We start from the raw sequence: 110,819 nt of genomic DNA, 5'->3' as shown, positions 1-110,819 counted from the left end.
AAGTAGGCTTTTTGTAGATTTACTTTTGCTTGAATAATCTGTTTGAGTTATTTTCTCCCCTCGCTCTTTAACTTTGTCAACAGTGAACATAATCACAATATCATATGGTGGCTTCTCTGGTTGGCCGGCTGCAAGCTTCTTGGAGCTACAGTCTGAAGATACTCCCCTTGAATCGGGACCCATATCGAATTCTGATATCGGCTGGGTGGGGTGTATGGTTTGCGTGGGTGGCGCTTTGGGTACGATGTTCTTTTCATGGTTTGCCGACCGTTATGGGCGAAAGAAGTGTTTGCTGTTGGTAGCGCTACCGTCTTTGGTGAGTAGATATGATTATTAGCACTTCTATGTATCCAGCAGGGATATCAAACTGGTCTATGAATACACTCGGTTCACTACCGGTGCAAAAAGGACTAGTTTGAAACTGGTTGAAAATGTTTTAGTGATAAGTATTTTCTGTATGGTAAATATAAATAAATGTTACCGGTGCAAATCGGACTAGTTCTGTTTGGCAAATATAAATAAATGCTTTTTATCATAGGCTGGATGGTTGATTATACCTTTTGCCACCACACCTACACACCTGTGCATTGCACGTGTTTTTGGCGGAATAGCTGGAGGTGGAATTTTCACAGTAATTCCCATCTATACCACCGAGCTGGCGCAGGATCAGTGAGTATGGCTCAATTTTATGTTTCCAAACTAAATCATCGGAATATAAGCAGTAAATTTTTATTTTATGAGCTCATCAAGGAAATATAAATAAGCCTTTTGTTGTAAATTAGAAGCTCTTCCGACATGATTTCACTTCCACTCCATAGTGGCATTCGTGGCACTCGTCCACAGCTCTTATACAATATTCTAATGTACAACCACATAAATGTAAATATTTATTATTATTTATTTTAAAATTAGTGTTCGTGGCATTTTGGGAACAGTGCTGATGCTAGCATTCAATTTCGGTATGCTGAGCGCCTTTGTGCTGGGCAACTTTTTCTCATACTCTATGGTAGCTTGGATCCTTTCATCGCTGACTTTTGTGTTCCTCATGTGCTTCTCTTTTCTGCCAGAAACACCACAACACCTTATTAATAACAATAAAATTAAGGTAAATTGCACACATACATACTTAAATTCATACATACATACATATAACAGTATACATCTACTATGAACCCTATGTGGCCTTTTCAGTGTCTGATAATATAATTAGCAGATTTCGTCAGAAAGTTCGCTCCCATTTTACCATTAAAACCTAAAAAGAAACTGAAATTAAAAAATTAATGAAAATAGTATCGGATAAAGTAGATACTCCTCAAGGTGTATTGAGTAGCAAAGGTGGCGCCTTACCAAAACAGGTACTTTATTTTTCTCGATTTTGAAGGCCTCACATAGTCTATCATCCTTGGCTACTCCTACATATAATTGACATCAAACCGCAGCGGTCAACTCCACAGCTAAAGCAAACGCGAATAATGAAAGGAAGGATGGTTTATTAAGTCAAGAGAGCTCGTATCTTCAATTTTAGTTACTGAGTAGGTATTTTGAAAAGCAATCGACAAATATTTTACAGCTTGCACTGTGTCCTCTACTTATATACGAAAAACAGGTTGAAAGAAATTTAAGACCAATGAAAAATGAAATGTCTAATACAGCAGCTTCAGGTGAATAGCTGATAAGTATATTTCTACTTGGACCCCTTCCCAATCTTAGTACTAGCGAACTAAGTAAGTCAGAAATTGTTTTTTATGATACATTTATTCATGGCAGACAAACACTTTTTCTATCGTTTGTTGCCTTGAGGCTACAGTGGCCATTGAATCCACGACCAACCCAATTAGACTTACTCGGCTGTCACAGATGTTTTAAACAAAATTGTGCTTCTTGGCCGGTGTATCCATACTGGATGTTTGTGGTTACATACAAATGTTTTTTTTTTGTTCTTAGTCATACAATTGTCGGGTCATATTATTAAAGATGTCATTAAATTTGTGTATGTTTCTCGCAATTGTTTTGGGGCAATCTAAGTAATTTGTTCCTGCCCATTCCTCTTCGTTCTTCGGTTTATCGTATTTAATCCCTCATGTTGTAAAGGGTCGTTCGAAAGTGACGCTTAGATGTCAGTAGTGAATAATTCCTAGATGGTACCATTTTTATGTCATCTTTGATATTTCTTAAGTAGACAGACAGTAGACGAATTATTCAACAATTGAAAGGTTGGGGCAAAAATTTCAAGAAACTGGTTCTGTCGAGAATAGAAAAAGGGCTGACAGACCAAAACTGGACGCTTGAGAATACTGCTGCTTTAGTGCAAAGTATTGTTGAACAACATTCAGGATCGACATCTCGATGCTCGCAACAATTATGTCTATAGACCTCACCTCCTCATGGTGGATATTTTAATTTATGTCATTTTCCCTTATACATAATTCGTAAGAGCCGTATTTTGAATAAAAATGGTGAAACCTGAAAGAATCTAAATTTATTTTGAAACAACATCTAGGCGCGTTTTTTCACAGATCCTTTATGTCCGAAATAACCGACTTTTCTTCTTTTTAAGTCCGTCAGCATGTTTCTTGAAGTTTTCATCCTATTTCGCACTATGATATGATACATTGTCAGTTCCGCTTATTCTCATCATGTTTTATATCGCCTCATTCAAAGGTTTTTAGTCGGTGAATGCTTACAGTTTTCAATGTCAAGGCTTTCCATCCAAATGAAAGTGTCGACCCTATGTGGTATTTTAAAAATCGTGTGTTTAAAACACACGTAAAGTTCAGAAAAATGCATGAAATTTTTATTTAAATCGATAATACAGTCCATATAATTTAATGTTTCAAGATTATTTCATGCAAATGTTGACCGCGACTGAGCTTCAAATGGTCCATCCGCTTAGTCCAATTTTGGCATACTCTTTCCAATGTTTCGGCCGGTATCTCACATATAAATGCTTATGTTATCTTCAAAAGCGTTAATTGAAGCAGGCTTGTCTGAATAGACATGAGCTTTAACATAGCCCCACAAAACATAATCTAAAGGCGTTATATCGCACGATCTGGGTGGCCAATTGACAGGTCCCGAACGTGAAATAAAATGTTCACCGCACTCGCCTCTCAACAAGTCTATTGTTACGCGTGCTGTGTGGCATGTGGCACCGTCTTGCTGAAACCACACGTCATGCAAGTCAAGCTCTTGCATTTTGGGCAAAAAAAGTTGGATATCATTTCACGGTAGCGCTCACCATTCACAGTTACGTTACGATTCGCAGCATCTTTGAAGAAGTACGGTCCAATGATACCTCCAGCCCATAAACCGCACCAAACTGTGCACCAAACCTTTTCTGGATACATTGGTAGCTCTTGCAATTCTTCTGGCTGATCTTCACTCCAAAATCGACAATTCTGCTTATTTACGTACCCATTGATCGAAAAATGAGCTTCGTCGCTGAACACGCATTTTTATAATAAAATTCAATGACTTGCAAGCGTTGTTCGTTTGTAAGACTTCTCATGGTTAAATTATAGACCAAACTGAAGATGTTTGACAGTGAAACAAAACACGAAACGTGAGTCAGCTCTTTAAACCCACTGTTTAAAAAGATAATAGCTAAAAAATCACCTGTTATATATTAAGTATAATATTTTTAGTCCCGTTATTTATTTGAAATTGCTCTTGTTTGTAAAAAATTGCCATGGAAAAGTGTACTTCAGTGTTTATACGTTGCCTTCCGAAGGGGCAACTTTAATTCGGAAGAGATTTCTATCCTCTTACAAATCTCTGTTCGTGAACGCTTTGGCCACCAAACTATCTTTAGCGCCACTAGAGAAAAATAAATGTTCTAACAGTTTTCATCACATTTATTATAATATTTTAATTTATTATCTTACAATAATATACAGGTACTATTTGTTCATGATTTCTCATCATATTGGTCTTTTTCAGAAAGCCGAAAAGTCTTTGAAATACTTCCGTAATATTCGCGCTCTTTCACACGAGTTGCCCGAACATTTCAAATTCGAATTGGACAAACTGAAAGGTGAAGGAAAGCAAGACGATGACGATAACGATAATAGTAATTCACTGACATGGAAGGATATAAGTAAGACCACTTGAATTTTCCATCTTTTATTGTATCACAAAGTTTTGACTTTCACTTTTATGTATTTGAAAAATAGATACTCCCAGTACACGCAAGGCTTTTATGATTGGGCTTGGGATTATTACTTTGATGCAGTTTTCCGGCTGTTTTGCAATGTTGAATTATTCAGGGAGTATATTTAAAGAGTCAGGCTCAAGTCTTTCGCCTACTATATCGACAATTATTGTTGGTTTTATTCAACTGGTTGGATCTTATATGTCAACGTTATTGGTGGAACGCGCGGGCCGAAAGGTGAGTTTTAAATAAATAAATAAATTCAACCAAAAATTGTTAGTTGCACGTCACATGTCTGTCAGCTGGGTTTTCACGTAGGACCGCCGACATAAATTCGTGACGCTGGTTCAACTTAATTCTATTATAAATCCATTAAATAAAGATTACTTGGCAATAGTAATGGCCATACTATTTATATAGACAATTTTTACAATAATGTCCGCTTAGCCAAATTTTTATATAAAGGTAAGTCACACATTGTCGGCAAATCGTAAAGGAAACCCATTGAGAGTTGCGTCAACTAAACTAAAAAAAAGAAAAACGGTTTTTAGGAGTAAAGGTTCTGTTCTTGTACAAAAATAGAAAGACGAAAAGACGTGTTGCCAATTGCTACAAACACAATGCCACTGTGGTGAAACAACAGATAAAAGGGGAGATAGACAGCCAAAATCAGTAACCACAATTGATTATAATTTGAATATGTCAGGTATTACAGAAAATATTTATTTAAAAAGTTGAAAGAAAAAACATTAATGCTCGGGCTTTTACCCCCTTCTTTTTAGATATGAATTGATTTTACCTGCATTCAGTTTGCTACTTTTGAAGTGAAAACTTCTTTAGAATCGTTGGGAGTGATTTGAGAAAAAGTGAAACGAAAAAAGCGACACTCTTGGCTACAAATATTACATATACACGTAGCGACGAACTAAATAACTTTTAGGCCAGCGCCGACAGCATGGCGCGATAGCCGAGCGGCTAGCAATGTGAGCTTCCGATCCAAAATCCTTGGTTCGAATCACAAGAAAAAATTTTTTTTATACAGTTATTTTATTTTATTTTATGATATGTTTATGAGGAGCTTTTTTTCATGGCAGAAATACACTCGGTGTTTTGCCATTGCCTGCTGAGGGGTGAGCGCTATTAGAAAAATAGTTTTCCTTAATTTTGGTGTTTTCACCGAGATTCGAACTGACGTTCTCTCTGTGAATTCTGAATAGTAGTCACGCACCAACCCATTCGGCTACGGCGTTTGTTTAATTTTACTGATGCAAAAATGAGGAAAAATATATGAATAAAGTGTGCTTACTGCTTACACATTTTCCAAAGGTGACGGAGAACCAAAAAAAAAAAGTCGATTTTCAAACAAATACGAATGCATGTGTGTAATTGTGTTAGAGTTTCGGTCACGCCCCAGCAAAACCTGCGTGCATATGTGTTTGTAACATTCAAAAAAATGTAATTGTGTTAGAGTTTCGGTCACGCAGGTTTTGCTGGGGACGCTCATAATAGCAACCGCGTGTGTATTTTTATATTCGTAAATATTTTCATTTTTAAATATTTACCGCAATTATGCCGAAAAATAATGCAGAAAAGTGTCGTGAATATCGACAGAAAAAAAATCAATAAATAGCATCACGGAATTCATTCACGAAAATTTAATAAAGTATACACCAGAAGTATCGCGGATACTTAGAAAAGATTACAATAAAGTTCCAATGATTTTAAGTGGCGATTTTAACGTAAATTTTGCATTGGACACAGCGGTTCCTTTAATTGACGTTCTCAATACAACATTCAATTTAAAAATGTGTAACAATCGCACTGAATCGACAACACGATCAAAAACAACCATTGACGGGGTATTTCAAAGATATGTTGACAACATCGAAACCAAAGCATTTGTATCATATTTTATCTATCATAAGCCACTCGTATCATTTGTTGAAATTGAAAACATTGAGGATGAATAATAATAAAATGAAGAAAATAATATAAGAACTTTATAGCAATATTATAATGAACCTATAATTATCTTGCTCCTAATGCTGCTTTCGTCTTATTCTCTCTCAGTTTGTTTTACGGAAGGTTTCACTTCTATCGCGTCTAACCGTTAGACTGGTGTTTTTTTAAATTTCTTTGCTTATTTTATTAAAATTTGTCACTCCTTTTATTTACGTTTTCAGGTGCTTCTACTTATCTCGACGTCTGGCATTGCTTTAAGCCACATCATATTCGCCACCTACACATACCTCAATGTGCTCGGCTATGATGTTAGTGCATTCTCTTGGGTACCAGTGGCTAGCTTTTCATTCACAATTTTCATTGCGAGCTGCGGCTTAATGGGGCTGCCTTACTTGGTTATAGCGGAAATTATGCCACCAAAGCTACGCAGCATGGGTTCTATGGCCTGTATGATGCACATGTGGTTCACCGGAATTTTCATGTTGAAAGTAAGTATCACAAGAAATCATATGCAAGAATATATTTGACCCTTGGAAATACACACACATACAACACATGTATATACAATATTTACTCTCGCATTTGCAGTATTTGCCGGTGATGGCTGAGCTTTTGGGAATGCATGGCATGGTCTTCGCATTCGCTGGCATTTGTATTGTTGGTCTTATATTCCTAATTATATTCGTACCCGAAACCAAAGGAAGAACTATTGACGACATCTTGGCGAGTTTATAGCTTTGATGCGATGAAGAAAAGTCATATTTACTGGATGAATATGCAAAGATTCTCATTGCTCTGTGAGCGATATTTACTTATGTACTTATGCTTAGATACTTAAGTGCTCGTATGGTACACATTTCGGCTGCAAAATATAATATTTAAGTGTGCCGCAGAAATATATTCATGTTTTCTGAATAAATTATGTTTTATCCTACTAATATTATAAAGGGAAAGTTTTTATGTTTGTGGGTGTGTTTGTGACTCAATCACGCAGAGAGCACCAAACGGATTTGCATGCAATTTTGAAAGCAAGTCCTGACCTGGATTGAACAATGGGTAAATTTTTAAAGAGAGTTGCCATCTGTCAAAAAAACTCAATTAAATATAATATTGCAATACAAGTGTCAAATGAAAAATGGTTTAAGGGAACTTAATTTTGAAAATATTTTTGAAGAGGAGTTTCCAATTATTTAAAAAATGTTTGTTCAGGCAAAAAGTAATAAAAAAATGAAACATAAAAATATGGGTGCCAAAAAAATGTTTTCAAAACCTTAAGTTCGAGTATGTTTTTGAGTAGGGTTGCCATCTATTTAAAAATGAATTTTAATACTAGATAAATAAAAATAACAAAATAAATGAAGGAATGCTTGAAAATCGTAATTTCGAGTAAGTTTTTTGAGTAAGGTTGCAACCTATTTAAAAATTAGTTTTAATAAGAGGTAATCAATAATAAAAATAATTGAGTATAGGTGTTATATGAAAAAAATCTAATTTAAGATAACATTTTGTGAAATAGTTGCCACCTTGTTGAAAGGGTTAATTCAATTTAATAAATAAGCTTACTGAAATGCCACTATTCGCATGTTAATCGAAGTAGACATGAAAAAAAGAGGTTGTCTGTAAAGTCGGTTTACTGTTTACTCACAATAGTTTAACGTGACAACGTCATAAGAAAATACTGATGTAATGGTTGCAATTTTCAAAATAAAATTTTAATTTTATTTGTTTGATAGATATTTTGTATGGATTTAGAGAAGGAGGTAAATGGAATCGGAATGGAATAGGTCAAGTTACATTTACACAAACGTGAAAAATGATGATACATTTATGAAATTCATGAGACAACATCATCGATTTGCCTTTTTCAAGACACTTTACACTCGAAACACTCCCTTTCATTTCCTACTTTTTCTATCATCGTCCTATTCTCAACAGAGAAATGGTTCATTACCATGCACACGGGAAGAAGGCATATGCAAATACAAATATGTGAATTTATGTAAATATGCGCATATACATACATATACATATATGCTCACTCAAGTAGGAGAGAGCCAGATGTCGAACCTCGATGCCGATTGTGCCTCTTTGTCGTTCGTTCCGCGCTCTCGTTTGCAGTTCAAGCAATGTAACGCCGCATTTTTTGGAGCGAGCAGCCGGCTACATCGAATTATAAGACGTTATCACGTCAAAATTTTGGACGCAGATAGTTCACGACCTGAATCGAACCTGTTAAAAAATTTAATTATATAGTTATATTATAATGTTACATCCTACTATACTTACTTATAATCATAACCATACTCTTATATTTAATTATACTTAGTCTTTCTTACCATTTAACACGTTACATGCACACATACTTAATTTACATACATACATAGTATTAAACATACTTACCTTTTATAAACTCTCAATAATGTTAATCTACTGTTATTGCATTTACACTCACATCTGTTATCTTACATCTACTGTAAACTTGACATAGACTCTTAGCTTTAGTAATGTTAATGTTAATACACATTCACATATATCCGTACTTCCATTGCTGAATTTCCCTAAACACATTAATACATAAATACATACATTTGAATATTTCTTTAAGACCTAATTTAAGTTTCTCATAGCTTATAAGTTTAGTCTGTATTTGGAAACTGATTGATCAAGTTAATAAATACGGAATACTCCCCACATCATTATTAAATTAATAAGTTGAATAAAATACAGGTGCCAAATGAAAGACGTTAAAGGGAGCTTGTTTTTAAAACATCTTTGAAAAGGGGTTGCCAACTGTTTGAAAATTAATTTAAATATTATAATAGTCAATAATTTAATAATAAAATAGTTAAGTATTATATGTATTAGATAATAAATGTGGGAATGGTTGACAACAACCCTGGTTGACAACAACGGCGAACGAGGCACTTGTGTTTCAACTGGCGTAGAAGGCGGTTCCTCAATAAAATTTATCAATTCCTCAATCAAATTTATAAAAAACTCACATTGTAAATTTAAATAAAACGTTCAAACCTATATTTTGGGGGCTTGTTCGGGAAAAAGAATGGCATGTCTCGGCGATTTAATTAAAAGTAGCCTGCGCAGTGGCAGTAAGGCCAAAATCTCGACGCTGCATAGGTATATTTTTGAAAGTGAAGGCGACAGAAGTAACCGCCAACGACTTAGAGAGTTCTGTGGCTTCGCCTATAACGAAGGCAGCGCGGAATTCGAAGTTAAATTTCGATACGTGGATGCGAATTTAAGCGAGCGTGACCTAGTCACCATTTGCAACTTTTTGGGGATCGACTACAATGTGGCTGATGTGAAATTACACATATTTCACAATTTGCAGAAGGGACGCTTACTCGTAGCAATCGATGCAGAAAATCACGACGATGACGACGACGGCGTTAGCAGCGAAGACGAGGCAGCCAACAGCTACGACGGCGCAGAACAACGTGCTTGTTCTACATTGCGGAATAGGAGAAACGACGATTGTTTTTTTTCTATCGACGGCAACGAAGGTAGGAAAGAAGCTCACAAAACTGCTGAACGACGGGAAAGAAGGCGTATTTGTGACGAACGAGAAGCAAGTATAAGCGCAAGTGAAGCTAACGAAAACGAAATGCCAATGCAAATGTCGCGGTTTGCAATAAATTTTCGTGATATTGAAGACTCAGTAAGGCCGTTTGATGGTACTGACAAATTGCCAATAGATGTGTGGGTAAATGAATTCGAAGAAACTGCTACCCTCATGCGTTGGGATGAATTTCAAAAATTTGTGTTCGCAAAGAAGTCGCTGAAAGGTTTAGCAAGAATGTTCATTTTAAGTGAAAGGGGAATCATATCGTGGTGTAAACTGAAAAAGGCATTAATATGTAGATGAATTTCAAGCTGTGGTAAATAGCGCTCATTTGCACAAGCAGTTGACAGAAAGAAAGATGAAAAGAGAGGAGAACGTGCAGGAATATTTTTTTTGTATGAAAGAGTTAGCAGCAAGAGGAAACATTGAAGAAAATGCTTTGATTCAATACGTAATTGATGGTATACGCGATATGAGTGTGAGTAAGACAGTTCTATATGGCGCAAAAAATATTCGTGAATTTAAGGAAAAGCTTCGATGTTATGAGGGAATACGCGAAAAAGTGAAAACAGACGATACTAAAGAAATTGGAAAAAAGGGGATGGTGAACACAACCGAAAGAAATGAACTTAAATGCTACAATTGCGGGGCGAAAGGCCACAAAAGCGTTAATTGTGAGAGTAGAGAAAAGGGGAAAAAGTGTTTTCGGTGCAATGAGTATGGCCATATTGCTAAAAATTGCACAAACAATAAGAGTTTAAACAAAGACGCTCAGCGAAACACACGACTTATTACAGGAAAACGAAGCATAATGAACAAAGATTTAATAATGAATGATAAACAATTAATAGCATTATTTGATACCGGGAGTAAGTTTAACCTCATTACTGAGAGTGTGTATAATGTGTTGAATAAACCTTATTTAAAGGAATGTAATATTTCACTATATGGCTTCGGTGAGTGTGACAATAAAAATGCAGTAAAGCCAATGGGTACGTTGAAATATAAAATTGAGATAGACGGCGAAATATATGAATTAGAATTTTTGGTTGTACCTTCGAAATTCCTGGATTGTGAAGTGAAGTGCTTACGCTGAAGTGAAGATAGATCGTGAAGGGTTGCATATCAAAAAAGTAGAAAATGGCAGTGATGATAATTCAAGGTTTTTTATGATGAAAATTGACATAGCTGCGGACGAAAAAGAAATTGATATCGGTGAAATGGCCCAAATAGGATCAAAACAAAAGGTGCGCGACATGGTAAAAACTTATCAACCAAATAAACAAAAATTTACAAATGTTCAAATGAAAATTATTTTAAAAGATGAGTCGCCAATATTTTCGAGGCCGCGACGCTTACCTATAGCTGAAAAACTCATTGTAGACAGTCAGGTGGAACAGTGGTTAAGTGATGGCAAAATAAAAGCCTCGGATTCTGAATTTTGTAGTCCGGCTGTGTTGGTAAAGAAGCTGATGGTACGCCAAGACTGTGTATCGATTTTCGAAGACTAAATAAAGTGATGATAAAAGATCATTTTCCTTTACCTTTAATTGAAGATCAACTTGACCAATTACAAAATGCTAAAATTTTTTCTACAATTGACTTACGAAACGGGTTTTTCCATGTGCCCATAGCCGAGTCTAGTCGTAAATACACAGCTTTCGTAACACACAACGGTCAGTATCAATTTTTGAAAGTGCCTTTCGGGTTGTCGAATTCTCCGAGTGTTTTCCAGAGGCATATAAATGCAATTTTTAGAGACTTGGTGCGTAGAGGCACCGCGTTACTTTATATGGACGATGTGATTATCCCTGCTCAAAACGAAGAAAGTGCTTTAAAAAATTTAGAAGAAGTAATGCAAGTTTGCAAGGACTATGGACTCGATATAAATTTTAAGAAGTGTCAATTTTTAAAAACAAAAGTAGAATTTTTAGGGCATGTTGTAGAAAATCAAAAGCTATCGCCATCGCCAGAGAAAATTGAAGCTGTAACAAAATACAAAATACCACAAAATTTGAATCAATTACAGGGGTTTTTGGGCCTTGCGGGATATTTTCGAAAATTTGTTAGAAATTTCTCGGTGATAGCAAAACCGCTCAGTGACTTAACGAAGCAAAATGTAAAATTCGAAATGAAAGACAGAGAAATCGAATCGTTTCAAACACTAAAAAAATGTCTAAGCGAAAAACCGGTTCTAAGCATTTTTAATCAAAAGTTTCAAACTGAAGTTCATACTGATGCCTCTATCGACGGTTATGGAGCTGTGTTACTACAAAAATTGCCTGAAGATGGCCATCTGCATCCTATTTACTATATGAGTAAGAAGACAACCGAGGCTGAAAGAAAGTACACGAGCTATGAGTTGGAAGTTTTGGCAGTTATAGAGGCTTTAAAAAAGTTTCGCGTTTATCTACTAGGTCTGCATTTCAAGTTAGTAACCGACTGCAATGCCTTCACTAAGACGTTAGACAAAAAAGACCTATGCACCAGAGTCGCTAGATGGATATTGTTCCTCCAAGAATACGACTATGAAGTAGAGCATCGAGCTAGCACCCAGATGAGACACGTTGATGCCCTTAGCCGTTACGCAGTTTTTTCTATAAACGATGATTCTTTGGTTAAATTGCGATGCGCGCAACTTCAAGATGATGAACTCAAAGTTATTTTAGATGTTCTTCGCGAAAAAACCATTTTCAACGACTATTTTACGAAAGGTGGCATTTTGTACAAGCTTGTAGGTGACGACGAATTAATTGTTGTGCCCACCAACATGCAAAGGGAAATTATAAGAAAAGCACATGATAATGGTCATTTTGCAGTGAAGAAAACTATGGAGTTGATAACCAAAGATTACTATATACCAAAAGTCGAAGAAAAGATACAACGTCACATTGCCAACTGCATACCTTGCATTATTTCAAACAGAAAACTAGGTAAACAGGAAGGTGAGCTACATATATTACAGAAAGGTGAAATACCACTCCAAACGTACCATGTCGACTTCCTTGGCCCATTGGAATCGACAAGCAAGCTTTACAAACATATATTTGCAGTGATTGATGGATTCACAAAATTTTGTTGGCTGTATCCAACTAAAACGACATCAGCGAAAGAGGTAATTAAAAGGTTACACATCCAGAACGCGATATTTGGTAACCCAGTCCATATAATCTCTGATCGGGCCGCAGCTTTTACATCTGATGACTTTCAAAACTACTGCGAAGCTGAAGGTATAAAACATCACACAATAACCACAGGGTTACCTCGTGCGAATGGACAGATCGAACGGTTAAATGCGGTAATTAGCTCCGTATTGGCAAAATTGAGTGCAGACGACCCATCCAAATGGTACAAGCACGTCGAAAAAGTACAACAAGCTATAAACTCAACATACACAAGGAGTACAAAAACAACGCCTTTTGAATTGATGATAGGGGTAAAAATGCGAAAGAAAGAAGACATACAATTAAAGCAACTCATCGAAGATGAAATGATTTTACATTTTCAAGACGAGAGAAACGAGCTAAGACAGAATGCGAAAAGGGAGATCCCGAAACTGCAAGCAGAAAACAGAAAATCGTATAACCGTAAACGAAAACCAGCATCGTTATATAACCGCGGGGACCTGGTGGCCATAAAAAGAACTCAGTTCGGGGTAGGTCTTAAGCTGAAACCAAAATATCTCGGACCATACGAAGTAAGAAGCATCAAATCAAATGGCACGTACGATGTATTAAAAATCGGCTTGGGTGACGGGCCAAAAACGACAACTACATGCGCTGAATATATGAAGCCATGGTCAATATCTTCAGATGATGATAGCATCGCATTCGGGCCGAACGCGCAGCAGGATGGCCGAGTTGTGGGAATGGTTGACAACAACCCTGGTTGACAACAACGGCGAACGAGGCACTTGTGTTTCAACTGGCGTAGAAGGCGGTTCCTTAATAAAATTTATCAATTCCTCAATCAAATTTATAAAAAACTCACATTGTAAATTTAAATAAAACGTTCAAACCTATATAAATATAATAAAATATAGCTTAAAAAAACTAAAAAACACGCTTTTATTGCTAATCGAACTAAAAAGTAGAAAATAAATTTTAATGACAAAGGGACCTATAATGAAGTAATAGCAAATCGAAGGATCAGTCATAGTCAACTACCTCAGAACAGAATTATAACAAAAATTAAGATACAAATAGAGTAATTCAAATTAGAGTTAAAAGCGTGGGATGCTTGATATAGTAAATATTACAATCATTCTATTGGCAACTACCTATGTACGGAGGGTTATGAAAGTGAAGCAAAATGCATCCCACGCTTTTAACTCTAATTTGAATTACTCTATTTGTATCTTAATTTTTGTTATAATTCTGTTCTGAGGTAGTTGACTATGACTGATCCTTCGATTTGCTATTACTTCATTATGGGTCCCTTTGTCATTAAAATTTACTTTCTACTTTTTAGTTCGATTAGCAATAAAAGCGTGTTTTTTAGTTTTTTTAAGCTATATTTTATTTTCTACTTTTTAGTTCGATTAGCAATAAAATCGTGTTTTTTAGTTTTTTTTTAACTATTTTTTATTTTTAGTATATGTAGGTGTTTACGAATAATATTCTATTACACAACCGCACACTAAATACTAACCTCAATAGTGGTGTGGAAACTAAAAATTCCCAATTTTTGTTTAAAAAAACACCCAATTCATGTTTCTACCGGTATGACAATATTGGCAAATGTTATAAAAAATGCACATTTTTAAGCGCTCTCACGAGAAAAAGAGTTTCCCATCTAGTCATCTATGTTGTGTGTTCCGAGTCGATCAGATTTCATACATACAACTCGAGCTAATAAAAGTGTGTTAAAAAAATAAAATATTAATCCTGGCAATCCTAATAAGGATAATGGAAAATTTATCTCACATGTCTCACACTGCTCTCGTTCTTCGTGACTATTTCGCCAAAAATTCCACGCATATCGTTCCGCAACCACCGTATTCGCCTGATTTGGCTCCGTGTGACTTCTGGCTATTCCCAAAACTCAAGAGACCACTACCGGAAATGGACTATTTGGCATGTTTCGGGGATTGGAAAACCCGTTGGCATAAGTGTATTTCATCGAGAGGGCATTATTTTGAAGGGGATGAAATTGATTTACAAGAATAAATGACGATTTTTCATTTTACAACCAAATTCACCTTACTTTTTGCCCACAGTAAAAAAAAGAAAATATTAATCCTGGCAATCCTAATAAGGATAATGGAAAACTTTTATCAGATTATTGTATTGTCATCGGTCCTTGATAGGTGTGCAAAATTTCAAGTCGATCAGATGTTTAGAAGCCAGTGAAAATTAAGCTCAAAGATTCCGTTACATACATACATACATACATACATACATACATACATACATACATACATACATGCATACATACATACAAACCCGTCCTAATAAAAGTGTGTTAAAAAATAATTGAGCTTATTTAAGAAAATATTTTTGGAGAAGGTTGCCACATTGTTGAAAGACTTAATTCAATTTAATAAATAAACTAACGGAAGTGACACCATATGGGTGTCAATCGAAAGTGGGGTGAAAAATCTTGTATTTTGAATACATGTTTGAACGAGGCTGCCACCTGATAAAAAACTAAATTCAGTAATATTAGCATACTAATGACTACTTTTCGGACATTCACAAAGTTACTCAAAGCTTTCCATGTTTCCATTACAAAATACAAATGTTTCATACTCCTAATCTGTTACTAGTGCCTCAGCTGATAATCTGCTACGACATTACGCAAATATTTTGTATGCTATTTGAAAGAGTTAGGCGAAATATGGAAACTTTTATCTAATATAATTAAATACTGATTAATTAATAGTAGTTGGAAGAATGTGAATTAATAAGGAATTTTAACTTAATTGCAAATATTTTGAGAGCTTTCGCTGAGAAATTTTAATCAGGCTTGTGAAGTGTGGTTTTTGTATAACACAGCGGGTTGTTGTCAATACGATAGTTATTCTTCACCTGTCTTTTGGGTGGTGTTTCTGCTGCCTCCCTGAAGTTCTGATTGGCGAAAGTGATGCTTTCTCTAATGTGCCACCAGAAAGTTCTTACGAGCAGCATTGCTTCGTTGTGTCTTTCGTTCTATGCTTTTGAGTACTTTTTCTTTAGAATTTGCTCTGAAAAAAGCAGTTTTTTTACGAGGCCCTCACGGATTTATCAAGTAGCTCAGGATGGCCGACACAGAGTGAAAATTAGACATCTTACGTCACCTTCAATCATTGCTTTATGCAATTCGCCTAGCCAAGAATACTCACCTGCATTCCAATGGTTACGGCACCCAATTTGTTGTATTTTTTTATTTCATTCGATTGCGTTGAAATTTGGGTGTGTGGCTTCTACGGAGTGAAATAAAATGCCGAGTTCTTGATAATACATTTTTAATAATAGAGTACAATACATACCTACATCTGCATTTGATTGATACAAATTCTCGTAACATAGCATTCATAATATTTTGTAGCATTAATTTTTATATAAATTATAGCGCATGAATGCCATCATATTGTTACACAAATATGTATAACGGGAATTGGTGTGATTACAATATTTATTTATTACTATTGCATTCGATATGCATAAATGTAGCCTTAATTATTTCTAACTTAGTGAGTAATTTATTTACTTGAAGTGGTTTCATTAATTTACCTATGAAACTAGAATACTACATCACAGTAATTTTCAAAAAACAAACAAAAACACGCTATTACTCGGGTAATGGTAACATTTTTAGGTTATGGTTATTCAGCAGTTAGTTCTGAGCTCTGTAGCAAATATTTAAATACAACAGATATTTCACAAATATCCCAATTATCTAATTGCAATTTATGGAAAACAATCGAACAAACCTACGCGCGTTTATTCACTGCTGGTGTTCTTCGCTACTTACATCTGTCTGGATTATTAAATTAGCTATTAATAGAGCGCGGAAATGAAGAGCAGTGGTTTAAAAGTGTTTGTTTATTTTAGCGTTAAGCGCCAGGAAACGGAAATTGTGCTGTTTTGTTTTTACTTTCTAATCGCTGAATTTGTGTTTTGTCGCCTTGCAAAGTGATGCTTTCAAAATTTTACCACATAAAATTATTATTAAAATAGTGTTGACATAAAATATGTATATTAAATTAAAAAAAAGTTTCTTTAAAATGGAAATACGAGTATGTATGTATATATTTAAAATACATTTTGTATTTTATGTGTGATTTCTAAGTATATTTACAAATGGGGTGTCTCTCGCATGGCCGGCCAACCTGACCAACGGCCTGACACCTTAACAACTCGTTTTGCATCACAAATATCAAAACAAAAACAACATTCTTTAAACAAAAAATATTCAACAGGAAACTAAATCGTATCACCAGCAGATATAGCCAACATTTCAATTACTACGAGTGCATAAAATGTATAAAAATGCCGCCTGGTATGTGCTTAATATTTTCAGTTGTTGTTGTTGGGTTTTTTAATATTATATTTTGTGTATGTTTCTTTATTGCTTTTTGCTAAGCTTACTGGACATTCGAATATCACGCCTTGGGGCAGCGGACGTAGCGCAGCACCGCATAGCCGAGTCCACGGAATACCATGAAGAACATTATCAAGACGAGCGTGTTCAGCCAGAGTGGTGCTGTTGAGTTTTGTGCCTTGAGAATTTCCTCGTATGGAATGAACATCGATGTGGTGTCGTTTGTTTTGCAAATTTCGAAGCTGCTAGGATTGCCACACCTACGGCGGAAAAGCAAACTCGATTATTAAATATCAAAATCAGGTTTTTTACTATTTTGAAATTATTGTATGCAGGTGTGTAAGCGTGCAGCATTTTACGCATTTGTAGCACTTTACGCACCTTATCGCTGGTCCCTCGCGAAATTCCAAAATCTGCATATTTTGATAGGCGTAGTGTATCATCGAGGTGTAGCGGATCCAGCTCAGTCCATCTGGAATGCGTGTCGATAAATAGCCGCCGAATAGTTGTGTCGCCAGCGTGTAGAGTGCGCTTAGCGTGATGCTGACATTCATATCCATGCAACACGCACCGATGAAGAAGCCCACGCTTTGCGCCACGATTGTGTTCAGCAGCAGAAAGACCAGCATCAAGAAGAAGAGCTTAAAGCTGCAAAATAATTAAACATCAGTTGTAGTTTTCGGAAGACATTTTTTGAAAGAAATAACATGGATGTGGAGTGTGGAGCGCTACGCATAAAACGTGATTAATTAATTAACTGGTTATTCAACATTTTAATTATTCAATCGTCAAATTGCTCGAATAATTCAACTTTATAGGGAGTACAAATGGGGGGATTTTACAGGCAACTTTTTTTTCTTTGAGAAACCCTGTGTTAGTTTAGGAAACCTTAGCGAGTGGCTTCGAACACGATTATTATTAATACAATGCGTGGATAATAAAATTAATATTACAAAGCTTTTGGAATGCTAGGAGCATTACATTGAGTATTGTGTCGCGTTTTGACTCCATTTCACTTTTTTTTGTTGGGACAATACAGCACTCAGACAACTTACTATATGGACTATTGTACTGCACTCGGGTTCCCTTTTTAATTTTCTTTAAATCTATCCGACCTCCGAAGAAATCTGAGTAGATCTTGTGGTGCTAAGTAGCCACGGTGGTCGCTTTTCTTTTACTTACTAAATAACAATAACGGCGGCCTCTGTAGCCGAATGGGTTGTTGCGTGACTACCATCGGAGGTGCACAGGTTAGAATCTCCTTGGAACACCATATAATAGAAAAGAGATTTTCTAGCAGCGGTCGCCACTCGACAAAAAACCACCAGTATTTCTGCTTTGAAAAAGCTCCTCGTAAAAACCATTTGCCCTTCGGAATCGGTTTAAACCTGTAGGTCCCCACATTTGTAGAACAACATCAAGACGCACACCACAAATAGGAGGAGGAGCTCGGCTTGGCACCCAATAAAGAGTGTAAGCGCCAACTGCTCTAATAATTACCCTTGGATTTAATCATAACTTTGGATAAAGTTATTAATCACATATTGAAAGCACTACCCATCGAATCCTTCACCTATTTTTTATTTTACATTTTTTTTTGGTTTTTGTTTTTGAGTAGTAAAATCATTTATTCATGACAGGATTGATTAACTGAGCAATTGATTGCTAAACATGTTCGAATAATCGCGTGTATATATTATTTTTATATATTTGACCGCATATTTTCTTCTTCTCCTTGATTGGCGCGGTAACCTCTTAAGCGATTTTAGCCGAGTTTAATAAAGCGCGCCAGTCGTTCCCTTCTCGTGCTAACCGGCGGCAGTTGGAGACACCAAGTAAAGCCAAGTTCTTCTCCACCACCTGATCTATCCAACGCAGAGGAGGCCACCAGCTGGTAGAGCATTGAATACTTTCAGAACCGAAGGGTTTGTGCCTAATCGGACGACATGACGCATCCAACGAAGCCAATGAATGCATAGATTTAGTTCTAGAAATTTCCTCACATTGTATAGAAATTTAAAAAATGCACTACTGAAAAGGTCGTAGTTTCGCGGAGACAATTCGAAATTCTCGTAATTTGCTAACGCGCTAATATGAATGGTACACCAAAGTCAGGTGATTTGCTGTCGTTTGATATGTTTTTTTTTTTTGGGATTTTCGAAAATGACAGTGAATGCCAATAATACAAGGACCAGAACATGATTCGAAAACTGAACTTTTCAAATAAATTTCTCTCACCTGGTGCAGCCCAGCATTGGATAGGATATCATGAGGTAGACAGTCGGCAGCGTCACAACCAAAGGCAACTCGCCAAACATTTTCGCCAAGTAATAAGCAGACAGCCTATACGCGCCAGACCGACGCTCCTTACTAATAACTTCACGTTCGGCAGGGACTAGAAAACAAAAGCAAAACATAATTTCCTTCTTCCAAACTCAGAAAATTAGTATCAGTAAGAAAGTGATTTGTGGATTTGTGACTCACATGAATTTAAAGCACCAAAAAGCGCAAACAGCATCCAGTATGTCTGCGAAAAGAACATCCAGCCTTGCAGGTCGTGTAGGAACTCTTCTGTACGGGGTATTTGAAACCATATGGAGCCAGCCATCAGTGCTAGGCCAATCGTTTGAAACCAATTCAATTTGGACAGCATGCGTGGCCTGGCCTCTTTGAAGTTGCGACTGGACAGCACACAGAACTGCGTGTGAAAGCTCGTTGGATAGTCGAGCCAATCGCTGTCACCACAACTCTCATAGCGGTGGCAGTCACTGGAAGTAGCACTGGAATTGGATTGGGAATCGTGGCCGTACCACAGCTGTTGCGACGCTTCTTCATTTGAGTGCTGATGGTCGCTTATGATTAGCATGGCATCGTGGTTGATATGGTTGTTGTGGTTGTTGTGTATTTCCTTGTAATAATTGTTGATAATATCGTTGATGAGCGCGTCGTGTTTGTGTGACTTCTCGTTGATGATCTCGGTGGTTGTGGTGGCGGGGGTGGAGTTGTTGGCTGCGATATGTGTAATTGTGTTGGCAGCATCGCCATTGTGACGTAAGTGTAGTTGGTGGTTATTGGAGTGGTGCTGTTGGTTATGCTGATTGTTCGTATTCACCGTAATACAGTTTCTGTTCAAGTAGTTCCCGTGCGATTCCTTGGCGGCTATGAAAAGTTTTTCGCGGATTTTAGGGTATGACTTGAGTTGTTCCACTGTGAAGTAGAAATTATTAGTATTCAATTTGTAAGCACTTTCAAATAAATTCCCATCACTTATTACTTACAGACGAAATCAGCGGGATTGTAGTGTGGTTTGATGGCAACTCCGATACTCTCGAAATACGTATAAATATTATTCACCTCGCCAAAGTATGCAGTGCGGCCGTTGTAGAGCAGCAGCAGCTTGTCAAACATGTGGAACATTTGGGAGGAAGGCTGATGAACAGTGATCACCACAGTCTTTTGCTCTTGCACAGCATAACGCTTGAGAAATTTCATGAGCGATATGGCAGAATGACTGTCAAGGCCGGATGTTGGCTCCTGCAATAAGCGCCAAATTTTAAATTAAGAGCGGAAGCGACAAATGTATATAAGAGCAAGCCAAAACCAAATACCGAATACATTGCTCTTAGGCGTCCGCTGCATATGCAGAGTACAAAAGTCTATAAATAAAAGCAACTCTGCTTCTCTCAGCGTAATTGAATGTGTGTGTAGGCATTTGCTTCCCATTTGTTATTTGAGTTTGTTTTGATTTCTCTTCCCATAATAATTATATGCGTATGAATGTAGGTACATATAATATATCCAAGTAACATACACATGCTTGCATGTACATATGTATGTGTATGCATATTTATACTCACATCTAATAGCATCAACAACGGGTTTGTTAACAACTCGCATGCGATATTGGCACGTTTCTTCTCACCACCCGACAATCCCCGATTCAGGTAGTCGCCAAATTTCGTGTGTTGACAAAATGTTAGCTCCAGAGCTTCCAGTATACGATCAACTAATTTGATTTTCTCCGTTTTCGACATTTTCTCTGGCAGACGCAACAGGGCCGTGTACATAACAGTCTCTCTGAGGGTTAGACCAGAGAAGAATATCTCCTCTTGCAGCACATAGCAGATCTTACGGCGCCACTTTTTCGAGAGCGGCTCGCGATTTAGGTAAACGCCGCCGCTGTCAAAGCGTCGCTGCCCGCTGAGGCAGTCGAGCAATGTGGTCTTCCCACTACCAGATGGGCCCATTACGGCTAAAACTTCGCCGGGGCTGCACAGCGTAAAAGAGGCCAGGCCAAATGCATAACATCACCAAGAAAACAAAAACACAAGCGCAATGCAAAATGCAGTCAAATCGTGGAATGGTGTATGGGGGTATTGGTGTGGATATGGAGAACGTAGAACGAAGTACGAAGGACGGAGCAATAGAGGAATGTGGAAATAAAAATATAAAAGCGTAGAAAGAAGAAAGAAAAATAGAAAAAAAAGCATGAAAATTATTGTGTGCGTGAAGGTAAAATGTGGCAGTATGTTTGTAGTTCAGTTGTTACCTTACTAAGCCACTCACATCGGAGAGAATCTGACGTTCGTTGTGGAGCACGTTTAGATTCTGGAATGACAACTGCAACGTACGATGGTGCGGTTCCGTGTCGGATATGAAAGGAAATGCGGACATTGCGGGATCGCTGCTGAAATGATAGAAAGCATAACAAGAAAATGAAATTAAAAATAATTAGGAAATATGTGGAAAATTCAAATTTATGTATTTGCGTTAAAAAATATGTACATATATGTATGTATGTATGGGTACATGTTCATTTGTTTCTTTAATTAAGGAAGTTGGGACCAGAGAAATACTCTGAACCCATGAAGGGAGCACAATAAATATTTCAAGTCGCAGGGCTAAGTGCCATAAATAATAATAATAATAGAAAAATTGTTGGAATTAATTTTTTTAATTATAATCTGGTAGATAATTTCATATTATTTTTTTTTTGTATATTATATCCGGAATATGTCAGCCGCGGCTACGAGTTGCATGCATCTATCAGTTCAATTTTCGCCTACTTTTTCCAATAAATCTGCCCGGTTGGCGTCTATGGTAGCTTGAATATTGCAATGAATCGACGGCTAAGCGCGCTGTATGGAAAGTTGCGCCGCCCTTTTGTCGATGTTTTGCTGATTCTTTTTTGGAAACAAGAATTCAGTCAGCATATCTCGATAGCGCACGCGATTCACCATAACGACAGCTCCATCCTCATTTCCAAAGAAATAAGGGCAGATGATGTCGCCAGCATGTAAACCGTGACTAAAATGGACGAAGTGCTCTAAGAACTTTTCGAACAGGTTTTTATTTTTTTTCCCCAAAGTAAATTTTCACAATTTGGAAATGTTGCTCTGGCGGTAAACAATTCATGATGACTTGCCAAACCTCACTGAACAGAAATGTCAACATATACTATAAAATGTATTCATAGCACGAATGCACACACATATAAATATGCAGTTGAATTTGAATTTGAAAAGGTCGAGCCAAGGAGCACCAGGAGATTTGGTGGCTCCTAAAACACTCAGGCTAAAGAGCCCATCGTATTTAAAGCTCTGGAAAGGGGCTCAGATTCTTTGGCAAATCTGTAAATATCCTCCAGTTTTAGAGAACGAATATTACTCATTCTCATGACATCGGAACCGAATACTCGTAGCCTTGCTCTAGCAAAGGCAGGATACTCACAGAGAAAGTGTTCAGTGCTATCCGACTCCTCCAAACATGACAGGCATACCGGGTTCTCGATGATTCCAATGGTGGTCATATGCTGACCCCATGGGCTGTGTCCTGTAATGATGCCGACCATCCACCGAATATCTTTCCTTCCAAGTTTTAGTAGAAAGTTTGACAGTTTTCTGTTCGGACTTGTCACAAAACTTTGCAGTTCTGCAGCGTTCCAGACCGGACCATCGCTCTTTATGTAGATTGCCTACATAATCGCTGATCCAATTCTTGATTCCTGCGGGACTGATTCCGATTATTGGCTGTGGCCCCTGTGGGGGCACTGCTGATCCACGCTTGGCCAATTCGTCGGCAATTTCGTTTCCTTGAACACCGGAGTGTCCCGGAACCCATATAAGTACAAGCCTGTTTTGTCTTGCGACAGAATTAAGCTTCTTCTTACATTCTTGAACAATCTTTGAGGTTTGCTTCGTGTTCTCCAGGGCCTTCAATGCAGCCTGACTGTCACTGAAGACTCCAATCTGTTTCCCGCTCCATCTCCTCTCGATTATCCATTCGGCTACTTTTAGGATGGCAAAAACTTCTGTTTGGAAAACAGTTGCCATTCCCCCCATAGCATAGTGATACTTATTACTATCGTTTAAGTACCATCCGGCTCCAGACCCTATTTCATTCTTGGACCCATCGGTAAAGAAAATATCCGTCAAACCTCCCTGCATGCATTCTGGATTGCTCCATTGCTCATTTCCATTGAAATCTGACATCAAATTTCCTTCTAAATGAAACTGTGGGTATCCGGTCATCTTTAGGTGCTAAAAACAGTGGATACTGCTCCGACAGCAACTTAAAGATTTCTCTGTGTCCCGAAGTTTCATCTTCGTGCCAGAAACCATATTTATGGAGTCTACACATTGCTTTTATTGCTTCCTGTTGTATCTTAAGATCCAGGGGGAGCAAATTAAGTATATCATTTAGGGCATCACCAGAGGCTGTACTCATGGCACCCGTGATGCATAAACATACACTTCTTTGCAGCCTGTATAGTTCCCGGATTGTGGACTTAACCATGCTCCCTCGCCACCAGAGCACAGAAGCGTAAGTGATGATTGGTCTGATAAGTGTTGTGTATATCCATAGGACCACAGCAGGTTTCAGACCCCAGGTTTTGCCAAAGGCTCTACGGTATTGCTGAAAAATCTTCACCTTCAGTGAAACGTGTGTCTCCCAAGTCAGCTTCTTATCCAAGATTACTCCTAGATATTTAACTTCGTTGGAATGACCAAGTGTCACACCTTTCACACCAATTTCCGTTTTCTTGTAAACAAGTCTATGGTTGTTTTGTTCGGATTAACGGAAAGACCTTGTCTCATGCACCAGTCATCGATTATGTCAAGAATCCTCTGCAAAGCCTCCTTAAGGATTTATCCGATGTTAGCGCACAGACGTCGTCCGCATATGCTTGGACGTGAAAGCCGAGTTCCTGCATCTCCACTAATAGAGAGTCTACGACGAAGCACTACAGCAGCGGAGAAAGAACACCCCCTTGGGGACATCCTTCCTTGGCCCTGACTGTGATTTGTTCGTCACTGCTCCCACCAGCGGTTAACAGCCTCTCAGAGAGCATGGAATATATCCATTTTATAATGGCTTGATTAACTCCATGCCTGATTGGTCCAAAACTTTTTGAAGAATAGTCATCTTTTCCTGGTTTCGGAATAAATACTACTCTTACGCGTCGCCATTGCGATGGTATATAACCAAATGCAAGACAGGCTGTGAAGATCCTTTTCAGGGCCTCAATCAGCCTGTCTCCTCCTTTTTTAAGCATTGCTGGATATATTCCGTCAGGTCCAGGGGACTTAAAGTTCTCAAAGGAAGATAAGGAAAACCTTATCGATTCCCTTGTCACTATCCGACTAGCAATATACCAGCTGTACCTAGAGGTTCCACCGTTGCTACCGTTATTGTTCATGCCACTCTCTACTTCAGAGAGAGTTCTGCTACCCGGAAAATGGGTTTCGAGTAGAGCATTAAACGTTTCCGATTTGGAAATGGTGTATGAACCATCAGGTTTTCGAATGGAATCCAGCCTTACTGAGCGGTTTAAATGAAGGACCTTACAAAGTCTCGCTGTTTCCCTCATTTCTTCGACGTTACTGCAGAAATTTCTATAGGATTCAAGTTTGGCTTTCCGTACTTTTTTCTTATATTCTCTCTGTGTAAGTCGATGATTAGCCCAGTCGTCTTCTGTTTTGATCTTCAAGGCCTTATTAAGAAGTTTCCTGGACCGTACACGAAGCTTCGACAGTTCAGGGTTCCACCAAGGGACCGCTTCCCCCTGTCTGCTTTGCCTGAGTGGGCACAGTCCCTCAAAGCAATTGATTAAAGTACCTTCTAATTTCTTAGTAGCATCTTCAATCATTTCTGCTGATTTGAGTTTTTTCAGGTTTGGTAATCGCTCTGTTACAAGCTCACCATACCTGTCCCAGTCCACATTTCGAGGATTCCTACCATAAGGTATTGATATTGTGTCAATTCCCAGTCGGAATTCGATAAGACGATGATCAGAAAGAGAGCCCTCTTCCAAAACTCACCATCGGTTGATTTGATTTCCAACTGACCTATTGGTAAGTGTTAAATCAATCACCTCTTGTCTCCTTCTGGTCACAAAAGTTGGTTTGTTACCAGTGTTTTAAATGACCAAATCGGATGACAGGATAAAATCCAGTAACTTGAGACCTCTGGGGTTGCATTTGCTGCTTCCCCACACAATGTTCTGTGAATTTGCATCAAATCCCACTATTAGCCCCAGATTATTGGATTCTGCATACTTGACTACTTCTCTTAGCTCCCTCGAAGGAGGTGGCTGTAAAGAGTCGTAGGGTAGGTAGGCCGAAACTATGATAGCTTCGACACTGTTCCCACTTTTCAAGTACTTTATTTTTGCAGCAACGATATCTCCGGAGCATAGCTCTTTTAACATCGTGTGTTCGATCAACCTCGGCATGATAATACATGCTCGCGGTCTCACATTCCCTTCACAATGAAGTATTTGTCCCCACGACATAGCACCTAGACCACAGATACGCTTGTGACATACCCATGGTTCTTGTATAAGTATTATGTGTGGGTTTGTTTGCAGTTTTGTATGCCTACGGCACAAGGGAGCCGTAGACGCTTTGCTATGCTGCAGATTTAATCATATGCAGTATGCAAATATGCAAATATGCAGTTACTTAGCAGAGATTTTACATACACAAATGTATGTATGCATGTGGAGCTGCGCGCAAACCGAGCTACAGGCTACCGGATCTGTGACCCATTCGGGCAGCGTTCGAGCATCTTGCTGGTTATGTTGCTCGACGCGCGATGGTCAATCTGCTTCCACAGGGCATCTCTTTCCGCGAGCCATCCGTCACAACTAAAAAACGTGTGTTCGGTGTCATCGCTCGGTGCGTCGGAGTATATGCACTTGGGATTGCATGCCTTGCCCATGTGGTATAAGCATCACCGGAAGTATCCTGAGTTCCCAAATTTCCTTTGGACCCATTTGCCTATTGATCTCAGTCCATCATCCATTATCGTCGTCCATCTGCCATACGGTTCAGTGTCCCGTCGGCTTTGCCACCGCAACATGGTTTGGCTTCTCCATTCAGCTATGCTAGTAATGACGTGTTTGTTCTTGGAATCCCACGCATCCATTCGTTCCCGGGCCATGAGGTCGACGGGAAACTTCCCGCTCTTCGTTGTACAGCCTCTAGCTTGCTTTGCAGTTTGCGGCCGCCATGATTAGCCTTCCTGTTCACTGTGTTGGCCCACCGATGTTTGCCATTATGGAAAGGAAAGGTGAAGGACAGATAACAATGCGAATTCCACTATAGAACCAATAAAGAACGCAGGATCGCAGCTATCAACCTTAAAGTCATTATCTGATATTTCATTAAGAAATTTTGACATGGAATGCAAGGACTCTTCTGACCGATCGATAAAAGCTATGTATGTAGCAGCCATGGCTATGCGCTGACCCCACGCTCGCGTCTTAATCGAAATTCCATGTCAGTCTTTCTCCGCGACACACACACGGTTCATTACACTTCTTAATTACTTTTGTTTCGAGATAATTTCCAATTTCATATTTTTGGTTTTTCTAGTATTCATGTTTTTATTTATTTTCAATTCGAAGTCTCTTGGCTGGCTTTCATGTGCTTGCACGCACGCTGCTTTGGCATTTTTCATCGATATGTGGGGCAGTAATATGCATACATATGCCCAAGTATGTGTGTGTGTTCGCGTATGAGTGCATGATTTTTCTTCAAATAGCATCGGTGGAAGCTAATAACAACTGATCATTGAAGAAAAGCAGTGTCAACCAAAAAGAATAATTACGAGCAGATTCTTTTTATCTTTGTCCACTTTCTATGGACTTGCACACATACTCGTGCGCATACACATTTGTATATGCACCTATGAGTGTGTGATGGCGCGAGTGCATTTGTCCGATTGTTTGAACAAATTCTGACAGACTGACTTCTCAGTCACTAACTCACGCAGCCGCTGCGCTGGTTAGCTGCAGCAACGAACCGGTGCCACTGTCATTTTATTTTAGTTTTTCTGATCTTGCTCTGATTTCAGCGCCGTGGCGTACACTCACAAATGCACACCACCGCAAACGCATTACATGCAATGGTATCTGTAAATATTTTCATTTTGTTGCGTAGCTTTTATTCCTTTTCACGTTGTTGCTGCTGCTGCTGCTATTATTATTATACATATTATTATTGTTATTATCTTCATCACTTAGTGCGTATATATACACACGAGTGTGTGCGTGTGCACATGCGAGTTTTTCGGTTTTCCATGGCTTTTGTGTCGCCATTCTTGGCACTGCGCATATTGTTTGCTGTAGTTGTTGTAGTTATTGCGGCTGTCGCTCCTTCGATTTAATCGCATTAATACATTCACGCGATATCTGTTGAAATTAACATTTCTTCTTAATATGTATTAATTTTTTTATCACAGAACTTGGGTCATACTGCCCGCGGGGTCGTTGACTTCTTGTAAGGCAAGCTCCTACTCGGTTATTTACATATTTATTTACATTTACTTATATGTAATTATGTAAGTATATATACACACACCTACAATACATTATTCGTACAAATATTCGCGTTTCTCGAGTTGCTGATGTGCAGCTGACTTAAATATTCTGGGCCAACTGCCATAAATACAATATTCAAAAAATAATCAGCGAGTGGTTCGTTTTAGACGCAACGATTTTTTTCCACAAAAGACCAATGAAATTACCAACATTCGTCTCTTCTTTGGCCTTCTTTGTGGCATTTAGCGTTTAATTTCAATTCAATTCAATTTATTTATACAAATAGTACATAGTAAGACTAAGGTCTTTTAATTGTACTTCAACAATATTATAAAAAAAAAAACTGGAATGTTTTTAACTTACAAGTTTCTTAATCTAAATTTTACGCCAGTTCATTTACAATTCAATTCAATATATTTAGCTATAATAATAATAAAAAAAAAGAAGCAGTAGGAGAAGAAAAGAAGGATTTAGAAAAGAAAAAGAAAAAACAAAAGTAGTACGAGTAATTAAGGAATGTAAAGAGAAATGTAATGCGCTACTTTAATGCAATCAAACACTTTTAAAATAATTATAGACTTGTGCCCTGAAGTTAGATCTGTTAAGTCCAGCCTTCACAGTGTCGGGTAATGAGTTCCATACTTTAACAGCGTTAATGAAAAATAGTCTAGATGATGGTAGGTAATTAAATTTTGGAACGATGAATTTGTTGTGTCTGCGAGACCTTACTGGTATCAACTTCTCTGTCAGGTAGGGAGGAGACCTGAATAATATAAGTTTGCACAAAAATATGCAATTCCTAGCAGCTAAATAACTATTAAGGCAACAGCCTAATAGCTTTGATCTGAAGGCTGAGATATGGTCATATCTGCCAATCCCATATACATACCGCGTGGCGTTATTAAATGCCACATTAAGTTTATGGCAAGATGTGGAGTCGAGTTTGCTGTATACCACCTCAGAGTAGGTGATGAGAGGCATAATTAGCTGGAGAACTAATTTGCGCCTCGTTTTCTCTGGCGTGAATGTTGCGGAGACACTCAGCTTTCGCAATGTAGCGTAAATATTCCCCACTACCCTATTTATATGGTCAGCACAGGTAATTTTTGTGTTAAGAATAAACCCCAAATTTTTTACCTTATCCATAAAGGTAAGGGAACTTGTACCTATCCACAATTTAGGGATATTGTCAACATGCACAACACTATTACATATAGGTAAGACATATGACTTTGACGCGTTCAGACATAAAGAGTTATCATTAGCCCATGCAGAAATAGCAGACAAATCACTGTTTATTTTGAAACATAAATCTTCAACGAGACCAATACGACTGGACAAGTACAATTGTATATCATCAGCATACGCATGGACATTCACGTGCTGACAAACGGTAAAAACATCATTGACAAAAAGACTGAATAAAAGTGGACCAAGAATAGACCCTTGCGGAACACCAGTTTGTACGTATCTAGACTGAGATGTTAGTTTACCGGTCTTGACCTTCTGCGTTCTGTCACTAAGGTAGCTGGCCATGAGCTTCACCGCACTGTCTTTGAAGCCGAAATAGTGTTTAAGCTTCAAACATAATAATTTGTGATTCACTGAGTCAAATGCTTTAGAAAAGTCAAGTAAACAAAGTAGAGTCAAGTCTCCGTTGTCAAAACTAATTCTAATGTCGTCCATTATTTTAACCATTGCAGTCGAGCAACTGTGACTTTGTTTAAAGCCAGATTGTAGTGGAGAGAGTAGACGATTGTTCTGTACAAATGATGAAATTTGCATGACCATCAAGTTTTCGCAAACTTTGGAAAATGCGGGCAGTATGCTTATAGGTCTATAGTCACCAGCATAAATAGCATTTGTCTTTTTTGCGACTTGGAAAACTATGGCCTTTTTCCATGCTGCTGGGAAACATGAACTAGTCAAGCAATGGTTTATTATATGGGTAAGGGGTCCTATTATATGTTGTATGACTATACGGACGAATTTTAGCGAGATGCCATCATCGCCTACAGCATTAGACTTTATTTTGGATAAAGCTTTCAGGACATCAACCTCACTAACTGTCAAAAATTGAAACTGTTCTTTAAGAGTAACACAGAGTGAGGACTCTTTTAAAATAGGAGCACAATTTGTTTTCTTACCAACACTAATGAAGTAGTCATTAAGTTCATCAAGGTCAATCTCACATTCGGAACTCTCCTTGCCATGGATTTTAAATTTTTTTAGGTTGCGCCACAGTTCTCTTGTTGGAAGTGACGGATCAAGTTTATAGAGGCCTAAAACTTAAGGCTCCTTCGACTGACTTAATTCGCTGTAACGCGCCAAGTGGTGGCTTCCATGTTGTCAATTATAGCTGGTTTATCCACTTAGTCCCGTGGTTTGTTGTTCCCTCACAAAATAGTGTTAAAAGTGGTCAAATTATATGGCCATTATGACCCATTTTCAGATGCTACGGTCACCAAAGATCGTCCCAATAGAGTGACGACTATAGAATATAGGCCATATTCTGCGCAGGAAAAATGGAACATAACAAAGGGCATGCTTCATTGGAACACTCAAGAAGGTCGCAGACGGAGAAGACCAGCGAACACCTGGAGACGACTGCTGGAATCAGAAGCTCGCGCCATGCGCCTTCGCAAAATATACCCGAATGGAAGAAACTCGTTGTGGTTTTGTGGTTCCACACTGGAACGCTAGGATTTTGCGATTGAATGTAGCTATGCCTTGCTGAAATCATTAGATAGTTAGACAATTGGTGTCTGCCGTGGGCGAAACCAAAACAACGCAAATCGCTATTGAGGATATCGTTGATTATAACTTCAATTCAAGCTACTCTTTCGATGTGTAACTTACAGCTTTCGAGATAAAATGGCGTTTCTTTTCTAAACGCGAGCTCTCCAAATAGGTACTCCAAATGAACCGTATCATCAAAAACTCGCTTCCTTTTAAGTCGCTTTTCAGCACATTTACCCACGGTACGAAGCAAGCAATGACCCAATGACGTAAATTCTAGCATTAATTGGATCCCATCTGGGTAAGAGCCAAAGCTTTCTTCAGAACTTTCCGGTAGTATTTGGGCAGTAGTAGACGAGCTTTTGAGAGCGGTCTGGAATCTACACTTCTATAGCGGCGGTAGCTTCTTTCGTGCCGACAGTATTCATATAAGCTCATTTTGGATAAATTGATAGAAAGGCTATCTGGGCACTGTGCTCGTTGTTTGTGCGTTCGAAATTATTCGATCTACATCCAAATATTTCGATATTATGCTCATTTGGATCCCCGGACACAGTGGCATAGCGAGAAACGGTTTCACCACAGCGTATGGTATCCAAATGGACGAATTTTATTCTTTTTCCAAGTGGCACCTGGCTTGGGCAGCCATTTATCCTAACCTCCAACTTCTTTGACCAACAATCCTATAGACACTTTCTGACTGCTGGCGAAATATGCACAGACACCAAAAGATCAGAGGTTTTCTAACTAAAGAACTGAGTTTATTAACTATTTACATATGTATAGAGACATTGCATGTAAATTCACTCATATTACGCATGTATGTATATATGCGAGCAATGCTAGAGTTATGAGATTACTCTGATTATCGAAATGAGATAATAAATTTTCTTAAATCGTAATTTTGTTAAGATTTGAAAGCACAAATACATTTTGTACTGGCTGTAGCACCGCTCCGGACCACATCACCCAACGCAGCTTTGATACATCCAAATAGAGTAAGCCCAATTACATACATACATGCATACGTGCATACCAATGTGAATGGAAATGTGGTGTACGTGCTAGTTTGCACATTCAGCCAACACTTTCGTTTGGAAATTTTAAGTTAGCTTTTTACGAGTATATGTATTTTATGTTTTTGCCGATGCTGCTGTGACGCCAAGTCAGTATGCTGAATAGCTTTTTCCACAAACAAAAATCTTCTTAGAGTACACCTACTCCTCCGGTAGAAGTATAAGGAGTTGCACCACAATTTTTACTTTTTCATGACATGAAAGCCAAACTATTTTTTTAAGAGCTTGTCGTCTGAAAACAAAACATTTATTATTTGACTTTTCCACGCGATCGTTCGATGGGTGATCAAGCGGTCTGCAGGTAGTCCATCAATGACCATAACGCGTTATAACAACTGGAGCCAAAAAATAAGACGAAAATACATACATACATTCGGCAGCGGAAAGCAAAGTGGACAGTGGAGGATCCTTATTATAAGACGGCTTCGCAGCGAAGGGCGAAACCCAATAGTCAGCTCAAAAATTTATTCTCGAGTCCGAAGAGGTTGAGAGATGTGTATGTCCGCTGCAGAAGAAGTCGCAGTAGAAGTTGAAACAAAATTGATTGGTAAAAGGTCATGTGAAGTTAACGTTCTTTTTATTCAATTAACCCTAAATGAAAGATTATCCTCAATAGATTATTATTTTCTACACAATGATCGGCAGTATAACATCATAAAATAAAAACAATTTTGAAGAAATAAGAATACATACAAACTAATAGGGTGGTGTACAAAAATACACTACGGGAGAATGAAAATCAAAGAGCGCGTGGAATTGATGACCCGAAGGCAATTGACAAATTTGCCTCTCTGAAGTTGAGAGAAAATATTTTTTAGTTATAGTTTTTGGTATGATTGATTGAGTCATTGAAAGCGTTTGTGTGTTATTGTTGGTATAAAATAAATGTGTTTTTCTATGGCTTCTTGAAAAGTATTTTACTTTACATTCCTTCAGAAATTCCTCGAATCGAATGCATACGAAATACTTCCAAAAATATATGCCCCAATTATGGTTTAGCCACGCGCCCTCGCTAACTTAAGATACGCCCCTAGATGTATTCGATGTTTAGACTACGACATAGAAAGATACGGAAAAACTTATGAGTGGTGAATTCAGAGTTAGTTGAGTACTAAGGTGCAGTTAACAGGCGCCAGTTAGCAAAGATATGCGGATTAAGACAGCGCTGAAAAGAGATTACCACCTGCGTACAAACAACTTCAATAAATATTTACAAAGAGTGGAGCAAAATGTTTGCATTAAAGTTTATGGAATGCCTGATTATTCACGTATGTTTGTACGTAGATATGTAAGTACAAGCTTAAGGAGCTTAATGCAGGTCCAAGATCTTGCTGCTTGTACTAAAGCGGTTGAATATCTTTTGGAGAGTGTTTTTTTGACGTGATGACGTCTTATAATTCGATTTAGCCGGCTGCACGCACGAAAAAATGTGTCGTTATCTTGCTCAATGGTCGTTATCTTGCTCATTCGTCGTTATATTGCTCAATGGTCGTTACCTTGCATGAACTGCAAGCGAAAGCGCGGAACGAACGACAAAGACCCCAACGTTCGGCAACGTTCGACATCTTGCTCTCTCCACCTAAGTGAGAGTATATATGTATGTATATGCGCATGTGTACATACATATATAAATTCACATATTTGTATTTGCATATGCCTTCTTATTGATTATTATTAATTTGATTTAATTGAAGAGTTTAAAATAAAACCAAGTGTATCATCATCATCCTTACCGAATTTATAATTAGTGACGACTAGTTGCTAATAATACCTATATCAAAAAGAACAAATCTATATGTAAAGATGCATACAAATCATATGGACATATCAAATGTACGAATCTATTCTGTACGCAAGCAAATATAAGCTAATGTGCTTGAACTGCAAGCGAGAGCGCGGAACGAACGACAAAGAGGCACAATCGGCATCGAGGTTCGACATCTGGCTCTCTCCTACTTGAGTGAGCATATATGTATATGTATGTATATGCGCATATTTACATAAATTCACATATTTGTATTTGCATATGCCTTCTTCCCGTGTGCATGGTAATGAACCATTTCTCTGTTGAGAATAGGACGATGATAGAAAAAGTAGGAAATGAAAGGGAGTCTTTCGAGTGTAAAGTGTCTTGAAAAAGGCAAATCGATGATGTTGCCTCTTAGTGTTGTTGACTTATTAACGTCTGATGCACAATCGAAATTGAACATATCTTTCATGAATTTTACAAAATATCTATCAAGCAAATAAAATTAAAATTTTGTTTTGAAAATTGTAACCATTACATCAGTATTTTCTTATGACGTTGACACGTTAAACTATCGTCAGTAAACGGACTTATTTCTTTTTTTAACACACTTTTACTAGCTCGGGTTGTATGTATGTATGTATGTAACGGAATCTTTGAACTTAATTTTCACTGGCTTCTAAAAATCTGATCGACTTGGAATTTTGCACACCTATCAAGGACCGATGACAATGCAATAATTTGATAAAAGTTTTCCATTATCCTTATTAGGATTGCCAGGATTAATATTTTCTTTTTTTACTATAGATCTTCTGTAGAAGAGTAAGAAAGACACAGCTAACGCGCGGTCTGCGCATTGCCTGCACTCTCCGAGTTACTCTTACTGATTTCGGGAGTCTACGACTTACTCTTTCGAATTCGAACTTGCTCGGGCACGCGGCACTGCAGTACGAATAGAAGGCTAACACGTTTTCAGGGTAGTTGCATTCTCACTTTATAGTATAGTCTTTACACATGCGTACATACTACAAGTCTCATACACGCAAATTTACTCTGTTCAATGTTCATATAAGATGAAATAATTTTCATATAAGATATAATTTTGTTAATTACAATAAAATAATCAAAACATGCATTTTGCTTCACTTTCATAACCTTCTGTACATAGGTACATAGTTGCCAATAGAATGATTGTAATATTTACTATATCAAGCATCCCACGCTTTTAACTCTAATTTGAATTATTCTATTTGTATCTTAATTTTTGTTATAATTCTGTTCTGAGGTAGTTGACTATGACTGATCGTTCGATTTGCTATTACTTCATTATAGGTCTCTTTGTCATTAAAATTTATTTTCTACTTTTTAGTTCGATTAGCAATAAACGCGTGTTTTTTAGTTTTTTTAAACTATTTTTTATTCTTATAATGAAAAAAAAAACGTAAAGTTTTATCTGCTCATTTTACTATCCCTCCCTGGCATATGAGCAAAAAAAAAATAAAAGCATACAAGTATGTGTGTGCTTAGAATCTGTGACGCTCTGGCAAATCTTGAGTACAATAAAATATTTTCCCAAAACCCAGTCTACTTCGTTTTTTTAATTCATTGAAAGTCGAAATTATTTCTGCCTCAGCGCTTCCGTTGAAGCCACACATACAAAGTTGTCAACTGATGATCTCATAGAAATTTTGTTTGACCCAATTCTCGCCAAGATTTGTGAAAAAAATACATCCATTGCGGCGATTCACAGCAAAAAATATTAATAATAATAATTTATGTTTACAAATGCAGCGGATAAGATATTAATTAATTATTTGTATACATTTCCCATTCTCTCATTAATGTTATGTATTGTTAGTATGGTTGTTGTTGTTGTTAATGTAAAAGTGAGGAAGCTTGCTGAGTGCACTACTTGTGAATCAACAAAAATTGCAACAAAGCGAAAGTGTAGCCGAAAAGACTTTGGTTTTTGTTAATACCTGTAAATTGGGTTTGGTTTAAGCAGGCACTCAGAGCTAATCCAGTGTTTATATCCACACATACATACATGCATACATATGTAGTGTGCTTGCATTTTTAGACGCCGTCATTGTCATCGGAGGTGCAGAGCGACAGCTATTATGTAAATGGTATACTTACATATAATATGTATTATCACTCCTGGTTTACGACCAATTAGGGGAAGTGTTGAATGCTGACACAAATACTTGCAAATGTATGCATACATTTATATAATGCATGAATGCCCTACACATGAATTTAAGGAAATATATACATATATATGCACACAAATGTTTATTTGCATGTATGTAAAAAAAACGGAATTTGCCTCTTCATACCGTTCACGTTTGTGGGATTAAATTTTTGACTGTCTTCTGCGCAGCACCGGTTTTTGGTGCGAATTTGTTTTTGCTTTGCTTTTGTGACGTTTTTTCTTGCTTTTGTTTGTGGTTTTTTGCGTTTGCATGTTTGGAAGAGGTTATTAACATTAGTAAAAACGCAAAAATTACGTGAAAGTTGGGCAATATGCCGATGGCCATTGGCCGTTGGCCGTTGATCGTTGGTGTGCAGTGTCGTGAATTCGGACGGTTGGTCGAACAGAAAAATTGAAGAAGGGCAGAATAAACAAAATGTTTGAAATTCTTATCTCGTTTTTTGAATACATTGACCGATATTAAATGGGTGAATCGAAGCGCACACAAAAAAGTGTCAAAGAACTGCGAGGGATCAGCTACTATCTACTAGAACAGCAAGTAGAAGCGCAAAAAAGCCATACACACATGCATGCGTACTCAAATACCTGCATACATACATGAGCAGGTAGAGCTAAATGCAAAAATCAACAAATCAACAAAAGAGAAAGAACTACGAACAGTCGCAAGGGAGTGAAATTTCATTAGACAAAAAGCATAAAGTCTCATTCGCATACACACACACACATGTACATACAACTAAACAAATAATTAATGGGAATTAAAATAACAAACGCAAAGGTCATTGACAATATAATTGTAACGAAAATTCAATTTTTATTTTGCGCACACACTCAGGCATACAAACACAGGCGCACACATATGAACAAATACAACGAGGCAGTACATGTAGACTGATCGCAAGTGGATGAAGCGCACACGAATTTTGATACTGATTTGATTCGATTGGCGCTGGTTTTAACTGATAGAGTTTGTGCGAGCTTTGTGCTTTGCATACATTTTGCAATATAATTGATGGCGTTTGGGCATTTGAGTGCCCGTTTATAAACGCAATTGATATTTGGCTTTGCAAAACGATTAAGTCAATAGAAATCACGCAATTTTCGCAAATGAAAATAGGTCACTGGAGAATTCTAAAAAAAAAAAACAAAATCAAGTATTCAAATGTATTTACATATAAACACATGTATGCACATATGTACATAGATACATTTGTATATGTAGTATTATGGAGTGTGCAATTATGTTGTGAATCAGTTGTCAAAGCACTTTCGCCCCTGTCTTTTATTGCTTTGTACGCAGATTAAGATGAAAAAAACAGAACCATTTTTTTCGTGATTATACCCCCTAAATTTGTTTTATAGTCAAAAAAAATTAGACACCTTTTTGGTTCATTTATTATTTACCCATGCCGCTAACGCTTTAAAAAAATTCTACTGAATTTGCATAGGAAGAATTGCACTTTCCCATAAATTTGGTATAAAATGTGTGCTATTTAAGCGCCTTCAGAAATGTATAAAAATTAAACTCTATGATTTATATAAAAAATAGTTATAATAATGCAATTTGACAGTTTTTCGGCCATCCTAATATAGATATACTCGTATAAGTACATTCAGTACAGTATTGGCCAAAATTATAGCACCCCTAGTGCACTTTTGCGATTGCTGATTTTCTCAAAACAATGACATTAGAAATAAACATTTTTTGCACTTTATTTTTGTTTATATATTCACTTTTAATAAAACAGCACGCTTGTGGCCAATTTTTTTTTTTTTAAGTTTAACATAAAGTAGTCAAAAATTCAGTGGACCAAACTAAAACACCTCCTACATTGGTGTAAACAAATTCGTTTCTATTTTAGTATTTTGTAAATAATACTTTATTTTGGATAACTAGGGCGCATCTTTTCGGCATTGGAGATATTAAGTTGTCAATAACGACTTGCGGTATGCCTTTCCATCCTTTTTCTACAGCTTCAAATAGTTCGTCCTTGATCCTACAATTTTCCATATCAATTGTTATATTAACAAGTCCCATAAGTTCTCAATGGAGAAGAGGTCAGAGGATTAAGCTGGCCAATTTAAAACGTCTATGCCGTTACGTTCCAACCAAGCTTAACAATAGTAAGACTTGTGTTTAAGATCATTGTCCTGCTGGCACCTCCATCTTAATAGCATCTCCTAATTAGTAAAATGTCGGTCCATTATTCCTATTATTCGATAAATTGGTTCGATCCCTCGACGAAAAAAACAATCCCATACTGTATTTGGTAGTTGCAATGCAGTACTTAGAGTTGAGTCCTTTCGGTCTTCTCACAAGCCTTATACCATCCGAATTTTGTATATTGTACTTCGCTTTATCCGAGAATAAAACAGTCCTTAATTTTTGGACGATCCAATCAAGGTTAGCTTTTGCGAATTCTAGTCGGGCGTTTCTATTTTTTGTTGAAATAAATGGCCGACTGAACAACCCTATTCAAACTGCTCGCTTTCTAATTGTTCGTTCACTAACTGACATACATAAACTTTTTTAATTTGGCTGGGAGAAAATGATTTTACTAAGTGATTTAAAGTAATTGACGTAAAAACATTTGTTAGAATTTAAAGAGATGCATGAATATTAACATCAAGAAGCGAGTTCGTTAAGGTCCGCCTGGAGTCTGAGTGCACCTTCTGAGGGCAAGTCTTCTGGTTACGTCGTCTGCATGTAGTAGGTGCCCGGCAAATGAAAAGCATCTGCTAAAATCATTAATAAATAAGACGACTTTGTCGAGGGCTTTCGAAATGTATGCTGTTTTCCCCTTTGAAGCAATGGGAATAGTATGGTGAGTTAGCCATTGCATTGCTGCAATGCTGAACTTAGCATTTTTCAGGCGAAACAAAAGCAAAAAACCTAATGTGATTTACTTCCTGAAGCGAGACGTACTCCATAAGAAAGCAAAGGCTTCACGCAATGCAGCTGGTGCTTGCCTGCGAATGGCACTTGCGTGGGTACTTCTTCTAAAGCGGCGCCTGCCTAGTACGTCAATAGTGGGGTTTTAAACCAGCACTCTTAACCGTTATGACACTCACAAACGAGAATGTCCATGAAAAAAAAAATTGTTTGGTACTTTCATTTTTTGCTGCCTGAAACATTTTCGAAGTATTTATTCAAATCCGTTAAAAACCAGAATTAGATGCACACAAGAACAGGTAAAAGAGCAGCCACCGATATGTAGCTATACATACATACATATAATTGTGCATATGTATGCGTGCGAGTTCATTTGAGTAGAAGCAGCTTTATTTTTGTTATTTTATGTTTGTGAGTCTTGGCCACAAACAATTATCTTTTAATTGTGAGTTTAGAACTTTTCACTTTGTTCTTCATTTTTTGGTAAATTTGACCTAATTTTTCCATTATTTTTATTTCGTTTCTTGCGCTTTCTTCGATTCTTTGCTTTAATACGTTCTTCTACGAATGTTTAAGTATGTGCCTATGTATGTTTAAATTCTATAATGTATGCGCATACGTGTGCATGTATGTGTGATTGTATGTACGGCTGCGTATGCGAGTGCTTGGGAGTGTCGACAGCCGCATTTTGGCAATGAAGTGTGTCTTTCTTTTTGAATTATGTTCGTATGTAAGTATAAGTCATCTATGTATGCATGCCAGTGCAAGAATTTGTTGACAATTTGCCATTTTTGAGTTTCTTCTGTTGTTTTTTTGTTGTTTTTTTTTTTTTAAGAAAAGCAACAAAAGTGCCACTGCCTTTATTTTGTTTTCATATTTTCTCCATCTGTAATTGTGATTCCAATGTCACATTGTCAACGGTTATGTTATACTTACATACATACATACATACATACATACATACATACGTATTGTACATTGCTGACTAATTAAGTTTGTGTGTCAAGGTCTCAGAAAGTGCTGACGGTCACCAAATCACTTCGCAAAGGGAGCAAAACGGGGTTTAGACATACATACACATGCACGATTTACTCATGGGGTAGCAGCGCGTACAGAGAGGCCTAATTTAGAAGATTCAATTAAAGCAAACATTGGTTTTATTTGATTAATATGTGAGCCTTCAAGGCACTCATTTCAATTGTTTTCATAAAATGGCATGCGACTTCAAGCTGGTAGCCCCTCAATAAATGATCAAAAATTGTAAGACTCAGTTTGCAGCAATTGAATTAAATTCCGAAAGTAAGTACCCTCCTTTCACTTCACCCATTATACAGCCGTTGGAAAATACATAAGAACGTTGCGTTGTCAACCAACTATATGGGCATCGTTTATCGAGTACTGTGCCGTAACGGTACTTTTTACGCTTGAATATATTTGCTTCGGTCACTTTTATGGAAATGCATTCATTTATGTATTTCTCTTGAAGGGTTTCCATGGATTTTTCGCGTTTTAGTAGGATAAATATACTTAAGAACTATTCGGTTCTCGTCCAAAATTTTGTGAATTGTTTTTTGCTTTATATTGTAACTGGTAAGTTAGTAAAAAATAAAGTATCTTAAGGTGGATGGCTACCATACCTTAAATAGCAGGTAAGATTGGCTGATGGAGTAGACGGACTTAAGAATTACAGTCTAAATATTTAGTAATATGTTTATAAAAGTAAATAATAGCACACATCTTGTTTTTCATTTGTAGGTACATCACCTACTTGTATATCTCATCGTAAACGCATAAATATGTCTATACACATACATCCACATTCATATGTAGGATTGTATGTATCTGCCCAAACATATCTATGCGCTTAACCTCCATTTGCACAATGCAAAGAAGACTCAGACAGACTCGCCGTCGCACTGCATTCGCATTCAACTATTCAATCCGCCAATTGCACTTCGTTCAATGGCGCAATAATCGCAATAATGACCAACAATGGAACTAGGAAGCATATTTCCCACAACTAATTATCACTCTACATAGTTATTGGCGAGAAAGTGCGCCACTTCAGCTGCTTGAATAATAAATAGCCTCGTCTATGCGTCCGTCCTCCGGTGGTCGGCTTGATTGGCCAAGCGCAGTTGCCTATTCGTCGTTCGAAAGAAAGAAAGCGCTTTCTTGTTAAATTGTATATTGACTACGAAAACACTTCTTCTCAAAGATTACACGCTATGTGTGGCACAAAAATGGCAGCTGCTACTGCGGCAAGCGCGCTTTTTGTTGCTCTAGCCTTGTCTTGATGGTTACTTCGCGAGCGTGTTGCACTTCCTCTTAAATTTTTTTTCAATCATTTTTTGAAAAGCAATTTTCAACAACAATTGCAACTTAACCGCAAGCCAAAGTGTGTGCACGAGTTGTTGGTTGCTGGTGCTTGTTGTTGCTGTCGCTGTTGCCACTGCTGTGGCTGCGTTGTGTTGCAGCATTGCATGAATGTTTTCCTTCCTCCATTCCTTTCCGCTATGTTTTATGAAATCGCAATCATACCTCTGTAGGCATTCATATTTACTGGCACATACATACATACATATGCATGTGTGTGTGTGCACACAGATATGTGGTAGATATCTCCGTATGAATGATCGCCGATAGTGCTTGTGGCAAATATGGCTGTCGACGCAAGTGCGGAACTAGCCCCTTTTAGACCACCTCAACTCCCAATGAATATCCACGATTGAATAATGACATTGGCTCTTGCATTTCAACTAATTGAGTGAAAAATATTGAATAAAATATAAGTGGCGAATTAGGTAATGCATTTAATAATTAATATTATAATTCATGTGAATTTCTTTCAAAGATGGGTAATGCGCAGCATTGCAGAGCTAAGGAGCGGAGGCTTGTTGTTAATCTTTGGAAACTAAAAAATCGTACAAATTTATCGCTGAGTCACTTGGATGGTCCAAAAACTTTGTTGCAAATGCTTTTAAGCCCAAAAAAAACACAGGACGACGTGGTAGAAAACGACTCTCACTGCAGATAATTTAATTATGGCTCTTGCCAAAGGATCCTTAAGTCATGAAAGGCCATTGCAGCAGAAATTAACACCGTAGTATCAGCGAGAACTGTACGGCGTAACACGAACCTACCAATGAGAATATCTCATAAATTTCCATTGTTGAAACCAGTAAACTTAAGGAAGAGGGAAAGTTTTGCTCAAAAGAACACAAGTCGTGGTGTGGTCCACAGGGTTTAAAAAATGGTATAACTTAGGTGCGATGAAAAAAAATTAGTTTATTTCGAGATGATGCTGAGCGCAATGTCAGACGTCCCAAAGAACAAGAGTTCTCACCGCGGTTCACAAAAAAATAGAATTAAAAAGCGGTCAAGCACGGCAGCGGCAACATAATAATTTGGGAATGCTTCTCTTGGTATGGAGTAGGACCAATTCATCTCATAACACATAAAATGGACGAATTTATTTATAAGGACGTTTTTCGAAAAGATGCTACCGTTTGATGAGGAGAATTTGCCACTGCGGTGGCTTCTTATGGAAGATAATGACCCACTGACCCACTCCTCAATGTTAGTACGTGAATGGTTTTTACAAAATAATGTTAAAGTTATGGATTGGCCAAGTCAGTCAACCAACCTGAACCGCATTGAAAACCTTTGCGTAGATTTAAAGAAGGAAATCCGGAAGGAAACATTCAAAAATAAGAAGGATTTATGGCAAAAAATTAGAGAATTCTGGTATTCCACCCCCACAGAAACCTGCCGTAGGATTTTTAATTCTGAGCAATACAAAAAGTCGTTGAAAATCATAGTGGACGCAGTGGTTATTGTTTAGAATTCAAAAACTTAAACAGTGTTTTTAATTAAATCACTAAGTTGTTTTTGTATCGTAGCTATTTCTACTTTCTATGTCGTACTTATTTTAATGACCACATAAATATTTCCTTTTTGTTCCTATTGTCACTAGCTTAAGTTTTAAAAGAGTCTTGAATTATTATTTATATTTGTTATTGTATATTAATCTATGAAATATAATAATTTGAGCAAATCCGTAATTATTTTGAAAAGCTTTTGCCGAGCTAAACTAGTTGGGAAATAGTTACATGGCCACTAGTTCCGGGTGTTCCTATGGTTGAATAAGGCTCTACAGCTTTCGTGTGTAAGTATGTCAACCAGTGACGACGAACATAAAAAAGAACCCCCAGCATTAATATCAAGAACGCCAGCAACAAAAACAATGAAATGCGAAAATTTCTCACCATTTAATTTGTACGCAACAAGTTTCCTGTGCACAGTGGGTATTTTTAAATTCCGTACAGGAATGCAAAATCTATTATTTGAAAATCATAAAAAATTAAAATAAAACTAAAATAAAAATAAAATAAAAGTAAATAAAAATTTTCATATGAAAAATAAAGTGACGTAAAGACCCCTAATAGATTTGAACTGAGTTTCTTCGTCAAATACGTTGTGGCGTATTATTTTCTCTTTTGTATCTTATAAAGGGCATTTCAAAAGTGACGCCGAGATGCCAGTAGTGAATTTTCCTAGGCGGTACCCCTTTTAATATCATCCTCAACGTTTGTCGGGTAGGCTGATGTAGGATTTTATACGATAGAACAACGCATTAAAATGACTGAGCCTTATTATGAAAACACAATGCGCTATTAGCCTTTTATGAAAATGGTCGATCTTTAAGAACAACGTACCGCAAAATGCGTGAATTTTGTGGTGGAAATAATCATCCGAATAAATCGACAATTCAAAGGTTGGTGAAAAAATGTCAAGAGACTGGCAACTCGACTATAAGGCATTCCTGGATCGACTGTTTGGTGGATTTTACCTGTAGACATGTGGTGGAATTGGTAGACACTTAAACGATATCATTTTTCACTTATAATTGTTTGAATAAAAATATAACGAAACCTGAATTAATCTAAATTTTTGAAAGACCCGTCTTTTGAAAGACCCTATACTTAAATCTACACCTTATGGAAGCCAAAAATAATATATTAACACTCGTATTACAGTGAGAAAGTCCAAGAACTGAAGTCGTCGAAATAAAGCAAAAAACCCTTGGAACTTTATACTATACCTCATTCAAAACTTCAGGGGAAGTAGGATAACTAAATACGAGGAGCTATGCTTTTAAGCCGTCGCTGCATTCTTGTAAAGAAGAGAAAATAGGCCACTTTGATTTGCCAAGCGTTAGCAAGTGGCGGATAGACGAAGCAACTGTATTTGTTTGGAGGCAATTAATGAGTGTTTGTTTGTAAGATCGCGTCCATATGGGTAAAGATTTGTTACTTCAACTCGTTACTTGAGATGCTCTTGCTCTGTCAACACACTTTATGGTTTCGTTCTTCTCATTGCTGTTGTTGACTTAAGGCTAGGTAGGTAGGTAGGGTAAATGGCTGCCCTTAGGAGGGACCCACTTGAACGCATAGTAAAAAATCGTACATGGTGATACCATAAAAGGGAAGGGAGGGGAGGTGGGAGAAAGTAGAAGAAAAATAACCAAAAGATACCAACCAAATTCGGTTGCTGCTGGTTTGTTAGATTTAGAAGTTCCCTCGAGTGGCCCCGATCTACCCGTGCCCAGAAGGATCTCACGACTTTACAGGATTGCGCACTAGCCCAGCGCTTGCTAAGTTCACGCGAGGCCCATCTTTCCAGGAGTATACTCAGGGGAACCCCAATCCTCTTGTTTTGCGATGAAACCGTCTCCAGAGTGCCCTGTCTAGCCAGCTCATCAGCCAAGCAGTTTCCCTCTAAGCCGCTGAACCGCGAACCTAAATGAGCCTAATATCGAAGTATTCGGATGTAATCGAGAGCGCAGTCAGGCATTTCGAAGGCACAACCAACGAGCCCAGTCATAGTAGATATTAGCATCCTTTACAGTAATTGAAGCAGTAAGCAACCAATATACTATTTTCTTAATTGAGACTACCTCCGCTTGGAAAAGACTACATTGGAAGCCTACCCAACTCTTTCGTCCAGCTTCGAGCCATCTGTAAACATGTTTGTCATGTCCTGTCTCCAAATGTTGCACACTACCCACTGCTCCCTTGAGGGAATATGAATAGAAAAAGTACCGCTCGGACCCAGTGAGCAGAGCAGAGCCCGGAGATAGCGACCAAAAAATCGGCGAAACGAAGGCGCCTAATATTATGGTATATTCGCTTCCCAAATAGAACACTGTGCAGCAGAGGTGAATACTTTTACATCTTATCGCAGCAGCTCAACCCATCTTTAGTTGAGCGTGGCTGGATTCACGAATGATTATATTTCGTGATGAGTGTCCCTGAATGGAAACACTCTTCAATCACAATTGCAACAGTTGCTGTCATGTGTGTGTATGTATGTGAATGCAAGCACTTTAATACGAGTAGGCACATAAGTACATACATATATCCAAATGCATAAATGTCTCGTGCAATTGCACAGGGTGATGTTATCACGAGCCCTACTTACTTCTTTATCGAGTGTTCAGTCAGTTGATTTGAACTTAGATTATATTTTCGTCACTACTGTCGTTATCTACAGACTGGGAATGTACGAATAAACTGTTAAACCCAATGCATAAGCACTAAAAAGTATTATTTACGATAAAATATTATATTATGTAGAATGAAGCGCCATTCGCGCTACGGTTTCACTTATCACTTGCAGGACCGCAGCATTTGACAGTTTGAAGCAGCTGAAGAGTTACACTTTACTCGGCTCCGATTAACTGCCGCATTTACTCATAAATATGTACGTTTATGTGCGTAGATAAATATCTCTGCAATTTCGGATCAAGTTTCGAGGCACACTTTGTTGTTGCAATTTGATTGAATGCACGCCGTTTGCGGTTTTAGTGAAGTCAACTGATGTCGGACAGCCAACAGACGGGCTGTACACATACACAGATGCTGGATGCCTACAAACCACTGCTGCAGCGGAAGATGCAAAACGAAAGCTAAGCAAACGCCTAGAAAAATCGGGTAACCAATTATTTGGATGATGTATGGTTACATCTCTATGTGCCATGCTATGCTATGCGGAAAGGCATATGTAGCCGGGAAGGAAGGAGTGGTGTGGTGTCGATTGTGGTGGTGTGTCGCTGATTTTTATTTGCTGACAATACACATCAATGTGACAAAGCAGCGCCAATGGCATAAGCTGCATACAGTTGCTGCAGAAAGTATGTTGCTTAGCTGGAGCTGCAACCACCGAGCTCACACAATATGCTAACGATATGTCAAGGAAGTATTGCAACCAGTATGCACATATATATTTACATATGTATTCTAGTATGAATTATGCATACGAGTATGTGTGTGTGTATCCATACAGATATGATAGGCATTTACATATGTATGGAAAAACTGAAGTATTCGACCAAAAACTAGGTCAACAACTACATTTAATTATAAACGTTATAGAATTCATTCGATTGATTCGGTGGGTTATTAATTTTCTCAGAGGTTTGCTTTAATTCTTCGAACCAGTTAAAGTTGCCGTAAATATTTTTGTTTCACCAAATCTAGAAATACTTTTTTGTTTACGTTTACAATTGGGAGTCAGCGGAAAAGGATTGTGTTGGTGTTGTCGAATGGACAACTCTTTCATCTGAGCGAAGTGCAATTCATTGTTCCTTCTTCTCTTGAAACCATGTCCACACACATAGACATATGGCGAAAAATTAATTACCCCATCGGAAGATTTATAATTTTTACAAATGGCGTCAGATGTGAATCTTTCCTTGACACTTGTGGAGTAGACAGCTGCATTATATGAACAGACCACCAGTGCAGCGCGTAAAGGTCGAAATAAAGATTTCCATCACTCAAAATAGTTTTTGCTGTCTGCTTATATGCTCCGGCTGGCTGTCTAGTCAAATATGATTGGCGTAGAATAGAATAAATTTGAGGTTTGTACTTCGACCTCATGGTTTTTAGTGCCCTCTACTCTTCTCAGTATTTCATCCAAACCCAATTTCACTTATCAAACAGAAGATAGAGCTGGGTTGGACTGAGCGTATATGCCTTTCCTCTGGCTGCAATTCGCCGAGATGTGTTCACCTTCTCCGCGATATAGCGCCACATTCAAGGAGAAGGTGCATTGAAGCCTTCGGGGATTGGTCTCGGAAGTGGCAGAAGTCTGTGGACAGGACCCCAATCATGTGCAGATGGCATCACAATTTCCAGCGGCCTGTGATAATGCCCGTGAGTTATACCCCTCCAGGAAGGACTTCAAAATAAACAAAACACTGATTCGACCAGTGGCAACATATGGATGTGAAACGTAGACAGTGAATGCAGATACAATACAAAACTATGCATATTGGAAAGAAGAATACTGGGTCCAGTACGAGTAGAAAATGGTCTCTATCGCATCACATATAATAACAAGCCAGAGCAATTCACACAAGGCGAAATGTCGTGCGGTTTGTTAAATCCCAGATGAAAGAATGCACGCATATTTGGTGAAAAGCGAAGAGGACGACCGCGCAAAAGATAGTTAGACGACGCTGAGAACGAGGATGAATAATTTTGCGCCTTGTATAACAGAACCCATTAGAGATGACAGATATCAATATTTACACATTCCCAACAAAAAACTGATTGCCCTCAGGTAAGGAAATTCCGCCAAAACCACTTTGCGTTAAAACCATCTTCACTTGTTTTGAGCCATATTTGACTTTCAAAGCACAAAAATTTGGATGAAGTATGCCAGTAACCCTTTATTAAGATTGCACCATGTAGCTTGAATGCATAGCTTCAGGAAACCTAAATTAGAATACGTAGCCCAGCTGGGCTTTCTTTAAAGTAAATTCGTCGAATGCCTGCAATTGGTTTGCCTGCTCTGCGTTTAGTCGAATTCGAACTGAAGAAATCGATTTCCATCGTTTTAATTGTCCTGCAAAACTTTGAAGAAGTTTAAGTGCAATCATATCACGAACATCAAGCACGCACACTTTACAAATACATGCACCGACTTACATATTTGCAATCATAAGTACATACATACGCACGCACGCCAAGTGCAAATTAACAATTAAAAGCAAATTCATTAGTATTTTCACCTAAAGCCAGTGTCGTTTCCAACTTCATCTTCATCTTCGCTTTTGCGTCTGACGCAGTCATTACTGCTTATCGTCACATTGCGTTGATTGTCACCGATCGAAACCAGCCAGCTCAGTGACAAGCCCGGTTGATCAGTGGTCAAAGTGGTCAGTGACTGTCATGCGTTCTGTTCACTTTAATACTCGCACAGTCGTTGATAACGCGTAGTGCGTGGAGCAGTGAGTGATAAAAACAAAAGCAGTCGGACAGCAACAATAACAAAAGAAACAAACAAATCGAAGAAAAGCAAAACGACAAAAGAAAAAGAGCCGGTGGAAGCAGCAAATGACTATGGCAAAAGTGAAAAGCAGGAAAATCTCTAGATTTCACCCACTGTCAGGAAAAGAAAATAGCATATCTGCACAAAAACCAGAAAAAAACGTTCAAAGTAAAATTGAAAAGAGAAAATTATGCTTTTTGCAAATAATGTTGGCGTAGAAAAAGTGTTATATGGATTCGAAAATGAGCTGTCAACATTTGTTGTGAAATACTTTAAATGGCATTGATATTTGTTTTTTTTTAATAAGCAGCTTTGGCACATGACCTGAGAGACACTTCTGTGCATAGTGACATTAAGCTTTCTATTCACGTCTTGCCTTTAAACCACTGTTAACCCCTTTATGATATTCTTATTGAGGTAAGGGAAATACAAATTTCGCGTAATGTATGCACTCGATGTAAGGATGGCCGATATGCATTGATGCGGCGATCACCGATGTATTTTTAAGGAAATATCGATGCATCGAATCAATAAATTATACAATAGTTTCACAAAAATTTAAGTGTAAATTCACAATTCAAAAATTTTGTTAACCCCACATCTACGTCTTCTATTAAATGTGTCTTAACATCCGTTAAATTTCTGTTTTTACTTTGTCCCGTTGGCGGCCGCCGTAGCCGAATGGGTTGGTGCGTGACTACCATTCGGAATTCACAGAGAGAACGTCAGTTCGAATCTCTGTGAAAACACCAAAATTAAGAAAAACATTTTTCTAATAGCGGTCGCCCCTCAGCAGGCAATGGCAAACCTCCGAGGGTATTTCTGCCATGCAAAAGCTCCTCATAAAAATATCTGCCGTTCGGAGTCGGCTTGAAACTGTAGGTCCCTCCATTTGTGGAACAACATCAAGACGCACACCACAAATAGGAGGAGGAGCTCGGCCAAACACCCAAAAAGGGTGTACGCGCCAATTATATACATATACTTTGTCCCGTTTTCTCATGTGATGGTAAGAATAGAATACAGTGATAGCAAGAAATGTGGTACGACAGATATATTTCAACAGTCTCTACGTGACATTTCTGTTTTAACAAAACTTTTTTAACATAGTCTGTAGGTGTAGCAGTGGGGTAATTTTTCAGATTTGTGAATGAAAATGTAAACACATTTTATGAAAAGTTTAGTGTTTTGTATGAAAATGGGAACAAAAGGGAATCGCGCTGCATGGACTGCATTTTCCAAAGTACATTTTCGATGCATCGATGTTTGACTCGATGAACCTCGTAATATCGATACCAAGTTTCGATGCATTCTATCGAATAAAACATCGATGGTTTCTTTAGTGTCAATGCGTAAGTCAATGCGGGCATAAAAACTGAGTCTGCCCATAACATTGTTTAACGTTTTCATGAAGAGCAGAATAGGTGAAAGTGAAAGTTTTTCTTACAGCATTCAACTCTGTACAAGCTGCAAATAAATCTCCCTTCATACAAAACTGATGAAGATGGTATTCAGATCTCCCAGGTGTGGTAGTCGTAGGGACACGCTAAAAGAAACCTCCCCGGAGGTAGAGGACACCGTCAATAAAATTAAGCAATGACTACAATCGTCTGGGCTAAGACTAGCAGACCATAAAACCGAACTGGTTCTCATAAGCTCTCGTCGAAGAGTTGAAAATCTTCAAATAAAAGTTGGAGGTGATGATCGACAGGAGACTCAGTTTTAAAAAAATATCTGTAGTACGCAAGCTCGAAAGCTGCGAAATCCCGCGACGCCTTATCGCGATTGATGCCCAGCTAGCCTGGTAACATGGAACTATGGTTGTAACGTAGCTTCAACAATTATGCGAAGGCTGAGTTACGATGATAATGAAAGCACACAAATTGAGTGACCCCTCGAAGGGTAGCACCGAGGGAAAAGAGTAGAACAGAGAGGTGATGGAGTGGTTTAGTCTGTAGGCACTAACGCATATTGGGCCGAATAGAGCTGGGGTATATTGCATGTGAATCGGGCATGCGTACGAGCCGGCTCATATGTATTTTTAGAAGATTGCACTTCTCGCCCATATACAAAAAAAAAAAAAATAAATATATCGTAATAAACTTAGAACTCCCAAAATTTACGCAAGAGTATCGCAGGCAAAATGGAAAAAATCAAAAAGCAAATAAATGTTACTAATTGTCCACATCATTGGGCATTTTCTTATTGCATTTCCATCCCATTTGCCAATTTAGCGTCACTTAGAACAACAATATCTTAATATAATAACCATTAAAACACACAGTGAAATATTTAAATGTAAGCAAAAACAATGAGCGCTTAAAATTTTTGCATTGTCAGCGTGCAAATGTTGCCACAACAACAACGACACATTCGCTAAATATAAGTAAACAGTAAAATAACAACAAAACTTATTGTTAAACAAGTAAAACTGAAAATTGCGAAATTTGCGCGCGAAAAAAGGCAGAAATAAGAATATAAACATACCGTAAAATAAACTGCATAGGTAAACAAATAAAAATTTTCATATTCGCAGGACAGCAAAACGTAATTATGAAACATTAAAAATTCTGAAATTCTGACACAAATGGGTGAATCGCAGGTGTTGTAGCAGAAAAACTGGCAAAATATATTAAGTAAAAAATGATATGACATAGGTAGATATGTACGAGTATGCACGCTTGTACGTCATATGTGTGAAATAAAAAAAAATATGCCTGCATACATACAAATGTAAAACAACGAGCGACGACGGATGGGAAGTCAGCCAAGTAGTGCAATAATTACATAGGCAAAAACAACAAATTCATATGCACATTTATGTATGTGTGTAGGTGCAGCACTTAGGTATTGTATTAGCAACAATAATTGCAAGGCTGTGAAAACAACTCCAATTGCGGTGCCCTTACAACGACAATGCAGCAGTGGCCTCAAGGCACAAGCTTTGATAAATAGACGTGAACAGTAACAGCAAATAAGTGACAGGCGCATCGAAAGGCAATCAGCAATGGGCGATCGACGGCGGCAATGGGCGACCACTAGCACCACCACCAGCAACAGCCCCAGCGACGTCTCTTGCGATGGCCAGGCACCACAGCAGCTTGGCAAAGTCTCTTTGCGTATCGTTGTGTACACGCATCGTACAACAATGCGATATCGACAGCGCTGTGTTGTTGTCAATGTTATTACGTTTACATATGCCGCAGCGACACCAACAACAGCAAAAACAATTAAAACCACGATAACGACAGCGTCAACGCATTAACAGCTGCAGCAGCAACAGCAACAGCCACAGCAACAACAGAAGTGAAGCGAAAGCAGCGGTCAATGAACTATAGCGACAAACAACAACAACAAACAAAACAATCGATAGCACCGTGACACTCGATTCTTCAATACTATAATACAGTCAGTGCAGAAGGTATGACGACGGCAGTACGGGTGGAGTTGTGGCTGATGGGAGGAAAGGCCATCAATAGTGTAGAATCTGATGAGGAATTAGTTAACTAACGAAAGTGAATACGATAGACGGGCTAAGGCTAAATGCGCGTATAAATATAGGTGCAAGTACATACATACGTACTCACATACACATACATATGCCCTTATGTTTGCCTTGCAAATAAATAATTCCAGTGAACAGAACTTGCCGAAGAAAGTGTTACTAAGAGGCTCGAATTGCACCTCTTCCACCCACGTGTGCCTGGCCATTGAATGCTTGAATTTAACGAAGGGCTTGTTGCCACGTTGCTTGCCAAACAGTTTATCGTAAGAGTTTTGTAAGTGCAAGGCTTTTCGATAGCAGCTTTTGAAATTCGACAGCAAGAATTTGTTATACGTTCAGGGTTTTTTTAGCTGCATGAGAACTATCCATATCTATAACCATAGTTTAACAGCTGGGAATGCCAAACTGTGTTGGAATTTCTGTTTAGTAAGATTGCGCAAGTCATCATGAATCGTTTAACGGAAGCGCAAGACATCGCAGTTGTAGAAATTTACTTTTAAAACAGGAGTTGAAGAAGATGCCGAAATGTCGTTTCGTCGTCGTTTTCAACTAGTTGGCCTTTGTCCATCGATTACGTGTAAAATTTTATATGAGGATCTTGGCTTACGTGAGAGAATTAAAGCCAAATTACCATCATTTATGGCGAATTTTTGCTGATTGGGCTCATTTAGTTTTCTTATTCAGATTTATTGGAAAAAGTATTCAAAAATTGCCATGAAATTATCAACCAGATTATAATAAACAAAATTCATTCCAACAAAATTTCTGTTTCGTATTATCATTTTAAATTCTCAAGCTCTTAAAAACCAGCCTTAGTAGCTGTCTTGATGAGGAATCTACAGCTATATACCAAATTCAGAAGTTTGGTAACTAATTTTGGATACTTCAAAATGCTTAAATGTCACAGATGCCATTTACAGTAAGTGAAAATTGCAAAACCATGCATCAAAACTCAATTTCGTTTCACATAAAAAGTTATTCGACCGAACAGAGCTTGGGACTACTGCTCACAGCGAAAATAAAACTTGGAAATGTTAACAAACTTTTTTTAAAGCGTCCAACGCTCGGCAGAGAATTCCAAGTCTCCGAATGAAACCATCAAGCACTGTGCTTGCAAGTTTATGGAGGAGGTCGTATCGTTCCCCTGCCAGGAATATATGTGCCATACTCTAATCAATATTATTAACTGAAATAAAAAATGTTTCTTTTTTTGAGTCGAGTGTGTAGATACACAATTCTATAAATGATAGTCACACAATGCTTTTCAAAAACTAGTATGTAGTAGGATTTTTGTGGCACGACTTTTAAGAATTACTATTTACTTTCGCTTCATGGATTGCCGTTACCCACTTTGCCTGGCTGGCTGCCACTGACGACTTCTCGTACGAGTAGCGCCCGGTGTTCTACGCATGCACGTCAGGCACTGGAAAGCTGTTGATATTTTCATTCTAGTCGTTCGATGTGGCAAACGTCACGCAAATCTAAACGGCAACAACTGCAACAACAAAGAGTGAGTACAGCTATAAAAAAGGCCCGAGCGCAGTTTATTTAAAATGCATGTAGGCAAAGGTATGTAGGTTTCTGCAACTCATACATAAATATTCGTACAGACCAATAGCTTCCACAAAGAAGACAGCTGAAAGCAAGTCGAAAATTAAATAGTGGGGAAAATATTTATTTAAAATTACCACTTTCTTTTGGGGATTCACTAACAATGTCTTTGATGTCTTTGAGTAAGAATTTGAGTGTTTGGGCGAATATCTGAGATTTTTAAATGCCATTAATCTGCTTTTACTTATTCCTAAATGGGGTAGCTGTAGAAAAAACGGCAATACAATAAACGCACAATGGAATACTACAGGGTGAAACATCTAGCGTTTGAAATTTGATTCACCTAGCGCTCGATTCTTTTAATTTTGACGGCAAAAATAGCTTCCGTCAACTGTCAACAATTTAGTTTATGGTTTTTTCCCCTTGTTCTTTCCGCTCTGCCTAGAGCCTAGACATGACTTTTCCATCGTACAGGGTTCTTGGCTGTTGTTTTTGCGCCGTCTCATGTACCGCAGCCTCGGCTCCCTTGCGGATTCCAGTCCACTGCTTTTCTCGTGATTCTATTTGGTGGTTTTCTAGGCATGTGACCTATTCTTCGCCACTTTCTGCATCTGATTTGCCATAGGATGGGTTACTCATTCGTTGATCTACACTGCGCGTCGTTGCTGATGGTGTTGGGCCAGAATATTCTACAGATGATGTGAAGTTGAAATACGATTGTTGATGAGAGATTGTAGCCTCTATGTGAGCGTGCTGGAAACCAGCCATGTTTCACTTCCGTACTGAATATTCGCAGTTTGAAGTGCCTGGAGACTTGCGAACTCGTCCATACAGCATGTATTCGCCCGAACGCCGCACTTGCTTTGTTTAGCCTGCAGTTGACATCTTCATCTGCTGTGCCGTCTGCCATGACAGTGCAGCCGAGGTAGTAGAAGCCTTCGACAAATTCCACCGGCTACCCGTCAACCATTATATGTCTTGCTTTATTGTGGTTGACTCCCATAGCCTCCGTCTTGCCGATGTTGACCTATAGTCCGAAATTGCGTGTCAGCGTGACTAGTCTGTCCGCCTTCGTGTGCATTTCAGTGGGTTTGTAAGAGACGGAGTCCCGGTCCTCAAGATGTCCGATGAAACTCCATGTCTCGATGTCTGTTTTGTGCAGTGTCAATTGGCTCATGACGTCGTCTAAGACGTTGGCGAAGAGCGAGAGGGGCCAATCTTTTCGATAATAAAAAATAAACCCTCGTACAGTCAACGGCGAGACTAATTTAAAACAAATTTTGGTTTCCCAAATTGAGGATAGCACAGCTGGCATTTGGTTTCAACTGGATAGCGCTCAATCATACGTTCGAGCGCACGTTGCGCACTGCCTTCGAAAATCGGATAATCAGCTGAAACAGTGAAGTGAATTAGATGCTTAGAAACTTTAAATGTATTTTTTGTACAACACTCTTAATGATGATAGGAACTTGAAATCAAAAGTTGTTATTGGTGAGCTCAGTGCCGAAGCTTGTAAAAATGTACTGAAAAATTGGGTTGCGAGAATGGGCTACTGCAAAACTAGTAATGAAAATCATTTGAAGTGAATTTTGCCCCTTGTTTGATATTTAGGTTTATTCCTTGAAATAAAAACAAAAATGTAATGAAAAATAAACAGATAATGAAAATTATAACCAAATGAAATTAAATTCCAAATGCTGATCTGAATGTTGTTTTCTGCCAGATTTGGTTTTGTTGTCCCGTTAAATATCAACAAAATTGCTAAGCCTAGCTAATCAGGAAATTTATGATATACAAAAAAATCGAAAAATAAAAATTTCAAATTCCTAAAGTCATCTCATTATGATGCATTTGCTTTAAACCACAGGAGATTGAGGCTCGCATCGGAGTTATAGCCACTTGTGTTCCTCTTCTTCTTCTTCATCATATTATTCTGCTTACATGACACTTATGTATTTATTTTCTTTCCACTTCTATTGGCTGATGATGCCATAAAGCTTTTATGCTTCCTCCTTGCCTGCACCCGAGCCTGCGCCTCTAAGGCCGAGTCCACACAGCGCGCGTCAGATTGCAACATTCGGTGGTTATTAATCGTTTTTTCATGTCCATAAGTATTGTTGCTGTCGCTTTGTTCATGTTGCTCCAGCACTTAATGCTTCCACACTGCCCTTATTGTTGTTTTGCCAGCCCTGACGCTTTGGCCTGTTCGTGATTTCCAACAACTCAACTCTTGTTGTCTGATGACGGGTTGATCGCTCGGCTGGAGGTTACAGTTTGCCTCTGCGGCGCAGTAGAAAACTTTTGCTTCAACTCATAAAGTTTCAAATTTACGACTCTGTGCTTTAGTCTCTACGTACATACATACATACTTCTTTATCTACATATGTATATCTATGTGTGTATGTGCATATATCATTGACGCTGACTGCAAACGCATTTGTTGTTAACGGCGTCGCGGGACGCGCTCCATCAGCGCACCATAATGGACTGCAACGCCTCAAATGCTCGACTGCCCGAATGCTCAAATGCTCGAATACTTGTAGCGTTGTGCCAGTTTCGTTTTTCTGGGATATTTACATTTCATTTTTCAACCGAATATCGTTTTCTTGGTATTCCAAAATGTTCAGTTGCGCGCACTAGTGTCGCCCGCCGTTGCATCTTTCTTCCAAATCGACTGCTGCATTGGCTGTGCTGCTGGAACTCGTTTATGACGTCAAACAGCTTTTGAGACATGGCTCGCGCTTTTATTACTTGTATTACTGTACGAGTGTTTCTCTAAATGCTTTACGCCTCTTTTCTAAAATCATAATTTGCCTCAGTGCACCCCCACCTCTTGACACCACCTCATCATAAATGCCAATCGCAACCGATCTAAACATTTGGTAATTTTTTGACTTTGACTCTCGACGACGACAACGACAACGGCAACGATGACGATGACAGCAAAGACGCCGACGACGGAGCAGGGGGTGGAGCAGTAGTTGATGCTTTTCGTTTAAAAGTTTCGACAATGTTAGATTTGTATCAGACAGCAATGAATTCGTTTGTTATTGTTCGCTGAATTTTCTGGTATATTTTACTCGTTTGCCAGTAAGTTGCAGCTTTTCAGACGCCCCTCTCCCCTAAATTTTCTCCGCCCACTTTATGATTTAATGAGTTTTACGGCAGATAATAGTCTGTTAGGCAACGATGTGCTGAACTTTGTTGGTTGTTGCTCACGGGTCGGTCGGCCCGATCGGTAGTCTGGCTTTTACGATTACATATTTAGTCGTCTGGTTGGTTGTTAGTTGTTGATTGTTGGCTCGGATGGTCTGGCTGGCTGGCTGGCTGTTTGGTTTAGTCGTTGCATTACTTGATTGTTATGGTAGTTAGTTTTTTTGTGGCATTTTTATAGGTCAAAGAGAAACTCTCATCATGCACGCGCTCTTGCCTCTCTTTCTTAGTATGGGCACTCCACGATAATCAGGCTAACTCGATGAGTTTTTGTCAGTTTGATTATTTCGGGTGTTTTATGTTTTTTTTTCTTTGAAAGGTCAGAATGTTGTTGGCCGGCATTTTTGTTCGCTTGCGTGTGTAGATGTTTTTATTTGCTTTATACTGGTATTGAGTAAGCTCGATTAAAAGTACAACGCATTTTTGTATGTTAAATATTTATTTTTTTATGTTTCTCGCTGGATGTGTATGTGCTTGTGCATACTACAGCTATGCACACACACATACGGTGACAGCGGAATATGCAACGTTATATAAGAAAAGATTGTAAAACTGATATCAACAATTATATGGATGCAAGTAGGTACTTACTTGTGCTCGTAGAAAGTTACGAAAGCTTTGAATGCTTTTACATAAATGCTGAATACTTGTAATGCCCATTGTATGTGTGGGGAGTGGTAACTATTTGAGTATCTATCTATGTGTGCAACAAGCAAGGCGTAATGCTAACCGTAAATTGAGTTTGAATACCCCAAGCAAAGGTGAATGGTGATGCGATGGAGTTAGCATTAAATGAAATCAAATGACAGGCCTTAATATATAAACTATGCATTACTTCAGACAAAATAGGGAAGTCAGAAATAGTTGTGGTTTTCAATCATCTTCATCTATTAGCGTTACAACCTGGGGTGGGCTTTAGCTACCCCAGCAATCTTCCTCCATTCAACACTATCCAGCGCTAGAGATTACCAGTTTTTGACGCCCAATTTTTTTGGATCTTCGGTTATATTTTTTGTTGTTGTCTACAACGGGGTCTTGAGCAAAAAGGATTGTAGTCCAGCAGAAGTTTTTGTGGCCTGCCGCATTCCATGCGGATGTTTTGAGCTGTGCATCTGATGCGCTGCGACTTGATAAATCTTACAATATCTTCGCCATTGCAGAGACTTAGCAGCTCCTACACTGTATAAAAATCCGCGACCCATGAAGCGTAAGAAATACCGTGGAATATACTAGTTTGTTTAGTTTCATTATTTTTGCGTAAAATTCGAAACTTTATTTAAGATGTTGCGGATTGTCCGGATTGGGTCAAATATGCACCGTTTTGTTGTATGATTTGTTGTCATAAAATTATAATTTGTTCGTAAACAGTGCATTATTGTATGTATATCCAATAAAGGTAGCTTCATAATGCCTCTCGCATAGAAGTCTTTGTCCTTATTGTCGAAAAGCTCTATTAATCGATCTTCACAATCTTCTCTTGGTACCAATTTCTTATCACCCAGGAAGTTTTGCAATGAGAGAAAAAGGTGGTGATTGCTCGGTGTCAGGTTCGGTCTATATGGTGGTGGATGCATTAAAACTTCCCAACCAAGCTTTCGGAGTTTTTGGCGAGTCACTACAGTCGTGTGTGGCCTCGCGTTGACCTGATGGAACACAACACCTCTTCTGTTGGTCAACTCGGCTGCCTCTGGTCAATCGCTAGCTTCAAACGGTCCAGTTGTTGACAGTAGAAATCTGAATTTAGTGTTGGGCTATACGGAAGCATCTCGAAATAAACTACTATTTTCAAGTCCTGCCTAATACACAGTAGAACCTTCTTGGCTGTTAGCCCTGGTTTGGCCACCGTTTGAGCTGCTTCATCGCGCTTTGACCACAATCATTTTCACATTATATTGTCGTAAGTGACCCACTTCTTATGCCCAGTCACCATCCGTTCAAGGAATGGGTCGATTTCATTCCGTTTGACCAAGGCTTCACATATGGAAATTCGATCTATCAGGTTTGTTGGTGTTAATTGGCGTGGCACCCAATCGTCGCGCTTCGTTTTGAATCCAGCTTTGCTCAAATCGTTTAAAACTGTTTTATGGTCGAACTTTAACTTCTGGACGATACTGCGACTACTAATATGCCGTTAAACTTCGATTATTTCAGTGGTTTCATTGACATTTTCTTTAACATCAAAAATGCGTGAACGGAATTTACAACCTGCTGCCTATGCCTTTCGTTCTTATTCCTGACATTTTGCTACTACCGGCAATCCCAGTAGACAAGAGCTGCTTTATATATTTGCTTCGTTTACAAATGGAGATATGAATAATTCGGGAGCTCGCTGTGGTCACAAACAATTTTCAATATTTCTTCAAATTTCAAAGCCGTGAAAAAAATGTGGAATTTACCTAAATATTTTATTTGTATATTTGTGTTTGTACTTGTACATATTCAGCAATGTTTACACATATTGGATAGACATCCTGGTAAACGTTTCCAGAATTTATCTCCAGGTTCATCGCAGATTTTGGAAAAATCAAATATTATTTTTGTTTTGCAAGTTAGCATCAGCAAATGTTTCAAGTCAGTATATCCCAAATAGATTATTTTTCGTTTTGTTATTCTAGCACACACACACCCATACACAATGCACTCTATTGCTCTGCACGCTGTCAACTTAATAAAATAGAACAACAATGAATGATATTAAAATAATTTATTATTATTGCTGCGGTCACGGCAATTGTGGTTAGCGACTTCATCTGGGGCTATTGTTATTCTCATTGTTGCACATTCTTATTATTGCTGCTGTTGTTGTTGTTGCTGTTATCACTTTTTGCTGCAGTCGCCATTGTGGCGATAGCTGCGTTAGAGTGTATTTACATTTGCATTTACTTCTCTATTAACCTTTACAAGTTCATTTCGCTTGATTAACGTACTTGAACTCTATTGTGGATATTTTGATTTTTTTCAACAATCGTTGCTTCTTTTTTGCAATAACTGTTCGTTTGGCTTGGCTTGATTTGAAAATTGTAACTTTTTGTTGTGCTCATTAGCGTTGTGGGTTTGACTTGAGTGCGGTCCGCTGAGTTAACGGCTTCACGCCGCAGCGTAAGCCAATCACATTGGACGGCTGGATCCATGTAGCCGTAGAATATTGCGCTAAGTGGATTAATCCACGGTGTATGCATGAAAATTAATACAGAGATTCATGCAGCGACATTGGAACTCCAATTTGCAAATTTAACTGGTTGGACGGATAGTATAATTTCGTTCTAATACTGCCTCGTTTTCTCAATTAAAGAATTACTGCCGCATGCGCTTGAATCAATGTGAGGCATAAAATAACTAAATGATATAAAATATTCTTTCTTGTTGTGGTTTTTATTGTAGCAACATGTAAATATCATATATACAAATTGTTATATTTTGTTGTTGTTTTTATTTTGGTAGCATAAATGTTTCCCATACATGTTAAGGGAATGTTGCTAGAGCGACAGTTCTTGGCCATATATACTTGTAGATTCGAATCGTTTCGGATTCCGACCGTTTTCTTTCAAATAACTTTCGCCTCAAGACAAGTCCTTGGCTGCGTTTTTGTCCCAAAAATGCTTCTCCTAGAAACTATCTGCCATTTGGAGTACTCAAAAAACTGTTGGGTAACTCTTTAAAATAGAAGTTCGCCCTAAATGTCCCAAAAATGCTTCTCCTAGAAACTATCTGCCATTTGGAGTACTCAAAAAACTGTTGGGTAACTCTTTAAAATAGAAGTTCGCCCTAAGTATCCGATTCATGGATGTCTGTATGTGTATATGCGCCATAGTTTCGTTTTACTAGTACACAAGACTGATAGATTACCAGATTTGGCCAATCTGCTATGGTGAAAAACAAAATTGTGCAAGAAACTTCGGCTGCCAACAACAAGAATGATAGAATACAATATTGCGATTTCCGAATTCGCTGCGGTGTCACGCCCCAATAATATGCAAACAAAAGGAAAGGAATTTACTTGTTTGTAAAGAGGAAGAGTAGGCGAAAACAATAGAAACTACCAAACCCAAGAAATAATGCACATACACACATACGCTTGTCACGGCGTCATCCGCACAAAACAGCAAAAAACTGCACGCTTTATATTCATTTGAGCTTTCACAATTTAACACGGGGCACTTCATTTTTCTTAGTTTGTTTAGTTTACATGTGACAAATCGCAATATTGTCAAGCCATTCACTGAATATTTACAAACAAATAATTTCTCTTCCTTTCGGTTTTTCGTTTACTTGTTTTGCATTGGAAAGGAGACTGACGTCAGTTTTAACAGAATCGCGAAAGATAAATTAACTGTTTTCGGAAGGCGCCTCCTTTTGTATTCTATTCGCCTTGCTCGGCAGTAGAATTCTGCCCGCTCATTTCACACTCGTCCAAATAGTCATCGTTCAGACGGGAACAAAGAAATGTGAATGGAGACTGTATGGATTTTTTCGTATATCCTCAACACAATTTCAGTTTTTTCGTAAACAAACCGCTGACATGACCCCGGTGACGTCAGCCAATTAGCTGATCCTTTCGCTTGGAGCCGGTTAACGGTCTGATCTTGGCAACACACTCTGATTTCTTTTCACCACATAAATTAATAAAAAAAATTTTAATTAAAATCATTTAATTAAGAAATATATTAATAAATTGAATAAAATGCCAATTAAAAAAGCTTTTATAAAAAAATTTAATAAAAAAAATTGTATTAAAAAAATAAAAAAAAATATATAACATTTATTTAAAAAAAATAATAATAAAAAAAAAAATAAAAACACATGAAAATTTTTTTATTAAAAACAAATATTTATTAAAGAAAAAACAAGTAAATTAAAATAAAATTTAAATTTAAAAAATTTAATTAAAAAATGTTAAATAAAAAAAAAAATAATAATGAGAAAGAAAATTTTACTTAAGAAAAAAAATTACAAAAAATATTTGCAATATATCTACAAAAAAAAAAGAACTTAAACTAAAAATTCTAATTAAAAAAAATTTCAGTTTGAAAAAAGTTTAATTAGTTATTCAAAAACTTTGTATTATAGGGTATACCCTCCCTTTCTTTTGATACTTAAAAAACATTTTTCTTAATCAAATTCAGTACTTAACCTTGAAACGCACACTTTTTTATTTTTTGCCAAAAAGATTTTATTTTTTATTTATTGCACCAATAATTATAATATAGGCGGCCGCCGTAGCCAAACGGATTAGTGTGTGACTACCATTTGGAATACGTAGGTTCGAATCTCCGTGCATGAAACACCAAAATGAAATAAGTTTGATATACAAAAGATTTGAGTTTAAATAATGACACGGCGTATACGTGACTTTGTTAGACTCCATTACATGTCCGTGCATACTTAGATACATACCTATAACATATTACACAGAGTTTACTTGGTCCGCGGACGTACGTAAATACGTATTTGAAACTTTTAATCTGAACGAAAATGAACTGGTGTACACTCACCCATCTGAGCCAATCTGCAAATCATTCTAAGTCATTATGATTGACTGATGTCGGAGTATGGCTGGTGGCTGCATTCAAATATGTACAAGTGTACTCGGTCTTTGCTTTGAAAAAAACAGAAAACAAGAAAAATAATAATTTACATAGCACGGATTGCAGAGTCAACAACGATATGGAACAAAAGCTCTGTGAAGGTACCTGAATGAATCAGTAGGCCCCAATTTTAGGCTTGCGGTCAAGCACAGTATGACATATCAGTGGTCGCAGTGCATTATGACCCAAAAATGATCAACAATGACACGTTGCAGAAGGGATGCGAAGGCTGCCTAAACAATCGTTCATACAAATTTTGAGCGCATTTCAGCGTGCCCAAGCACACCAAAGGGTATTAGTTAACAAACACACCTGCGATTAAATAAATTTGTATGGTTTAGTTATAGTTGCGGCTCTGTTTGAACTATTTTTTCCGCTCGCAAATGCAAAGCTACACTAATTGTTCTTTTCAAATAAAACAAAGATATCGCACTCTAGCCAGTAACCACCACCGCCTCGCAGTCGTCAAATGCATTTATGCAGATGTATGTATGTATGTGTGCACTGTTTGCACATATGTTTGTTTTAATAAATATTTACAGAAAATTGAAATGCACTACTCGTACAAAAACAAAGTTTCATTTCTATCTGCGGTTGTTACCGTCCGCTTTCATGGGGAGTTGGACGAGAAATATGCAAAAGTTGTTTTATCTTCTATTTTTATTTTTGCACTCAGGCTGCTGGTGCAGTAGGTTGCAACGTGACACATGCAAATATCTAAATATATACATGAAAACATTTGTACGTGTGCACGAGTTTCGACGAACTTGTAGAATCTGTATTCGAGTTCATTGCCATTGGCGAATATTTGCATAATTGCGCAGCTATAGACGCGCATACATACATACGTAACTACTTAGTTGCAGTGCTCGTGGATTCTGTGCAAATATTGTAACTTTTAGATTTGTTTTAGTTAAGTTGCTGAAAAACTTTTTCACTTTCAGTTGTTATGAACATAACGCAGTAATACTTAAACATAGTTGCGTAAAGTTTGACAACCGATTTTGAATGCTACTTAATCCACTGATGCAATTTGGAAGTAAGGGAAAAATCGCTTTCTGAAGGGTTAGTAAAAAGTAAAGAAAAAAGCCCTTAGCATAATAAACAAATGATGAACCGGCAAAGGGCTCCCTGTAAATCTCTTAGAAGGCGGTAGAACAGAGCTGGAAATCAATGGGCCTAAATTTAAAAAAATGATTCTAATGGGTTTTACTCAACAATCTTCTCGGCAGAAATATATACCATTGAGATATGTATGCGTCAGCGAATGTCTCCGTAGGAAAATTAGAGGAGTCCCTATTTACATACATTCCGATTTTTTTTGTCGGGACAACTAGCAAGTGCAGCACTCAGACACAATTAAGTCCATTGTACTACACTCGGATTCCCTTTTAATTTTCTTTAAATCTATCCGATCTTCGAGCAAGCGAGCCAAGTTGATCGATTCTTAACACATCAGTGCCAAAGAAATCAAACCTGATTCGATCGAAGGCAGAGCAGATGCACAGGAAGTGGTCCGCCGTCTCATCCTCCTCTTCACAAACTGGGCTGAGTACACTGCACACCTTCAGGTAGTCAGGCGGCTTTGAAACCCCTTCTATCAGCTATAATCACCTCAAAAATGCAATATATGACTGAACGAACTTTCTTAATATAGTTAGGGTACTTCAGCCCAGTGTGATTCGGTAGGGTTCCTGAACATGGACAACATCTCGCTAAAAAAGGTCAAACATGCCTCTAATTGGTTCTGCGCCTTTCTGTGGACTTACAAAAGACCACATTAAAGAATTTCTCAGAAAGTGACAGGAGAAAAAATTTGTTGAACACTGGCGGAGTTCTATCGGCCAGCGACAAACGAAACAATTCCTAACGCCGAACAAAGGATAAGTTTCTGACAAGCTACTTTCTTTTGGTCACAGTGCGCAGCAGCCTAATAATTATAAAAATACCAATCTCGTGCCGCCATCAGTTTGTTTGTGTTGTGTGTTTGAGCAAAGTCTAGCTGAAAGATGTATGGGCTAACACCGCGTACACTGCCAATTCAGGGTTTCTGTACTGGCTCCAGCACCTCGATATGTGCAGCAGAATTCACTCGAAATACTTAAGTAAAAAAGTGTGGTGGCATGATAAGTCTTGAGTGCCTCGCAACACCTGAAACCTTAACAATGGCTGGACACTTCATGGGTATGACAACAGAAACTTCATTTCGGTCATTTCTGCGGTTGGTCTTTTGATCTTGGTAAAAAAAAATTCCTCAAAAAAAAAAACCATGACGTGTCGGGCGCTTCGGTTTGTTTAATTTTGTTTAGAAGGCGTTTTGATCGGATAACTCGATGTTCTTTTGTTTGCTCCAACATAAACTGTCTTTGGCGCATGCAGAAACATTAAACTCTCTCGCAGAGGTCCTCGTTGGTTTTGAAATGCCCTCCTCAATGATCGCTTGCACTTATTGATTGAATTCTACAGATCGGACAGTGTCAGATCGTTCCTCGTGTCTTTTTGCGTTCTGCAACAGATTCCGCATATCCGCCTGAAGCTTGAAATTCATGGAAAATCTTGTGAATGAATGAATGGGCGCACTTAAAAAATTAGAGATTTCTAAATCGGTGTGATTTTCGCATATGGTGACGATACTGGACGTATCTTCATTTTTGACTTAAGTTGTAGTTTTTCATGGCTTTAACGTTTAATTGAAAAAAAAAATTAAAAAGAGAAATAATGGTTCCCAGAAGTTATAGCCACACATATTATTACTATTTCCTATGGTTCCAGGGAGGAGCAAGGGGTCACGTATATGAATTTTCTCAACTATCGCATGCACCCTGTATACACTTAACTTATTTGTTCTCTTAGTCCACTTATCATGATGCAATTGCACGCGAATACTCTGTATTATCTTATTAACGATGCGTTGCATCGAAAGGGGCAAATTTTATATAAATTCTACAAAATTACAGCGAATCATAAATCATTACTTAAGACCTGCTCAATACTCTCATCCAAATATTTTACCTGCCACTTGGGTGAAAATATTCTTAGTGAATAAGTTGAAATATAAGGCATGCGTGATTCATCTTGCCACCCATCTACTCTTGACGAAGCAGCATTGTAATTTTTTTTTCAATTTCTAAATTTCTTTTTCTTTTTTACCTAATGCACACAAACTTTATGTTCTGTTTTCAACTAGATTTGTTCCACAACTTAAAATCAGCCTTCATTTGTTCTTCCATTCCAAACAAAAAAAAAATTGCTCAGCATTCATGCTGCTCTTGCTATTGTCAACGGCATTAAAAATAATAAAAGAAAGCTCGCAACAACACTAAAAAAAAAGAAAATCATCAAGCATGCGCCGCTGAGGCCATTCAACCTACATAGTTCCCGACAGCTCGCTGCGGTGTTCCAGTGTTTCCGTTGCCTCGCAACCGATCATTTACATACACACATACTCACACGAACACCAACGCGTCACCTCACCAAACAGCTGATTGTGTGGCGCAGTCGGTCTCCGCCCTCTCCCTTTATACTCCAATTGCGCGTTGGCTGTCGCTCGAGCTACGCTCTAATAGACTTAAATCCGCTACAACAGCGATCGATCGATGGCCGATATTCAGCTCTTGAGCTTTTAGCAATCAAACATATGCGGGTATGCACCCACACACACACACTTTTGTGTGGACGCGCCCCACACCCGCGCTAGTTGCCCGTTCTGACGGTTAGATTGACTGTTTGTGGATTACCCATGTATGCGTGTATGTATGGCCAAGTGTAGAATAGCTTCACCTAAACAACAACCAGATGTACGTAATTAACTGGGAATGCGTCGGCGGCTTATACCGCTTTATCTTGTCCACTTCCTTGCTGTGTGATTTTCGCCTTATCAGCCTGTTTTCAAGCTTCGACCTTTTCTTTTGTTCGCTATTTCTTATTTTCTTTATTGTCTTTATTTACATAGTTGAATGTTACTTCGTAATAATTTGTAGAAAAAAAAGCAAGAACAAAAAAAAAATAATAATAATAATAAAGAAACAAAAGAATTTTCATGAGTGATGTTCACAAAATTTATGTATAGTTTTTATATTTAATACATGCATCCGTATGCACATACATACACGCGTACGTATACAAGAAAGTTTTTCGGGCGATAGTAATATTTATGGAGAAATGTTCATCTCCGCTTCTGAAGAAAGTTGAAGCTGCCTGACGCAAGCTTTGACTCTTTAAAATTTGAGTTTTTAAGAAAGTCAATAATTCAAATATGTAAATTTCAGTATACTCGAGGTCAGGGGCGTTATTCCTACTTCCTTAATCTTAACCTTTGAAAAAAAAAAATACAGTTGCGGACAAGCAAAAGGATGGGTGTGAACCAGTAGTAATTATTTGGCTTTTGTAGGGAAGGCAAATAAAAAATTCATATGCACACACACATAAAGATAGCTGTATATATAAATACCAGCTAGCTATATAATATAAATCGATATGCGTAAATTTCTACATACATGCATACCACCTTGATTAAAAAGTTCCCGCAAAACCCGCCAAAAGGCGCTCGAGGTCAACGGATTTGAGTTCTGTTTTTTGCTAGGTTGCCGCATCTGCGATTAACTTTCTCACCCGACACTGCTTGACACGTGTAAAAGTTACGGCGTCTTGAGTAGATCTACCTCTGCACGTGTTTTCGTTTTTTTTTTTTTACAATTTTACAAGTGGATTTGAGTTAGAAACAGCGAGTTTGTATTAAATATTGTGTTAAAAATGGATTCAATGGTGCGATAAACTTAGAAATGTTGGGAAACTGTTTCTACTCTACTTTACACTCTAAATAAAACAGCCGACAGCCGTTTACGAGTGGTATGAACGCTTCAGAAGAAATCTTAAGTCCATCGAGGATGACGAACGTAGTGCAGAGACTGATGAAAACATCAATAAAATGAAAGAAAAGTTGATCAAAAACCGCAAATTAACCACCTGACCCTCAGAGAGACGGTAAAGGACTTAAACATTCCTTATGGATCCGTTCAGGATAATGTATGTAGTAAATGATTTGGGTTTGCAAAAAACCTGAATTTCATGAAAAAGGCGCCGCGAAACTATCGTCAAAGACATGATTTCCAAGGCTGCATACGACCAACATTCATCAAAGGCATCATTACTGGCGACAAGACGTGCAACTCTGTAGCATAAATGTTTTAAGGGATCCATCAAACGCTGGCATTAGTACGTTGCAGTTTATGGGGAGTACTTTGAAGGCGATCACTCACTTTTGAGGAATAAACATACATTTTGAACTTTCTGAATACATTCCGCGAACTTTTTAACCAAGGTGTGTATGTTAACACGAAACAAATTCAAAATGCACAAAAACTTCGGCAAGAACAAATTCCTTAGAATCAAATTGCATTCGCATCCGTAGGTAATGCACTCGCGCTTGCCCTTGAAACGGTAGCAGAGGTAACGACTTCGCGCTAATAAAGCTTTAGCTTTAGTTTTAGTTTTAAGAAAATAAAATTGTCACTTCCTTTTAGACAGTCAAATAATAAAGAGGCATAGCCTCCTAAAAAGAATTTTTATTTTTATTTTTTTTTTAATTTTAAATAACCGGAAAACAAAAAGTACGGTTACGCGTGTGTTTTATAAAATAAAAACCACATAGTGCGTATAATAAGATATAAACACCAAAGCGGCTACACGCAAGGCACTAAGGAAGCAAGCACCCACAACCACCAACCGTGCCAACGCTGGACATGAAGCTTAACATCTTAATGTAAGAATTTAATTCAAGTTGTGAATTCAGAAAAAAAAAATTTAAACAAATTTCAGAAAAATTAAGTAAAAATTGTATTTAGTGAAAAAATTTAAGCAAACAAATTTCAAAAAAAATTAAATAAAACATTTTATTTAGTGAAAAGAAAAGTAAAAAATATTTAAGAAAAATTAAATGAAAAATTTTTTGATTAATTTAAACTCTTATATTTGAAAAAATACTGTGAATTTAGCAGAAAGAAAATTAAGTAAACGAAATTTAAGAAAAATTAAAAAAAATTTTTTGAAGGAAGTCAAATGCAAAATAATTGAAAAAATGCTGCAAATTTAGTGAAAAGAAAATTACGTAAACAAAATTTAGGGAGAATTAAACAAATTCTTTTTCTCAAAGAAAAACAAATATATGAAGTAAAAATATTAAATTGACGAAGTAAAAGGAAATTAGAAAAAAGAAAAACAAGTAAATGTGATTAAAGCAAATCAGATATCAATAATTTAAGCTCTTATATAATATTTAAAAAATCCAACTACGAAAAATCTTTAAATTTTTTTTAAGAATCGGAAACAAATCACAATGACAGAAAAAGCGGACAAAATTATCGAACAAATTCAAAGACTTAGGATCGGTAATCAAGCGACTAATCACGGACATGACCAACAGGCATTGAATACTTCAAATTCCACATATACCTTTATACCCACAAATCAACAGATGAATCCAGAATTTATTAAAGAGGTAGCACAATTGGTCTTAAACCAATTGACAAGGCCTAATACACCAGACGTCATAGAAAGAACTAGACAAGACAACATACAAAGACTTGCACAAAAACAACAACAAGACCTCCAATGTCACAATAAAAAGAAACAAGAGTTTAAAGTTTACCTTCCAGGACAGCGCATCTACGTGAAAAGAAACAAAAGATTAGGCACCAAGCTTTCGACACCCTATACCGAAAAAATAGTGAAAGAAGATAGACATAGTACTGTACTGACGCATAAAAAAGTTCACAAAAGCCTTATTAGAAATTACAAAAATTATAATAATAAATTCGATCAAACGTTAATACCTACTTATTCTTTACAGTTTCCTCATACCAGTCGTACTAGCTGATGTACAAATACTAGACTACACCAACTCACAGTTAATAGTTGTAAATACCGGAGAAGAAAGAAAACAAAATGGCACATTCAAAATAATTCACACAATCGATATAGAAACATACATTAATCTAACCAATGACATCGAACGGACCGTCAAAACCCATATTAACCCAGGACACCCATCCTATCCTATCCTTATTCTATTAATTAGTCAAATAAAAGATCATTTAAAAAGATTAGAAATTAGAAACAAAGTTAAGAAAAGATCATTAGATTTTATTGGAAGTGCATGGAAATGGATTGCAGGAAATCCTGACCATCACGACCACGAAATAGTGGAAAATAAAATAAATAACTTACTTGAAAATAATAATAACCAGATAGTTATAAATAAGAAAATAATCGAAAAAATAAATGTAACGAATGAAATTTGAAAGTAATGAAAACTGATAAAGAAATTGAAAATGATGTTATTTTTAAAGTAAAAAATCAATTGAAAATATTAAAAGAAGAAGTAATAAATATCGTATACGCCATACGTTGGGCAAAAGTAAATGTAATAGACTCTTATATTTTATCAAATGACGAAGTGAACATTATTTTAAAAAATGAAAATATTCCATACATAAATATAGACGAGGCATTAGAGTTTGCCAAAATTAAAATCGCTACAGATAGTAAATTGTTAATCTATATTATTCCAACTGTGGAAATACAAGCATGTAATAAGTTATAAATAAGAGCCGTTAAGAAAGGCAATCAAATTAAGAAAATAGAATATAAAACCATAATAAAATGTAATAAAAAATTTTCGGAATTCAGAATAGTTGTAAGAATTATAATAGCTTATCAATATGTTCATTAGATGATATGATAGATATAAGCAACTCAACGTGTATTGTCACTTCGCTAGATAGAAGAAATGTCGGCAGGACTATTATTCTTTTTATTTTTTTAAATTTATATAACAAAACTAGTTTTATTACATAAATATCAAAACGCAGCACTGCCTACGAAGCCTTCAGCCGCCACTTTAATTAAAGTAACATATGAGTAAAAACTATTTGCTAAGTGTTAGTTCAGGTGTTAGTATCTTAAATATATTTTAACAAGTCATTGTTTTTCAAGAAGTTATATATGGTCATACTATTTTCATCCGAGGGTGTTTTAAGCAGTTTTATGATATCAACGTTGTCATAGCTTACTGATGAATTGTGCAGGATCGGGCAGAGAGTAAGTAAATGTTTGATAGTGACGGTGTGGTTACAGAGAGGACATTTGGAAGGACTATCACCTGACAGTAAGTGGGCATGTGTTATGATAGTGTGTCCAATTCTTAATCTGGTAAATGCCCTCATGGCACTTGTGGGTAAAGATGATGTATAAGTAATTCGCTTTTTGTCTTCATTAATTTCTGTGTAATGGTGTTTGTATGTCTTCCAATCGCTTGCATCTTCTTGGTACCTTATATGTTTGACTAGGTTGAGAACGTCGGATTTGGTTAGAATGTCGTAGACTAAAGTAGGTGTCCTTATAACATTTTTTGCAGCAGCGTCTGCATAGTAGTTTCCTTTTATTCCAGCGTGACCCGGAATCCAAGTAAGCTTAATTTTTCGAGGAGCACCGATGACCATGTCTCTAATTGATTCAATTATTGGATTGTAGTTGGACGGAGACGTTATTGCTGACATACATGATTTACTATCCGTGCATATTAGAAATTTTCCTTTAGTTACAGGTTAATTCGCCAGTGTCAGTAACAACTGCAAACGAGGTAGATTCTGCAGACTTGGAGCCATCCGTGAATAGTAACTTCCAGCCATTACTTAGGTATTCGGATTTTAGTTCAGTAAAGGCTTGTTGAAAAACTTCGTTTGGTGTGTTTTGTTTAGATAACATCAACAGTTTGTTGGGAGGAAGTATGTCATTGATCTTCCAAGGTGGATGGCTTTTTATAGTCTTCAGCTTTATGTTGGATAAAATATTGTTTTTTGTAGCAAAATCTAAGCACCTCATAATAGCTGAATGCATTCTAGGTATTTTCGTTTTGCGTATGGCACGTGTGAAAGTTCTGTAAAGTAGTGGATTAGTGTTGTCGACCGCTTTCGCAAAAAGTTGGCGCGTGAGATCAATAATTCTATTTGGAATGCTGGGTAGTCCTGATTCAGCAAGAATGGTGTTGGTAGGTGAGGTTGGAAATGCTCTGAGACTCCGTCGTATTGCGCAATGGTAAGGTGCATTCAACATTTTGATATTCGATTTTGAGCAGTTTCCATATATAGGGAGCCCGTAATCAATTTTCGAAAGAAGCAGAGCTCTGACAACATTGATGAGTGTATTCGGATGAATTGTGATTGCTTAGATGAAATATATTTTACAATGTTTAGCCTAGTCATTAAAGAACTTCTAATGTATTTACAATGTGAGTTGAAGTTGTACTTAGAGTCAAAGATTAAACCTAGTATTTTTAACTGTGTTTCACATTTGATGTTAGTGTTGTTATGTGTTAGAGTTATCCCAGTGCATTTGTGTTTCCTACAAATATGAAGCACATGGGTTTTTTCTAAAGAAAGTGAGGCACCAGACTCCAGCGACCATGTATCAATATCGGCAAGAATATTTGAAAATAGAGATTGAGCTAAGGGAACGTCGGAAACTTTCGAGTACATTAAAACATCATCTGCATAGATCTGGTGCTCAATTCCTTTATATTTTTCTATTATTCGACTGATATCATCAAAGGCGATAATAAACAAAAGGGCGAAGAGAGGTGAGCCTTGCGGCGTACCATTATATAGTGGAAGTGTAGGTGAAAGAAAGCCGTTTACGTTAACTTTGAGTTTGCGATTTGTGAGAAAGTTTGTGACGAAACGTAACACTTTTGGACCTATTTTCCATTTCATAAGCTGCCGTACTATAATATGAGTTCATATTCTGTCGAAAGCTCTGTGAAAATCAAGGGATAGTACGGATATGTGATTTTTGCTCGGTGGAGCGTTGCATATAAAATCATCGAGATTAATTAAAGCGTCTGATGTACTTTGTCCTTTTTTATAGGCAACTTGGTTCGATGATATGTATTTGTTTCTCTGAACGTACCACATTAGACGATTGGCAATAATCGTTTCCAATATTTTGCCCATACATGGAAGAAGAGAAATCGGTCTATAGTTAGCAACTTCATCGTTTGGTTTAAGAAGAGGTATGACACAAGAAGTTTTCCAAAATTGGGGGTAGACACCTGTATCGAATATTTTGTTATACAGATTAACCAATCGTAGCTTGAGACTTTTGGGCATATGTCTGATCATTGGGTAAGAAATTTTGTCTAGACCCGGTGATTTTCCTTTAACAGTGGACGCAACAAACTCGAGTTCAGTGTAGGATATACATGATTCTATTTATATATTTTTGTTTTTTTTTTTGTAAAAACTTTCGGAGTTTTGTTTTTTATATCACAAACCTAAGTAGCCGCACAAATTTATAAGCAAGGTGCAAGCTAATCAAAACCCAATAGATGGAGATGTCTTAAACTGCTGCTGCTGCTGTATTGTTGTATTATTGTTGTTGTTGGTTATCATTTTGAATTTGGTAATCTCCTCTCGGTTTGTTGGTTGATTGCGTTGTCTATTTTTTGTGCCACCTTTTTGCTGCCAGCTTTTGGTTTCTGTTATTGGTATTGTTGTGTTTCGCATAATATTGCTTTTGTTTTAATTTCTTTTTGCATTTGCTTCGATAGCTTGTGCCATTCTACAAGTATTTACCATGTGATGTGTGTGTGTGTGTCTTTTTTGCTTTGCTTTTCGCTGCACATTCGCATTGAACCGGTTAATAAACTTAAATGTAGGTCAAGATTTGTGGTGATAATAAAAAAGCAAAAGCAACAACAAAAAATTAAAAAACCCATAAACAAAAATCGGCAATAAAAAGGGGAATAAAGGGGAATCAAACGTATACAAATATTAACAGGCACCAACAATGGAAAAATTGAAAATCTCTTAGCGCGCATCTGAACAGAGGACAGAAGAACCCTGCAAAGAAAACCTGCACTACTGCACAAGCATCACAGCGCTTGAACTAGAAAATGTTGGCTAGGTTTGTGTACTTGCGACTGCAACTAGAAGTGGACTAGTTAAAGGTTAAAGTGGGCCTATGGCGTCTAAATTCAGAGTCAATTCATGGTCCGAAAAGCACTCATTGCTCCTTCTAAACGACTTACGTAGCGATTTTAAGTTTGCTAACTCTTCTAATAGGTATGTGTATAACTTCACAGATAATCAGAACTTGCAGTCGGACGTCGATACCTTTCAAAGTTGGTGCTCCGCAAATCATTTATTTTGGAATGCCAACAAATGTTTTGTTTTAACATTTCCCAGGAAACCAAAGTTCTTGGTGTTTTTTTCGAAACTAAACTTTCATTCGCCAAACATATTCATAACGTGGGATCCAAAATATTTCATTGCATTTCGTTGATTCATCAGAAGAAATTCCACTGGTTTTAAAGGCCCTCAAACTTTGAAATCCCTTAGTTTTTGCCTTAGTACGATCGATCTCGCATCGAGTACTGTTCCTTAATATGGAGCCCGTAATGTAAGATTCATTTATAGAAAAACGCAAAAAAACGGTACAAAAATTGCGTTATTTAAAGCGGGCTGGCAAGATTATTCTGCATCTTACATAAGTGGACGTAAATTACTTAGTTTACAGTCATTACACGATAGGCTAATCATTTTTTCAATAATCTTTGTCCATGATATCATTAATGCTAATATCGATTGCAAGGAGTTATTGAGCCAATGTCGAAGCCATAATTCACTTTATAGTCTAAGGGATAATCCTTTTTTAACCTTTATAATAATACGACTAATTATGCATTTAATGAACCTCTTCTAAGGCCATTTTCTGTAGACTGAAGTAAATAAATAAATAAGTAAATTACACACCAACTAATTTCACGGATTTAACAATATTTGCTTTCTCAGTTTATCGTTTTTTCATTTACTTTGATTTATGATCTTTCCTCAAATTTTCGCAGCTGCAAAGCCAGGTAACTACAAACTTCTTAGGTGCGTTCAGATAGTTACATAGATATGCACACACACACATGCACCCATGTTTTTAGGCACAAAATCTGCTTTGGCTACATGAAAAGCAAAAACAAAATCATTTATATTTCCTCAGTGTGAGATCCCAAGAAATAACTAAATATAGCCTTGCATTTAGGTCATTCTACTAATTCTAAACTTTTATCCTACGCTTTAGGTATCCAAATACAGGTAAAGTTCGCAAATTTCATCCCCTTAAGTTCAAACATTAAAAATATGTAACAGACTAATATTTTTCGTGCTCTTATGCGCTTCAAAGCACAATTGGTTTTTTATGCAAAACAAATGACAAAAAGAAAACTACGAAACAATTCGAAAACCTCAAAGTAACGGACCGAATGATGAAAGTAGATATTTCGCAAAGCGATTTGCCGATACCTAATTATTTTTAACTTCGTATAGTTACTGTGTGTCTGTGCATGGGCGAGTGTGTGTGCCTATGTATGTAAATACCTAACAAGTCAGTAAGTCACTCAGTCAGTCAGTCAGTAAGTCAACAACAGTTTAGACATGGCTATTTTCTTAATGGCGGTACTCTAAGCCATTACTGGCCATTGACTTTAGTTTGATGGGATTTGTTTTTGTTTTTGCTCGTCTTTGCCTTTTGAAGCATCTTCGCTTTACTTCCTCCGTTACTTACATACACCTATGTCTTCGAGTATTCTGCGCATACAGTTAGTTAGCTTAAGTTGGGTAGGTTGAGTTGATAGTGAAATGAAATGCATACACACATACACATGCACACGTGTAGAAATTCACATATAAGGAGCTTAAATGCGATTTTGCTTGTTATTATTTTGTGGAAAGTGTGTATCTGAGGTAATCAGGTCTTGGGAAGGGCAAACATTTGATATTAGTGAGGACATACAAACAACCAGACAGTTTTTTTAGAAATGCGTAAGCCCTCAAGCTTATTAATGTCAAAGGCCAATAGGACACTCAAAAATTACTTAGCTTACAATTCCCAGTGTCTACTATTCAGTGACTTTTTGCGGAATTCTGTATATTTATATCAGTGTGTATATGTATGTGTGTGTTATACACCACCACCTCTTCATACTCAACCTAACGTATGGCGCAGAAGCTTGGACGATGACCACACCCGATGAGGCGTTCGCTTGGAGTGTTTGAGAGAAAGGTTCTGCGGAAGATTGCTGGACTTTTGGACGTTGGCAACGGCGAGTGTCGTATGCGATGGAACAATGAGCTGTGCAACATAGACAAAGCGCAGCGGCTTCGTTGGGTGAGCCATGTCGTCCGAATCGATGCAAACGCTCCGGCTCTGAAAGTATTCGATGCGGTATCAGCTGGTGGTAGCAGAGGAGGGGAAGGCCTCCTCTGTTTTGGAAGGATCAGGTGGAGAAGGGCTTGACTTAACTTGGTGTGTCCAAATGGCGCCGGTTAGCACGAGAAAGAAAAGACTGGCGCGCTTTGTTAAACTCGGCCAAAATCGCGTAAGCGGTTAAGCGGCAATGAAGAAGAAGAAGAATAAGAGTTTGCTTGGAAAATACTCTTTACGTTTTTAATTGCTATTTCCACTTGCTACAGTACAATTCTACAAATGAGTGTCCTACAGTATTGTGCTGCCTCCGGAGAGTATATGAGAATCTTTTTCGTTAATCGAACGAATTCAGAGTTTGGAATCTTTGGCATTGCCTGTCGAGCGCCAATTGCTTTCTTGCAACTAGCAGAGTTCTGCTACAGAACTTTTGTTACTTTTTACTCTTGAAAGCTGATTCTCTCGGATAGCCAAGCTGTAATCCAGGCAATAACTTGTAAGCTGGTGGAGCAAAACAGGAAGAGCCTTACCGCCTTGAGCGTAAACCATAAAATTACCTTAATCTGGGCCCCGGAACATCGAAACATTTAAGGGAACTAAAAAGCAGATGAACTGGTACGAGGGGGAGCAAGCCATGAGCAAGGTTCTTGTGAAAGAGCCGAGAGAAAAACAAACAAAAAAAAAAATCGGTATTCACACCACTGGGTGCAATCAAGAATACAATTTCCTGAAAATACCTCCGAATCGCGGATTGTAGATGGAGAAACCAGACGACTTACAACATTAGCAGAACGTTATGGGAAAAAGTGACTTTTCTACTTTGAATTTTAAGTTAATTTCCAGGTCGCATTTTAACCACTTAACGCTTTTCTAAAGCCATTAGATTGTGAAACCAGATAATTTGCCTATTACGAAATTCACTTCAAGTGGTGAGTTCTTTTGCGTTTCGAAATAACGAGGCTTGGTGCATTTGAACCCAAAACTACGAAATACTCGAAATAGATCCTATAGCAGCTACAACCGTGAAGCTTTTGTGGCAATTGTTGTTATTGCGATGATTGTATTGCTGATCAGCATTGTGATGAGAATTTCATGAGACTATTATCGTAATTTATGTGTCATTTCAACCGCTGACAGACTGACTGAGTGACTGATTTTCTTTAAACAGTATACTTCACTGTAAATATTTTAACACATTTACTTGCATATGTATGTGTATGTGTGTATGTATTATTGTTCTTTATTTTTAGCAATCTACAAATGCAATGCATTTGTGCACACAACCAGTTGACCAGCCGGCCGATCAGTGCACAATGAAAATGTATTGTAGGCAAAAAATTAGCAACAATAATAGCAAAGAACGAAGTGAAGCCTCGCCATGACAATAACAATTTGGACAAAAGCTCACTTAATTGTGAATTAAATATATGCGCAAATGCCTAGACACACATACATATAAACATATAAACATACATACATACATACATATATAGATAGGTAGATTGATATATCCTATAGAGCTATGGAAATGTGTGATTTGTAGTTGCAAATACGTATATCCTTGCTTTTGTGGTTGTAGTTGGTTGACTGTGTGTGTACATAAGCATATACATGCATACATGCATCTGAACGCTCGCTAATCGAACTGAGGATGCACTATCAAGCAATAGCAATACGTCGCCACCATAATCCCGTAGCGCAGTGGTCGCCAACCCGTCGATCGCGAGCTACCGGTAGCTCGCAAAGGCAATTCTGGTAGCTCGCGCTGCTCACGTTGCAAAAAATCCAAAAGTCTGAAAATCATACCAGTATTAGCAAATTTCAGAAATTTTCATAATAAATAGATAAACAGCGGCAACACTGCGGTAAGTGATTTCGCGCCGACAAACACGACGCGAAGTCGCGTCTCCGTTCTAGGATCGGCTGGAACCGATTAGCGTGTTCGAGAATTTTTTGGCTTTATATATACGCAGTTTAATACTGAACGGCATTATCAACGTTCTGCGTGCAGCGGTTGGGTTAGAGTTCGAAACATTATGGCAAGCAGTAGTAAGAAGGCGAAGACATACCATTTCCATTCGGAATGGGAAGAACAATACTTCTTCACAGAAGTTAAAGGCAAAAGTGTTTGTTTGTTATGTAATACATCTGTGTCAGTTCCTAAAAAAGGAAATATTGAGAGGAATCATAAAACTGTACATTCGAATTTTGAGAAGGCATTCCCGTTAAATTCTGCCACCAGAAAAGAAAAACTGAAACATTTAAAAATCCAGTTAATTGGACAACAGTCAATATTTTTGAAAACAATCGACAAAAATAAGGCTGCAACTGAAGCATCTTATCGTGTTTCCCAGATAATTGCACAAAAGAAAAAACCTTATTCGCCAACTTTAGAAATAAAGACGAAATAGTATCTAGTAGTGTGATAAGGGGTTCGTGGCGGTAGGTCATAAGGATAAAAGTTTTCCACAATTTCTTAGTTACCACTGTATTTTACATCAGCAAGCATTATGTGGAAATTTTCTAAACTTGAACAACGTTATGAAACTGGTGGTGAAAATTGTGAACAAGATTAGAGCTCAAGCGTTACAAAGAAGATTATTTAAAACCTTGGCTGATGAAATTGACTGTCAATACGGAGAGCTACTTCTTCACTCTGAAGTGCGATGGTTAAGCAGAGGACGAGTACTCAAACGTTTCAATGATGTCCTGCCTGCTATACTCCAATTTTTCAAAGAACGCGATGAACCGATTCCTGAACTGGAAAATTCGACTTGGCTTTTCTTGTGGACATTACAGAGAAATTAAATGAGCTTAACTTGCAGCTTCAAGGCAGGGATAAAGAATTAGCGGAAATGATTTCTGATATAAATGCATTTATTACAAAACTTGAATTTTGGGAACAAAACCTAAAAAACCGCGATACTAAGCATTTTCCTATTCTTTCCGAAAAGATATCCAAAAATCTATTAGAGCCCTATGACAGTAAATATCATATGGAAATAGTTTCTAACTTGAACTTCAAAAATCGTTTCAAGGGTTTCAGCAAAATTGCTTTAGTGACGCAATTTGTTGTTTCACCCTTCATGGACATTGATATACAACAGTTTGCAACTTGTGTTGTGAACAACTTTGGCGAAGACATTGCTGTGACAGAAATGGAACTGATTGCTTTTCAAAGTGACTTGACTTTAAAATCTTTAGGTTCAAATACAAAATGTATATGGACTTTAGTAAGTAAAGATAAGTATTCATGTCGTGTTGCGTTGAAAGTGAAAGCGTTATTCAGTTCAACTTATTTGTGTGAATCTTCTTTTTCCAATATGAAATTTATTAAAAATAAATACCACAATCGGCTTACAGATATACATTTGGCTAACTGCATTCGAATGACTGTATCAAATTATACTGCAAATATTAAAAAAATTATCGATCAGTCAGAATGTCAACCTTCTCATTAAATATGCTCCTTTTATTTGCCCATATTTTATTTATATAATAATGTACTTTTACTGTTTTGTTGTTTTTTTAAGTCGCTTGTGATTTGCCATTATGACGGCAAAAAATTTTGTTGCGATTGATAGGTGTGAACATGGATGTAGTTATGCATAAGTATAAGCACTATAAGTCATAAGTTTATTATATATAGAACGTATATTAGTAAAATAAATACATGTATTGTATGTCGAATATAACTGTGTATTATTTAATTTATGTTGGCTTGTGCAAGTAGCTCGCTGTTTATTTCAAAATCTTGAAAGTAGCTCCACACATTGAAAAGGTTGGCGACCACTGCGTAGCGCATCGTCGCCCGTAGCAGGTTGTTACTACACTAACAACCACAACAACCACTCTAGCAGATCCATCCACAGAACGGCAGAGCAGGCAATCGATGCATTGGTGAGCTTGTAAGTTTAGTTAAGTGAGGCGGCCAGTCAGTACGACCGTCAATTGCCGCTCAGGTCCACTGTCACCTCCAGCCACACCGAACAACGCGCCGCGAGCAGAGAGAACAGTGAAGTTCATTATGGCGTTTGTCCTCTTCATTACCAATAATTGTGCGCAATTGCGATTTCACACTTTACATGGTTTTCATTTACATGTGTCGCTGCGCAAACCAAACCAAATAAATATACCAGTATCCACACACACACAAGCACACACAAATAGACATCGCAACGTTCACAGCACCCATTTCGCATTCAAAACCGATTATTTACGAGAATTACGAGTACACAATTTTTACAATTTTTTTCTCAATTAATTTTGTGATTTTTTCTTATTTTGATTTTGCAATTATTTTTTTTTTTTTGTTTAAATGGCATCAGCTGTCGTCAACACCGCACCTTAGCCTCGGTTAGATCTAACAATATTCTGTGTAGGCACAGTGGTGCATTTTAAATACATATTTTTCTTTGGTGACAGCATTTAATGATACTTCTACAACCACAATGCATTTTATCTTTATGTAAATCTTATTCATCCATTTATTATCAATAAAAACTATAATGAAATAATTATTCTACTTAACAGCTGTAGCTATCGAGGCTATCTGCTGAAGGTGAAAATTAAATGTTGCCCCTGAATTGATAACCTAAAAGAGAAGTTATTCTTTTACATCGATGATTCAAACATGATTGAAATTGAAACATGTAAATTAAAATTAGCAAAAGAAGGCCCAACTTTTTTCGGCTTTCAGTACGAAATAAAACCATTTCTTTAAGCAAATGATCAAATTTAATCAATTAGATTGTATCTTTCATATTATGCGCTGAGGGTTTGTGACGATTCTACAATTCAAATAATCTTGGAAATGATGCTGAAAAGCCGGGATTCAACCTCAAACTTCACCCATGCTCCAATAATAAATTCAATGAAGCCTTTTTTAAAGGCGTACAGCCGGAAAAAATGCGTCTGCAATTTTTAATTTGCGATGAAAAACATTTTTTCTTTTCCATATAGAAGCCTAATACATAGATTGCACTAGCTTTATTTCATTCACCTCTTTTTCAGTTAGTACTTAAAAAGATGGGCGGCCGCCGTAGCGGAATGGGTTGGTGCGTGACTACCATTCGCAATTCACAGAGAGAACGACGGTTCGAATCTCGGTGAAACACCAAAATTAAGAAAAACATTTTTCTAATAGCGGTCGCCCCTCGGCAGGTAATGCCAAACCTTCGAGTGTATTTCTGCCATGAAAAAGCTCCTCATAAAAATATCTGCCATTCGGAGTCGGCTTAAAACTGTAGGTCCCTCCATTTGTGGAACAACATCAAGACGCACACCACAAATAAGAGGAGAGCTCGGCTAAACACCCAAAAAGGGTGTACGCGCCAATTATATATATATTACCTATATATATATATGTACTTAAAAAGACAATTTAATCTTGAGATTTCATGACATTCTATTCATTAGTTCGTGACTTATTGTGCTAAGAGTGACCCTACTTTTGTTATTTTCAAAACAGTGGATCAAAAAGAGTTTCGTGTTTTAATTTTACATTGCTTCTTAATGGGGAAAAAATACCGTTCAAATGAAACAATGACTTGAAAAGTGTTATAGGGACTCCGTTCCGTCAGAAACAACAATAAAACGGCGGTTCAAACGTGGTCGTAGAGACGCCGATGATGCACAACGTCATGGACGTCCAAATGAGGCGGCAACACCAGAAAACATCAAAAACATCCACAAAATCGTTTCGAATGATCGAAAAGTGAGGTTTGTGAGTTAGCCGACATCGTAAAGATATCAAAAGAGCCTGTTGGCTTTATATTGCATGAGAATTTGACTATGAGAAAGCTCTGTTGAAAGTAGGCGCCGCGTTGCTCACTGTTTAGTTTCAGTTTTCAGTTTTTGAAGCAAAGATTCCAATCGAAAACGCTCAGAATGACCGTAAATGCCCCTTATTATATCACAAATGCCTAAAGAAATCTCAAAGTTTTCTCAATAGCTGAAGAAATCAAAAAGCATGCCTCATCAAACAATTGGCCTCTTCTATTCGCCATTTCCCCGCTTGCTATCTCTATGCTCGATTAACTTGACGAAAAATTTACGAAAGCAGCAACAAAGTTATCGAGTAAGATTCACCGCAGGCTGCACTGCCCTATTTAGAGTATTTCAAGTTTTTTTTTAACTAAAAAAAATGAAAACGATATTTAATTTTTTTAGGCTTTTTATTAAACTTCTTTTATATACAAAAATGAAAAAAGAATTTTTTTTTTAATTTTAATAATTTTAAAAATGGGCAACTTCACCTCCCCAAAAATTGGACCTGGACGGTGTTGTCCATTTTGGCTCTTCTGTTTATCTGAAACGCAAAGACAAACAAAATTATTAATCAGTATGACTGTAGCTATGCCCCGCTACTAGAAAAAGAAAAAAAAATTGACAAAATGATTTGGTTTTGAATTTGACACTCTAAAAATCGGTTTTTTCAGTCTTTTAATAAAAAAAATCGAAATAATAATATGAAAAAAGTCGTTTCGAGATAAATGAGTTTAAAGTTTGAGATACAGGAGCGCACGGACCGTTCTCTACCTAGTTAATGGACCGTAGAAGCTATAATATTGGGAATTTTCACTTGCTAAGGGCGAAAAAAAGAGGCCTAATATAAGACTTCAATCGCACACAAGCCCAGAATTATAGAAATTACCACCAATCCCATTTCCTTGAATAGATTGAAGAGGAAGTCAACAATATTCCCATATGCTAAAAAGTAAAAATTGAAGAATGGTTGCACCCCTGAGTGCTTTCTATGCATGTTTCGTAGTGTAACTTAGTTTCAAGTATAAATATTGCTAAATGTTATTAAAGAGATCACAATAAATAAATGGATAATATAAAAAAAATATCTTTACGTCGGCATTATGAAATCGATCAGCAAAATAAATTGTCTTTTAAATTTCAGAAGAAGATATAATTTTATTACGAAATCTGCCCAATAGCCACAGAAGAGCACCGTTTTGTTTTTGTTTTTTGTACTTTGACGCCATTTTGGGATACATAGGAGGTATACCCTAACTTCATTGTACATATATTGGTGTACATACCTACATGTGTGAGGTGATTTGTACATAAATTGGAAACACTGTACTTTTAACCAAGATCACCATTTGTATCTTGACTAATCTGACGGTGGCTGGTTTTCTGATAATTTCTATTTCTTCTTTATGTTGTAAAATGCATGCAAGCGTAGTAATCTGCATGTACGCACACACATATACATGCATATGTAGTTATTTGAGTATGTATGTACGAATGCATATATTGAACACTGTGTTGTTGTCCAGCAGCTGCAGTAAATAGATTTGTATGCAGTGATCTTCTTTTTTATTCCTAGCAAATTAAACTTTTGTGCTTTATTTTAATGCACTGCGCTGGCTTTGTTGTGCTCTTGTTCCTGTTGTTGTTGTTGTTGCTATGTTGATGCATCTGTTTGTGTAAATATGTATGCTGCAGTTTGTTGCAATTGGCTAAAATTGGTTCACAATTGACCTACTTCTTTTGGAGTTTGCCACACGGCGGCATTACACAAAATGAAAAAATGGAAAAAATTAAAAAAAATCAAAAACACAGCAAACGCGGCGCCGTCGTTGGCAGTGGCAGTGGCAGAGCATCGATAACTACGACAGTGGATGCAACAGCCACTCAGCATTCGGCTAAATTGTAAACCAAATCAAGTCACTACCGAGGTTTGCCAGCAGATTCTCGAAAAACTGCTTGTTAAAGACTTCTCGGTTAGGAGGTGCGCTGGAGTTGTTGGCGTTGTGGCACTCTTCTGGACCAGGCCTAAAAGCAAGCTCTTGACACACATATGTATGTTCACGCATATTCTCTGTTTTCGTATTAATTCTGCATTTTCTTTCTTTTTATGCCGCTTGCCACTTTCAGTTTGCACTCGCCGCCCGTACGTGCCCTCACTTTTCTCTTACCCCCACCTTTTCCACTTCATCTAGCGCTGCCAACTAATCCCCTTCAAGCAGCCGTGGGCAGGTCTACCCATACATACATACATATATGTATTATACATATGTATGCATGTCTGTATGTGTGTAAGTATATGTGGTATGCACAACAGGTCCATTCCAGAATACCTGCTTATACAATTTCTGATTTTTTCACTCGTTTTCGTTTTTTAGTTTTATTTGCAATTTCAAGCTCTTTAATAACTTTTTAACATTTGTTTATTTTTATAATTGCCGCTGCAACTGTCGGCTTGCTAGATCTGTCTTTGTTGGTGTTGGTGTTGATGTTTTTGCATGTTGCATGCTGTGCCGTGTGCTCAATCGCCAACAGGTTCCCCATTTTTGCACCGCCTCCTCCCCTATCGCGACCCTCCACACTCGTCACGTATGGCAGTTGGATGGGAGTAGAAGCGTTGGGGGCGAACAGTTAGCCGCAAGAAGGGGTGGTTAATTCAGCTGAAAACGAGTATTTTTACGTGTCTTTCCTTGCACTTTCTTGTTTGTTTACTTTACGTATTGATGTACTTTTTTCGTGCTTACCGCACACATTTCTACATGCATATGTGCTTGAGCACATGCACACATATATACATACATACAAACATACAAACGTAACATATTAAGGTGCAGAAGTGCCTGCGTAAATGCATACATTCGGAACGAGAAAATGTATGTAAATATTTTTCTATAGAGCGCATACATACATACATAAACACGTACATGTACCTACTCACTTATGAAGCCATCGTCACACAGACGCGCTTATACGTAGTTTTACCTTCTTCATTAATTTTGTTTTTCTTGCTAATCATCCTCTTTAGCTTTTTAGAGCAAGATGCGGAAGACGTTGTTGCATGGAATGCAGGACGTACCAAACGTAAATGTGTATGTGTGTATGCACACAGCTGTACAGTAGAGCATCGTTGCATAAAGAATATTCGATATTCTTAAGTTATGAGTTCAAGAACTATAATTTGTGAGACACCTCTTTGATACGGACAGTTTAGTTTTTTGAGAGGTGAAGCGTCATAAGCTAATTTTCTTTTATTGTGTTGCCACACTTTCAGCCATGCTCGGTTGAGTGCAGACGAGCTTTAGGAAAAAATAGAAATTTTACTTATACTTTTTCCTAATCCATATCCAAAACACATACATACATACATGGAGTTCAAAATAAATAGGAAATTACGCCTGATTGCTATCAAAAAGTTTTCTTCGTATTTCCAACTAAAGTACAAGTAAAATGTGTGGCAGATTTCGAGAAAAAAGTAGCCACAAAATAAGGAATGTTAAGCTAAGTTTCAAGTTTCGGCTACTTTTTTCCTTCAGAAGATGCACAAATCTAAAGCGGGTCGCAATGCGTTCTAATTATACACCAGCGAGCTGCTTCAGACTGCATCTGTTTCTTCTTCCAACTACATTGTGCTGTCATTAAAACTGAATGAATTATATCTGTGTGTATATTTATAGGTATGCATTTGTTGTTGTTTATAAGGTTGTTTGTAAGTTAACCCAAATTTTCGGCAAGATTATGGAAAAAAGAGAAAACGAAAAGAACCAAATGTGCATTCGAACTCTAACACTCGTACGATTTTTGCTTTGGTTAAAAGAGACTTAAGAATAAAAATATATATGCATACATGACACATACTTATACATATTCATATAAGCGCATATGTGTGTGTGTATGCTCCAGCAAGTATGCGCGCACTGCTTAGTATGCAAGCGAAAAATAAGAAAGTCCTACCACATGGCGAGTCTCAAGTATTATTGGCATACAAAAAATAAGACATTTTTCAGCTTCAGGTGCAGTTATATCTGCATGTATGTTTTCCTAACATATATACAGGCATGGCTAAAAAGAGTCCTGTCACCATTTTCGAACTGCATTTATACTTAAGTTAAAAGCTGCGCCTGTCTACTTACAGTCAAGCCTGAATAAGCGGGTACGGGGAGGAAGCTTTGCAAGCGAGATACGTTGATAGGTCTCGCTATTTTAACCCTCAAGAAGCTCTACGCAAATGTAAGTGAGGAAAATAAATATTATTTAGGGGGAAAAGAGCGGCTGTAGTGATCGCTATCTCGTAAAGTTTAGCTTAAAGCTCGTTGTCAAGGTGATATTTCACACCTAAATTATTTAACTGGTTTTTGTTTGTTCCATTCGGTTGTGAGTTAAAGGGTGTTGGCAATTGAAGTCAATAAGAAGAAAATTCGGTGCATTTTACAGTGAATTGTGAATGGTGCTTATGGTGTCGGTACTGCAACAGCTAATTACGTGAAATTTTGATTTGGTCGATTCCGTTCAGGCATTTTTGACAGTAAAGATGTACTTGCACAGGCAGGCTGTCGTCGAAAATGTCGATACAACTACAGAAATAAGTGAAGTTGACCGGCATGTTAGTAATCGTAGCATCGCCCAGGAGCTAAAGATCGAATATAAAACAGTTTTAAGCCATTTGCGCAAAATAAAAGATAAAAATGGATTTCTTTTTTTACTAAACTACAATAATATTTTTAAAATGAAGGAACCATTTGCCAAGTCTGCTCCTTTCTAACTGAGATGGCTGCTTGACTAAGTCGAGGCAGGTCCAACTAAGCACACATGATTCACCCAAGTCAAGTTAAACTACGGAAAAAAGTACCACAAACAAAGTATTTATTCTAAAAAATATCGTTCATTCGCTTCTACAACCTTCTTCCAACTACTAGTAAGTCCAATGCTAAAAATAGACGATAATCTGAATCCAATAAGTTCCCATCCGTAAGAAGAATCACCTTTAGGATCATCTTTGTGGTATGAGCCCTCGCGCTATCCTCGTGTGGAAAATAACAAACTCCTACCAAGTGAAAAGGTCTGACTTCCAATTTTGAGTTGTTTCAGTACCCCCTGCAAGCCCCTAGCGATGGATAGGATTACTACAACAAGTAAAATTGCCGCGTACTGACTTTATTGACGAACGTTACGATGACATAGAATCTCACATAGTGCAGCGAATAAAGCTCCAGTGGTTTCTTTAGTCGGATTATGTCGTCAAAATGGATACAAACGTTTCGGCTCTGAAAGTATTCAATGCGGTACCAGCTGGCGATTAGCACGAGAAGGAAACGACTGACGCTCTTTGTTAAATGCGGCGGAGAACGCGTAAGCGGTTATCGCGCCAATCAAGAATGAAGGGACTTAGTTTTTATGAAAAGCTTTTGGGTGACAGAAGTACTCTTGGAGGATTGCAATCGTCTGCCGAGGGACGAACGTTATTGAAAAAACAACTTCCTAAAATTCGATGTTTGTGTCCATATTGGGCGTACCAGTACAGATCTCTTTTATCTAGCTTTTATGTAGATCATCACACAGTCTACAATTCTTTACAGACGTACGCATTAATGTAGTAAGCTGATGTGGATATAGAGAGAGATAGAGAGAGACTTCTTAACAGTATCAAGCGGTCTCTTCATTTACATCGAGCTATCGAGCTCAAAGAAATAAATTAATTTATCTGGAAGTTCGGATTTAGTTTTCGTATTTCCCTCTGCAATCGTCGCCCAATCTTTCTAGGCTAAGCGCCTCGCAAATAGTTGTTGCATATTTTTGTAGAAAAAAAAAACACAATTTCACTTCAATAAAGTACGAAAAAACAATTGAGAATAAAATTTGCGATATTCTAAATTAAAAAAAAAAATTTGAAAAAAAATAAACGACCAGTCTGTGTTGTCACGAAAAATCGACCGCTTAGCAAAAATATTGTTATTTCTTCACAACGTAAATTGAGTTTCTAAAATATTGACATTTCTTAATATAATTCAAATATAATTTTTGAGTGTTAGCATAAAGTATTGCAAAATTTGTAAGCCTTTATTTTGTCCTGCAGTGCGAGATTAAAGCGGGCTACTAAAGCCCAACCATTCTGAATGCATCTCAATATGTATGTGGGCATACGTAGTAAATACAAATATATATACATACATATGTGCATGTGCAGTCGCCACGAGTATCGACAATTCGTCGATCAGCAGCAACTACAACTACAAATTGCGCTTTCGAAAACGGATACTCGGAACAGTAAACAGCAACTCCAACCTGCAACAACTTCGTCTGCACATACAAGTATACGCATATAGACATATGTATGTGTGTGCATGTATATAAATTATGTAGCAGTAGCATCAGCTGCACGCAAACAGGAAATAAGTACAATAATAAAATATGCAATAATGTTACCAACCTTGTGTTGTTGTCCAAAATGACTTTGCTCATTGTGGCTGTTGTTGTCGTTGTTGTTGTCAACGACGGCAGGTCCTCGTCGGAGTTCAGGCTTGAACTGTGCCCGGCAAAAGGTGGCTCGACGACAGCAGTCGTGTCGTAACTGCTGCGATCGGAAGTGGCGGCGATTGTTGTTGTGGTCGAGGCGGATGGCAGCTCGTCGTTGCTCAGACCTTCTTCTGACAGCAGTGACAGTGGAAGTGGCAATTGAAGTTGGAGTTGGAGCTGCCGGTGGTGATCGGTGGTCGCGTGTTGTTGTTGCTGCTGGTGCTGCTGTTGTATTTGCAATGCAGCGCAATCGGCCGGCAGCAGTGGCGTCACCTCGTGTAGATGTGTTGCGAAATCGTTTATTTGATTTGTTTCTTCAATGGCTGCTGTTGCGGTTGCTGTGCCTGTTACCGTGCCGGCTACTCCTGCCACAGGCGCAGCTATAAATGTTCTTGTTACTGGTGTTGCGATTATTTTTGCAAAGTTTCTTTTCACTAATGGCTCCTTCTCGCCGTTGGCTTCTTCCTCCACCTGAACGATCACCGATGTCGGCAATACTGGTGCAATTCTAGCACTCGCCGCTATGTTTTCTGTAGGCGGTGTTGTTGCTACTGTCGCTGCACTTAAATGACTTACCAAGGCTTCGTGCTTTGGCTGCTGCTGCTGCTGCTGCTGTTGCTGTTGCTGTTGTTGTTGTTTTACCGTGTTATTTGCGTTTATTTTGTTTGCCATGCAATCGTTCTCTACACCGCTTTGGCCCTTTTGTTGGCTTTCCCTCTTTCTTGTTCTCGTTGGTTGCAGTTGTTGCTGTTGTTGCAGTTTATGGTAGTATTGTGTGCACTTTAGTTCAACTTCCTTTGGCACTTTTTGCAATTTCGTATTCGTATTCTTAGTCGTTTTTCCATCCACCAGAACGGTGGGCTCAGCTGCTTCGATTGCCGTTGCTGTTGCTGGTGTTGTTGCTGTTGCTGCTACTACCGTTCCTCCGATTCCGTTTGCCTTTGGGCCTATAGTTGTTTTCATTAGTGGCGTTGTTGTTGTTGTTATTGTTGCTGCGCCAACTGCATTCACTGCCGACACTATTTGTGTCGTTGTTTCGACGTCGGTCGTGAATGTTGTTGTATTAATAATTGCCAGCTGGTGTGGCTGTTCCTGTGCCAACAATTGTTGTTGCTGTATAGCCGACTGGTTCTGCTGTTGTAGCTGTTGTTGTTGTTGTTGTTGTGCGGTCTGTGACGAACTGCCTTCTGGTATAATTGTTGCAAAAAGTTGTTCGCCGAATATAAAAAGATCTTTGGAAATAATCATTATCACTCCTTTGTTGAGGGGCGTCTGCACTTTGAAGTTCACGTTGCCACTGCTGCTGTTGTTGTTGTTACACAATTTGTCGTTCTCGATAGATTTGCGTTTGACGAGCGCTTCGAAATGCGGCGTTCTTATTGTTGTTCGGTTTTCCGTCGTTTAAGTTTTAATTTTAGAAAAATTCATCCAAAATGAAAGTTAAAAAACGTTTCGTTTGCATTTATACTTTGGAGGCGAGATATGCACATTTGCAAACACCTACATATGTACATATGTAATTGTGAGCTGTGGATTGCGAATAAAGAGAAATCAATGAAAAAGTAATGTATTAAATGTGTAGCTGTGAAAAAATACATACATAGATACATACATGCATAGATGAATGGTATTCATCCAGTCAACTTCAAAAAAAAATTTAACCGATATATTAACAAAATTTCACTTTTTTTGATTTTTTTTTGTAAATTTTTAAATTTTAATTAATTTTATACAAAAATACAATTAATATTGCTACAAAAACCATATAAGGCAAGGTTTCAAATTGTGTATAAATTTATAAAAATTCGCGAATTTTCAAAAAAATTTCAAACTTTTTAATCAGAATTTTTAGAAAGGGCGTACGCAGTTTTTTCGATAATTGAATGTTGGTATAATAAAGTGCAAGTTTCAAGAAGATAAAAAATCACACCGAATTTTGAGAATTTTTTTCGTTCGCGGTCTTGTGCATTTTCTCCATTTAACGCCTACTCCACATTTTTTTATATGGAAGAACACACCCAAAACCGTCAGCAGAAAAAATTGTCGAAAATCAACGCGATTTTGATACCACTTCAAACTTGCACTTTATTATAGCAAAATTCAATGCGCTGAGGAACTGCATACCTGATTTTTTTTTTAATTCCGAGTAAAAAGTTTGAAATTTGGTTGAAAATTTGCCGAATTTTTAGAAATTTTATACAAAGCTCGAATCTTTGGTTCTTGAAGTAGTATGAAATTAATTAAAATTAAAAACATTAAAATTTGCTACATTTTTACCAAAAATAGTTGAAATTACAAAATTATTGTAATAAATAATCAAAACTTATCAAACATTCTTTTGACGCTGACTGTATGTGCGTGCTAAAAAAATAAACCAAATATTTTTATAAATTTTTATTTATTACATGAATGACTACCGAAATAAAAAATGAATCCTTAAAATGTAGAGAGTCCGGCAGGAGTCGGAGCTATTGTAAGTAACGAACTACTGAAGCGAAGCATTTGCGGTTTTGTCCCATAAATGTGTTTAGCTCAGAATATTGAGTCTTGAAACACTCAAATTTATTTGAAAGAGCAGTGCTTCAGCCGAACTATGCAACAATTAGAAGAAATTGTGTCTGTACTTTTATCCAAAGAAGGGTAGAAAAATTCAAACTTTTAAGGCGATTTTCTCGATACGTTTGTGTTGTTTTTTTTCTTGTTTGTTGCCATTTCTCCAACAAATAGATCAAAAAATGGCAAAAATTTATGAATCTCAAGATAGATCAATTCCCGTATTTAGTAATACTACTAACTTGGCGATTTATTTTTCCCAGGTATTGAGGCCCGGAGAGGCCTCTGAGACTCCTACAAACTGTGGGGCTTCGAAAGTGCAGATAGCTTTTATGAGTGGCATTTTTAACGGAACAGGAGGCTTTGCAGCATGGATCTTGCAGGCGAGGAGCGCCTAAGAATATTTGTAAAGTATTTGATCCAATTCGCGAATAAGATGGCGATTACAGAACCAGGCACAATAAGGAGCTGGAGAAGGAGGTGAAGATATTGAAAGATTTATACAATCCTTTATGCTCACGGCCCCGTGGCAAACCAAAAACAACTTGGCTGAATAATGTGACAGGGGACCTGAAACAATTAGGCGTAAAAACTGGAAATCTCTAGCGCTGAATCGTGTTGAATGGAGGAGATTGCTGAGTCAGCTAAAGCCCACCCCAGGTTGTAACGCTAATAGATGATGATGAATAAAAGGTTTGCCATTGCAACTCGTTCGTTGATCGGCTATAATTTCTGAAGAGTGGCAAGTCAAATATAGAATTTCACAAACGAAAAATAAAAAGGTAGATAATGAGTGTCCACTTATTTGCAGGTTTCATATCAGCCATTTGAATAATCAAATAAAAAAATATACTCCCTGAAAATGTTTAGCTAGAAAAACGTCTTTCATATTGCTTACAATGGCCTTTTCCCACAGCAAACGCCCCGGTTTAATGCAGCCTCCACTTTCTTTCAATTAAGGTCGATTTTTGCTACCAAAAGAGCAGACTGGTAGGCACGTTTGAGTAAATGATTTTATTGTTTTGCTTACAAAGTTCGCATTAAAATAATATTTTAGCCATTAATTTTGTCAGGGAAGCCGTGAAAGCTCGTAGTTTTAGTACCAATCATGGCATGCATACATACATACATACATATGATACATATTTGCCAGTACATTTTGCAGATAGCCGCATTTATTTCCACAATAAGCTTACATATTCACATACGCATGTGTGTATGTACGCACATCAATAAGGAAATCTAGTTTCGTCTTTCAGCTACATACATACATATGTACTCTTTCTACTGATAGTGTTTTTCATGAAGGAGCGCAAATACCATTTCAAACTTGATTCGGATCTTTCGGGCCTTTTCACCTCGCACCGCTTATCAAGCTGTTGTCAACTGTTTAATTCTTTATACCGTTTGTCTTCCTGTTTTCTTTCCTTTTCTCAACTCAGCTATTACATACACACACACATGCATACATTGTACAATACATGTACAAAAAAAGGAAAATTTTGCTTAATAATTAATTTATGTAAATGGGAAATTAAACACAAAAAATTGTGAAAAAAGTGGGCACTTAGTTCTAGAAAAAATTATATGCAGCAAAATGCAATAAGATTCAATATCGGTGCATATCAGCAAACTTACATAGGTAATCACATTGGCTGGGAAAACTGCGTCAAAAGCGCACCGTTAATTCGTTTGTTGCCGGAATTTCACACATGCCACGATTTTTACAACTGGCAAATTTTTAAGCACAAATTATTAATTATCTTCTGTAAGATATATTTCCCTGCATGCGCATTCCCGACATTTATTTTTTATTATTTTTTTTCTTACTTTTTCTATTTACACTCGATAGATTTTCTCATTGGACCGATTCCCTTCCTTTTTTACTTTTATTACACTCTTTTGCTCACACTTTTTGTAATTTTTTATAATTGTAAACTGTGGAAAACAAGGAAAACGTATGTACCATATGTTGACAGAAAATAAACAAAGATAAAAACAACCAACAAAGAAACAAATATTCTGGCGCAAAAAGAAGAGTAAGACACAACGAATTCCCGATCAGATGCGGTCTGAACACTGTTGTTTGTTATTTTACGTTATTTTGATTTCGTTCGTTATATCTCCGATCACATATTTTCATTCTCGTTCTGCTCGTGTTTTGTTTTTATTTTACATTTGTATATATTTCCATATCGCCAAAGTGTTGTTGTTTTTGGTAGGTACTTGTAATTTTTTGATCGCGTCGTGCCACCGGGCTGATCTTGATTTCAACTGATCTGGTCTTTCGTAGTCGAAGACCGCTGAACGTCTGTCTGCAATGAATTCGAATTATGCCCTGGCATACCGGCCAACTAACGAGCCAGCGAGCCAGCCAGCCAGCAAGCAAACTAACGAGCCATGAGCGCTTGCCGATGCCGCGGTCGGGGCCGCTGCCGCTGTCACTCTGTTGCCGAACAGCTGTTCCCCCTCTGCGGGCGTTGTGCGTTGGAGTCTAGTGAGGCCGCTCTTACTGAGGGTAACAGTGTGCTCTTAATTTACATTTACAGCCCACACGCTCGGCCACTACGGTGTTGAAGAATTTTTCAGAGTATCGACGCACGTTTATCATTTTATGATATGTCAAACAGTGGCCCGGCATTAAAACATGTATATATACATATTTTCAGATTCTAAATACATATTTACATAATTCATGTATATACATATGTATATACATAAATGTAAGGAGAGTTAAGTATATGTAGATGTGTATGTATGTAAGCTAATATGCATTTGAACACATCATAGCGCATACATATAGACCTGTGTTTAATGTTGCTCATGTATCGTTTTCTACTGTATTCCACCAGCCCTTGTGCATACATACATACATACATACATACAGATAAAGAAGCATACAAATCTTGCACTTACAATTCGCAAACGTTTGTACGCGCTTTAAGTTGCGCTTCAGCTAGGCTCTCACTATTGGAACAATAATTTGGCATTAGGAAAAGTACAGGAAATGCCTCGAAATGCTTCAAACTGAAATCTGTAGCGATCGTAAGAGAATTCAAAGAGAGTTGTTATTTAAGAGAAAGAGTATTTGTATTTTCAGTTAAGAGACTAATTTGTATTTTCAGTTAAAAGACTAATAATAAAGGTGGTTTTCCATTTCCTTATGCGCGCAAAAAGTGGTTTTGGCAAAAGGGTGCGAAAACTAAAAAACATAAAAACATTCGTTTCGTTAGAAGTACATTTGCAGGTATGTACGTATGTATATGAATATATACGTATTTTACGAAGGTACGCAAGCATTTGAACACATTTGCACGATCGATATGAAAAAACTCGTTACTCGTCAAGGGATGAAATTTTTTGCCTTTTCTCACGTGAAAGCTTTCGCACGTGTTTGAAAACTGGTTTTGAAGCATTGTGATGTATATTTGCAACCGGAAAACAACAATAATTGGGTATCTAATTATTTGCACGTACATATGCATATGTATGTATGTATGTATGTGTGTGTGTAGAATATTTGAATTCGTTAGAATAAATATTGCACTGTTTCATGGGGAGCAAGCCAATTTGACAAGATTATGGTATTTATTAGTATTTTTCTGCTTATATACATCGATCAATTGACTTGGAGAATCTGAGAATTTAATTTTGTATGCTAAATATTTTTTTAGGCTTAATAAGAATACATAATAAAGAAAATTTATACCATTTTGAGACCCTCAACGGCCAACCATAGCTGTTGATGTAATGGAAAAGGATGATGGGGTTTAGATTGGCGCACTACCCCAGCGTGTCGAAGAAAGGAGTACGCAGTGTCCTTAATAGTCTAGCTGCCAAACCCGGACATTCACAGAGAAGGTGCTCAATAGTCTCCTTCTGTCAAAGGTCCCCACAGCTTCTGCAATAGGGATTAAATGGTAAACCTAGATTTCTGCGTGTGAGCCAATCGTCCAATTACCAGTAAACACAGCTATGAGTTTGGAAATTGAATGGCGTCGATTCCCCAGAACTTTCTGAGTCCTACGTCTATTGTACTGGAGCCAAAGGGCTTTAAAAATAGCACACGAAGAAATGGAGCTTCATCTATTTTGCGCTTTCTTGAGAAATAAGTTGTGCGATTCCCGTTTAAAAACAGTCAGGGGGATGCCGATGATCGGCTAGGAGTCCTCTGAGACCAATTCAGTCGACCCCTCCCTGGCTCATTAGCAAGTCTTTACGCTGTATATTCCTATGTCCTGGAACCCAGATGAGAGAAATATTGCCTATACACCCAAGAAATTTAATCTTCTCCTTACAGGAGTTTACCAGTTTGGATTTGCACCATGGCGTCGTTAGAGCCCTGATCGCAGCTTAACTATTGGAGAAAATTTTGATATCTCCCTCGCTCCCACGTTCTCTAAATATTTTGCATGCCTGCAGGATCGCAAATACTTGTGCCTGAAAAACACTAGCTATATTCGGCAGTTTTAAGGGGTGCTTTAAAGAAAACCCCTGCTCCGACACCAGATTCAGTAAAGAGAGAGATTCTACGTAACCGGAACGGCACGGCTTTATATCCGGCCAAGGACTCGACAGTCGGTTCTACATCCGGCCAAGGATTGTCACTTCAACAGCATTCCCATAATTGTATGTTAATGTTTATGATGCTGCAGTAACAACAACAGAGGTATCAGCATCGGCGCAGATTTTTCCCCCGTTCCATTCCTGCCTACTGGGAAATATTGCCCTGGTTCGACCATCAAACTCCAGTTTGCGGATAGAGAGATCTACACAAAGCTCAAAGAGGTCAACCTCCTTTAACCTGATTGTACTTTGAGTAAAGTATACTTAGGTTGAAGACCCCACCTTCTTCCAAATACGCGTTTACAGGCATACAGTGAATTCGAAATTTTTCTCTGACGGAAAATAAAATGTGTATCTGCACTTTTCGTTACCCAACTTAACCCATTAACGCCCGGGTACAGAACCCGTGGACCGATTGTCATGATTTTTCATACACCAGTTACTTTTGACCTTTAGATGCAAAAAATGATTTTTAAAAATTTTTTTTTCATGCCACGCCCATTTCCCAGCCTGTACTTTTTAAAGTACAGCCGGCGTTAGTATATACATTTTTTCATTTCAAAAACTAAAAATGGGATTTGCCAATCAAACGGTTTTATTTTTATTAAAACATAAATTTACAGAATGTGCTTACACTTACGAGTCCATGTCTGTTTATTAACATTGAAAATCTCATAAATAAAGGAAAAAAGAAATAGTTTTAGATATTAAGTGTGGTATTGAGCGAAACAATCTCTTTTTATGCAAAGGGTTTTTCTACACATGGCGCATGACCAAATTGTGCGTTGATGGCATACGACGCAACGCAATTGCGAGTCATTTTTTTGTGGAATATGGCCATGGGTGTTTCTTTCAACAGATGAAGAAGGTGCACGCCTTTTCCTAGAGACCCGTGATTTGCCTTCTATCAAATATTTCCGAACAATTGCACGCCTGAATTGCAGTTGTGTATTAAATTTATTGTTTTTGTTATTGAGTGATACATAAAACTTCCAAGCATTTGTCATGGTCAAATCAAGGAGATAAGTGAAAATTACCCACCACCATTTCTTTCCCTTCAGTGCTATACGATAGGCATTTACATTTTGGTCTATATTATCGACGCCACCCATATGTTTATTGTAAGTGGCATATAAATTTGGTTGTGGAACGTTGATCTTGCTTTGACTCTCGCGAGACCAGCGCTTAACATAATTCACAGGTGTTACTGTATCAAAGTTGGTGAGCATCGAGCAAACGCTATTATCTACCCACTTAACTGCGAGGATATCGTTGGAAGTATCGTAACGATAATCGTAAGTTCCACGGGAACGCTTTTTGAAAGTCTTGTTGACATCAAGCTAGCAATTTGAAATTCTGTTTTCGCGAACGGTACCAGTTGCTTTGAACTTCATGTTTGCTAGCTGTCTCATCAGGGAATGGGTGGTAAAATAGTTGTCGAAAAAAATTGCATGTCTCTCGGGATAGGGAATCCTGTCCACAAAGTTCAATACAACGCTTGCGCCTAGCGGAATATTTCGAGCTTCGGACGTATTTTTTCCACAATAAACATCCAAATCATAACAATACCCGGAAGAGCTGGCTAGCATCCATGCCTTGAAACCAAAACGTATGGGTTTACCTCTTATAAATTGTTTTGCTGAGTGCTTGCCGAAGTACTTTATCATTGATTCATCAATTGATAAATTTGAGTGAAAATAACCGAATTGCTGAAAACGTGCAATCAACATAGTCATTAGTGGTCTAACCTTAAACATTTTGTCTGTAGAATTATATATTTCTTTGTTGTCTGCAAGATGCAGATTTTTTTTTATTTCGAGAAAGCGATTTCTTGACATGGCTTCTGAAACAATATTGAGTCCAAGATCCTCGTCAAGTGACCAGTACGAACGCTCAGTTGGTATCTCATGGTAACCGGTTAAAAACAAGATACCTATAAATATTCTCATCTCCTCCACGTTAATTGTAAAGTTTCAATTGTTTTTATCGGAGCGTGCATATAACATGGTTTGGTCACACATGTATTGAACTATTTCGTCCGTTAAAAACTCTTTAAAAATCATATTTGGTGTGTACTCATCAAAACTTTCTTTTGTTGTCTCAAATGTTTCAACATAAGCACTGTCATTGTACTCGAAATTATACCTTGGATCTTTTCTGAGCCATTTACAATTGCGGGTATCTGTAAAAGGAAAGTAAAAAACAAGGGATTATGTATAATTTGTATGACGAGTAAAAAGCAATTGCCAACTTATTACCTATAGATAGGTATTTCTCTGAAATTGAGTTCTGTCGCGATGCTGCCGCAGAAGTTGATGGTCCATCTAGTGTTGAGTCTATCACTGCAGCTGATGCAGAAGCCGTCGATTTATTGCAATCAATCATATCCTCAACAATGTCTAGTTCAATATATCCGGGCACATCTGTCGGCATCATATTGTCTTTTAAATTATCTTCATCAAACTCTTCCGTGTCAGTTAGTTGGTCGAGCTCCGGAGGAATGATGACCAAATCCGGAATGATTTCATCATTACCTTCATCATCATCACACAAAAGAGCATTAACTGCTTCCTGAAGACCTCGGAAGCTATTTTTGCCACGGAAAGTCATTTCTAAATTCCGTTGAGAAAAAACAAAAAATGTATACCATATACGCCGGCTGTACTTTTTAAAGTACACCAAACTTTGCGGGGTAGAAAAATAAATAAAACTGAATTTACCGCAAAAATCTTGTTTGTAGTATTCTTTCTAATGCTTTTCTATACACGTTTTTAATAAACAAATATATTTAAATAGTCACAGTTTACTTTTTTCTCACTTCACAGACACACACCTCTTAAAAGATCAAAACTTTTTGCAACTGAGTGACTTTGACACATCACAAATGACACAATGTCAGTCCAACAACGGTAAAAAAAATTAACGGCTTAGATTGGACTATCAACTAACCGCAGGATTGCCAACTTAATCGAAATCGATTAAAGTGTGCCCTAAAAAAATCTCGGAAAAAATCCCAATTTGCTGTACTTTATAAAGTACAGCGGGCGGGAATGGGTTAATGATGAACTTATTCGTATTAGGGGAGTGATGTTATTTTTTGGTTTTCGTTATAGAAATAAGCGTAAGATAATAAATTATTGGACCCTCCGATGTCTCTACCGACTACGAGTGTCTTGCCACAACCCTCTTCAAATTGAGATTTCTTACATAAAGACCGACGGAGGTTATATATAGTCGAGAAATTCTACGCCTACGACAAAACCTTTGCTGAAACCGGGTTATTTCTAGCAATAGGTACCAGTTAGAGAAAAGGCATGTTTCCACTGTCTTGTACGTGCGCGCTATTCGAGGATCAAATATCTACTCTTATCATTATTTTGTTGTAACCAAAATCCGCATATGCCTCTGCGAATCTAAGCCATCAGAAACGGGTCAACGCCCATATATCCGAGAAAAGCCAGTTCTCGAAAGGCAGCGATCATAACAGACAGCCAACCACTTCAACACTGCTTTCTGAGATCTTTGTTCCAAGCACATGCGAGAGCAATCGGATCACACTTCTCGCTCTTTGCTCCATGTTGGTGTTGTTGGGACGTTTTTGCCTCTTTTGCGTTTCAGTTATTTATTTCATCTACTTCAATACTCACCAATATGAGTACGTTCAGACGACCCGCACCTTTGCAATCACGTTTCGAGCACGCTTACATAATTAAACACCCACCCACCCTTCATCCCATCGTGAGCCGGCGTCGTACAACTATTCATGAGATTCCGTCTTTATTCGCGTCATGTCGGCGGCATTTGACGCATTTCTTACATAAACACATACATACACACATTTTGAATTTAAACATTTACCGACAGCAACAACAAGCCAAATAATAAATTCTATTGCCTTAACTGCAAATGCAAATTTTGTTAGATGTGCAACTATTTCGCTCAAATCGTTGAAAATGTGCCTTGTTTTTTGTGGTTTTTGCTCCGCGCACACGATTGTAGTTTTATTGAATGTTGTTGGATCAACAAAGATGCCGACAGCAACGGCCGGATTGCCACAACAGCGACGCGTTCATTGAAAACGGAATAAATTTCCGTGATTACCGAAGTGGTGGTGACAATGACTTTCCGGTGATCAAAAACCAATTTATGCGCATAGATATGAATCAGAGGAATTGAGGTGAGTCGGCTTGAGCAGTAATAGGAAAAAGGAAGGTGGCAGTTGTAAGGTGAGAAGGTCATTCGTACTTGCCAAAAAAATCAAGTTTTTTCAGTTTTTTCACCTTTTGCAAACATTTTGTATTATCTTCAGCGAGTTTGCAAAACGGTTCAACTTCGGACATGGAGGAGTAGAGGAATACGTTTTATCAACTTTTTTAAAATAAAGGGTTTTAAGTGCTGTAGAATTCAGATTGTCTGGACTGATTTCCGAAGCGGCTGAACCGAATATAACCGAATTATTGACAGATACAGGGATTTTTACCAGGAAATATGACCCACTAGTGATATTGCAAAACATCGTATTTCCAACAAAACATCGTCCAATTTATCAGAACATACGAGTTTATACACAAAAAATCGTAAGACGCCGAGGTTATGGTGCTTAAAATAGATTTACTTGAGCAACAGTAGCGCACACATTCCGTTCAATCATATCTTTTTGGATATCTATACATCTTATCTGCCATGGGCACATGGAATTTCCGGATCAAATACAAGAGGGAAGCATGCAAACTTCGGTTCTCTTTTTTCTTGATTGGTGCGATAACCGCTTGAGCGATTTTAACCGAGTTACTTGTGTTTGAAAGGCATTTTTTAAATTTATTATCCGCAGGGAGTTATGGGCGGATAACTTCCCAAGCTTCTGTAATAATCGATTTACCTTCGTAGAAATAAAAGTACAAAATGGTTTGCAAAAGTTGCAGTCGAATTTGTATTACTTCGAAATTCTATTATTGCTCTATATACATAAGTACTTTAGAGCTGCGATACTTTCCCAAAATATGTAGATGATTAGGCGAATAGAGGGTGTAAGTATGTACGTTGGTTACCTTATCGGCCAAGAACCTATTGCCTTACCCAAATTGAAAATATTTTAGCACTTTAGGCCTTAGAAGCACACACTCGTACGTATGCGTATATGTATGTATGTGTGCAAGTATTTTTTTTTTTTGTTTTTGTATGGAGGTGGCAAAAAACATTGAAAGCCGAAAAGTGTGAGACTTGTCTTTCGACTCACCCACTAAAAACCCCACCCCAGCTCCGTTTCCCTCCCGCGGGACGACCGTTAGGTAATATTTCACGGGAGAGGGAGCGGCCTATTGCCTCTTCATGAAAATCTGCGCTGATGTTCAGCACGTCGCAGTTTGGTATTTATTTATCGTTAAGTATTAATTCTGGGAGGGGAGCAGCCTATTGCCTCTACGTAACAATCTGCGCTGTTGTTCATTGCGGCGCAGCTTGGTAATTACTATCCTTGCCATGTTACTGACAGCGGACCAATGTTCTTCTGAGGCAAGCATGATATCTACTAGGTTGCTAACCATTATTGGCTTCCCCACGCTAACACTCAATTCTACTCTTTCCAGCTCGAAACGAGGGCAGACAAAGAAAACATGTTCTGCATCTTCAACTAAACTGTCGCAAGAGGTGCAGTACGGGTCATCTTCGTGCTTAAATATATGCAGATAAGCCTTAAAGCATCCATGCCCACTAAGTACTTGGGTCAGGTAGAAATCTATCTGACCATGCCTTCGATTTATCCATCTTGTGATATTCGGGATCAATCGATATGTCCATCGTCCGTTCATGGAGTTCCTCCATTCCTCCTGCCAAGTACGGATGCTACGCTCCCGTTCAGTCCTTCGGTTAGTCAGCTGTGCTGGATCCGCTCGATGTTTTTTTATTTCGGTGAATTCTAGTGCAGTCAGCTTAACTGGTAGCATACCCGCGAAGACTTGTACAGCATCTTCCGATACTGTGCGGAATGCACAGCACACCCTGAGGGCACATAACCGGTATACCGATTTAATGCCTTTCATGTATGCGCTGCAGTTAGTTGCTTCGACCCAGGCTGGTACCGCATATAGCAAGATAGATGATACCACACTGCCAAGCAACTTCCTAGAAGCCTGCCTAGGTCCTCTCGTATTCATCATAATACGTGTCAATGCGGTTACAGCCTTCGCTGCTTTATCGCTGGCGTATGTTAGATGCTGTTTAAAGCTCAATCTGTGGTCAATCATTACCCCGAGATATTTGATGTACAGCTTAGATTCTAGTGCGTGGTCACCTACTCTGAGATTCGCTGTTTCAACTATTTTCCTGCTACTGATGAGAACTGCCTCTGTTTTATGGTTTGCAAGGCTTAAACCACTAATGCGCAGCCAATCTTTTGTGATTTCGACCGCTTGGTTGCAAATCGCTTCGGCCTGGTTTAGGAATTGAGCAACGACTACGATTGCAATGTCATCAGCAAACCCTATGATTTGGGATCCTGGAGGTAGTTGGAGACGCAAAACTCCATCGTACATTATATTCCAGAGGAGTGGGCCCAACACTGACCCCTGTGGTACTCCTCCGGTTACTCTGTACATTTTCATTCCTTCGTCGGTTTTGTATTGCAGCACTCTGTTAGTGAAGTAGCTTGCAACAATTTTCCGAATGTAGGCTGGGACTCGGAAATTCTCCAGCGCATTTAGGATTTTGCCCCAGTTTGCTGTATTAAATGTATTTTTTACATCTAACGTTGTGACTAGGCAATACTCCTTATCTCCGTAGAGCCAGCGAGAACCTTCAATCGCTTTGTGAACAATGCGCTTAACCGCTATAATAGCATCTGTGGTAGAGCGTGTTTTGCGGAAGCCATATTGGTGCGGCGATAACCCTCCGGCACTATCGATGGAAGATTCCAGGCGATTTACAATTAGCCTCTCTGGTATTTTCCCTGCCGTGTCCAGTAAGCATAGTGGGCGGTATCCTGAAGGATCTTCCGCCGGCTTAGACCCTTTTGGTATTAGCACTAGCTTTTACAGTTTCCACTCTTTCGGAAATGTGCATTCTTCTAAGCAGGAGTTGTAAACATCCACAAAGATTTCTGAATGCTTTTGGATCGCCAACTTAAGAGCTGCATTCGGGATCGCATCGGACCCGGGTGCCTTATTGCCTTTGATCTGTTTGCAAATGTGCAAAATTTCGTCAGCCTTGGCCAGGCATCGATTTCCATCGTCTTCCATACAGCTGGCAGCGTTGGCTGCGATGCCTTGCTGTTGGGGGAACAATGTTTTAACCACGTTGCGCAGAATAACCGGGCACGTCGTGGGCAGCGGTTTGAAGGCTTTTGTTTTTTTCATCACCAGCTGGTATGCAAATCCCCATGGACTGCTGTCAGCATCCTCGCATAGTTTTTGGAAGCACTGGCGTTTGCTGCTCTTAATTGCATTTTTTAGCGTTTTCCTTTTTTGTTCAAATAGGAGTCTGTTCCTCTCGACCGCTGATATGTTCTTCTTGCTCTATTGCATTCTTCGCGTGCTGCAGAGATTTCTTCCGTCCACCAGTAAACGGGCTCTCTGTGGTTTTTATTAGGCCTTGTTTTACTCATAGCTGCATCACATGCTTTAGTGAGTTGCCTCATGACTTGGTTAGTTTTTTCAGCCGCATTTCCAGTAGGTGTAAAATTTGCCATCATTATCTCGAACACTTCCGGGTCCAAAGTTCCAACCCGGTATCTGACCTCGTGCGAGTTAGATGACTTCGGCCTATCATGTTTGCCTATAACGCAAAGTATTGCAAAGTGATCACTACCAGTGTAATACTGGCTAAGGGACCATCTCGTACTACTCACGAGGCTAGAGCTAACAAATGTCAGATCGATTATTGACCCTTTCCCTGCTCTTTGGAATGTTTGCTGGTTCCCGGTATTCATAACGCTCTAAAAGGGCTTTACCTCTAGGGGTGGTTCGAGGGCATCCCCAGTTCACTGCCCAAGCGTTAAAGTCGCCAGCTACAATGACCGGACTATGATCTTTAATGTCATGTGCAAGTTCTTCCAGTGCGTGTATGGTTTCCGCTAGGGTTAAGATAGCAGCTGTAAACAAACAGCTTACCAACACGGGCTCGTACATAGCCACGTGTTGCGTTTATATTCGTCATTCGTGACCTAATCATTCCACAATTCCACATAGCCGATTTGCCTGTTGGCTCGGATACCCAATCATTCCCATTTCCGTATTTATAGGGTTCGCTGAGTATTGCAATATCTATTTTGTGCTCTCGTACAGACTGTTCGAGCAGGCTTTGAGCCTTCTCGCAGTGATTTAAATTCAGTTGGAGAAACTTCATTTATGTCGCATTTCTTTGAGTGCTCTTTGATATAAGGGGCACTTGTTGCTAGTCATCGCGTGTGCGGTGTCGCTTATTTGTTTCTTTTTGCAAATAAAGCAACTTGCTGTTTGGGTACAACTCTTCGCCTGGTGATCTTTACTGCCGCATTTAAAGCAGGACTTGGTGAAGTCGTCCGTACTTTTGCATCTCGCTGCGACATGCCCGTACTCCATGCACTTGAAGCACCTTTTCGGGTCAAGTTTTTCTGTAATACGGCCGATAACTAGGCCAATCCGTATTTTGCCTGCTGCTGTAAGCTTAGTGGTGATCTATGGTGTTACTTTAATGGTCGCCGTTTGCGTTCCACCATAAGCTTTTCGCAAGTTAGCAACTGCAGACAAAGGCACATTTAGTTCCCTGAATTGGCTAGTTATAGCTTCATGGACTTCGTTTTTCGTCGTGATTTCATCGAGATCACGAATTTCGATTTGGCGTAGTTCAGTTAGTGTCCTTACTTCAACTACATCTCCTAAGGCAGCTTTAACTGCTTCGTTGATCTTCTGAGTGTTTGGATCAGATGATCGCTCAAGCACCAGTAGCAAGTCCCCATTTACAGTTTTCTTAACACCATATACTTTTGAGTTAAGCTCCTGTAAACATGGCTCTGTTTTCACGCGTTTTAGAATGTCAGCGTATGAGACATTGCCAACGCTTTTCACAACGATCGCGTCTTTACGGGGCGGTCTCTGTCGCCTGCGATATCCCCTCGTGTTTGCTTCGTCTCTTTGTTTCTCGTCTATTTTTGGACTTTTATTGTTGTTTCCTTCACGGTTTTTCTTATTTATTACCGTGTTCCATCCTTCGGAGCTGGTTTGCTCTTTTGTTGATACCGGCGTTGCCTTCAGTGTTTCATCGTGGTCACTTTTGCTCTTTTTTAGCATCCTTATTCTAGAAGTCAGAATCGACCTTTCTAACTTCTTATGGAGCTCAGAAATGCTCAAAACCAGATCACGCATTGGCTGGTTAATGTTACGCTTTGGGAGTTCCATCATCTCCGTTAGCTCTTTAATTTTGGCACTGATGCTGCGGTTGAGCTCTTCTGTTGTGGCCTCCTTTGCGACACTGCTGTACTGCATGCATGGTGACGCAGATCGGGTTCCTCCAATCAACGGAGGCGAATGAGCCAATCTCGAGCTCCTTTGAAAGGGGTTTTTTACCAGCTCCCCACTGCTGTTACTGCCGTCCGCAGTCTCCTTTGGCAAATCCAATGATTGATTGGTTGTTGCTATTTTAGCTTCTTCTAAGATATTTTTATTTTGATTGCTTGAATTCATGGTTGTTGGACCCCAACTCGTAAGCCGTTATCCCTATCCCGGTGCGTAGTCACTTATTCATGATTCCATGGTTATCTTTGCAAGCAGGGAGGCCATGCGAGGGTTGACGAAGGCTCCTTATGAGAGCCTAAGTTCAGAGCCGAATCAGTGCTAACTAGGAATGTTACATCTAGACCTACGCCGACACTTAATGGCGACGGGATATGGAGCGTTCTTAGAGATTTGCCATAGTTTTAACGGGGTGGGGGCGGCTGCACCATTAATCTGAATGCCATTTCAGCTAGATTTCACTCTGCTTACTAAAGAAACAGAATAGTGCAGCCGTCAGCTCGTGGCAGTATGTTCCAAACATTTTCCAGTATATCGTAATAAGACCTTACTGGGATCGGTCTTAATGTAGATCGTATTAAATTAGCAGCCGCCCCTAACATGGGGGACAGACGCTGACCAGGGAGCCGCCCAATATGAGTCAGTCGCTTCTGGATTTTTGTATTTTCACCATGCCTTTGCATGGTGAGGGGGACACTTATTTTATTAAAGGCGGTATCGTTTCGCCTTTGTCACAGAAACCGCTTCGGATTAGCTAGCTTTTAGACCGCTTCCTCCGTTTCTGCCGCTCATTGTCGGGGGCTGCTTATTTGTTAGAACTTATTCGCAACTAACCTGCTACTACAGGCCGTCCGGCTATCCGCAACCTGCCGACCCCCACGGTAGCTTAGAGCCCAGCTTAGTCGCCCGATCCCTGGGGAGCGCGACCTCCATACATATGTATCTACATGTATCAATAAGTGTGCGTATGTACATAAGTACTCGATGTGTTTCTGTTTTGACAAAATAAGAATGGTTACGATAAAGAGTGGGACAGACGGGGCTTCTATTGGTCTTTCAATAAACGAAGTCATCCTGTTATATTTTATTTATCTGTTGTTGATTTCTGTGTGTTTCTGGATCTAGAAATTTTAGCCACTAAATGCGCTGGTAAATATGATTTGTCAAACTTGTATTTGGTAGAAAACGAAAGCAGTTGAAGAGAAGGAAAGCAGTCATATCATTGTGTACATACATAACTACACACACATGCTTGTATTTCATAAACTTTATGAGCTCCTATAAAATTCATTCTTATCAATATGACTTATTCTTGGCGATGCAAAAACAAAAATGTGCGTGCAAGTGTGAGCTGCTTTTGATTATGCGTGACATTGTAAAATAATTTTACTAACGCACAACTTGAGAACCAAACGCCTACACACAGCCATACACGTGCGCTCCCAACCTACGGCTGGCGCTCTGCAACTCTTTGGCTCTCCGACTGCTAGGTTCTTTGGATGGGCAGCGGCCACCAAACAGTCGACGCTCTTCAACAGCAGCTGTTCAGCCAACTCAGCTGTCTCTGTGCCTGTGTATGATACTTCTTGTGTGTGAACAGCTCTGCGGTCGCCGATGGTGGGGCTTCAGTACCGTTCGTTTGACGACGACCAAAACTCAAATATATAGTATGCCTGTATGTATGTGTGCGTGTACATACTTATATAGATGACTTGTTTCGTTGTTGTTTTGCGTGCACGCACTTTTTTATTTTTCAACTGTTCTGTTTCCTAAAAGTCTAAATTTTTATTTGCTTTGCTCTTTTGTGCTTCTTTTTGCAACGCTCTGATAAGATTTGCTGTCTCGGTGCGTCGCAGGTTGCTGGCTACTTTCATGGCCAGTGTTATTGTTGTTCCATACACACATACATGTGCATGTATCTGCTGTTGGCGCACTTGTTGAACTTGAAATTTGGAAACCATGCGTGCTCCGATATTATTGTTTTTGATACGTACGCCTTCCACTGATATGTGTGGTTTTGTGCGTGCGTAGAACGACAACGACAACTTGCACAAATTTTAGATTTTTCATTTTTGTGTGTGCGTGTGTGTATTGCGAAAACGATTTGTGCTTCTACAATATTTTGAACATTCCATATCCTGTATGTAGGTGTGCACATACATATATCTGAATGGGCAGTTCTTCAGAATTATTTGCATACCAATAAAAAAGATTTTCGCAAAAAAGCAAAATCTATTAATTATTTCAACTTCTCAATTCACAATTTTACGCAGATCAAAGATTATTTACATATATATGTACATACATGTATATGTATGTTTCACATTCATTTAGTACCAGAACTACTTACAGTGCTAAACAAAAGTGTTCAGATAATTTCCATCGTTCTCCCGTATACCGTTGCTTCCTTCCACTTTTCCTTTATTATTTGAACTGATTCAATTTCTTCATCTTACTTCCTTACTTACTTATTTCCGACTCCTGTTTGCACGCACCTAAATAAATATATGTATATGTACGTAAACTTTTAATTTAATTAGTGTTGAAAATCATTCTTGGATTCTTGGTATCCAATTTACTTGGCAAATCTATTTTTTCGACGATTTCACTTGTCTACGATTTCACGTACCCAACGCAAAAGTTATAAATATATACTAGACCATCACATACATACATATACATACCTTCACATCAAGAAGCCCAAATGAAGCCCTCATACAAACTTCTAAGGTCGCAAAATCCTTCTGGCCACGTGTTTATCGCAGGCGTTCGAGAGATATTCTGAGGATGGCAAAATCTCAGCCCACTAATCTCGTGGGCGTACTCTTTTCCCCTTACAATCGTATCACAAGGGATGACCTAAAATTCTTTGTCCAAGTGGGACCACTTTCTGGGCAACCATTATAACCTAACCTAAATGAGAGTCCAAAGCGGCACCAATTAAGAACAAGTGCCCAAGTCTTGCAGATAATGCCATTTTTCACTCCTTAGCACATTGCCTTGTAAAATCGGAATCCAGTACCCTTCCTCAAGCCACAAAATTTGAGTTAATTCTAATCTAATTCGATTTACTGCAGGGTAATGTCGATGTGACCTGAAAGAAATGCATTGCATACATTTAGGCACTTATTACTGAAACCAACACAAACACATTTAAAAACGAACCAGAGCGCATTCCGAAATAAGGCTCCGAAGAAATGTTACTTTTGAGCTTCTTGGACATGTTTTTTGTAAATTTCAAAAACTGTACATTTTTCTAAAGGTTTGTGGAGCGTTGATCGTCATTGCTCACTTATGGGTGCATTTATAACATTCATCTAACGGAACTTTTTTTTCCATTTTTCTTTATTTATTGGATCTTTCTTGTATAAGAAACTAACAATAAGTTTACAAATCTGATATACTAGAGTAATATGTTTCAGGCATCTTCTGGCGGTCAGATGGCCAATATGTTGGCTGTCCTGTACATACATCATCAAGTTTTGATCTTAGTATACAACTAAAAAGTTTTCTCCCTCTAGGTGTGACCAGTCTAGAGCCCCAATAGTGGTGCTTGGCATTGAAGTCCCCTGCAGCCATAAACTTTGGCCCAAGTTTGGCAAAAAAATCTTTGAACTGTTGTTCGGTTATAATTTGAGAAGGAGGGCAGTACACAGCTGCGATAGCCATTGCACTGGAAAATTCTTGCAGTTGAATAATAGTGGACTGCAGGTATTCTTCTTTAAACTCCTCTAGTATACTGTGCTTTTTATTAATATCGCTGTGCCACCACGAGCCATGTTTCTAGGATGTTTTGTATCATAGAAAAGATATTCCGGAATTCTAAAATAATTTTTATCTGTAAGATGAGTGTCAGATATAAGCATAATGTCAATGTTATTTGATAATAGAAAATTATAGACTTCGAGCTTGCGCTTGGTGAGACCGTTTGCGTTCCAATGACAAATTTTGATTCTGTACATTATGGTTTATTTAAAAGGGTTTGCATTAAAATGGTTTGATTTCTAATCAGATCCTGTATCATGCTTTGCATTTCAACCATAAATTGATTAAGAGTTTGCACGAGTGTTTGAAGCATAGATTCTATACTGCAATTATTCATGTTATTTGCTTCCACATTTGGGTTGGTTCTCAGGACGTTTGCATATGATTGGTATTGCGGTTGTGCTATTGGTTGGCGACTAGAAGAATTTAGATTTGTTACTGTTGTAGGTTGGGCAGGTTTTCTATTTGGCAGTAATTCTTTTTGTTTTATTGATAAAAATACAGGACAGCCCCGATAATAGCAGTGTGGTTTTCTCCACAATTGCTACATTTTTTAACACTTGCATCTTGTTTTGGTTTGCTACACGTAGATGTGGAGTGTAAGTCACCGCATATCACACACACGCTTGGTAAAGTACAGTAGCTACGAGTGTGGCCAAATTCCTGGCAGTTTGTACATTGTACGGGACTCTTACGTTTTAGTGGTTCTTCTATTGAAATTTTACGATGCAGTAGATGACGCAGGTTATAAATAGGATGCACTTCGCCTTTTTTTAATAATTTTGCTGATGGCTCAAGTTCTATACGAAACTTAAACAAAATTTACTGCAGGGTCTTGTTAGTTTAAAGTCGATCCATGAGCCGTTCACATATTTTTGTTTTCAGTACTTTAAAAAAGGGGCGAATAATTATGTTATTAAGAAGAAAAATTTCTACAAAATTATGCAGCAAAGAAAAGAAAGTTTGTGTTTAGTGAAAATAGTGAAACGCTTTCAGTCAATTTATCGAAAAGATTTTACTTAATATTTTGAAGTTATAAATTTCTTTTTACCTAATATTGAGCAACAATTGTGGTCGACTCTCAATGATAAATGCACAGAATCCCTGCGAAGCCGAAATACGCACAGTCTTAGGGCACTGATTTCCATTATAACAGGGCACCTCCTAATAGGCAGACACGCCCAGAGGATGGGCGTGCAAACACATGACTTCTGCAGAAGCTGGCTAGATGAGGTAGAGGAAGAGATAATCCCGCATCTCCTATGGCATTCCAGACATAGATTTACTATTTTAGGTAGCCAATTTTTTAATGACTTGGAATATCTCTCTGCGTACTGTGGAAATCAGGGATCTTCTAAAATTTTTGAAAAATACGCACTGGCTTTAGGAGAGATGAGGCCAAGTTTCCCACGCGGCATCACAATTGGCTTAGAGCCTGAGTGTGTCCCATAGTGGACAACCGCTTCAACCTAACCTAACTTCAGCTTCACACTGACTTTCTTTAAGGGGGAGGTAGGGTTTAGCGCTAAAAAAAAAACACTTTTTTTGTGAATTTTTTACAGAAATATGGCTTAAGATACTTTAATAAAATCAGTTACATGTTATTGTACATCTTTTCAATAAGTTTTTAAAAAATATTAATAATAAAATATTGACAAATAAGCCCATGACAGAGTTTTTTTGGAGATATGTTTTTCGAGAGGTGCTCTGCGGTGCCAATCGGCATTCGTCGTAGAATCATCTGAAACTAAAAAAGTCGAATTTTTCAGTTAAAGTATGACGTAATGCTCCCCCCTACATTAATAATATTTTTTTTTTTTTTCATTTTTGTAGTTTTGGTGGCAAAAAAACGTAAAACGAGCATTTTTGGCGAAAAATTTCGCCATATTTGTAAGTGAAAAACAACATTAAAAAGCAAAAAATAAAAAAAAACAGTGTAGGGGGGAGGTATTTTTGATTTAGAAAACGTGTGCCAAATTTGAAAAGAATCGGTTGAATAGTTTCGGAGTTGTGATTGGCACCGACTTTTAAGAAGTCGTTTCGGGAAAAACGCGTTTGAAAAAATGACTGAGAAATTATCGATGCTCCGCATTCGAGGTAGAGTGCCTACAAAGGCTATAACTTTGAGAGTTCTGCTCCGATCCACTTAAAATTTTGACACAACATTCTTGAAATGATTTACTATAAGATGAGTGAAGAAAAAAAATTTCGATTTTGTGACCCTACCCCCCCCTTAAAGAAGTATGTGATATTTCCATAGGAATTGTTTTATTTTTATTATATATGTACTTATTTTGGATTTTTTTGGGTTTTTTTTTAGACATGCCGATACGTCAGCTGAACAGGCGAACTTGTAAAATATATTAAAAAGTAAAACTACTTTTGCCGATTGAAATTTTTTTACATAATTTTGGACACATATGAAAATATAATAATTATGGTCAGCTGCGTTTATAGCGGTGGGAAGACTGTCAGCCGAAGCAAGAATGTATCATTGCGTTCAGCTGACGTATTTTCCCCCCTCTACGGCGCAGCTGCTTATTTTTTTTATTCTACTAAATGTCAAGAATACATGAAAAAAATTTTAGCCGGTATAAAATGAGTTGGTAGAAATTTTTTTTCGACACGTTTCGTACCCTCCCACAATCACACCCACCGCGGATGCGCCAGCTGACGTTCACTTTCGTTAGTCATGAAAGCTAAATCACAAGTATAGTCAAGAATTTAACGGTATAAAAACGAAGTCCAAAATCAACAACTGGCTCCCGGACTAATAGGGTTCATTTGACCGACCACTCATACGAAAATTTAAGTCATCGATTGGCCACCAGGCCAAGCCGTTGTCCGCGAATGGGCCAAAATACCTCCAAGTCACATTCGGGCAGCTTGCGATTCGTTTCTGGACCGTCTCAAGGCCATAGTCAAGGCAAAAGGTGGTCATATCGAAAAAAAGTAAACTGATTCTTAATTTTGTATTATTTTCACATATGTTTTACTTTGAATTGAATAAAAGTAATTTTCCAAACTA

General features: G+C 38.0%; 2 protein-coding genes across 4 annotated transcripts in view; one reads left to right on the top strand and one right to left on the bottom strand.

Annotated features, from left to right (window-relative positions):
- The window catches only part of LOC129247696 (facilitated trehalose transporter Tret1), a 16,633-nt gene extending 9,595 nt beyond the window's left edge, over positions 1-7,038 (top strand). Inside the window, exons 2-8 of one of the 2 annotated variants that reach the window (XM_054886940.1) lie at positions 84-316; positions 539-669; positions 913-1,105; positions 3,940-4,096; positions 4,173-4,387; positions 6,334-6,600; positions 6,701-7,038. In XM_054886940.1, the coding sequence (XP_054742915.1) occupies positions 84-316; positions 539-669; positions 913-1,105; positions 3,940-4,096; positions 4,173-4,387; positions 6,334-6,600; positions 6,701-6,847 (1,343 nt within the window). In that variant the 3' untranslated portion in view covers positions 6,848-7,038. The remainder of the gene's footprint in view (positions 1-83; positions 317-538; positions 670-912; positions 1,106-3,939; positions 4,097-4,172; positions 4,388-6,333; positions 6,601-6,700) is intronic. The other variant, XM_054886941.1, reaches the window with a different exon arrangement.
- A 9,099-nt stretch (positions 7,039-16,137) lies between these two features.
- LOC129247162 (ATP-binding cassette sub-family G member 1) lies at positions 16,138-92,339 on the bottom strand. Of its 2 annotated transcripts, none has more exons than XM_054886135.1 (9): positions 91,617-92,339; positions 87,340-88,952; positions 21,766-21,900; positions 21,074-21,485; positions 20,495-20,750; positions 19,701-20,423; positions 19,455-19,611; positions 17,598-17,864; positions 16,138-17,476 (listed from the first exon to the last, which is right to left on the bottom strand). In XM_054886135.1, exons 2-9 carry the CDS (start codon positions 88,671-88,673, stop codon positions 17,278-17,280), a joined length of 3,483 nt encoding a protein of 1,160 aa, XP_054742110.1. In that variant the 5' UTR covers positions 88,674-88,952; positions 91,617-92,339; the 3' UTR covers positions 16,138-17,277. The 2 variants fall into 2 exon arrangements, with proteins under 2 accessions (XP_054742110.1, XP_054742109.1); XM_054886134.1 differs by having other exon boundaries at positions 16,139-17,476; positions 21,766-21,903.
- Positions 92,340-110,819: the final 18,480 nt, after the last annotated feature.

Source organism: Anastrepha obliqua, chromosome 5 (genome assembly GCF_027943255.1).
Source record: "Anastrepha obliqua isolate idAnaObli1 chromosome 5, idAnaObli1_1.0, whole genome shotgun sequence".
Lineage (NCBI taxonomy): Eukaryota > Metazoa > Arthropoda > Insecta > Diptera > Tephritidae > Anastrepha > Anastrepha obliqua.
The sequence above is the reverse complement of the archived record's forward strand: the minus strand, read 5'-3'. Positions and strand labels throughout refer to the sequence as shown.

Excerpts from the sequence above, each read along its gene's own strand:
- LOC129247162 (XM_054886134.1), bottom strand. The coding sequence starts at position 88,673 with ATGATTATTTCCAAAGATCTTTTTATATTCGGCGAACAACTTTTTGCA. Across the intron at positions 21,486-21,765 it reads GATGTGAGTGGCTTAGTAAG|CCCCGGCGAAGTTTTAGCCG; the intron begins GTAACAACTGAA and ends TACGCTGTGCAG. Across the intron at positions 17,865-19,454 it reads CCAATGCTGGGCTGCACCAG|CTTTAAGCTCTTCTTCTTGA; the intron begins GTGAGAGAAATT and ends ATTATTTTGCAG.